General features: G+C 45.2%; 2 protein-coding genes and 1 pseudogene across 2 annotated transcripts; 1 reads left to right on the forward strand and 2 right to left on the reverse strand.

The window, feature by feature from the left end:
- The first annotated feature begins 8162 nt into the window (after positions 1-8162).
- LOC135520641 (cytoplasmic phosphatidylinositol transfer protein 1-like) lies at positions 8163-22653 on the forward strand. The gene is made up of 10 exons (XM_064946344.1): positions 8163-8771; positions 12534-12682; positions 14527-14615; positions 14861-14868; positions 15139-15210; positions 16527-16619; positions 16992-17147; positions 17575-17638; positions 18179-18268; positions 19678-22653. The coding sequence occupies exons 1-10, from the start codon at positions 8724-8726 to the stop codon at positions 19821-19823; spliced, it is 915 nt and encodes a 304-aa protein (XP_064802416.1). The 5' UTR covers positions 8163-8723; the 3' UTR covers positions 19824-22653.
- A 252-nt stretch (positions 22654-22905) lies between these two features.
- LOC135519768 (myocardin-like) lies at positions 22906-99690 on the reverse strand (annotated as a pseudogene).
- Positions 99691-129225: 29535 nt separating this feature from the next.
- Positions 129226-134311, reverse strand: LOC135521326 (B-cell CLL/lymphoma 6 member B protein). The gene is made up of 2 exons (XM_064947243.1): positions 131766-134311; positions 129226-129593 (listed from the first exon to the last, which is right to left on the reverse strand). Exons 1-2 carry the CDS (start codon positions 133050-133052, stop codon positions 129249-129251), a joined length of 1632 nt encoding a protein of 543 aa, XP_064803315.1. The 5' UTR covers positions 133053-134311; the 3' UTR covers positions 129226-129248.
- Between the last annotated feature and the right edge of the window lie 9868 nt (positions 134312-144179).

The following is a 144179-nucleotide window of genomic DNA, read 5'->3' on the forward strand; positions in this document are numbered from 1 at the left end:
CCTACAGTCTAGATGTTGATCTCTTTCTCTGTAAAACACACACTACTTTGTGAATGAAAGCCTGAAACATGTTCAGATTAATAATGACATTAAAGAACATTGAACAATTTAAAAGCCCATGTATTATTTATCTGGGAAATGAAGAACAACAATGTAATGAATTGCACTTTATATCATCTTAGCTCATGAATATGTAAAACCTGCAAATGAATAATTCTTTATTATAAGGAAACGAGAGAATCTCAGGACTTGATAATGAGAGAGCGAGAGAGAGAGAGGGAGTGTGTGTGTGTGTGTACTCGCATGTGTGTGTAGAGTGTGAAGTGCCCATGTAGCATCTGTGCACGTTTGTGTTTGAGTGCATGTATGCAAACTTGTGTGCGTGTGTGTGTTTAAGATTCCGTTATTCCTGCATATGTCCTGGGAACCAATCAAAACTGTTCTGTCTCTGCTTGAACCAATCAAGACTGTTCTGTCTCTGCTTGGACCAATTAAGACTGTTCTGTCTCTGCTTGGACCAATCAAGACTGTTATGTCTCTGCTTGGACCAATCAAGACTGTTATGTCTCTGCTTAGAACCAATCGAGACTGTTCTGTCTCTACTTGGACCAAATCACAGCTATCATGTTGAGTTTGAGTCTAATAGTCTTGTTTACCTCCTCTGAGTGGCCGGCACGGTGTGCAACGCCATCCAGAGCGCCTAACGATGTCTCACTGGAGAATGTGTCTCCTGAGGGAATACTACCTGACAACGGGGGATCACATCCCCCTAATCACACAAACACATATATGTGTATGTGTATGCATGCATGTATATATATATATATATTTACCAAATAATGCAGACAATTACATTGATGGAAGCAACATTCTTTCTGCAATATTAAGCTGATCCACCCCTAAACAAAATTCAATTAAAAAAACCCACACACAAAGACACCCACATGCAACCACACACATACACTCCCCCTCCCTCCCTCCCTGTCTCCCTCCCTCCCTCCCTGTCTCTCTCCCTGTCTCCCTCCTTCCTGCCACTACACCCCTGACAGCAGTCCTCTGGTGGTATCAATAAGAAAGCAGGTCCAATCAATGGCTCAGTGTCTCACCATCCCATCGGTCTGTGATCCTCCCCTACACACCAGATTACACAGCCTAAACCTCCCTCCCATCACAACCCACAGGAGCCTCTCTCCCCGCTTTATTCATACACAGACACACAGAGACATACATACACCTTGTTGCAGGCTAAATAACCATGTAGCTCTTTATGTATTGCAATGACTTCTGACAGCTGTTGTGCTGCTGTGAGACTGTGTGAGAAAAATAAATCCTTGATGGAGGAGAAAGTTTAAGTCTAAAATCCCTGACTCTTACTTTCCGTGTTTTCTCCGAGCTAGGCGGAGGTGTGACCCAAATCCTTCAGGTTTTCTGATGATTGGACTGAACGTTAGATCAGAGGAGTCCAGTGGGGTGGTGGGGGGAGATGGGGAAGGGAAGAGGAGGAGGAGGGTCAACACTATCTATCTGGCCATGGTAGAGAGGACGAAGGGGGTGCTGTGCTTTCAAAACACAAATGCACTTTTCAAACGCAAATCATAATCTTACTGTAACTGTCACCCTAAACTTAACCTGTTAACACAAATGCTAACCCAAGCCAAACCATAAAGGAAAAATGTACAATTGCTATATCAATTTTGGGACTTGTAAATGAATGATATATAGCTATTGATTCTGAAAGAATATTACTTGGAAATGCCTCAAGAGCTTAGTTTAACTGTAACCACATCAGGACCCAAAATATAAGCTTGTTTTACTCCACTGTTTGTGAACAATGTAGTTGTAAACAAACACGGTATAGCTTCAAAACATGGTAAAAACTAGAGAGTGGGCTAGGATGGGTCCATCATTTACCTCTCTGAGTGGACATTTTCCTGACCTGTGACCCCGGCACATGACATTTAAGAGGTGGTATGATGCTGCTGGCATCCTGCCCACTGTTTAATGATCTAAAACTGCCTTCTCATTTTAATATCCGGCTCACTCCTCTCTACACCTCGTCCACTTGTTTTGTCTCAGTATGCCGGCAATTTGGATTTGAAATGAAACAAAGACTATGAGGCTAAAGTGCAGACTGTCAGATTTAATTAGAGGGTATTTTCATCCATATCGGGTGAACCGTTTTGTACATAGTCCTCCCATTTTAGGGGGCCAAAAGTATTGGGATAAATTAATGTATGTGTATTAAAGTTGTCAAACATTTAGTATTTGGTCCCATATTCCTAGCATGCAATGATTACATCAAGATTGTAACTGTACAAACTTGTTGGATGCATTTGCTGTTTGTTTTGGTTGTGTTTCAAATTATTTTGTGCCCAATAGAAATGAATGCTAAATAATGTATTGTGTCAATTTTGGAGTCACTTTTATTGTAAATAGGAATAGAATATGTTTCTAAACAATTATACATCAATGTGGAGGCTACCATGATTATGGATAGTTCTGAATTAGTCTTGAATAATGAGGGAGAAAGTTACAGAGGCATAAACATCATAGCCCTACCAAAAATGCTAACCTCCCATGTTATTGTAATGGTGAGAAGTTAGCATGTCTTGGGGGAAAGATATTTGTGCATCTGTATTGTGCATTCTCAATCATCATTATTCCCGATTCATTCAGGACTATCCATAATCATGGTAACAAGTTGACGTAGATGCACAATGCAAACAGTAGTAGTGGGTCATTTTCCACAACAACCGGGTACATTGAAGGCCAAGAAGAAACTTTGCCGCTGTTTTGGTCCTGTAGCTACGAAGATGTAGCAGCAGGAAGCCAACCTGTGCACATGCGCAGATACTCTGTGTGACTGTGTGAGAGCAGTCTTGCATCACTCCCATCTCATTGGGTGTGTTTGAATTGTAAGGCTAACGAAGCCGACTGTAGACAAAAGTCAAGGAGTGCAGCCGGAGAAGTGCATCGGCGACAGCCGACAGTTGGACACTGTAGGGGTTTTTCAACAGCAAGGTTCAGATCAACATGGCAGTGTCAACATACAGTGCCTTTGGAAAGTATTCAGACCCCCTAGACCTTTTCTACATTTTGTTACGTTACATCCTTATTCTAAAATCGATTGAATAAAACAAATCCTCAGCAATCTACACACAAAATCCCATAATGACAAAGCGAAAACAGGTTTAATGAATTAAAAATTTAAAAAACCTTCTTTACATAACTTTTCAGACCCTTTGCTATGAGACTCGAAATTGAGCTCAGGTGCATCCTGTTTCCAATGATCATCCGTGAGATGTTTCTACAACTTGATTGGAGTCCACCTGTGGTAAATTCAATTGATTGGACATGATTTGGAAAGGCACACAACTGTCTATATAAGGTCCCACAGTTGACAGTGCAAAAAGCAAGCCATTAGGTCAAAATAATTGTCCGTAGAGCTCTGAGACAGGATCGTGTCGAGGCACAGATCTGGGAAAGGGTACCAAAATATTTCCACAGCATTGAAGGTCCCCAAGAACACTGTGGCTTCAATCATATTTAAATGTAAGAAGTTTGGAGCAACCAAGACCCATCCAAGAGCTGGCTGCCCAGCCAAACTGAGCAATTGGAGTAGAAGGGCCTTGGTCAGGGAGATGACCAAGAACCTGATGGTCACTCAGACAGAGCTCTAGAGTTCCTCTGTGGAGATGGGAGAACCTTCCAGAAAGACAACCATCTCTGCAGCACTCCACCAATCAGGCCTTTATGGTAGAGTGGCCGGACGGAAGCCACTCCTCAGTAAAAGGCACATGACAGCCCACTTGGAGTTTGCAAAAAAGGCACTTATAGACTCTCAGACCGTGAGAAACAAGATTATCTGGTCTGATGAAACCAAGATTGAACTCTTTGGCCTGAATGCCAAGCGTCAAGTCTGGAGGAAACTTTGCACCATTCCTACAGTGAAGCATGGTGGTGGCAGCATCATGCTTTGGAGATGTTTTTCAGTGGCAGGGACTGGGAGACTGGTCAGAATCGACGCAAAGATGAACGGACTAAAGTACAGAGAGATCCTTGATCAAAACCTGCTCCAGAGTGCTCAGGACCTCAGACTGGGGGCAAAGGTTCACCTTCCAACAGGAGAATGACCCTAAGAGCACAGCCAAGACAACACAGGATTGCCAAGTCTCTGAATGTCCTTGAGTGGCCCAGCCAGAGCCCAGACTTGAACCCGATCGAACATCTCTGGAGAGACCTGATAGAGTTTGAGAGGAGCTGCATAGAAGAATGGAAGAAACTCCCCAAATACAGGTGTGCCAAGCTTGTAGAATCATACCCAAGAAAAGTCAATGCTATCATCGCTGCCAAAGGTGCTTCAACAAAGTATAGATGAAAGGGTCTAAATAGTTATGTAACATTTCAGTTTTTTAACAGCAAAAATGTCCCAAAATCTTTTTGCTTCGTAATCATGGGGATTGTTTGTACATTGATGAGGGGAAAAAACCTTTAGAATAACACTGTAACAACAAATGTGTAAAAAAGTCTGAATACTTTCCGAAGGCACTGTAGCTGCTATTGTTTGCTATTGTCTAAGTCCCATATCAAACACAAACTGAAAACATAATGTTTGTAGAATGAATTGGTGAGAGAAAGGTCTCAAATATCACTTTCATTTTGTTCTGCCTGTAGCTTTAGATTCGCTGCAAAGTTGGTTCTGGTTTCAGTCATGTCTTTGATCATGTTCATGTGGGTCAACCAAAAACACCCTAATGATGGGTTGACAAATAGTGTCTCCCACTAGCCAGGAGTTGGCTGCATAGTGCAGTTGGTGAGAAACAACTGCAGCGACTTGAAGATGACTTCATAAAAAACTCCATGACATTTGATCACATGGTTTTGTAAAGTTCATGCAGTCGACATGTCGGCTCAAGTTAGATTTTTTTTTGCCCGATAATGCAACACACTTTGAAAGGCGGTGACTATCGTTGATCTTGACTAGACAAAATGTATTAGCTTGAACACGCTCAATATTTGCTGTGCTGCTGTTGGCAATGTCATCTTGCTTGCATTGTTGTTCACCTTTAAAAGGGTGCTGCATTATGAGGATAAACATTTTCCTTCTTGCGCCTACATGTTGACTACATGAACTTTACAAAAATCATGTGATCAAGGGTTGTGAAGGTTTTACTGCAGTTAATGGAAAGTTTGTGCAGTTGCTCTTCACCAACTTCCTCCAGCAACCATGGCCTGCATTGTAGGAGCCTCTATTGTCAACCAATCATTATTCTTGACATAACTGAAACAGGAACTAACTTTGCTGCTATTCTCCCAACACCCTGTGCACTAGTAGAGATCGGAGAGGATTTGGCAGGTGTAAGCAATATGGTAATAGATTCACCTTGCCCTCTGATAGGCTATGTGGAAATTTCACCATTTTGCTTATACCATTCATATCCTCTCAGATCTCCGCTAGAGGTTGACTTGGGAACAGGACTCCCGGGGGTCTTGCGGAATTCTAGCATGAATGGGAGTCAACTGTGTAGTCCTAATATAGTTTACTTAATAATTTATATTTATGTTCATTTCCCCCCTCCCCCTTCTGTTGGCTCACTCTCGCGCCTCCCTCCAGTTGTAGCCACTCCCTACTTTACCTCAGATGAAAAGGCTGTTACACATGTCCATATCCATGAGTTCATCCAATTCTGGGTAAGTAAGTGCAAGGGCTGCATTCATTGCCACATCTTGTAATGTGGTTGTTATCAGCTGTGTACAGGCAACTGTCTCGTGAGCTCTGAGCAGCAGCCAAACGGAACAGTTGCTATGGCTACTCACACACAGAGCAGGAACAGACAGACGAGCGTCTAAACATTTGACAGGACAAGATGAACACTCCCATGTCAGCCTGCATAAAGTGTAAGGTTTAGGGGTGCATTTTGGGATTGGCCCTGGATTGTACGATGTGCACACGATACATGTTGAGTGTATGATATGGGGGGTGAGAGACAGAGAGAATGGAAAACCGTGTTGATCTGAGCCTTGCTGTTGAAAAACCACATTAGTGTTCAACTTTTGGCTAGCACAGTTGCAACTTGCCCAACTTCACTCCTTGACTTTGAGCCTACACGCCCAATCTCAATGTGACCCACCAGATTCAGGAACTTAAACCGCACTAGGAGAAAAAAAAGCTTGAAAACCCCCTTTTAGAGTTTTGCCAAACATTTTGATTTTAAAAAACTGAGCGTAACAATTTTTTTTATTTAGTTTGAGAAAGTTAATGGTTTCATTATAGTTTAACTTTTTTTTTAAAGGTTTGTTAATTATTTTATTTCCGTTGACAAGTTTTCATGATTAGTTTTATTTTAGTTTCAGTTTACTATAATAACCTTGCATCACAAACACACAATAAGATACACACAAATAATAATTATTAAATGCCATGCCAAAACAGTCAAAGAGCATTTTATCATTTAACTTCACTGATCTGAGAGGGTTTGATGGCTGAAACCTGTCTTTTCACCTGGTGAATCCTTCTATCAGTGAAAGATGAGGGAAAGGAGATGAGATGACGGTGTGGAAAGAACTGGGATGCAGAAACAGTAATTGTGACATTGGCTGAATCAATCAATCATTGATCAATAATTGAATTAACTCACGAGTCATCCAACAGTCTCAAATCATTGGAACACAAAGTTTGGAGACAAAAATCCCTGCTGACCAATTAATAATGAATTCAGTAACTTAATCAACCGGTAAACCTTTCCCTCAGTCAGTCAGCCATCATTTTCTAAATGATCTCTATGTTAAGTTGCCACTGCTCTGGCCTTCTCTGGAGGAGCTCATATGTATAGATCTGTAAGGAAGGGAGAGATAAATCAACTTTGATCTGGTATAAGCAAGATGGAGAAAACCCAATCCAGTGAGAGGACATAGTGAAGCTATTACCACAATGCTTATCCAATCATTTCAGATCTATGGATACGGGTTAGGGGTCAATGTGGGACTTGGATAAAACTATTCAAACAGGATCAAAAACCCTACGACCCTGTTCCTGGAGAGCTACCCTCTTGTGGGTTTCTATTCAACCCCAGTAGTAACTAACCTGACTCAGTTTAACAATCAGCTAATTATTAGAATCAGGTGCTCTAGATTAGGGTTGGTGTGAATATCTACAGGACGGTAGCTGTCCAGGAACAGGGCTGGAGAGCCCTGCTCTATAGAGACCTTAGGGAAGGGATATTAATCTCTTACCCAACGAAGTCCGGCACCTGCTGGTTTCTACCTGATAATTAATTAGACACACCTGGTGTCCCAGGTCTTAATCAGTCCCTGATTGGAGGGGAACAATTAAACAATTAAAAAGCAATGGCACTGGCTTCGAGGTCCAGAGTTGAGTTTGAGAGGCTTATGGGATTCTATAGCTCAGACCCAGTATAACAGGGGTGTCAAACTCAGTCCATGGAGGGCAAAGTGTTTGCAGGTTTTTGAGTTTTATCAATTGAGACCTAGACAACCATGTGTGGGTAAGTTCCTTACTAACCAGTGCCTTAAGTCATCCAGTACAAGGGAGGAGTGAAATCCCGCATACACTTGGTCCACCGTAGAATGAGTTTGACACATGCAGTATAGCTTCGCCCCTGTGTTATGACCCATATAAACGCAAGCATCTGTTCCTCCTTTGTCACGTTTGATAGTGGGGCAACAATACAACTCAAGCTTGGCATTCATCAGGACCACCACCAGTGTTGTTCACTTCTCTTCCAGGGAAACAAACCCAGTACTCAAGGACACACACAGGCAATACATACAATTATGACTGCTCACATCTCTGTACTCATTGACTAAACATGGATTCAATTAAACTCAGTTCAAGGTCATGGTAATGCAATATAAACGCTGGGGCTGTGCTTAATAGAAGCACTCATGGCTCTCTGCTAATATTTAATCCAACCCACCACTTGACTACTGCTCAGTGCTAGCCATTCATATCAGCTGAGAGCTGTCAAAACGTTGGCTGTGTGTGTGTGTGTGTGTGTGTGTGTGTGTGTGAGAGAGAGAGAGAGAGCAGAAACAGGTACGTAGGTAAAGTAAGGTGGGCGTGAGAAGATGGGGAGGGAGAGAAGGCGGGAGTGAAGGAATTTGTGAGGAACTGAAAGCAGGGGAGGGAGGCGACGGGGAGAGGGAGGAGTGCCGAGCAGAGAGCGAGGTTACGCGTGAGAGCAGTCCAGAGAACGAAAGTAAGAGAGGCAGAGGAGAGAGAGAGAGAATAGCAGGACAGGTACGATAGTGTGGATTATGGAGTTGAGAAGGTTTCAATCTTACTTCACAAGTTAATTACCTGTTGCTCACTGGAGGACAAGAACATAGAAAAGAGGAGAACAAAGAAATAGTAAACAATAAGGGCAACGGAGAAAGAGAGAGAGGCAGAGGGGAAAACCAGGGGTAGAGAGAAAGGGAAGAACAACAGTTGAATGTTGACAGAGGGAGTGAGGATATTAATCGGGAGATAAACAAAAAGGAGGAGAGAGAGAGGGGAGAAAGTGTAGAGAAAAACAAATAGATTCACATTGACAGAGTGGACTGGACTTCAATGAAGCACTGACATCAGCAAAATAAAGGGTGAGAGAAAGAGAGGTCACTGCAGTAGGTGCTGTGCACTATAGTTCCTTAAGCACGCTTACTATGCAACAGGAGAGTTAGGACACGCAAAGACAGACAGACGTTCACTACACGATTGAACCATGTTGATGAAGGAGTATAGAATATGCATGCCACTAACTGTGGAAGAGGTAAGTGTGTTTGTCTGTGAACATGTATGTGTGTTGGGGGTCTGTGTGTTTCTGGCTGGGGGGGGGGGTCTCTGTGTGCTTGTGTGATTGAATGTATGTATACTGTATACCACTGTTGTAAAAATAAGGTGATAGCTTTTAATTGAAAATGTTAAAGTTGCTAGCATACAGATGTAGAATATTCATATGATCGCCCTGCTGCAGGACAGCTTGTCGTGGATTTAAGGGTTTAATTTACGATAAATGTATCACCCCCGACAAACATGTCCATTCATTATAATCCATATAATAATTTTGATTTCCTGTTGCGGGATTATTTTCCTGCTGTAGCAAACTGTCTCAAATGAAGATCCTACATCTGTAACAACATTAAGCACAGGCATCCTGTAGTTGAGTAGTGTTGTTCATGTGGCTGGCACTCTGTATGGTTCTGCATGGACCTAACCTCAGCTGTTTCTCTCTCTCTCTCTCTCTCTCTCTCTTTCGCTTTATTCATTATGATTATTTTTTACCACAAACAAGTTGGACTGGTTGAGGCTTACAAACGTCAACGAAGGCATTTGGCCTGGAGGTTAAAAACAAAGGACAGATTCTGCCAGGGAGTAAGAAGTGGTGGGTGGAAAAGGGTTTAGGGGGAAGGTGCTCTAGAGTGCCCTCAAAGGAAGGTCCTCATTCCCTCCAACCACCAGAACAAAGCTGTTCTCCCTGTCATAGTGTTTAAGTCTGAGCTATCTGTCTGGAACAGTGTTATGTAGTTGGTTATTATTACAACATGCCGTGCCGGAAACTTCCATTGATACTTCACTCTAAAACCAACTTTGGTCGGTTGTTAGACCACTTCTGGTGTCTGGTACATGTGACAAACGTTGGTGAACTTTAAGATTACTAATGTTTTAGTGTTTATAGAAGCTTTAGCTAGAAGGATCACAGGGTTTTTATGGATCAAAATGGGGCTTAGGTGATGGGCCTGGCCAATGGTGCCGACAATGGTGGCCGACCGAAAATGTTTGAGGCCTTCCTGTTGCCCGCCGTTTTAAAGTAAATTTCCTGCAATTCTGCCATGAGGCTGAGAGAGAAATGTGCAGATTAAAGATCAATTGCTGCCATTCTAAACATGTTGCCATGGCTTATGATATGTGAATGACTCTCAAATTATGACAAAGTCAATGGAGGCCCCATGCCATGACAAAAAAAAACTGAATGTATAATTTTTTGAATTTTAGATTGTCCTGGACTTTCTATCTTTTATTTTGGTGACTTTTGGTCCTCAAAGATGATTGTATAAAAATGTATAGGTCCGTTATCTACATACTTTATATCTGGTTTGAGTCGTTGAGGTTTACACTGACAGCGTCTTTCCATCCTTATTATTAATTTATTTATTTATTTTTATATTAAATATTTTTTTACTGTTTGGACATATGCAGCCCGAAAAAACACTTCGGAGGCCCGCCCAAGACTTTTCTTTGCCGACAAAAAACCTGGAACACTGTCTTGTGTGTATCTATCTGAAAATAGTCTCTGTAAAATCACACAGAAACAAATCCTAAGGTGAGATTCATTCCACGTGTGGAACTCTGACTCTCACGGTCTGATGGGGAAGCGCATTAAGATTCCTATGCAGCTTTAGTGGGATCAGCTTATAGTTCCACATTCAAACCATAGCACTGTTTATGCAATGTCTGCGCACACACACACACACACACACACACACACTTCTAATTATGAGGGAAGTGTAGCTGGTTGTACTAGTAGGTTGGTGGATTAAGACACAGGTACGTGTGTTTCATTTTTAGTCAAAAGGTGGGGGACAAATTAATACCGGTATGTGTTAGTTTCGTATTTAGTCAAAAGGTTGGGGACAAATTAATACCGGTATGTGTTAGTTTCGTATTTAGTCAAAAGCTGGGGGACAAATGCCAATGTTTTGCTTTTAGTCAAAGGGTGGGGCACATTCACATAATATAGTTGCTGTCTCACTGCACTGGATGTTTCAGTCATCATCAGTACAACACATTAACCACCAAACTGTCACAGGGGTCTGAAGTCAAAGAGAAACATAACGCTGTGTGGGTTTGTGTTGTTAGTCAAAGGGTGGGTGACACATTCACATAGAGAGTGACCAGACCAGAGACATAGATATCCATTCACATAGAGAGTGGCCAGACCAGAGACATAGATATCCATTAACATAGAGAGTGGCCAGACCAGAGACATAGATATCCATTAACATAGAGAGTGGCCAGACCAGAGACATAGATATAAATTAACATAGAGAGTGGCCAGACCAGAGACATAGATATCCATTCACATAGATTGGCCAGACCAGAGACATATATATCCATTCACATAGAGAGTGGCCAGACCAGAGACATAGATATCCATTCACATAGAGAGTGGCCAGACCAGAGACATAGATATCCATTCACATAGAGAGTGGCCAGACCAGAGACATAGATATCCATTCACATAGAGAGTGGCCAGACCAGAGACATAGATATCCATTCACACAGAGAGTGGCCAGACCAGAGACATAGATATCCATTCACATAGAGAGTGGCCAGACCAGAGACATAGATATCCATTCACATAGAGAGTGACCAGACCAGAGACATAGATATCCATTCACATAGAGAGTGGCCAGACCAGAGACATAGATATCCATTCACATAGAGAGTGGCCAGACCAGAGACATAGATATCCATTCACATAGAGAGTGGCCAGACCAGAGACATAGATATCCATTCACATAGAGAGTGGCCAGACCAGAGACATTGATAGACATTCGGTACTCCGTGATCTTAACATCTCTCTATAGGACAGGACTAGCTAAACACTGTCAATGACTGGTTCTGGGTTTCCCAACCCAAGTCTTATCACTGCCTTAAGGACATGGGCAAGTAACAGCTAGATATTACGGGTCTAAGGTCAGAGTTCAGGTGGAGTTCCATGCTTCAACAAACAAAGGAAAGGAGGGGTGCTTTATAACAATTGCAAAAATATTTTAAATACATTTTAAAATGTACATTTAACCTTTATTTAACTAGGCAAGTCAGTTATAAGAACAAATGTTTATTTACAAAGAAGTCATACCCCGGCAAAACCCTGAACGACGCTGGGCCAACTGTGCACCGCCCTATGGGACTCCCAATCATGGCCGGATGTACAGTAATGCAGCCTGGATTCCTACCAGGGACTGCAGTGTCACCTATTGCACTGAGATGCAGTGCCCTCGAACACTGTGTCACTCGGGAGCCCATATAAAGGCCATACCAAGGGAAAAACTTCCAAAATGACATATTTGAAGCAGATCTCAACAAAAACGTCAGAAATGTATTTATATTTTATATTTATTTATATATATTTATATATATTTATATATATATATTTATTTATATATATTTATATATATATTTATATTTATTTGTATTTATCTTAGCTTTAATCCGTTCAGAATACATGTGACTGACGTTTCCACGTCAAGCTGATGGTCAGGGCACACACAGGAAGAAGGCAGCCTTTTCACTGATCTAATTAGTTAGTTGTTCATTGTTTTCCTAATGGATAAGGTTCGGGCTTTGGAGGAGGGTGAGCTGACCTTAGATATGTTCCCAAGAAAAGCTCACCGTGAGCAGTCTGCGTCCGGTTTAATGAATAAACTGACTGCTATGTATGTAAATATGTAATGTGTTCGATCTACATTAATTGCAAGAAGGATGTGGTATTAAGACAGGACTGTGTGAATTGTCTCCCCCCCCCCAGTATAAGATTGGGCAGCTGTACATGATCAGTAAACACAGTAATGAGCAGAGCGGAGGAGGGGAGGGAGTGGAGGTGGTGAGGAACCAACCAGACACACATCCCCAACATGGCCTGGGACAGCTCACTGAGAAACGCATCTACCTCAATAGGTAACACACTCACATTAACACTGTACCTCAAATCAAACTTTGTCACAAGCGCCGAATACAAGTGTAGACCTTACAGTGAAATGCTTACATACAAACCCTTAACCAACAATGCAGTTCAACAAAGAGTTAAGAAAATATTTAATAATAAACTAAAGTTTAAAAATGATAAAAAGTAACACAATAAAAGAACAATAACGAGGCTCTATACAGGGTGTACCGGTACAGAGTCAGTGTGGAGGCTATATACAGGGGTACCGGTACTGAGTCAGTGTGGAGGCTATATACAGGGGGTACCGGTACAGAGTCAGTGTGGAGGCTATATACAGGGGTACCGGTACTGAGTCAGTGTGGAGGCTATATACAGGGGGTACCGGTACAGAGTCAGTGTGGAGGCTATATACAGGGGGTACCGGTACAGAGTCAGTGTGGAGGCTATATACAGGGGGTACCGGTACAGAGTCAGTGTGGAGGCTATATACAGGGGGTACCGGTACAGAGTCAGTGTGGAGGCTATATACAGGGGGTACCGGTACTGAGTCAGTGTGGAGGCTATATACAGGGGGTACCGGTACAGAGTCAGTGTGGAGGCTATATACAGGGGGTACCGGTACAGAGTCAGTGTGGAGGCTATATACAGGGGGTACCGGTACAGAGTCAGTGTGGAGGCTATATACAGGGGGTACCGGTACAGAGTCAATGTGGAAGCTATATACAGGGGGTACCGGTACAGAGTCAGTGTGGAGGCTATATACAGGGGGTACCGGTACCGAGTCAATGTGGAGGCTATATACAGGGGGTACCGGTACAGAGTCAGTGTGGAGGCTATATACAGGGGGTACCGGTACAGAGTCAGTGTGGAGGCTATATACAGGGGGTACCGGTACAGAGTCAGTGTGGAGGCTATATACAGGGGGTACCGGTACAGAGTCAATGTGGAGGCTATATACAGGGGGTACCGGTACAGAGTCAGTGTGGAGGCTATATACAGGGGGTACCGGTACAGAGTCAATGTGGAGGCTATATACAGGGGGTACCGGTACAGAGTCAATGTGGAGGCTATATACAGGGGGTACCGGTACAGAGTCAGTGTGGAGGCTATATACAGGGGGTACCGGTACCGCGTCAGTGTGCGGGGGTACAGGTTTGAGGTGACTTGTACATGTAGGTTGGGGTGAAGTGACTATCCATAGATAATAAACAGCCAGTAGCAGCAGTGTACAAAACAAATGGAGGGGTCAATGTAAATCGTTCTGTGGCCATTTGATACATTTTTCAGCAGTCTTATGGCTTGGGGGTAGAAGCTGTTAAGGAGACTTTTGGTCCCAGACAGCTTGCCGTGCGTTAGCAGAGAACACAGTCTATGACTTGAGTGACTGGAGTCTCGGACAATTTTAGGGCCTTCCTCTGACACCGCCTATTATATAGGTCCTGGATTGCAGGAAGCTTGGCTCCAGTGATGTACTGGGCTGTACGCACTACCCTCTGTAGCGCCTTACTGTTAGATGCCGAGAAGTTGCCATACCAGGCGGTGATGCAACCGCTCAGGATGCTCTCGATGGTGCAGCTATACCTCACATACATACACATACACATACACACACACACTGTACCTCACACACTGTACCTCGCACACACCTAGCACTGCTCAACTAAGAAATGATACCAGTACACGCACACACACACACACACACACACACACACACACACACACACACACACACACACATATCTACTATCCCACACCCACCCCTATGGCCTAGCCCTAGATCATACCGCACACATACATCTACCTCAGCGACGATAACAGTACAATCCTCCCCTCTGTGTGTCTCTCTCTCTGACAGTAAACTGCCATCCTGGGTGAGTGTGTTTGTCCCCAGGGTCTTCTATGTGACAGAGAAGGCCTGGAACTTCTACCCTTACACCATCACAGGTCTGACAACACTATTCTATCCACCACATACACAGCCATTTCACCTGCTACCAACCTGTTCTTCCTATAGGGTCAACATAGAACGTAGGACATAGGTCTGCACTTAGATTTAAACACAATCTGCGTATCTAGACCCAATTTACTTCAAACCTCTTTCGTTCCACGTATTTAGAAATATGTGTGTGTGGTGTGTCACTAATGATGTTCCTCTCTATCTGTATGAAACTTCTGCGGTGGTGCTTCAGAGTACTCAGTAAGTATTCACACATCATCTGCATGAGGCATGCAGTAGAGCTCATCCCTCTCAATGTCTGTGTACATAACCTCATCTGTCTACTCCTCTCTCTGCCCTCCTTCCTTCTCTCTGCCCTCCTTCCTTTTCTCCCCTTCTCTCCCCCTCCCTCCTTTTCTCCCTTCCCCCCATCCCTCCTTCTCTCCCTCCTTCTCTCCCTCCTTCTCTCCCTCCTTCTCTCCCTCCTTCTCTCCCTCCTCTCCATTCACATCCATCCGTCATCTACTGTAGGTCTCCTTCCTTCCCAAGTTCAGTATCCGTATTGAGACCAGGTTTGAGAACAACAATGGTGACAACAATAATGTGAGTATGAGAGAGAGAGAGAGAGAAGGGTACATGCTTGTATTACAGGCTTGTTTTACCACCTTTTCTGGCCTTGTCACGGAATTCTGACACACAAACACAATTCTGAGCTGGTTTGTCCCTACAGCCCCTGTCAGTAAGGGATAGAAACCTGGGAACAAGAGTGAACTCATCTGGCTGTTGGTGTGTGTATCCAGAAATGTGGTGAAGCTTGTTTCTTACCTTCTCCCAGCTACAGGTTACATGTGTTCATTTTAGCAGAAATGCACGCGCGCACACACATTAATGCACACATACCACACTGATACATACACCTCTATTACAACACACAATAGAGAACATTTAAAAAGCACAACCAAAACAGAGGAATATCAGCAGGTTTAAAAGTTGAGGTAAAACAATGCTTTTGACATGGAAAAATCGGAGCTATGACAAGTGTCAACAGTCAGACAGTCAGACAGACGGACAATACATACCTTATATGAGAGAACAGGTTCTTAAACACAAGAGACACGGCATAATAGGATCTGAAACACAGCTGATTATCTGGCTGTGGGTTTGTCTCCCTGCTCTGCTCTTTGTTAAATACCAGCAGAGGAATGAACATCTTCAAAAGAGACATTACTCTCTCTTTCGCTTTCTGTCAGGACAAGGGGACAGAACAGAAAGAACTGTGACTTTTATCTCTCTTTCTTTGATAAGTGTCTCATTCTCTCTCTCATCTTTCACTCCCACTTGTCCATCCTCGCCTGCTCCCTCTCTGCTTCTCTCTCTCTTTCTCTGTGATTTAGTGTGCTCCCTCTCTCGATCTCCCTTACCCCTTCTCTCTCCCTTTCTCTCTCTCTCTCTCTCTGTCTGTCTGTCTGTCTGTCTGTCTGTGTGTGGTGTTTTGCTGTAGTGTAATGATTTGCTCAAAGCCTGAGGATGGAGTATTATGATGGGTGATACATTGTGTGAACTCACTATTACATCTACTAGGCCCTGACACCAGTGTGTGTGTATCAGTATATTTCCTCATCTACTAGGCCCTGGCTCCAGTGTGTGTGTGTGTGTGTGTCAGTCTATTTCCTCATCTACTAGGCCCTGGCTCCAGTGTGTGTGTCAGTCTATTTCCTCATCTACTAGGCCCTGGCTCCAGTGTGTGTGTGTGTGTGTGTGTGTGTGTGTGTGTGTCAGTCTATTTCCTCATCTACTAGGCCCTGGCTCCAGTGTGTGTGTCAGTCTATTTCCTCATCTACTAGGCCCTGGCTCCAGTGTGGTGGTGTGTGTGTGTGTCAGTCTATTTCTGAGTGACCTCCCCCTCTGCTCGGTTGCAGGTATTTGGAGACAGGCCCACCCCTGCAGAGAGCGTGAGCCACCTGGATATCCTCATTGACCCCATCCCTGACAAACACTACAAGGAGACAGAGGTACTAGCGTGTACACACACATTTCCTCCTCCTGACTTCCGCAGTTCCAGTAACTTCAGAAACAAAGGTCAATCAGCACAGAGCTGAAAACACACACACACTCACTATCTCACACAGAGACAGAGGAAGACGTACTGTAGATAAACACAAACATAAATACACAGACACTTGTACAATCTATGCATCTTGGGCCCCAGGGACTTATCATGTTGAATCATTCATAGATTATATGTGAGGTATTGACCAACAGCCTGCTCACACAGGCCTGCACACACGCACACACACACTCCCACACCGACACACTCGCCCTCCCTCCTACACTCCGGCCAGGGATTTAGCTGTCAGCAGGTAATGTGTACTTTGTCTCTGTAGGACCTGAGTCGCTGGGTGTCTGAGAAGACGGGCCGAGGCCCCCTGGTGGAAGGGTGGCGTAAGGACAGCACCCCCATCATGTGTTCCTATAAGAGGGTGCAGTGCAGTTTCGAAGTCTATGGCTTCCAGGGCAAGACTGAGGACTTCATACACAGGGTGAGAGGAAACTACATTTAACTACATTTACCATCATGCATCAGGTGCAGGGTAGTCTAGTGGTTAGAGCGCTGGACTAGTAACCGGAAGGTTGCAAGTTCAAACCCCCTATCCGACAAGGTACAATTCTGTCGTTCTGCCCCTGAACAAGGCAGTTAACCCACTGTTCCTAGGCCGTCATTGAAAATAAGAATTTGTTCTTAACTGACTTGCCTAGTTAAATAAAGGTAAAATCAAAAAAATCAAAATAAAAAAGACCTACGGGTCAAAATGTTGTTTAAGGAAACACATTTGACAGCATAGATTGCGTGCGGGGAATCTTTTCTTTTTGCCCAACATATACACTGATCTCCAGCAGCACCTGCTGAAAGCCTTTGGATGTGTTTCTATAAGAAATGTATTTTCTCTGGTGTGTATGATCTGACAGAACATCCAGGACATCCTACTGGTGGGGCACAGACAGGCTGTGGCCTGGACAGACGAATGGCACGGTCAGTAGAGGACATGGTTATGATGCCTTATAACATATAGCACATGATTATAATAGGACATGGTTGTAATGCTTCATATTATAATGCATCATAAAGTATAGGACATGATTATAATAGGGTATGGTTATAATGCTTCATGTTATAATGCATCATAAAGTGTAGGACATGATTATAATAGGGTATGGTTATAATGCTTCATGTTATAATGCATCATAAAGTATAGGACATGATTATAATAGGGCATGGTTATAATGCTTCATGTTATAATGCATCATAAAGTGTAGGACATGATTATAATAGGGCATGGTTATAATGCTTTATAACATATAGAACATTATTATAATAATAGGACATGGTTATAATGCATTATACTACGTTGTAATTAATGCATTTCAATGTGCTGTTGACTGTTGCTGTATGTTTTTTTTCGGACATGCTTATAATGCATTATGATGTACATGTTATAATGCATTATGATACACACGTTACATAGATATAAAGATGTATTATAATCTCATCCGTCTGTGCTTTTCCCTACAGGGATGAGTTTGGAGGATGTGAGAGAGTATGAGCGACAGATACAGGAACAGACCAACAGCAAACTCAAATCAACCCAGAACAACAACACAGGTAATTATTAGAGCTGGGACCATAAACGGAAAATGACTTATCCAAGGCATTTTGCTGATATCATTCATTATGATAAGTACTCTAGAAAAATGTGAAGTTTGCGTTTGCAAATATGGGTGATTGTTAATTGGATAATTGATGTCTTCAACCACAACTAGTATTTTAAAGGATAATAATAATAACTGTGCAGTTCACATTAATGTTAGAAACCTATCGTTCTATTTATCATTATCGTATCTGTACAGGCAATTTCTCGCTATGGGGTTTGTGTCCATATCACCCAGCTATAGTAACTACTAGTCTACTACTGTACTATTCTATATCGTATTTTAATAGAGGAGAGGGAGGAGAAAAAGAGGGGGGGAGAGAGAGAGAAGGTCAAGTGGTAAAAATGAGAGAGTGATAGAAGGAAGAATGGGTGGATGGAAGAGGGGGAGAAGATGAAGAGGAGAGAGCATAGGGGAACATGGAGAAAGTGGGTGAGAAGGGGAGGGAGAAAAAGTGAGAGAGGGGAAGAAGGGAAGAGCATGGAGAGAAAGACAGACAGTTCATTGATCAGAGGAGAGTCAGCCCAACAGGTAGAGACATTGTCTGGAGACTCAAACTGAATTCCTCCGCTGCTCTATGTTAGCTACATACTTCAGTCATTGAAATTAGTTTGTGGTGATGTCTAAATGAGGCGTGTTTCACAAAACAGCCCTCATTACAAGTAATCAGCGATTGGATAGTCTCTAACCACCAGAGTATCAAAGCCAATGACGATTTTTCTAAACGTTGATTTACCCACCTGTGCTCTGGCCCAACCCATTGGTTTCTGGGACCAATCAGAACTGTTAGAATATGTTTGCGCTCTAGAAATTGTCAGATAGGTACTCAGATCCAGACTCATTGCAGAGAAGAAACTAATGTTTCATTTGGCTGGAACAAGGAGTTTGGTTAGCTATTGCTGCACTCACTGCTTATGTCAGCCCTAGTGTGTGTGTGTGTGTGTGTGTGTGTGTGTGTGTGTGTGTGCGTGTGTGTGTAGGGTCACTCTGCCCCCTGCTGGTGAGTAATGAGAAGTTTGGCCGGCTGTTGCAGCTGAATGATATCAGAGGCAGCAGCCACAGTATGGCTGGGGTATGCGAGACAGGAGGCTGAAATGGATTTGCTCACTCTCTCTGCTGCAACTCGCTGCACTGTCCTGACCACATACAGGCCAGAACATGCTACTGCAGACACCTAGCAGATTTTACACAAAATAATTTCATGCCATTCATCTCTTTTCAAAAACAAAAGGTGTATTCAAAATGTTATTATGGGTGTGTGAACTGTGAAGAGATGTGTATTTGAATCATTTAACCCCTCAACTCCTCCCTTCCCCCTTCGTTCCCTTCATTCCCCCTGCCTCTGTTTCTCATCTGCAGCAGCCCCTCGTCCGGCATACTCGCGCTCTATGTCCGTCACAGATGAGCGCTCTCTGAAGAAGATGGGAGTGAAGACTATGGCCATGTCAGACCCCTCCACCTCCACACTGCCTCATAGCACTGTCCGCCTTAACTCCACCCCCGAGTAACACACACACGTTGATACTGATGCATCACTTCCTGCCTGCTTAAACCCCTCCGTGGCAGTAACACTGCAGCAGTTCCTTTTTGTTTTACGGCCATCCACCACACACATTTACCAGTAAAGCTACACTGTCCACAGAAGCAGCACTTAGAGCACTCAGGTCCTACCCCTTTCTCCAGCTGTAACTATATAACCCAACCCCCTGTCCTACCCCTTTCTCCAGCTGTAACTATATAACCCAACCCCCTGTCCTACCCCTTTCTCCAGCTGTAACTATATAACCCAACCCCCTGTCCTACCCCTTTCTCTAGCTGTAACTATATAACCCAACCCCCTGTCCTACCCCTTTCTCCAGCTGTAACTATATAACCCAACCCCCTGTCCTACCCCTTTCTCCAGCTGTAACTATATAACCCAACCCCCTGTCCTACCCCTTTCTCCAGCTGTAACTATATAACCCAACCCCCTGTCCTACCCCTTTCTCCAGCTGTAACTATATAACCCAACCCCCTGTCCTACCCCTTTCTCCAGCTGTAACTATATAACCCAACCCCCTGTCCTACCCCTTTCTCCAGCTGTAACTATATAACCCAACCCCCTGTCCTACCCCTTTCTCCAGCTGTAACTATATAACCCAACCCCCTGTCCTACCCCTTTCTCCAGCTGTAACTATATAACCCAACCCCCTGTCCTACCCCTTTCTCCAGCTGTAACTATATAACCCAACCCCCTGTCCTACCCCTTTCTCCAGCTGTAACTATATAACCCAACCCCCTGTCCTACCCCTTTCTCCAGCTGTAACTATATAACCCAACCCCCTGTCCTACCCCTTTCTCCAGCTGTAACTATATAACCCAACCCCCTGTCCTACCCCTTTCTCCAGCTGTAACTATATAACCCAACCCCCTGTCCTACCCCTTTCTCCAGCTGTAACTATATAACCCAACCCCCTGTCCTACCCCTTTCTCCAGCTGTAACTATATAACCCAACCCCCTGTCCTACCCCTTTCTCCAGCTGTAACTATATAACCCAACCCCCTGTCCTACCCCTTTCTCCAGCTGTAACTATATAACCCAACCCCCTGTCCTACCCCTTTCTCCAGCTGTAACTATATAACCCAACCCCCTGTCCTACCCCTTTCTCCAGCTGTAACTATATAACCCAACCCCCTGTCCTACCCCTTTCTCCAGCTGTAACTATATAACCCAACCCCCTGTCCTACCCCTTTCTCCAGCTGTAACTATATAACCCAACCCCCTGTCCTACCCCTTTCTCCAGCTGTAACTATATAACCCAACCCCCTGTCCTACCCCTTTCTCCAGCTGTAACTATATAACCCAACCCCCTGTCCTACCCCTTTCTCCAGCTGTAACTATATAACCCAACCCCCTGTCCTACCCCTTTCTCCAGCTGTAACTATATAACCCAACCCCCTGTCCTACCCCTTTCTCCAGCTGTGACTATATAACCCAACCCCCTGTCCTACCCCTTTCTCCAGCTGTGACTATATAACCCAACCCCCTGTCCTACCCCTTTCTCCAGCTGTAACTATATAACCCAACCCCCTGTCCTACCCCTTTCTCCAGCTGTGACTATATAACCCAACCCCCTGTCCTACCCCTTTCTCCAGCTGTGACTATATAACCCAACCCCCTGTCCTACCCCTTTCTCCAGCTGTGACTATATAACCCAACCCCCTGTCCTACCCCTTTCTCCAGCTGTGACTATATAACCCAACCCCCTGTCCTACCCCTTTCTCCAGCTGTGACTATATAACCCAACCCCCTGTCCTACCCCTTTCTCCAGCTGTGACTATATAACCCAACCCCCTGTCCTACCCCTTTCTCCAGCTGTAACTATATAACCCAACCCCCTGTCCTACCCCTTTCTCCAGCTGTGACTATATAACCCAACCCCCTGTCCTACCCCTTTCTCCAGCTGTGACTATATAACCCAACCCCCTGTCCTACCCCTTTCTCCAGCTGTGACTATATAACCCAACCCCCTGTCCTACCCCTTTCTCCAGCTGTGACTATATAACCCAACCCCCTGTCCTACCCCTTTCTCCAGCTGAAACTGAGTTTGCATCCCAATATTACACTTTATATACGTCAAAGTAGACTGAAATATTACAAAACCGTTTGACATAGAAACACAGATTTTTTGTCAGGTAAAAACAAAAATAAATGCTGAATAACATTCCACCCATGTGGCCTCTAGGTAATTTGACTGCAGGAAAGGGCTACTAGCGTGGATATAAGGGTTGGGCAGTGCCGTGGATCCACAGAGCCAACCCCCCCGGTGTATCGAGGCGCTGCAGCAAATGGCTGAAACAGGGCTAACCTTCACTGATGAGTCTATAGGATGGCTGTTTTAAACATGATTCACTTCTGATCTATGGTAATGGCTGAAACAGGGCTAACCTTCACTGATGAGTCAATAGGATGGCTGTTTTAAACATGATTCACTTCTGATCTATGGTAATGGCTGAAACAGGGCTAACCTTCACTGATGAGTCAATAGGATGGCTGTTTTAAACATGATTAACTTGTGATCTATGGTAATGGCTGAAACAGGGCTAACCTTCACTGATGAGTCAATAGGATGGCTGTTTTAAACATGATTAACTTGTGATCTATGGTAATGGCTGCAACATGACCTCTGTACAGGCTGTGGAATAATCTGACATACAGGATGAATATCATTTATAACTAGGTTTATATTGACACATTATACATATACTGTATATTTGGCTGTTTAGTCTATTGTAATGGAAGTCCATTGTCAGCTATGTACCTCTTGTATGAATGAATAAAAGCCTTTATCTCCTGTATATCTTGTTAAGATCATTAGTCATGATTAAGTGACTGCAGGAGATAAGTGAAACAATAGAGCAACAGAGCTTATTATTCTAGACCATGTTAACCTTGTGTTACCCTGCTAGTGAGAGAGTAATAGTTCACAACTAGTTGACAGGTAATGTGATGTATGGCTTACTCAGTGCACTGCGTAGGGCTTACTCGGTGCACTGCGTAGGGCTTACTCGGTGCACTGCGTAGGGCTTACTCGGTGCACTGCGTAGGGCTTACTCGGTGCACTGCGTAGGGCTTACTCGGTGCACTGCGTAGGGCTTACTCGGTGCACTGTGGGACAGGAGGTTTGATAAATCTCTGTTGAGAGGGTGTTTGAGCCTGTCATGAGGGAATGTGAACTACAACAGATGACTAGTTGAGACAATGGGACAATACAGTAGGGGAAGGAGAGCTGGAGAGATACAGGAGAGGGGGGAGAAAGAAAGAAGCAGACACAGACAGAAGTGTTGACACGTGCTGCAGTGGGACCTGAAGACTGTAGGCTATACTATAAGAACATTCTCTCTCTTCCTCTCTCTCGCCTTTTGCTTTACTACCCCTTTCGCTGCCTCCCTCTGTTCCTGCACTCCTTTCCTCAGGAGGGCCTCCCTCTGTTCCTGCACTCCTTTCCTCAGGAGGGCCTCTCTCTGTTCCTGCACTCCTTTCCTCAGGAGGGCCTCTCTGTTCCTGCACTCCTTTCCTCAGGAGGGCCTCTCTGTTCCTGCACTCCTTTCCTCAGGAGGGCCTCTCTGTTCCTGCACTCCTTTCCTCAGGAGGGCCTCTCTGTTCCTGCACTCCTTTCCTCAGGAGGGCCTCTCTCTGTTCCTGCACTCCTTTCCTCAGGAGGGCCTCTCTCTGTTCCTGCACTCCTTTCCTCAGGAGGGCCTCTTTGTTCCTGCACTCCTTTCCTCAGGAGGGCCTCTCTCTGTTCCTGCACTCCTTTCCTCAGGAGGGCCTCTCTGTTCCTGCACTCCTTTCCTCAGGAGGGCCTCTCTGTTCCTGCACTCCTTTCCTCAGGAGGGCCTCTCTGTTCCTGCACTCCTTTCCTCAGGAGGGCCTCTCTCTGTTCCTGCACTCCTTTCCTCAGGAGGGCCTCTCTGTTCCTGCACTCCTTTCCTCAGGAGGGCCTCTCTCTGTTCCTGCACTCCTTTCCTCAGGAGGGCCTCTCTCTGTTCCTGCACTCCTTTCCTCAGGAGGGCCTCCCTCTGTTCCTGCACTCCTTTCCTCAGGAGGGCCTCTCTGTTCCTGCACTCCTTTCCTCAGGAGGGCCTCTCTCTGTTCCTGCACTCCTTTCCTCAGGAGGGCCTCTCTGTTCCTGCACTCCTTTCCTCAGGAGGGCCTCTCTGTTCCTGCACTCCTTTCCTCAGGAGGGCCTCTCTCTGTTCCTGCACTCCTTTCCTCAGGAGGGCCTCTCTGTTCCTGCACTCCTTTCCTCAGGAGGGCCTCTCTCTGTTCCTGCACTCCTTTGCTCAGGAGAGTACATCTTCTGTGGAGAGGCCGTGTTCATTACATAGAAATGTTCCCCTGGTAGATGCTTATAGATCCTGTCCATGTAGTGCTGAGTCTTACTGTTACTGTTCTGTTTTAGTGCTGTGTTGAGAGAGAGAGATTGAAGAGAGATTAAAAACGGAAGAGAAAAAGACTGACATCCTCCCCTTCATCTCCACCTCTTTGGCCCCACTGATGTACCAGCTTTACTGAACATATTGATACACACCGCTCTGTAATGCAAACGCCCCATTCATGTCTACACACCAGGGTCACAACACTGATTCACGAAGGCCTGTGCATGCGTGTGTGTGTAGGTGTGTGTGTGTGTGTGCGCTCGCCCATCAAATCAAATGTATTTATATAGCCCTTCGTACATCAGCTGATATCTCAAAGTGCTGTACAGAAACCCAGCCTAAAACCCCAAACAGCAAGCAATGCAGGTGTAGAAGTACGGTGGCTAGGAAAAACTCCCTTGAAAGGCCAAAACCTAGGAAGAAACCTAGAGGAACCAGGCTATGAGGGGTGGCCAGTCCTCTTCTGGCTGTGCCGGGTGGAGATTATAACAGAACATGGCCAAGATGTTCAAATGTTCATAAATGACCAGCATGGTCAAATAACAATAATCACAGGCAGAACAGTTGAAACTGGAGCAGCAGCACGGCCAGGTGGACTGGGGACAGCAAGGAGTCATCATGCCAGGTAGTCCTGAGGCATGGTCCTAGGGCTCAGGTCCTCTGAGAGAAAGAAAGAGAGAATTAGAGAGACATACTTAAATTCACACAGGACACTGGATAAGACAGGAGAAGTACTCCAGATATAACAAACTGACCCTAGCCCCCCGACACAAACTACTGCAGCATAAATAATGGAGGCTGATACAGGAGGGGTCAGGAGACACTGTGGCCCCATCCGATGATACCCCCGGACAGGGCCAATCAGGAAGGATATAACCCCACCCACTTTGCCAAAGCACAGCCCCCACACCACTAGAGGGATATCTTCAACCACCAACTTACCATCCTGACACAAGTCCGAGTATAGCCCACAAAGATCTCCGCCACGGCACAACCCAAGGGGGGTGGCACCAACCCAGACAGGAAGTCCTTCCGGAGACACCTGAAACCCCACCTCTTTAAGGAATACCTAGGATAGGATAAAGTAATCCTTCTCACCCCCCCCCCCCCTTAAATGATTTAGATGCACTATTGTAAAGTGGCTGTTCCACTGGATGTCATAAGGTGAATTCACCAATTTGTAAGTCGCTCTGGATAAGAGCGTCTGCCTAATGACTTAAATGTAAATGAAGTTCACATCAGTGACTCAACCCACTCAAGTGACGCACCTCTCCTAGGGACGGCATGAAAGAGCACCAGTAAGCCAGTGACTCAGCCCCTGTAATAGGGTTAGAGGCAGAGAATCCCAGTGGGGAGAGGGGAACCGGCCATGCAGAGACAGCAAGGGCAGTTCGTTGCTCCAGAGCCTTTCCTTTCACCTTCACACTCCTGGGCCAGACTACACTCAATCATATGACCTACTGAAGAGATGAGTCTTCAGTAAAGACTTAAAGGTTGAGACCTAGTTTGCGTCTCTCACATGGGTAGGCAGACCATTCCATAAAAATGGAGCTTTGCAGGAGAAAGCCCTGCCTCCAGCTGTTTGTTTAGAAATTCTAGGGACAGTTAGGAGGCCTGCGTCTTGTGACCACAGCGTACGTGTATGTATGTACAGCAGGACCAAATCAGAGAGATAGGTAGGAGCAAGCCCAGGTAATGCTTTGTAGGTTTGCAGTAAAACCTTGAAATCAGCCCTTGCCTTGACAGGAAGCCAGTGTAGGGAGGCTAGCACTGGAGTAATATGATCAAATGTTTTGGTTCTAGTCAAGATACTAGCAGCCGTATTTAGCACTAACTAAAGTTTATTTAGTGCTTTATCCGGGTAGCCGGAAAGTAGAGCATTGCAGTAGTCTAACCTAGAAGTAACAAAAGCATGGATTAGTTTTTCTGCATAATTTTTGGACAGAAAGTTTCTGATTTTTGCAATGTCACGTAGATGGAAAAAAGCTGTCCTTGAAATGGTCTTGATATGTTCTTCAAAAGAGAGATCAGGGTCCAGAGTAACGCTGAGGTCCTTCACAGTTTTATTTGAGATGACTGTACAACCATTGAGATTAATTGTCAGATTCAACAGAAGATCTCTTTGTTTCTTGGGACCTAGAACAAGCATCTCTGTTTTGTCCGAGTTTAAAAGTAGAAAGTTTGCAGCCATCCACTTCCTTATGTCTGAAACACAGGCTTCTAGCGAGGGCAATTTTGGGGCTTCACCATGTTTGAAATGTACAGTTGTGTGTCATCCGCATAGCAGTGAAAGTTAACATTATGTTTTCGAATGACATCCCCAAGAGGTAAAATATATATTGAAAACAGTAGTGGTCCTAAATCGGAACCTTGAGGAACACCGAAATGCACAGTTGATTTGTTAGAGGACAAACCATTCACAGAGACAAACTGATATCTTTCCGACAGATAATTCTTCCTGGTTTCTGTCTGGGCTATGAGTCAACAGCCAGCCTGCACCCTAAGTATGTTATTCATTCTGGTGTCAGCATTACTAGCATTAGGCCTCTCAATCATGTAAATAGCTCTAAATCCATTGTGAATTAAACTCCACTGTGGGGAACACAATTGTTAACCTCTGCCCAGGAGTAACTGGAGTGGACTTTATCTGTGGACAGGCAGACTTTTACATACATACAGTATCCCTGATAACTAATTGTACCAATTAAGGGGCTGAATATGGCTTGCAATGGGAATCTGCATCCATCCTTCCCCTGTGGAATAGACTTAAAGACTGCTGGCTCTACACATTAATCATTTCTATTGAAAACAGTTGAGGACCGCCTCTCTCTGTACAGTTACACGCCCGCAGTCAGTTAGCGCGGTATTAATGCCAAACTGTTTAATGCTGTGAAATCCTCAGCAAATGATTCCAGCAAAGCTATTCTGGTAATGCTGGAATTAATTGCTTATGGGTAACAGAAAATTCAAGGATAATTGCTAAATTGTTGTGGTTTTGTGCTAGACACTCTACAGAAACACACACACAGAAAAGCAAGAAGAAAAAGGGAAACCCACCCCTCACACACACACACATCTCTCTCTCTGGCTCTTTTACACCAATAAACAAACTCAGAGACACAGAGAAAAAGCGAAACCCACCCCTCACACACACACACACACACACACACATCTCTCTCTCTCTGGCTCTTTTACACCAATAAACAAGCTCAGAGACACAGAGAAAAAGCAAGGGGCCCAGGGTATGGGCAGACATTCATTGAAATTCATGCTTTAAATATCTTAATCAGCAGGCTCATAAAGCCTCCCTGTTTTAATTGCCCCACCATGCCTATTAATTACACAACAACCAAAGCAGAGAGCCGCCATATGTTTGTTCATGTGAGAGAATAGATTAGAATAGAGTGTGATGAATACATTAGAATACAATGGGCTTTGATCTGCAAAATGTGGAATTACATTTCCCCGCTGCCACGGCCATAGAAGTGGTGGTATGTACCTCCCTGTAAGGACATACACAGAGAGAGGTCAAAGAAAGCGTGCAAACACACACACACACACACACACACACACACTGAGAGGGACGCGTCACAGACTGTAGTGTGTATTGTTGGGTAAATACTGTTCAAATGGTAAGGAGGGACAACATACTGCACAGACAAGGGCAAACATATGATAGGCACAAAGGAAGACACACAATATTGTTAGAAGAATATATTCAACATATGGTATAAAGGGAGTACACCAAGAGGTTATTCTAAGATGGACATTGAGGTCCGCAGAACAGGGAGGTTATTCTAAGATGGACATTGAGGTCCGCAGAATAGAGAGGTTATTCTAAGATGGACATTGAAGTCAGTGGGTGGGTGTGTGTATGTGTGTGTACCGTGTGTGTACCATGTGTGTACCGTGTGTGTGTGTGTGTGTGTGTGTGTGTGTGTGTGTGTGTGTGTGTGTGTGTACTGTATGTGTGTATGCATGTGTGTGTGTACTGTGTGTGTGTACTGTATGTGTGTATGTGTGTGTACTGTATGTGTGTATGTATGTGTGTACTGTATGTGTGTGTGTGTATGTGTATGCATGTGTGTGTACTCTGTGTGTGTACTGTATGTGTATGTACTGTATGTGTGTATGTGTGTACTGTATGTGTGTGTACTGTATGTGTGTGTATGTACTGTATGTGTGTATGTGTGTACTCTATGTGTGTGTACTGTATGTGTGTGTGTGTACTGTATGTGTGTATGTGCTGGCAGCAAAAGTGAGTACACCCCTAAGTGAAAATGTCCAAATTGGGCCCAATTAGCCATTTTCCCTCCCTGGTGTCATGTGACTCGTTAGTGTTACGAGGTCTCAGGTGTGAATGGGGAGCAGGTGTGTTAAATTTGGTGTCATCGCTCTCACACTCCCTCATACTGACTGGTCACTGGAAGTTCAACATGGGACCTCATGGCAAAGAACTCTCTGAGGATCTGAAAAAAAAGAATTGTTGCTCTACATAAAGATGGCCGGGGCTATAAGAAGATTGCCAAGACCCTGAAACTGAGCTGCAGCACGGTGGCCAAGACCATACAGCGGTTTAACTGGACAGGTTCCACTCAGAACAGGCCTCGCCATGGTCGACCAAAGAAGTTGAGTGCACGTGCTCAGCGTCATATCCAGAGGTTGTCTTTGGGAATAGACGTATGAGTGCTGCCAGCATTGCTGCAGAGGTTGAAGGGGTCAGCCTGTCAGTGCTCAGACCATACGCCGTACACTGCATCAAATTGGTCTGCACGGCTGTCGTCCCAGAAGGACGCCTCTTCTAAAGATGATGCACAAGAAAGCCCGCAAACAGTTTGCTGAAGACAAGCAGACTAAGGACATGGATTACTGGAACCATGTCCTGTGGTCTGATGAAACCAAGATAAACTTATTTGGTTCAGATGGCGGCAACCAAGTGAGGAGTACAGTCAAGCATGGTGGTGCATGGTGGTGGGAGTGTCATGGTCTGGGGCTGCATGAATGCTGCCGGCACTGGGGAGCTACAGTTCATTGAGGGAACCATGAATGCCGACATGTACTGTGACAGAGCATTATCCCCTCCCTTCGGAGACTGGGCCTCAGGGCAGTATTCCAACATGGTAAAGACCCCAAACACACCTCCAAGACGACCACTGCCTTGCTAAAGAATCTGAGGGTGAAGGTGATGGACTGGCCAAGTATATCTCCAGACCTAAACCCTATTGAGCATCTGTGGGGCATCCTCAAATGGAAGGTGGAGGAGTGCAAGGTCTCTAACATCCATCAGCTCCGTGATGTCGTCATGGAGGAGTGGAAGAGGACTCCAGTGGCAACCTGTGAAGCTCTGGTGAACTCTATGCCCAAGAGGGAGTGCTGGAAAATGATGGTGGCCACACAAAATGTTGACACTTTGGGCCCAATTTGGACATTTTTACTTAGGGGTGTACTCACTTTTGTTGCCAGCGGTTGTTGGGGAATAATCAGAATTAGTTGGGTAACATAGGTAAGATGTTTTATATTCATCATATGTTTGTAAGTTACTTCTCATCAGAATGTTTATTTTTGTATAATACTGTGGCAATACTGTGCAGTCATCTGTTCTCTGTCAAGACAAAGTTACTTGGGCCGGAGAGAGGGGAGAGGTCAAGCGTGTATCTCTTGACTCCACAATGTCTGTGTGCCAGTCAGTGTGTCTCTGTGATTTTGTCAAGATAGGATGGATTTGATATATGCCTGTTGATATGAGGATTTGTTTAGGTTCTGAGTTTGAGAAAAGAACATAGTTTAGGAGACAAAGCTGAACGATAAATTATGGCCAATGCTGTCTGGCTATGTGTGTCTTTGCTATTAAGGATCTCAGTTGCAATGTGTAAGGGACTCTCAGATAATTCATTTATAGACACTGAATTGATCTGAGAGTCACAGGGTTGTGATGGAGCTCATATAATTAAAGATGGACTTTATGATAAACTCTGACTTGTGTGTGGTTTGCGCTCATGATTTGGTAAATACAGGAAATTTCCACGACACGGTTTAGACATCAATGGCTGTGTGTTGAGTTAATTTGAGGGGACAGCTAATTTACACTGTTATACAAGCTGTACACTCACTACTTTACATTGTAGAAAAGTGTAATTTCTTCAGTGTTGTCACATGAAAAGATATACTCAAATATTTACAACAATGTGAGGGGTGTACTCACTTGTGATATATATGGATTAAGGATCCATTTGGGAAACAACCAATATGTGTCCAGATCACAAACAGAGATCTGTATATTGTGTCCCCTTGTGACAGTAAAGCATATCTGAATATCTCATCGTTCTATTTTGGACGGTATATTTCAACAATACATTCTGTAGTTCTGCCCGTGCAAATAAGGTCTATCTGAATATCTCCGGTTCTATTTTGAGGAGATGTAAGTAAACCCTGTGATGAATAGTTTAAAAAGCCCCTAGCAGGGAGAATGGTAATGACTACACCGTCTTGATTCTGTAAAACAGATCACATTCTTTTCATCCTTCTCCAGCTCAGAGAGCGTCTATTACAACGTCCCATATAGCTCCAGGCCAGTCTTCTCTCTCTCTCTCCCCACCTTCCATGTCTCTACCTCTCAGCTCTCTCGCTCTTTCACTCTCCTGACTCTCTCTCTCTCTCTCGTTTGCATTCATTTACACCTTCACCATCTCCCTTTCTTTTATTTGCAATTGAAGGTGATGAAATCCAACCACAGAGACGTCATTTGCAAGATTGTGGAAATTAAGGAGAGAGAGGAAAGGAGGAGAGGAGAAAACGACAACACTGTCCTCCCCGACTTTGAAGAGAGAGGGAAGATGAGAAACAAGAGGTGGTAGAGAGAGGCGAGGAAGAGGAGTGAAAATGGGCCGGAGAGGACAGCAGATGAAAGGAGAAGAGAGAATAGGAAATGAGAGCAGAGGAGAGCAGAGAGCAGAGGAGAAAATATGTATTTATGTGTATGTACCTTCCTCCTTTCTAGAGAATAACAGATAGGCCCAGCCACACAGTGAGATGCGATACAAGGTTGGTAATGCATAAGGACATCAGGTGTGGTGGCATTGTGCTGGTGTGGTGTGAGCAGCTGCTATCTGGCTGTGTGTACCTGGTACAGCCCTATTATGGAGACATCAGAGGAGCAACACAGCCCTGACAGAGACAAACAGGTCACCTTAACCTGGGCTAGAGGATAAATGATTGCCCCCCTCCGCTCCATGGCAGACCCACCCCACCTATCCTGCTATCCTCTACATCACTCCATCCCCCTTTCCCTCTAAACTACCATCCCCTGCCTCTCTCTCCATCCCCTACCTCTCTCTCCATCCCCTACCTCTCTCTCCATCCCCTACCTCTCCCTCTAAACGTCCATTCCTCCATCCCCGCCTCTCCCTCTAAACTTCCATCCCCACCCTCACCCTCCTTCCCCCTCATCTCCCTCTAAACTTCCATCCCCACCCTCTCCCTCCTTCCCCCGCCTCTCCCTCTAAACTTCTATCCCCACACTCTCCCTCCTTCCCCCTCATCTCCCTCTAAACTTCCATCCCCACCCTCTCCCTCCTTCCCCCTCACATCCCTCTATACTTCCATCCCCACCCTCTCCCTCCTTCCCCCTCATCTCCCTCTAAACTTCCATCCCCACCCTCCTTCCCCCTTCCCCTCATCTCCCTATAAACTTCCATCCTCACTCTTTCACTCATTCCCCCTCGTCTTCCTCTAAACTTCCATCCCCAACCTCTCCCTCCTTCCCCCTCATCTCCCTCTAAACTTCCATCCCCACACTCTCCCTCCTTCCCCCTCATCTCCCTCTATACTTCCATCCCTACCCTCTCCCTCCTTCCCCCTCATCTCCCTCTATACTTCAATCCCCACCCTCTCCCTCCTTCCCCCTCATCTCCCTCTAAACTTCCATCCCCACTCTCTCCCTCATTCCCCTTCATCTCCCTCTAAATGTCCATCCCCACCCTCTCCCTCCTTCCCCCTCACCTCGCCTTTAAACGTCCATCCCTCCTTCCCCCGCATCTCCCTCTAAACTTCCATCTCCACCCTCTCCCTCCTTCCCCCTCACCTCCCTCTAAATGTCCATCCCTCCATCCCCTCCCTCTAAACTTCCATCTCCACCCTCTCCCTCCTTCCCCCTCACCTCGCTCTAAACTTCCATCTCCACCCTCTCCCTCCTTCCCCCTCACCTCCCTCTAAACGTCCATCCCTCCATCCCTTCTCTCTAAACTTCCATCTCCACCCTCTCCCTCCTTCCCCCTCACCTCCCTCTAAACGTCCATCCCTCCTTCCCCCTCATCTCCCTCTATACTTCCATCCCCACCCTCTCCCTCCTTCCCCCTCATATCCCTCTAAACTTCCATCCCCACCCTCTCCCTCCTTCCCCCTCATATCCCTCTAAACTTCCATCCCCACCCTCTCCCTCCTTCCCCCTCATCTCCCTCTAAACTTCCATCCCCACCCTCCTTCCCCCTTCCCCTCATCTCCCTATAAACTTCCATCCCCACTCTCTCCCTCCTTCCCCTTCATCTCCCTCTAAACGTCCATCCCCACTCTCTCCCTCCTTCCCCTCATCTCCTTATAAACTTCCATCTCCACCCTCTCCCTCCTTCCCCCTCATCTCCCTCTAAACTTCCATCTCCACCCTCTCCCTCCTTCCCCCTCATCTCCCTCTAAACTTCCATCTCCACCCTCTCCCTCCTTCCCCCTCACCTCCCTCTAAACATCCATCCCTCCTTCCCCCGCATCTCCCTCTAAACTTCCATCTCCACCCTCTCCCTCCTTCCCCCTCACCTCCCTCTAAATGTCCATCCCTCCATCCCCTCCCTCTAAACTTACATCTCCACCCTCTCCCTCCTTCCCCCTCACCTCCCTCTAAACTTCCATCTCCACTCTCTCCCTCCTTCCCCCTCACCTCCCTCTAAACTTCCATCTCCACCCTCTCCCTCCTTCCCCCTCACCTCCCTCTAAACTTCCATCTCCACCCTCTCCCTCCTTCCCCCTCACCTCCCTCTAAACTTCCATCTCCACCCTCTCCCTCCTTCCCCCTCACCTCCCTCTAAACTTCCATCTCCACCCTCTCCCTCCTTCCCCCTCACCTCCCTCTAAACTTCCATCTCCACCCTCTCCCTCCTTCCCCCTCACCTCCCTATAAACTTCCATCCCCATAACCATCCTCTCCCTCCTTCCCCCTCATATCCCTCTAAACTTCCATCTCCACCCTCTCCCTCCTTCCCCCTCACCTCCCTCTAAACTTCCATCTCCACCCTCTCCCTCCTTCCCCCTCACCTCCCTCTAAACGTCCATCCCTCCATCCCTTCTCTCTAAACTTCCATCTCCACCCTCTCCCTCCTTCCCCCTCACCTCCCTCTAAACTTCCATCTCCACCCTCTCCCTCCTTCCCCCTCACCTCTCTCTAAACGTCCATCTCCACCCTCTCCCTCCTTCCCCCTCACCTCCCTCTAAACGTCCATCTCCACCCTCTCCCTCCTTCCCCCTCACCTCCCTCTAAACTTCCATCTCCACCTTCTCCCTCCTTCCCCCTCACCTCCCTCTAAACGTCCATCCCTCCATCCCTTCTCTCTAAACTTCCATCTCCACCCTCTCCCTCCTTCCCCCGCATCTCCCTCTAAACTTCCATCTCCACCCTCTCCCTCCTTCCCCCTCATCTCCCTCTAAACTTCCATCTCCACCCTCTCCCTCCTTCCACCTCACCTCCCTCTAAACGTCCATCCCTCCATCCCTTCTCTCTAAACTTCCATCTCCACCCTCTCCCTCCTTCCCCCTCACCTCCCTCTAAACTTCCATCTCCACCCTCTCCCTCCTTTCCCCTCACCTCCCTCTAAACTTCCATCTCCACCCTCTCCCTCCTTTCCCCTCACCTCCCTCTAAACTTCCATCTCCACCCTCTCCCTCCTTCCCCCTCACCTCCCTCTAAACTTCCATCTCCACCCTCTCCCTCCTTCCCCCTCATCTCCCTCTATACTTCCATCCCCACCCTCCTTCCCCCTTCCCCTCATCTCCCTATAAACTTCCATCCCCACTCTCTCCCTCATTCCCCCTCATCTCCCTCTATACGTCCATCCCCACCCTCTCCCTTCTTCCCCCTCATCTCCCTCCAAACGTCCATCCCCACTCTCTCCCTCCTTCCCCCTCATCTCCCTCTAAACTTCCATCTCCACCCTCTCCCTCCTTCCCCCTCATCTCCCTCTAAACTTCCATCTCCACCCTCTCCCTCCTTCCCCCTCATCTCCCTCTAAACTTCCATCTCCACCCTCTCCCTCCTTCCTCCTCACCTCCCTCTAAACGTCCATCCCTCCTTCCCCCGCATCTCCCTCTAAACTTCCATCTCCACCCTCTCCCTCCTTCCCCCTCACCTCCCTCTAAATGTCCATCCCTCCATCCCCTCCCTCTCAAACTTCCATCTCCACCCTCTCCCTCCTTCCCCCTCACCTCCCTCTAAACTTCCATCCCTCCATCCCTTCACTCTAAACTTCCATCTCCACTCTCTCCCTCCTTCCCCCTCACCTCCCTCTAAACTTCCATCTCAACTGATGTCTGGTCTGACACCTTCCTGGTTCTCCCTTAACTGTTATAGAGAGGGACAACTGATGTCTGGTCTGACACCTTCCTGGTTCTCCCTTAACTGTTATAGAGAGGGACAACTGATGTCTGGTCTGACACCTTCCTGGTTCTCCCTTAACTGTTATAGAGAGGGACAACTGATGTCTGGTCTGACACCTTCCTGGTTCTCCCTTAACTGTTATAGAGAGGGACAACTGATGTCTGGTCTGACACCTTCCTGGTTCTCCCTTAACTGTTATAGAGAGGGACAACTGATGTCTGGTCTGACACATTCCTGGTTCTCCCTTAACTATCATAAAGAGGGACAACTGATGTCAACCTCTGTTGCCATTGCTTCAATGCTCCTCGTCACATGTCCTCTGAAAAAGACCCGGAGTATCAGCATTTAATAACATTCAGATGAGACAGGTGTCTTCACACACTCAGCTGTGTGTCATCTCATCAAGCGTCCACGTTGAGCGCGTGTGTGTGTGTGTGTGTGTGTGTGTGTGTGTGTGTGTGTGTGTGTGTGTGTGTGTGTGTGTGTGTGTGTGTGTGTGTGTGTGTGCGAGTGCGTGCGCGTGCGAGTGCGTGCGCGCGTGCGTGCATGTATGTATAAACATGTGCCATCTCATCCAGTGGAAAGTGTGTGTTTTTGTGCGTGTGCTGTGATGGCGTAAATCATTGGAGATGAGTGGAAGGCTGGTGTTGCTCTCTCCATCTGTCTCTGTCTGCAGGGGTGAAGTATTTTACACTGGCGAAGGGTAGAGGGAGGAGGGAGAAAGTGAAGCATGCCTTTAGCTGCGCGGGACGGGTGGAGGGAGGGAGTTTCTGAAAGATGAATGCTGTAGTATCAGTGGGCAGGGGCAGCATACTATTAGTACTAATGAGAACATAGTCTTTACCTCGTAGATTTATCCAGTTCTAGATATGCAAATAAACAATGCCCCCTTGGCAACAGGCAGCCCACTCCGCCCCCATCATCTTCCCCCTCCCCTACTATGTAACATCAATGAATATGAATTGGGAGATGTGGTGTGATTTGGGTGGAAGCCAGCAGAGGAAGGAGATGTTTGGGGCCCTCAAGGCTCCATGCAGGAAAAGCTATAGCTAACTCCTGTCCTCCAGAGCAGTAGTGTCTGCTGGTTTCAGTTCTCATCTCCAGGCCAGGGACACCAGGTAGGAGCTCCCTCTGAGCAATTAGTGACATTAACAGACCAATTAAGAGCCAGAAGGAGCTGAGAAAAGCAGCAGCCCCTGCTGCTCCCCAGGACTTCCCTCGTTCCCTAATGCTTCCCCAGACATGTGATAGGTGATCCATCTCTTCCATAATGCTTCCCCAGACATGTGATAGGTGATCCATCTCTTCTCTAATGCTTCCCCAGACATGTGATAGGTGATCCATCTCTTCTCTAATGCTTCCCCAGACATGTGATAGGTGATCCATCTCTTCTCTAATGCTTCCCCAGACATGTGATAGGTGATCCATCTCTTCTCTAATGCTTCCCCAGACATGTGATAGGTGATCCATCTCTTCTCTAATGCCTTCCCCAGACATGTGATAGGTGATCCATCTCTTCTCTAATGCTTCCCCAGACATGTGATAGGTGATCCATCTCTTCTCTAATGCTTCCCCAGACATGTGATAGGTGATCCATCTCTTCTCTAATGCTTCCCCAGACATGTGATAGGTGATCCATCTCTTCTCTAATGCTTCCCCAGACATGTGATAGGTGATCCATCTCTTCTCTAATGCTTCCCCAGACATGTGATAGGTGATCCATCTGTTCTCTAATGCTTCCCCAGACATGTGATAGGTGATCCATCTCTTCTCTAATGCTTCCCCAGACATGTGATAGGTGATCCATCTCTTCTCTAATGCTTCCCCAGACATGTGATAGGTGATCCATCTCTTCTCTAATGCCTTCCCCAGACATGTGATAGGTGATCCATCTCTTCTCTAATGCTTCCCCAGACATGTGATAGGTGATCCATCTCTTCTCTAATGCCTTCCCCAGACATGTGATAGGTGATCCATCTCTTCTCTAATGCTTCCCCAGACATGTGATAGGTGATCCATCTCTTCTCTAATGCTTCCCCAGACATGTGATAGGTGATCCATCTCTTCTCTAATGCTTCCCCAGACATGTGATAGGTGATCCATCTCTTCTCTAATGCTTCCCCAGACATGTGATAGGTGATCCATCTCTTCTCTAATGCTTCCCCAGACATGTGATAGGTGATCCATCTGTTCTCTAATGCTTCCCCAGACATGTGATAGGTGATCCATCTCTTCTCTAATGCTTCCCCAGACATGTGATAGGTGATCCATCTCTTCTCTAATGCTTCCCCAGACATGTGATAGGTGATCCATCTCTTCTCTAATGCCTTCCCCAGACATGTGATAGGTGATCCATCTCTTCTCTAATGCTTCCCCAGACATGTGATAGGTGATCCATCTCTTCTCTAATGCTTCCCCAGACATGTGATAGGTGATCCATCTCTTCTCTAATGCCTTCCCCAGACATGTGATAGGTGATCCATCTCTTCTCTAATGCTTCCCCAGACATGTGATAGGTGATCCATCTCTTCTCTAATGCCTTCCCCAGACATGTGATAGGTGATCCATCTCTTCTCTAATGCTTCCCCAGACATGTGATAGGTGATCCATCTCTTCTCTAATGCTTCCCCAGACATGTGATAGGTGATCCATCTCTTCTCTAATGCTTCCCCAGACATGTGATAGGTGATCCATCTCTTCTCTAATGCTTCCCCAGACATGTGATAGGTGATCCATCTCTTCTCTAATGCTTCCCCAGACATGTGATAGGTGATCCATCTCTTCTCTAATGCTTCCCCAGACATGTGATAGGTGATCCATCTCTTCTCTAATGCTTCCCCAGACATGTGATAGGTGATCCATCTCTTCTCTAATGCTTCCCCAGACATGTGATAGGTGATCCATCTCTTCTCTAATGCTTCCCCAGACATGTGATAGGTGATCCATCTCTTCTCTAATGCTTCCCCAGACATGTGATAGGTGATCCATCTCTTCTCTAATGCTTCCCCAGACATGTGATAGGTGATCCATCTCTTCTCTAATGCTTCCCCAGACATGTGATAGGTGATCCATCTCTTCTCTAATGCTTCCCCAGACATGTGATAGGTGATCCATCTCTTCTCTAATGCTTCCCCAGACATGTGATAGGTGATCCATATCTTCTCTAATGCTTCCCCAGACATGTGATATGTGATCCATCTCTTCTCTAATGCTTCCCCAGACATGTGATAGGTGATCCATCTCTTCTCTAATGCTTCCCCAGACATGTGATAGGTGATCCATCTCTTCTCTAATGCTTCCCCAGACATGTGATAGGTGATCCATCTCTTCTCTAATGCTTCCCCAGACATGTGATAGGTGATCCATCTCTTCTCTAATGCTTCCCCAGACATGTGATAGGTGATCCATCTCTTCTCTAATGCTTCCCCAGACATGTGATAGGTGATCCATCTCTTCTCTAATGCTTCCCCAGACATGTGATAGGTGATCCATCTCTTCTCTAATGCTTCCCCAGACATGTGATAGGTGATCCATCTCTTCTCTAATGCCTTCCCCAGACATGTGATAGGTGATCCATCTCTTCTCTAATGCTTCCCCAGACATGTGATAGGTGATCCATCTCTTCTCTAATGCTTCCCCAGACATGTGATAGGTGATCCATCTCTTCTCTAATGCTTCCCCAGACATGTGATAGGTGATCCATCTCTTCTCTAATGCCTTCCCCAGACATGTGATAGGTGATCCATCTCTTCTCTAATGCCTTCCCCAGACATGTGATAGGTGATCCATCTCTTCTCTAATGCTTCCCCAGACATGTGATAGGTGATCCATCTCTTCTCTAATGCCTTCCCCAGACATGTGATAGGTGATCCATCTCTTCTCTAATGCTTCCCCAGACATGTGATAGGTGATCCATCTCTTCTCTAATGCTTCCCCAGACATGTGATAGGTGATCCATCTCTTCTCTAATGCTTCCCCAGACATGTGATAGGTGATCCATCTCTTCTCTAATGCTTCCCCAGACATGTGATAGGTGATCCATCTCTTCTCTAATGCTTCCCCAGACATGTGATAGGTGATCCATCTCTTCTCTAATGCCTTCCCCAGACATGTGATAGGTGATCCATCTCTTCTCTAATGCTTCCCCAGACATGTGATAGGTGATCCATCTCTTCTCTAATGCTTCCCCAGACATGTGATAGGTGATCCATCTCTTCTCTAATGCCTTCCCCAGACATGTGATAGGTGATCCATCTCTTCTCTAATGCTTCCCCAGACATGTGATAGGTGATCCATCTCTTCTCTAATGCTTCCCCAGACATGTGATAGGTGATCCATCTCTTCTCTAATGCCTTCCCCAGACATGTGATAGGTGATCCATCTCTTCTCTAATGCCTTCCCCAGACATGTGATAGGTGATCCATCTCTTCTCTAATGCTTCCCCAGACATGTGATAGGTGATCCATCTCTTCTCTAATGCCTTCCCCAGACATGTGATAGGTGATCCATCTCTTCTCTAATTTACCTTCACTTCAAATCAGAGCATGTAATATGTGATTGGACTACCAGCAGAATCAGAAGCAGTGAAATCTGAGGTAAGCTGGTTGCAGCTATAGTCTCATACAGTAGCCCACCCTGAGACCTACAGTACTGGGCTGGACCTCATCCACTACCAATGTGTAGCACCCAGCTAGGTCACTGACACCATTCTGCAGCAGAAAGCAGTTCACCACATCACCATGGAGATGTGAGCAGAGAATCATACCAATTGACAAGCAGGGGAGAATTCCGCAACATTTGCCCCCCCAAACCACAAAGGCTGAGAAAAACAATTAAAAAGTTGAATCCCGACCCACGTCTTGTTTTCAACATAGCAATAAGGATTATGGAGTATCTCAGGGACTATATTGGAATGAAAGAGTTTTCTTTTTGTCTGTCTTGCATGGCTTGGTTCTTTGATAAGGTTGCCTTAGCATGATGACTCTCCACGTAACTATTCTGGAACAGAACTTAGAATGACTGAGGAACAGAGGAACAGAACAGTGGAACGGGTGGGTAGAACCCTGCTAGAAGTCAACATCACAAATATAAAGATGGGCTGGAAAAAGTTACATTTAGCAAATACAAAATATTCCAAATGATCTCGGTACCCATCGAGCAACACGGGGAAAAGAGACCGTCGGGACCATGTCATGTAACATTATTACTACAAGACTCTGTTCAACATCTCCATCTCTGTCTTCTGTGTCGGATCGATGTATTTCCCTGCAGTCTCTCCAGTACAGTGATGTGTAGACAGATTCCTCAGAGCCTCTATCTAATCTGCTTGATCCTAACATCTGAACCTCTCAGCTCAGTCTGCTGTGAAGGTTGTGTGCTTCCCAGGACACTAGCTCTCTAAATATACATGCTGCAGGCATGAAAGAAACATGGCGGCGAGATAATTCCCCTCTCTATCGCTGTGTCTATACTGATGTCTGTACTGCGGAGTATGTTCTACATATATAGGAACAGTGATCATAGAGTCATACAATAAGGATGGAAATGAAATGTCCTGTGTCTATATTGATGGATTTACAACCCTAGGAGACTCAAGGCCTGAGGTCCGGTTTGCTCCTAGCAGAACTCAGCTAGGGGAAGATAACATCTGTTGCTGGCAATACTCCCTTGAAAAGCAGGAATATTGCTGTTTGTTCCTCTTGACATGGGGCGGCAGGTAGCCTAGTGGTTAGAGCGTTGGACTCGTAACCGAAAGGTCGAATGCCTGAGCTGACAAGGTCAAAATCTGTCATTCTGTCATTCTGCCCCTGAACAAGGCAGTTAACCCACTGTTCCTAGGCCGTCATTGAATGTAAGAATTTGTTCTGAACTTAACTGAATAAAGGTTTAAAGAAATGTTTTGTTTTTCTTAATGCCGTAGCAACAACATAGCCAGTATACGTCTTCAAAATAGTCAGAATTAATCTACGATAAATCAAGAAATCTGTAATTGTTTTTGACATTTTCGCTGAGGAGATCTAACTAAGATGTTTGGTGCAATGTTTCTCAAGTGAACATAATGTGCATGGAAACTAGTAGTTTCTCGTTGAATGACAACAAACCCTTTATTGAAGAATCCCATCCATAGTTCCCACTCCTACTAGGGGTAGTACTGTTGACCAATCACCAATAAAGGGGCATAGACTTCGGCAGCTGAACTTCAACTTGCCTCAAGAAAATAATCTGCAGAACGACTGCAGAACAACAAACAAAACACACAAAAGCGGAACAAAATGTTGTGACCATATATGTTGGAACTGTTTCGACAAGGAAGCATGCGACAGACAGAGCACTTCAGTATTCGATTCCCTGCTGATTTTGTACGTTTGCAAACTGACAAAGAAATGATCAGTCTATAATTTTAATGGTAGGTTTATTTGAACAGTGAGAGACAGAATAACAACAAAAAAATCCGGAAAAAATGTCAAATGTTCTAAATTGATTTACATTTTGATGTATAAGTATTCTTATTAAGACATGCATTCTCTGTCTTCAGCTCCTCCACTGACTGTCCCTCTGTTCTCTGTCTTCAGCTCCTCCACTGACTGTCCCTCTGTTCTCTGTCTTCAGCTCCTCCACTGACTGTCCCTCTGTTCTCTGTCTTCAGCTCCTCCACTGACTGCCCCTCTGTTCTCCTGTCTCAGCCTTCAGTATTTATGCTGCAGTAGTTTATGTGTCGGGGGGCTGGGGTCAGTTTGTTATATCTGGAGTACTTCTCCTGTCCAATTCGGTGTCCTGTGTGAATCTAAGTGTGCGTTCTCTAATTCTCTCCTTCTCTCTCTCGGAGGACCTGAGCCCTAGGACCATGCCCCAGGACTACCTGACATGATGACTCCTTGCTGTCCCCAGTCCACCTGGCCGTGCTGCTGCTCCAGTTTCAACTGAACCGCGGCCCTAGGACCATGCCCCAGGACTACTTGACATGATGACTCCTTGCTGTCCCCAGTCCACCTGGCCGTGCTGCTGCTCCAGTTTCAACTGTTCTGCCTTATTATTATTCGACCATGCTGGTCATTTATGAACATTTGAACATCTTGGCCATGTTCTGTTATAATCTCTACCCGGCACAGCCAGAAGAGGACTGGCCACCCCACATAGCCTGGTTCCTCTCTAGGTTTCTTCCTAGGTTTTGGCTTTTCTAGGGAGTTTTTCCTAGCCACCGTGCTTCTACACCTGCATTGCTTGCTGTTTGGGGTTTTAGGCTGGGTTTCTGTACAGCACTTTGAGATATCAGCTGATGTACGAAGGGCTATATAAATAAATTTGATTTGATTTGATTTGATTCAGCTCCTCCACTGACTGTCCCTCTGTTCTCTGTCTTCAGCTCCTCCACTGACTGTCCCTCTGTTCTCTGTCTTCAGCTCCTCCACTGACTGTCCCTCTGTTCTCTGTCTTCAGCTCCTCCACTCACTGCCCCTCTGTTCTCTGTCTTCAGCTCCTCCACTGACTGTCCCTCTGTTCTCTGTCTTCAGCTCCTCCACTCACTGCCCCTCGGTTCTCTGTCTTCAGCTCCTCCACTGACTGTCCCTCTGTTCTCTGTCTTCAGCTCCTCCACTGACTGTCCCTCTGTTCTCTGTCTTCAGCTCCTCCACTGACTGTCCCTCTGTTCTCTGTCTTCAGCTCCTCCACTGACTGCCCCTCTGTTCTCTGTCTTCAGCTCCTCCACTGACTGTCCCTCTGTTCTCTGTCTTCAGCTCCTCCACTGACTGTCCCTCTGTTCTCTGTCTTCAGCTCCTCCACTGACTGTCCCTCTGTTCTCTGTCTTCAGCTCCTCTACTGACTGTCACTCTGATCCCAAGTCCTAGGATATCATGTAACAATACAAATAAACTGTTGATGACTTCAACAAACCATGTCTTTGTTGATGAAAGTAATCAAATGACATGTAGCTGTCTTACTTTCCCTCTGTTCTCTGTCTTCAGCTCCTCCACCTGGCTCTCACTGGCTGTCCATCTGCCATCTAGTGCTAAAATGTCATGTAAAGAAAAAGCAAATGAAGTGTTGATGAATTTAAACAAACAGCTTCTTTCTACATCAAAGTAATAAGGCTAGAGGTAACTTCTGGGCTTTACCTGTCTTCTCTCTCCGGTTCCTCCACCTTGTTCTTGGAAGTGCAGTTCAGTCTTAGTGACTCATCTCCACTCTCTGGTTCACCACCTTTCTGCAGCAACTTCACCTCTCCTAACAGCTCCTCCACCTCTCCTCTCAGCTGCTCTACCTCTCCTTTCAGCTCCTCTATCTCTCCTTTCAGCTCCTCCACCTCTCCTTTCAGCTCCTCTATCTCTCCTTTCAGATCCTCCACCTCTCCTTTCAGCTCCTCCACCTCTCCTTTTAGCTCCTCCACCTCTCCTTTCAGCTCCTCCACCTCTCCTTTCAGCTCCTCCACCTCTCCTCTCAGCTCCTCCACCTCTCCTTTCAGCTCCTACCACCTCTCCTTTCAGCTCCTCCACCTCTCCTTTCAGCTCCTCCACCTCTCCTCTCAGCTCCTCCACCTCTCCTTTCAGCTCCTCCACCTCTCCTTTTAGCTCCTCCACCTCTCCTTTCAGCTCCTCCACCTCTCCTTTCAGCTCCTCCACCTCTCCTCTCAGCTCCTCCACCTCTCCTTTCAGCTCCTCCACCTCTCCTTTCAGCTCCTCCACCTCTCCTTTTAGTTCCTCCACCTCTCCTCTCAGCTCCTCCACCTCTCCTCTCAGCTCCTCCACCTCTCCTTTCAGCTACTCCACCTCTCCTCTCAGCTCCTCCACCTCTCCTCTCAGCTCCTCCACCTCTCCTCTCAGCTCCTCCACCTCTCCTTTCAGCTCCTCTACCAATCCTTTCAGCTCCTCTACCTCTCCTTTCAGTTCTTCCACCTCTCCTTTCAGCTCCTCCACCTCTCCTCTCAGCTCCTCTACCTCTCCTTTCAGCTCCTCCACCTCTCCTCTCAGCTCCTCCACCTCTCCTCTCAGCTCCTCCACCTCTCCTCTCAGCTCCTCTACCTCTCCTTTCAGTTCTTCCACCTCTCCTTTCAGCTCCTCCACCTCTCCTCTCAGCTCCTCTACCTCTCCTTTCAGCTCCTCCACCTCTCCTCTCAGCTCCTCCACCTCTCCTCTCAGCTCCTCCACCTCTCCTCTCAGCTCCTCCACCTCTCCTTTCAGTTCTTCCACCTCTCCTTTCAGCTCCACCTTTCCTCTCAGCTCCTCCACCTCTCCTTTCAGCTCCTCCACCTCTCCTTTTAGTTCCTCCACCTCTCCTCTCAGCTCCTCTACCTCTCCTTTCAGTTCCTCCACCTCTCCTCTCAGCTGCTCCACCTCTCCTTTCAGCTCCTCCACCTCTCCTCTCAGCTCCTCTACCTCTCCTTTCAGCTCCTCCACCTCTCCTTTTAGTTCCTCCACCTCTCCTCTCAGCTCCTCTACCTCTCCTTTCAGTTCCTCCACCTCTCCTCTCAGCTGCTCCACCTCTCCTTTCAGCTCCTCCACCTCTCCTCTCAGCTCCTCCACCTCTCCTCTCAGCTCCTCCACCTCTCCTCTCAGCTCCTCTACCTCTCCTTTCAGTTCTTCCACCTCTCCTTTCAGCTCCACCTTTCCTCTCAGCTCCTCCACCTCTCCTTTCAGCTCCTCCACCTCTCCTTTCAGTTCCTCCACCTCTCCTCTCAGCTGCTCCACCTCTCCTTTCAGCTCCTCCACCTCTCCTCTCAGCTCCTCTACCTCTCCTTTCAATTCTTCCACCTCTCCTGTCAGCTCCTCTACCTCTCCTTTCAATTCTTCCACCTCTCCTTTCAGCTCCACCTTTCCTCTCAGCTCCTCCACCTCTCCTTTCAGCTCCTCCACCTCTCCTTTTTGTTCCTCCACCTTTCCTCTCAGCTCCTCTACCTCTCCTTTCAGCTCCTCTACCTCTCCTTTCAGTTCTTCCACCTCTCCTTTCAGCTCCACCTCTCCTCTCAGCTCCTCCACCTCTCCTTTCAGCTCCTCCACCTCTCCTTTCAGCTCCTCCACCTCTCCTTTCAGCTCCTCCACCTCTCCTTTCAGTTCCTCCACCTCTCCTTTCAGCTCCTCCACCTCTCCTTTCAGCTCCTCTACCTCTCCTTCAGCTCCTCCACCTCTCCTTTCAGCTCCTCCAACTCTCCTCTCAGCTCCTCCACCTCTCCTCTCAGCTCCTCCACCTCTCCTCTCAGCTCCTCCACCTCTCCTTTCAGCTCCTCCACCTCTCCTTTCAGCTCCTCCACCTCTCCTTTCAGCTCCTCCACCTCTCCTTTCAGTTCCTCCACCTCTCCTTTCGGCTCCTCCACCTCTCCTCTCGGCTCCTCCACCTCTCCTTTCGGCTCCTCCACCTCTCCTCTCGGCTCCTCCACCTCTCCTCTCGGCTCCTCCACCTCTCCTCTTGGCTCCTCCACCTCTCCTTTCAGCTCCTTCACCTGGCTCTCACTGGCGCTCAGTCTAGCCCCCATGGCTGATAGTTCAGCTGTGTGGACTGGAATTACAGGAAATGCTCTTACATGTTCAGGTACCAACACTTAAATCAAATCAAATCAAATTTTATTTATCACATACACATGGTTAGCAGACTTATATTGACCAGGTGAGAAAAATAAAATACCTTTATGCAGTAATTTAGTACAGCAGCCTCACCTGCTTACTCTCTCTTCAACCCCTCCACCTCTCCTTTCAATTTGTCCACCTGGCTGTCACTAGCTGTCAGTCTGGCACCCATGTTCCTCAGCTCCTCTCTCTGTTCCACCACCATGTTCCTCAGCTCCTCTCTGTTCCACCACCATGTTCCTCAGCTCCTCTCTCTGTTCCATCACCATGTTCCTCAGCTCCTCTCTCTGTTCCACCACCATGTTCCTCAGCTCCTCTCTCTGTTCCACCACCATGTTCCTCAGCTCCTCTCTCTGTTCTACCACCATGTTCCTCAGCTCCTCTCTCTGTTCCACCACCATGTTCCTCAGCTCCCCTCTCTGTTCCATCACCATGTTCCTCAGCTCCTCTCTCTGTTCCACCACCATGTTCCTCAGCTCCTCTCTCTGTTCCACCACCATGTTCCTCAGCTCCTCTCTCTGTTCCACCACCATGTTCCTCAGCTCTCTGTTCCACCACCATGTTCCTCAGCTCTCTGTTCCACCACCATGTTCCTCAGCTCCTCTCTCTGTTCCACCACCATGTTCCTCAGCTCCTCTGTCTGTTCCACCACCATGTTCCTCAGCTCCCTTCTCTGTTCCACCACCATGTTCCTCAGCTCCCCTCTCTGTTCCACCACCATGTTCCTCAGCTCCCCTCTCTGTTCCACCACCATGTTCCTCAGCTCCTCTCTCTGTTCCACCACCATGTTCCTCAGCTCCTCTCTCTGTTCCACCACCATGTTCCTCAGCTCCTCTCTCTGTTCCACCACCATGTTCCTCAGCTCCTCTGTCTGTTCCACCACCATGTTCCTCAGCTCCCTTCTCTGTTCCACCACCATGTTCCTCAGCTCCCCTCTCTGTTCCACCACCATGTTCCTCAGCTCCCCTCTCTGTTCCACCACCATGTTCCTCAGCTCCTCTCTCTGTTCCACCACCATGTTCCTCAGCTCCTCTCTCTGTTCCACCACCATGTTCCTCAGCTCCTCTCTCTGTTCCACCACCATGTTCCTCAGCTCCCCTCTCTGTTCCACCACCATGTTCCTCAGCACCCCTCTCTGTTCCACCACCATGTTCCTCAGCTCCTCTCTCTGTTCCACCACCATGTTCCTCAGCTCCTCTCTCTGTTCTACCACCATGTTCCTCAGCTCCTCTCTCTGTTCCACCACCATGTTCCTCAGCTCCCCTCTCTGTTCCATCACCATGTTCCTCAGCTCCTCTCTCTGTTCCACCACCATGTTCCTCAGCTCCTCTCTCTGTTCCACCACCATGTTCCTCAGCTCCTCTCTCTGTTCCACCACCATGTTCCTCAGCTCCCCTCTCTGTTCCACCACCATGTTCCTCAGCTCTCTGTTCCACCACCATGTTCCTCAGCTCCTCTCTCTGTTCCACCACCATGTTCCTCAGCTCCTCTGTCTGTTCCACCACCATGTTCCTCAGCTCCCTTCTCTGTTCCACCACCATGTTCCTCAGCTCCCCTCTCTGTTCCATCACCATGTTCCTCAGCTCCTCTCTCTGTTCCACCACCATGTTCCTCAGCTCCCCTCTCTGTTCCACCACCATGTTCCTCAGCTCCCCTCTCTGTTCCACCACCATGTTCCTCAGCTCCTCTCTCTGTTCCACCACCATGTTCCTCAGCTCCTCTCTCTGTTCCACCACCATGTTCCTCAGCTCCTCTCTCTGTTCCACCACCATGTTCCTCAGCTCCTCTCTCTGTTCCACCACCATGTTCCTCAGCTCCCCTCTCTGTTCCATCACCATGTTCCTCAGCTCCTCTCTCTGTTCCACCACCATGTTCCTCAGCTCCTCTCTCTGTTCCACCACCATGTTCCTCAGCTCCTCTCTCTGTTCCACCACCATGTTCCTCAGCTCCTCTCTGTTCCACCACCATGTTCCTCAGCTCCCTCTCTGTTCCACCACCATGTTCCTCAGCTCCTCTCTCTGTTCCACCACCATGTTCCTCAGCTCCTCTCTCTGTTCCACCACCATGTTCCTCAGCTCCTCTCTCTGTTCCACCACCATGTTCCTCAGCTCCTCTCTCTGTTCCACCACCATGTTCCTCAGCTCCTCTCTCTGTTCCACCACCATGTTCCTCAGCTCCTCTCTCTGTTCCACCACCATGTTCCTCAGCTCCTCTCTCTGTTCCACCACCATGTTCCTCAGCTCCCCTCTCTGTTCCACCACCATGTTCCTCAGCTCCCCTCTCTGTTCCACCACCATGTTCCTCAGCTCAGTCCAGATGTCAGGCTTGGTGGTCAACGGTTCAGCATCAGTCTCTCATCCTTCACTGTGACTCTGTTCAGTGATATCCTCCTCTCTGTCCCCTCTACTCTCTCCATGTCCCAGACAGACAGTACAGCAACACCCCTCATTCTGAAACAATACCTCTTCAGATCTAATGTAGTCTACTCAGTCCAGATGTCAGGCTTGGTGGCCAACGGTTCAGCATCACTCTCCCTGCTCTCTCATCCTTCACTGTGACCCTGTTCAGTGATATCCTCCTCTCTGTCCCCTCTACTCTCTCCATGACCCAGACAGACAGTACCGCAACACCAGCAGAGCTACAACACCCCTCATTCTGAAACAATGTCTCTTCAGATCTAATGTAGTCTACTGGGCTCAGTCCCCTTCTTTATACACACTGGTGTTGTTGAACCAATACATGGACATTTAACAGGTGTCCTCGTGTAGTATTTTGAGAACATAGCCAAGGAATGTGTGATGTAACAGAACAAAGGTAAAATATTACTCCACGCAAAGCCATTCAAATGAGGCCTGGGGTTGTTTAATCTTACATGTTACTCAGTTCAATAGTGGGATGGCGGATCCAGCAGCATAGTTCTTTGGGTTTTGGGCACACAGTTGGACAGTAGATGGTTTGATTTACAGTGTTATACTGTATGCCCACAGGGCAACAGTGATGATATTTACAAATGTACAGTCCAGTAATTCAAGGGTAAAGAATAGTTGTACTTCAAAGAGGCTTCTATTGAAAAAACAGCATCACCCAAACACCCCCAAAAATGAAAGACTGGCACAGTTTTGGCTAATACATGAGAGGTTCATGAACAGCATACTGTCTACACACCACCTGGCCTCCTGATTTAGGAGCAAACCTCCTGAAACCGGAAATGGTCCCATACACTCAACAGGTAAAAACTCAATGGGATCCACACACTATACAAAAATATACAAAAATAGCCTACACCTTAAAATCAGATACAATGCACATTTATTTGAAACTAACACAATTCATGGAAATTGAAAATATTATAATTTAAATTTGAATTAGCACAAAATGTAATATTATGTCACTGGCATTTTAGAATGGATTGTCCCAAACAATGTTTGGGGGGGGGGGGGGGGTTAAGCAACATGATGACTCTGTCTAAGCATGAATTTAAAGAAGCACAATTGCTAACACATAGTCCTACAAATGCAAGCTCTCATCTGAGCATAAATAAATAGGCAACTTTAATTACATGCTAAACAAACAATATACCTAGGCCTACGGGGAAATGCTCAAGTTGGCATTCCTCATAAAGTTTCCTCATAGAAATCTGTCTGTATTGGCTATACTGGATATAGACTTTTAGTAAGTGGATTGGTTGGTTTACTGTAAGTAATACGGTGTAGGTTATATTTCTCAGTCAGAACAAGAGCCAGCCTACCCCGTCAGGTAGCCCACCTCACCACCACCACCCTCACACTAGTAATGAAGTAACCTTGCCTCCAGCTGAATGTTTGGTAATAAGGAAAAATAGATGCTGTGTGTGTGTGTGTGTGTGTGTGTGTGTGTGTGTGTGTGTGTGTGTGTGTGTGCGTGTGTGTGTGTGTATGTGTGTGTGCGTGCGTGCGTGCGTGTGCGTGTGCGTGCGTGCGTGCGTGCGCGTGCGTGCGTGTGTGTGTGTGTGTGTGTGTGTGTGTGTGTGTGTGTGTGTGTGTGTGTGTGTGTGTGTGTGTGCGTGTGTGTGTGCGCACGCCCCTGGCCCTGCTTCAGCCCTTGAAGTCAGAGGTTTACACACACCTTAGCCAAATACATTTAAACTCAGTTTTTCACAATTCCTGACATTTAATCCAAGTAAAAAATCCCTGTTTTAGGTCAGGTAGGATCATCACTGTATTTTAAGAATGTGAAATGTCAGAATAATAGTGGCGAGCGAGAATGATTTATTTCAGCTTTTATTTCTTTCATCACATTCCCAGTGGGTCAGAAGTTTACATGCAATCAATTGGTAGCATTGCCTTTAAATTGTTTAACTTGGGCCAAACGTTTCGGTTAGCCTTCCACAAGCTTCCCACAATAGGTTAGGTGAATTTTGGCCCATTCCTCCTGACAGAGCTGGTGTAACGGATTCAGGTTTGTAGGCCTCCTTGCTCGCACACGCTTTTTCAGTTCTGCCCACAAATTTTCTATAGGATTGAGATCAGGGCCTTGTGATGGCCACTCCAATACCTCGACTTCGTTGTCCTTAAGCCATTTTCCCACAACTTTGGAAGTATGCTTGGGGTCATTGTCCATTTGGAAGACCCATTTGTGACCATGCTCTAACTTCCTGACTGATGTCTTGAGATGTTGCTTCAATATATCCACATCATTTTCCTTCCTCATGATGTGACGTGCACCAGTCCCTCCTGTAGCAAAGCACAACCACAACATCTGCTCCATGGATGGGATGGTGTTCTTCGTCTTGTATGCGTCCCCCTTTTTCCTCCAACATAACAATGGTCATTATGGCCAAACAGTTCTATTTTTTTTCCATCAGACCAGAGGCAATTTCTCCAAAAAGTACAATCTTTGTTCCCATGTGCAGTTGCAAACCGTAGTCTGGCTTTTTTATGGCGGTTTTGGAGCAGTGACTTCTTCCTTACTGAGCGGCCTTTCAGGTTATGTCAACATAGGACTCGTTTTACTGTGGATATAGATACTTTTGTAGCCGTTTCCTCCAACATCTTAACATCTGTTGTTCTGGGATTGATTTGCACTTTTCGCACCAAAGTATGTTCAAATCAAATCAAATGTATTTATATAGCCCTTCGTACATCAGCTGATATCTCAAAGTGCTGTACAGAAACCCAGCCTAAAACCCCAAACAGCAAGCAATGCAGGTGTAGAAGCACGGTGGCTAGGAAAAACTCCCTAGAAAGGCCAAAACTTAGGAAGAAACCTAGAGAGGAACCAGGCTATGAGGGGTGGTCAGTCCTCTTCTGGCTGTGCCGGGTGGAGATTATAACAGAGCATGGCCAAGATGTTCAAATGTTCATAAATGACCAGCATGGTCAAATAATAATAATCACAGTAGTTGTCGAGGGTGCAACAAGTCAGCACCTCAGGAGTAAATGTCAGTTGGCTTTTCATAGCCGATCATTAAGAGTATCTCTACCACTCCTGGTGTCTCTAGAGAGTTGAAAACAGCAGGTCTGGGACAGGTAGCACGTCCGTTGAACAGGTCAGGATTCCATAGCTGCAGGCAGAACAGTTGAAACTGGAGCAGCAGCACGGCCAGGTGGACTGGGGACAGCAAGGAGTCATCATGCCAGGTTGTCCTGAGGCATGGTCCTAGGGCTCAGGTCCTCCGAGAGAAAGAGAGAAAGAGAGAATTAGAGAGAGCATACTTAGTTGCTAATAGTTGAACAGTTTTGAACAATTGTATTTCTTCCAAAATGAAGGAGAAGCAAGAGGGAGAGAGAGAGATTTCATTTTTTTTTCACTTTGAGTTTCACTTACTTAACTAGAAAATGTAGCTAGCTAGTTTAGCCTACTGAAACACAATGCTCAAACAGAGAGATGCTATGTTAGCTAGCTGGCTATGACTATCCAACCCAACACCAGAACTATTCCAAGTCAAGTTAAATTTTTTGTTTTTGCAACTGGGGCCCACCTAAACTCCTTACTGACTATACACTGTAACTTTACTGCATGACTGAAGTGGGTTTACTAACACATTAGCTATGTTGACGGTGACATTACTCTGGCTAATATGGTGACAACGATGTAGGCTGTGTGTAGCGGTTATGATATGGTTTGGCTTGGAAAGTTTTTTTTTGCCTAGTTACATACAGCTGATGTGTTGTGCAATGAAGTCCACAAGCGAAGGGAAAAGGTGAGAGTAGGAGAGCGCATAGATGCGAGAAGGAATACACCGTAGCTGCTATGAAAGTGAACTGTTGTTTCAGGAGTGTATTTATTCTGCCCATTCTGTTGAAAAACGTTTCTTAAACGGAAGCAAATGTAACAAAACGGGGATAAACATACCTGAATTTGTTCAATAGAACCTCTCATTTGCAACTGTTGGACTAATGATTACACCCTATATCAGTTAGATACAACGCGGTATTGAATGTGTCACTGTCTTTCACCTCAAATTTTCTTGACCTGTGTGCACCTATGTTGTAAACTTTAATTTATAGGCTGGGTTGTAGCAACCTTATGATGGTATAGGGAACATTTGAGTACCATGTAGTGGCCTAAACCTATCGCTATTACTTTGAACTGTGGGAATGGAATATGAATGACATACATCCAATATGCTGTAATAGAAATTATTAAAAAAATTGTCTTCCCTCATCTTAAACGGCACTGACTGCCACTGCAACTCAACCATACCCTAGAAGCATCTAGAAAAAAGACCTATGGAAAAATAAATTAAATTAAACAACACCTAATCCACCCAGGGGTAAAAGTGTGTGTGTGTGTGTGTGTGTGTGTGTGTGTGTGTGTGTGTGTGTGTGTGTGTGTGTGTGTGTGTGTGTGTGTGTGTGTGTGTGTGTGTGTGTGTGTGTGTGTGTGTGTTCACATGGGTAAGACCAAAGCTGTGACCAGTGTGTAATGAAAGATATTGAAGGATCTTGATTATGGCCTCTCTCGTCTTTGCTCTCCCTCTGGGCATCCTGTGATAACCGTTTCCTGTCCTGGGAATTAAAAAGAGAAAGGTGCTTCATATGTAAAGCAGCCAGTGCTGTCGAGGTGGGAGATGAACTATGTGGATTCCCTCCCTTACTCTGTTTCTGTCTTCTCTTCTCTCTTCGTTATCTCTTTCCTTCTCATCGGGGACTGGTAAGATGTGGGCTCAGACTTTGATCATTGGCGGAAGGCCGCTGCGGTACGATTTCTGTGGCGCTCCAGCGAGAGGGTTGCTGTGCAATTATAACCCCTGGAGGAGAAGCAGGAGGAAGGCTAATTGCTCAAAGCCACAGTCGTACTAGTCTGTATCTTACAGCCAGCCAACATCAATACTCTTTACTCTATAGGGTACAGAATGGCAGATCAGTAGCTGAGTAGCCTGTATCATACGGCCTTATGGAATACAAACAGTCCACATCAATACTCTTTAACACACAAAATGGTGGTTCACTACTACAGTAGCATGTGTTTTATGATCTAATGGACCAGATCCTCTCTTGTTTCTATGCTATGGCCTCTAGTCCATATAGAACCATTCAAGACTAATATTGATTACTCTTCAGGGCTCCGACTGACGTTCCTGACCCCTAGTTTGTACATGGTACAGCCTTAGCCATACTGAAAAACACATACTGTATCATTGTGGTGTTGGGAAACAGCTGTTCTGAGGGGAGAGTTATCTTTGGAATGTCTGTCTGACCTCTGACCTTCTGCTTGCCCTGACCAGCTGTGGCAGAGGAGGAAAATTCTGAGCTGACTGAAAGAACAGAGACAGAGGTAGCTCACCCTGCCCTGGCTCCAGCTGACTGGGATATCACACTGCAGCACTGTCCCCTCATTTTAAGAAACGATCCAATGTACCAATTTCACATGCTGTGTAGATAGGTCAATGTAAAAAAGAAGGCTCTAGCCTGTCTGTAAAACAGTCTGTGTATGGGTCTGTGACCAGAGGACTCCAGGTCTCCAGCTCTGCCCTTGAGTATCTAACTAGCCTCAGGTTATCTATACTTAAACATGAGTTATGTATGAGATACAAGTAGGGCACTCTGTGGGATGCTCTTTGTGTAAATGTGGCGAAGATGCAAAGGCTAATTAGGCTAATTAGCGATGTTCCCTCTAAGCTGTGTGTGTGCGCGCGGCCGCGCACTTCCTCCAGGACTGCAGCACAGAAGAAATGCCAGGCTGCGCAGAGATGCAAGACATTGAACTTCACTGAGTTCGCCCCATTAGTTTGCACTATATAGATCAACGTTTTTTTCTATGATCGAATCAACATTACATCAGGCCCTTTTCAACGCAACAAAGAAAAACAAATCTAACTTTTTAAGATTGAGGCTGCGATTTTGTTGTAGGCAGAATCAGAGGGCAACTGAGTATAATTCTAGTCTTTCAATCACCAGGGAGTGAATGCGCTTTTCAGATCAGTGCACAGATCCGAGCATCTGCATATTTGTTGATATTCTTGGCTAGTTAGCGAGTTATTAACCCAGTTATAGATGGGTAATAAGTAATGTTATGGGACTGGCTCCATTGGTTTGGTTGGTAGGCCTACATTATGCTCAAATAGCCACACTAGCCTATTGGCTACTGTCTAAAGCTGTAAGGGTACAGCCTCAGTGTCCACTGTAAAATTCTCACAATGTTCAGGTTTCCGCTCACCAGACCTAAAATTTGCTCAGCGCCCCAAAAGGGATCATTGCTAATGAAATATAGATGACTTATTGAGCCATGATACTGTGTCAGATACTGTGTATTCAGCCACTCTTGGAGGACAATGGAGGTTACATAGAAAATGCCTCTTTGTTATTATAAACCAACGTGTGTCCTTATTGCAGTATATTAGGGTATTTTCTGCTCTGTCATTCAATCTTTATTGAATGAATTCCCATGAACACTGAATAAATAAACTGTTTTGTTGTGTGATTCCGTCAGAGGGAAGACTGTTTGGGTTTGTTCACACACAATCAGCAGGCTAAGTGAAATGGATATCTATGCCTGTATAAATCGCTCACACACACACACACACACACACACACACACACGGGCACACACGGGCACACGGGCAGGCAGGAGAGAACACTGCAGTCACAGATCGTATAGAGTGTGTGCTATGAATCTCAATCAGCTGAAGTTGGTACCTATAGGGACAGTAAGGGGTTAAATTGATCAGAATCGCATTAGGGGAAAGATGGATCTTCAAGCAATTGAATATGATAAAACTGCCAACTTAAATTGGCATTAGAATCTCAAGCGTATTCGAAGGCCGCTTCAACAACCTGCATCCCAGTTCAACCGAGGTTGTATACATTTACTTCTAATGAAAAGCTGTAGGATTATGTTCATCCCAGTGGACTAGTTTAACAGGAAATCATTATTTGAAAAATGATTATAAAACACAATTTAGGCCTACTCAAAAAAAGGTGTCATAATATACCATTTTAAAGTATGCCATAACAAATGTTTGGCAATTTGAATATAAATGTTGGGGAAAATGTAAAGTTTCAGCTTTCTGTAGTTCTAACAGCTGGCCAATCACAAAAATCTGAAGTTTGTCAGTGCCAGAACTCCCCATACTACTGTCTGTGCTATAGCTCCTCTTTCTTTTATCATGTCCCTGAGTGAAACAGAGCCATAGGCTGCTTACTATCCATTTAACAGCCAGAATAAACAAGGAGGAAGGGTGATGAGACATTCATTTCCCCCGAAGGCAAACGTGGCCGGGGACAGCTGCACAGGGAGCGCATGACTTCAGGATGTCCGAATGCTTCAATGCGGCTAGCTACAGGTGATTCTATTCCCCTAGCTACAGGTGATTCTATTCTCCTAGCTACAGGTGATTCTATTCCCCTAGCTACAGGTGATTCTATTCCCCTAGCTACAGGTGATTCTATTCCCCTAGCTACAGGTGATTCTATTCCCCTCGGTTCTCTCCATCTGTCTACCTCTCTGTTAGTTCACAACAGGTGATTCTATTCCCCTCGGTTCTCTCCATCTGTCTACCTCTCTGTTAGTTCACAACAGGTGGTTACAGTCTTGGCAGCTCCACTCACACTTACATTCATATTTAACTCACTTTTAGTCACTGGTGTAACAAGAGCCCACAAGTGAAATCACACACCCTACAGACCAACATTTACAGGTTTTTATTGTCAAAGGCCCCTCAGTTGTAGGTGTTGGAGAACAGATATTCCCTGTGCCTGCATTAAATGGGGTGAAAGGGGGGTCAGACCTTCCTTTCACAGAGTAGTTTATGCCCTATCACAAGGTAAAAACAAAACTCATCTCCCTTCCCGTTTTACCGCTCTGAGTGTCAAAAGACTGACACTCTCAGCCAATCCTCATTCCTGACTCACGTGTTACGGGGGATTATCAGCAAGTCTTCCAGGCGCCAGAGTTTATCGGCTATTCAGAATGAGAATATAGTCAAATTGACTGGATTATATTGTTGATATAGTAATTAATGGTATAACGTTTAAACACTACTACTGATAGAGTTCATCCAAGGGTTTCTCTACATCCAACCCTTAATAATGGTGCCCCTCTAATATTAATTTGGATAGGATAACCAAATTAATCAAATAAATCAGATCAATTAACCATTCCAGTAATTAATCAATACATTATCTTGAATATTAATTAGCCAAAAGTCACAACATAACTGTGTATTATGGTGTTTGTGTTGAATATAGCCCTACTGTATGTTGTTACTGAATGAGCATCTGTCAGTGGTGGTTTTCGTAAGGTTGTCTAAGTTAAACCATAATGCTACAGAGCGAAATGTTACTAAGCTTTACGGCAGAAGAGGCTGGTGGGGGGAGCTATAGGAGGAAGGGCTCCTTGTAATGGCTGAAATGGTACAGTATTAATTGAACGGTATCAAACACGTCAAACATATGGAAACAACACGACTTTGTTCCATTCATTCCATTCCAGCGCACCCGTCCTCCTTTAGCTGCTCCCAGCAGCCTCCTCTGTATTATGGTAAATAGAAACATTTCAGAGCGTTGTGATCTTGAATGTAGCCCAGGCCTGTGTGTGTGTCATGGTGCAGCTGCTCCCCACAGAGGAACAGAGCTACATCTGAAGGACACAGCTGAGCTCTTACAAATCTACCTCCTTCCTCTCTCTCTCTCTCTCTCTCTCTTTCTTTCCTTCTTTCTTTTTTATTTTTTTCTCTCTCTTTCTTCAAAAGTGCTAACTCAAAATCTCCTTCCCTCACTTACTCAACACCATTCATCAGATGTGTAGAATTAAAAAAATGTATAGATCTTTTCCTAAACGAAATTCAACACTGACAGTAAATGACGCAAAAATACTTGTATTTTTTTTATCCAGAAACAATTGGATCTCAGAGTACCCCATGTCCAGGCATCATTTTGCATCATTACATAGGGAAGACCACTGAAGATGTTGTGTTTTTTTGAGTCATCATGTAATCTGTAAGTAGAGTAGAGGCGCGGTAGACCAAATCCACCTTTTCATTTACATTTACATTTAAGTCATTTGGCAGACGCTCTTATCCAGAGCGACTTACAAATTGGTGAATTCACCTTATGACATCCAGTGGAACAGCCACTTTACAATAGTGCATCTAAATCATTTAAGGGGGGGTGAGAAGGATTACTTTATCCTATCCTAGGTATTCCTTAAAGAGGTGGGGTTTCAGGTGTCTCCGGAAGGTGGTGATTGACTCCGCTGTCCTGGCGTCGTGAGGGAGTTTGTTCCACCATTGGGGGCCAGAGCAGCGAACAGTTTTGACTGGGCTGAGCGGGAACTGTACTTCCTCAGTGGTAGGGAGGCGAGCAGGCCAGAGGTGGATGAACGCAGTGCCCTTGTTTGGGTGTAGGGCCTGATCAGAGCCTGGAGGTACTGCGGTGCCGTTCCCCTCACAGCTCCGTAGGCAAGCACCATGGTCTTGTAGCGGATGCGAGCTTCAACTGGAAGCCAGTGGAGAGAGCGGAGGAGCGGGGTGACGTGAGAGAACTTGGGAAGGTTGAACACCAGACGGGCTGCGGCGTTCTGGATGAGTTGTAGGGGTTTAATGGCACAGGCAGGGAGCCCAGCCAACAGCGAGTTGCAGTAATCCAGACGGGAGATGACAAGTGCCTGGATTAGGACCTGCGCCGCTTCCTGTGTGAGGCAGGGTCGTACTCTGCGGATGTTGTAGAGCATGAACCTACAGGAACGGGCCACCGCCTTGATGTTAGTTGAGAACGACAGGGTGTTGTCCAGGATCACGCCAAGGTTCTTAGCGCTCTGGGAGGAGGACACAATGAAGTTGTCAACCGTGATGGCGAGATCATGGAACGGGCAGTCCTTCCCCGGGAGGAAGAGCAGCTCTGTCTTGCCGAGGTTCAGCTTGAGGTGGTGATCCGTCATCCACACTGATATGTCTGCCAGACATGCAGAGATGCGATTCGCCACCTGGTCATCAGAAGGGGGAAAGGAGAAGATTAATTGTGTGTCGTCTGCATAGCAATGATAGGAGAGACCATGTGAGGTTATGACAGAGCCAAGTGACTTGGTGTATAGCGAGAATAGGAGAGGGCCTAGAACAGAGCCCTGGGGGACACCAGTGGTGAGAGCGCATGGTGAGGAGACAGATTCTCGCCACGCCACCTGGTAGGAGCGACCTGTCAGGTAGGAATCCAAGCGTGGGCCGCGCCGGAGATGCCCAACTCGGAGAGGGTGGAGAGGAGGATCTGATTGTTCACAGTATCGAAGGCAGCCGATAGGTCTAGAAGGATGAGAGCAGAGGAGAGAGAGTTAGCTTCAGCAGTGCGGAGCGCCTCCGTGATACAGAGAAGAGCAGTCTCAGTTGAATGACTAGTCTTGAAACCTGACTGATTTGGATCAAGAAGGTCATTCTGAGAGAGATAGCGGGAGAGCTGGCCAAGGACGGCACATTCAAGAGTTTTGGAGAGAAAAGAAAGAAGGGATACTGGTCTGTAGTTGTTGACATCGGAGGGATCGAGTGTAGGTTTTTTCAGAAGGGGTGCAACTCTCGCTCTCTTGAAGACGGAAGGGACGTAGCCAGCGGTCAGGGATGAGTTGATGAGCGAGGTGAGGTAAGGGAGAAGGTCTCCGGAAATGGTCTGGAGAAGAGAGGAGGGGATAGGGTCAAGCGGGCAGGTTGTTGGGCGGCCGGCCGTCACAAGAAGCGAGATTTCATCTGGAGAGAGAGGGGAGAAAGAGGTCAGAGCACAGGGTAGGGCAGTGTGAGCAGAACCAGCGGTGTCGTTTGACTTAGCAAACGAGGATCGGATGTCGTCGACCTTCTTTTCAAAATGGTTGACGAAGTCATCTGCAGAGAGGGAGGAGGGGGGGGGGAGGAGGATTCAGGAGGGAGGAGAAGGTGGCAAAGAGCTTCCTAGGGTTAGAGGCAGATGCTTGGAATTTAGAGTGGTAGAAAGTGGCTTTAGCAGCAGAGACAGAGGAGGAAAATGTAGAGAGGAGGGAGTGAAAGGATGCCAGGTCCGCAGGGAGGCGAGTTTTCCTCCATTTCCGCTCGGCTGCCCGGAGCCCTGTTCTGTGAGCTCGCAATGAGTCGTCGAGCCACGGAGCGGGAGGGGAGGACCGAGCCGGCCTGGAGGATAGGGGACATAGAGAGTCAAAGGATGCAGAAAGGGAAGAGAGGAGGGTTGATGAGGCAGAATCAGGAGATAGGTTGGAGAAGGTTTGAGCAGAGGGAAGAGATGATAGGATGGAAGAGGAGAGAGTAGCGGGGGAGAGAGAGCGAAGGTTGGGACGGCGCGATACCATCCGAGTAGGGGCAGTGTGGGAAGTGTTGGATGAGAGCGAGAGGGAAAGGGATACAAGGTAGTGGTCGGAGACTTGGAGGGGAGTTGCAATGAGGTTAGTGGAAGAACAGCATCTAGTAAAGATGAGGTTGAGCGTATTGCCTGCCTTGTGAGTAGGGGGGGAAGGTGAGAGGGTGAGGTCAAAAGAGGAGAGGAGTGGAAAGAAGGAGGCAGAGAGGAATGAGTCAAAGGTAGACTTGGGGAGGTTAAAGTCGCCCAGGACTGTGAGAGGTGAGCCGTCCTCAGGAAAGGAGCTTATCAAGGCATCAAGCTCATTGATGAACTCTCCGAGGGAACCTGGAGGGCGATAAATGATAAGGATGTTAAGCTTGAAAGGGCTGGTAACTGTGACAGCATGGAATTCAAAGGAGGTGATAGACAGATGGGTAAGGGGAGAAAGAGAGAATGACCACTTGGGAGAGATGAGGATCCCGGTGCCACCACCCCGCTGACCAGAAGCTCTCGGGTGTGCGAGAACACGTGGGCGGACGAAGAGAGAGCAGTAGGAGTAGCAGTGTTATCTGTGGTGATCCATGTTTCCGTCAGTGCCAAGAAGTCGAGGGACTGGAGGGAGGCATAGGCTGAGATGAACTCTGCCTTGTTGGCCGCAGATCGGCAGTTCCAGAGGCTACCGGAGACCTGGAACTCCACGTGGGTCGTGCGCGCTGGGACCACCAGATTAGGGTGGCCGCGGCCACGCGGTGTGGAGCGTTTGTATGTTCTGTGCAGAGAGGAGAGAACAGGGATAGATAGACACATAGTTGACAGGCTACAGGAGAGGCTACGCTAATGCAAAGGAGATTGGAATGACAAGTGGACTACACGTCTCGAATGTTCAGAAAGTTAAGCTTACGTAGCAAGAATCTTATTGACTAAAATGATTGAAATGATACAGTACTGCTGGAGTAGGCTAGCTGGCAGTGGCTGCGTTGTTGACTTTGTAGGCTAGCTGGCAGTGGCTGCGTTGTTGACACTACACTAATCAAGTCGTTCCGTTGAGTGTAATAGTTTCTACAGTGCTGCTATTCGGGGGCTAGCTGGCTAGCTAGCAGTGTTGATTACGTTACGTTACGTTAAAAGAACGACAATAGCTGGCTAGCTAACCTAGAAAATCGCTCTAGACTACACAATTGTCTTTGATACAAAGACGGCTATGTAGCTAGCTAGCTACGATCAAACAAATCAAACCGTTGTACTGTAATGAAGTGAAATGAAAATGTGATACTACCTGTGGAGCGAAGCGGAATGTTGACCAGGTTGTTGACGTTCTATTCGGTAGACGTTGGCTAGCTGTTGGCTAGCTAGCTAGCAGTATCTCCTCCTTTAAGGACGACAAATAGCTGGCTAGCTAACCTCGGTAAATTAAGATAATCACTCTAAGTCTACACACTCTAAACTACACAATTATCTTGGATACGAAGACAGCAAAGACAACTATGTAGCTAGCTAACACTACACTAATCAAGTCGTTCAGTTGAGTGTAATAGTTACTACAGTGCTGGTAGACGGTGGACGTTAGCTAGCTGCTGGGCAGATAGCAGTGTAGACTACGTTAGGACGACGAAATACGATAATTACGCAATTATCTTTGATACAAAGACGGCTATGTAGCTAGCTAAGAAGAAATTGCTAAGGTTAGACAAATCAAACCGTTGTACTATAATGAAATGTAATGAAAAGTTATACTACCTGCGGACCGAAGTGTAGATGCGACCGCTCGCTCCAACCCGGAAGTAGAACCCGGAAGTAGAAACAGCTCTAAAGTTACTGCACTGGATACAGTGGATGGCTGCTAACTTTCTACTTTTAAACTCAGACAAAACAGAGATGCTTGTTCTAGGTCCCAAGAAACAAAGAGATCTTCTGTTGAATCTGACAATTAATCTTGATGGATGTAGTCGTCTCAAATAAAACTGCGAGAACCTCGGCGTTACTCTGGACCCTGATCTCTCTTTTGACGAACACATCAAGACTGTTTCAGGGACAGCTTTTTACCATCTGTGAGCTATACTCGGCCTTGTCTCAGGATGGTAAGTTGGTGGTTGAAGATATCCCTCTAGTGGTGTGGGGGCTGTGATTTGGGAAAGTGGGTGGGGTTATATCCTGCCTGTTTGGCCCTGTCCGGGGGTATCATCGGATGGGGCCACAGTGTCTCCTGACCCTTCCTGTCTCAGCCTCCAATATTTATACTGCAGTAATTTGTGTCGGGGGGCTAGGGTCAGTCTGTTATATCTGGAGTATTTCTCCTGTCTTATCCGGTGTCCTGTGTGAATTTAAGTATGCGCTCTCGAATTCTCTCTCTCTATCCCGGAAGACCTGAGTCCTAGGACCATGCTTCAGGACTACCTGGCATGATGACTCCTTATTGTCTCCAGTCCACCTGGTCGTGCTACTGCTCCAGTTTCAACTGTTCTGCCTGCGGCTATGGAAACCTGACCTGTTCACTGTGATTACTATTATTTGACCATGCTGGTCATTTATGAACATTTGAACATCTTGGCCATGTTCTGTTATAATCTCCACCCGGCACAGCCAAAAGATGACTGGCCATCCCTCATAGCCTGGTTCCTCTCTAGGTTTCTTCCTAGGTGTTGGCCTTTCTAGGGAGTTTTCCTAGCCACCGTGCCTCTACACCTTCATTGCTTGCTGTTTGGGGTTTTAGGCAGAGTTTCTGTACAGCACTTAGATATATCAGCTGATGTAAGAAAGGCTATATGAATACATTTGATTTGATCATCATGGATCAATTTGACAATCTACTGGCAAAGTTGGAAATCGCAAATTCAACGAGTGGTTTGGAAGGAATCTGTGACAGTGGCTGTGTGGTCCCAAATATGGGGATAAGGGTCTCTTTTCCAAGTTTAAAATGATAAACATTCAACATTGACCGTGCTGTCAATGAAGAATGATTTGTGCCACGCACAAAACAACTTTTCATTTGACTTCAGTGAGTTCAAAACAACTGGGAAGTCGGGAATAAATGAGCTCAGACTGGGAAAATACGTTTTGAACGGTCATCTAACTCGGAATTGTAAATCCTGCCTCGAGTTGTTTTGAAAGCACCATAAATTCAGAGAGGTGGGTCCAAAAGTGTATTGTATGTGCCAGAGAGATATGTTTACTGTAGCCAAGACAGTAACAGTAAGTGTATTGTATGTGCCAGGGAGATATGTTTACTGTAGCCAAGACAGTAACAGTAAGTGTATTGTATGTGCCAGAGAGATATGTTTACTGTAGCCAAGACAGTAACAGTAAGTGTATTGTATGTGCCAGGGAGATATGTTTACTGTAGCCAAGACAGTAACAGTAAGTGTATTGTATGTGCCAGGGAGATATGTTTACTGTAGCCAAGACAGTAACAGTAAGTGTATTGTATGTGCCAGAGAGATATGTTTACTGTAGCCAAGACAGTAACAGTAAGTGTATTGTATGTGCCAGGGAGATATGTTTACTGTAGCCAAGACAGTAACAGTAAGTGTATTGTATGTGCCAGGGAGATATGTTTACTGTAGCCAAGACAGTAACAGTAAGTGTATTGTATGTGCCAGGGAGATATGTTTACTGTAGCCAAGACAGTAACAGTAAGTGTATTGTATGTGCCAGGGAGATATGTATACTGTAGCCAAGACAGTAACAGTAAGTGTATTGTATGTGCCAGGGAGATATGTTTACTGTAGCCAAGACAGTAACAGTAAGTGTATTGTATGTGCCAGGGAGATATGTTTACTGTAGCCAAGACAGTAACAGTAAGTGTATTGTATTGATTTGCACTTTTCGCACCAAAGTACATTCATCTCTAGGAGACAGAACGCGTCTCCTTCCTGAGCAGTATGACGCTGCGTGGTCCCATGGTGTTTATACTTGCGTACTATTGTTTGTACAGATGAACGTGGTACCTTCAGGCGTTTGGAAATTGCTCCCAAGGATGAACCAGACTTGTGGAGGTCGACAATGTTTTTGTTTTTTTAGGTGTTGGCTGATTTCTTTTGATTTTCCCATGATGTCAAGCAAAGAGGCACTGAGTTTGAAGGTAGGCCTTGAAGTACATCCACAAGTACACCTCCAATTGACTCAAATTATGTCAATTAGCCTATCAGAAGCTTCTAAAGACATGACATCATTTTCTGGAATTTTCCAAGCTGTTTAAAGGCACAAGTCAACTTAGTGTATGTAAACTTCTGACCCACTGGAATTGTGATACAGTGAAATAATCTGTCTGTAAACAATTGTTGGAAAAATGACTTGTCTTGCTCAAAGATGTCCTAACCGACTTGCCAAAACTATAGTTTGTTAACAAGAAATTTGTGGAGTGGTTGAAAAACGAGTTTTAATGATTCCAAGTGTATGTGAACTTCCAACTTCAACTGTACGTTCACATGACTAACTGATGACTGAACATTCTGGATCGCAATCAAGCTGTGTGGAAGTCATACATTTTTCCTGGCTTTTTAAATATAATTTATTAGTAGGCCTATCAATAAAACAAAACTAAATCCTGTTTGGCTTCAACTTCACGATCAACTCTAAACATAGATGATCTACTTACCTGGGTGAGTTGTAATCAGAGTTATGTGTGTGTGTGGAAGCTTCATTAAAATGCCCATAAATATTAGTAACTTTGTATTACCAGTCACATTGCGACTGATGTAGAATGAGCAAATGATTAAGTTAATATTCCCTTCTCCTGAGCAATGTAGCTTCCATTGGTTACAATTCATGATCCCTTTTCCTTATCAATAATTTGCCATCCGTCACCTCCAGTAAGGACATTTACTGGGACATCCTGATCAGACACAAGACAACGAGACAGTGGATGGGAAATCTATTAAGACTTTTAATTTCTTAATGTTTTTTACAATACAATTTGAACACGTATTGATAACATTTTGCCTGAATAAGTTACATAATTATTAAATAAATACAATTAAATACTGATTGTATTTTGCCATTGGGTCATCCCCACACTATCTGGTTACAGTACTAGAATGAGATGAAGAAATATTAGACAGTGATGTTATCAATCTGAAGATTATCCAGGAAGTATATCGGCATTGGAAGCCAAATTGAACTCCCAATGAATAGAGCTGACTGAAACCATGGAAACAGTTGGCTCAGATACTTCCTGATCTCGATTATGACAATGTCTCAGTCTCATCCCTCTTTCTCTCATTCTGGCTATAGAAAGCCGCAAGGGGGAAAGAAATACCTTCACAACACAGACAGACAGGAAGGGGGAAGGATCAGGCATTTGCAGCATAGCTTCACCTAGTCTCCTGTTGCTTTTCCTGGAATAACCTAGTTCTCCCAACCAACCTCTCCAATGATTCTGAAAGTGATACATTCCTAACATAAGTCAGGTGATATCAGCACAGATGGGGCGGCAGTGTAGCCTAGTGGTTAGAGCGTTGGACTAGTAACCAGAAGGTTGTGAGTTCAAACCCCCGAGCCGACAAGGTACAAATCTGTCGTTCTGCCCCTGAACAGGCAGTTAACCCACTGTTCCCAGGCCGTCATTGAAAATAAGAATGTGTTCTTAACTGACTTGCCTGGTTAAATAAAGGTAAAAAATTAACTTGTAAGTCGCTCTGGATAAGAGCGTCTGCTAAATGACTTAAATGTAAATGTAAATGTAAATGTAGGGGAAGAGAATGTTTCAGATGAAAACCAGCATACACAGTGGTTGTCCAGGACCAGACAGAGTACAGTAGGCCTAAAGCATCTCCATTCACAAGAGGTAGCATGTTACTCTCCCGCGTTTCTCTCTCTTATCATCCTAAATGCAGCAGACAGAGAACGTGTTTGACCACCGGTTGTCCAGGACCAGACAGAGTACAGTAGGCCTTAAGCATCTCCATTCACAAGAGGTAGCATGTTACTCTCCTGCGTTTCTCTCTCTCGTCATCCTAAATGCAGCAGACAGAGAACGTGTTTGACCACCGGTTGTCCAGGACCAGACAGAATACAGTAGGCCTTAAGCATCTCCATTCACAAGAGGTAGCATGTTACTCTCCTGCATTTCTCTCTCTCGTCATCCTAAATGCAGCGGACAGAGAACGTGTTTGACCACCGGTTGTCCAGGACCAGACAGAGTACAGTAGGCCTTAAGCATCTCCATTCACAAGAGGTAGCATGTTACTCTCCTGCGTTTCTCTCTCTCGTCATCCTAAATGCAGCGGACAGAGAACGTGTTTGACCACCGGTTGTCCAGGACCAGACAGAGTACAGTAGGCCTTAAGCATCTCCATTCACAAGAGGTAGCATGTTACTCTCCTGCGTTTCTCTCTCTCGTCATCCTAAATGCAGCGGACAGAGAACGTGTTTGACCACCGGTTGTCCAGGACCAGACAGAGTACAGTAGGCCTTAAGCATCTCCATTCACAAGAGGTAGCATGTTACTCTCCTGCGTTTCTCTCTCTCGTCATCCTAAATACAGCGGACAGAGAACGTGTTTGACCACCGGTTGTCCAGGACCAGACAGAGTACAGTAGGCCTTAAGCATCTCCATTCACAAGAGGTAGCATGTTACTCTCCTGCGTTTCTCTCTCTCGTCATCCTAAGTGCAGCAGACAGAGAACGTGTTTGACCACCATGATTATCACGGTCTTCAGTCTGTCCCATTGTCACCATTTAACATGGTTTTCTACAGTTCTACGGTGAAAGTTGCTTGTGAAATGCTTCAACATGAAAACTTGGCAGATGATTGGTAACTCTGCTTAGAAGCACCTGCTGCTAACCTGTTGTTCCCTACAAATGCTGTTTTGAATTCAAATACATTTGTACCTACACACTGAAGAAGGCTGTGAAGCCGAAACGTCTGTGTATGCTATCCCTGATGCAGTGAAAACCGTCAAATGAAACGTCTGTGTATGCTATCCCTGATGCAGTGAAAACCGTAAAATGAACTAAGCTTTATGCAACATCTTGTTGAGTGAGGACCCATTACACCATCTTGTTTAGAGTAACGACAAGACAGAGATATGAGGGCCTGGTATTTCCCAATGGCTGTGCCCTTCACATACACCATATTGCACTTAGTGCAGTGGTTATTATTCAGAGACTGGGTGGGGACATCAGAGCCATATATATAAATACATGTCTCTGGAGAACATTAGTAAGATCACAGGTTGTTGTTCACACAATGGTCTTTAAGAAGGGTGTCGAGTCAGCTAGGAGGTTAGGAAAGCACACTATGTGTTGTATTCTCCCAATGAACATAACACAGGCCTGGTCCAAAAACAACCCCTAGCCCCTACACCCCTTTGGTTTTCTAATCTACATGAACCAGATTGGCAGAAGAAATATTGCAGAAGTTCCCCTAAGCCTATTGGAAGGCTAGTTGGAGCCGTCACCATACTTCTAACAGAGGCTGTGGGTTGCTCTCAGACCAGGCCATAATCAGTGCTCACATACTTCACTAATTGACAGGCCATACAACTAATCGGAATCACAACAGCTGAATTAAGTCTGTCATGACCTCAGAACCATTGGATCTGGGAGAACATCATGTGGAATAGAGAATAATATCTGCTCTGTAAATACTGAACGTTCTGACCCTGAGAATAAGCCCTTGGACTGCCTTGTCAATCACTGATAGCATGGAAACACAGACAACTTCATCATGATCCATGTTAGGGAGAAGTACAGTATTCACCTCCTCAGCTCTTTACTGATGGGACACCCCCCCTGGTGGTCATTTAAAATGAATATGGCCAATCCCATGCGGACCCCTAGCCTCTAGCCCCTCCTACCAGGGCACAACTTCTAGTAGGCTGGATAGCTGTGAGCGATATGGGGAAAGTTCCACATAGCCTATCAGGGGAATGGTGGAGCTATTACCATATTGATTATATCTATCCAGTTCTATCCTCCTCATGTGCCTAGGGGGTAGGTGCTAGGAGTCGATTTGGAACTGGCCAAGACAGAGATTGTGGTCTCAGGGAACACCTGTGTCATTTCCTGCAATCAGAACAGACTCTCTTTGGGACAGATTTATTTCCTGATTCTACCTGTTTTTACAGTATGGGATAAGGCACTGAAAAAATCTTAAGCTAAAATCATGAAATTGTTTCATGAAATTAATTGCCATTGTTATCCTGCGCATAACCTTTGTTTGACCTTTTTATCTCCATAACAACAGGTGTAAACAGTGACTGTGTCCCTTACAGTGTGTAGAGCACCAAGCTGTTTCCTCCAAACACTGTGGGAGGTCCTCATAAAACAGTGGCCACCTGTTCTCATACACTGATGAGAACATACACTCTGGTAATATGGTCGTGTTGCAGGCTCTGAAGCCTCTCAGAGTGATTGCTATTTATCTCTTGGCTTAATAGGATGTTTACCAGTTTTTTTTTCTTCTCTTAAATAAAAAAAAGACAAGCATTGAATTGAACATAGTGGTTCATTAGGTTTTAGTGACCCCCTCACAGTGTTATATATTGCAGCAACAGGCTAGTGTTGAGACCACAATTAAAATAGGCACAAAATGTGGACGCGGCTTTGCTCTCGCTCTCTCTCTCTCGCTCTCTCTCTCGCTCTCTCTCGCTCTCACTCTCGCTCTCTCTCTCGCTCTCTCTCTCGCTCTCTCACTCTCTCTCTCTCTCCCACTCTCGCTCTCTCTCTCGCTCTCTCACTCTCGCTCTCTCTCTCGCTCTCTCACTCTCGCACTCTCTCTCGCTCTCACTCTCGCTCTCTCTCTCGCTCTCTCTCTCTCTCTCTCTCTCTCTCTCGCTCTCGCTCTCTCTCTCTCGCTCTCTCTCTCGCTCTCGCACAGATCAACCGTACAAAATCAATACTCAGAGACATTGCACACTTAGTCTACACAAAGTAAGAGATACAAGTATATTTGCAACAATTCAGATAAATATACAATGTGTGTGTGTATTAACACACACACACACACACACACATTGTATACTTATCTGAATTGTTGCCAATATACTTGTATTAACGCACACACACCTACACAAACAGAAGCAGCCAGGCGTGCACATACCACAACCCTTACAGGGAAGTGTGTCTGCCAGCTCTCTCTCTCCACATGCCGACTGTGTGTCTGGCACTAGGGGAAAGGTCTGGAGACATGGACAAGCTGTGTGCCCTGTCTGTCTGCCTAGTCTGGCTTTAATGGCCTTTATGAATGACTCGGACTCAATGCCTGTGGCTGGGGGAACAGTAGGGGCCCTGTTCAACTGGGTTTCTTTGTTTACAGTGGGAAACAATGTGTTGGATTGTGTGTGACTCCAAATATGCATTGTTCATTTGTTGTATTTGGCCATTTATTATTTAACAGGACAACCCAAGGTTTGTGTGTGTGTGATTCCCTCTGCCAGTTATTGTTCCACCAATGCAACTCGATCTTTTTTCATCTCTTCCAATGCAGTAGCATCTGTCTCTCAACATTGCGTGGGGTACAGGCCTGCAGTCACCTCTCTCAAACAGACTACTCACTCACAGAGTGGACAGAGGGGATGGATGGATAGACTGATGGATGGACATTCACAAATCTGCTCCCATTTTTTGGGAGGTGTATGTTGAAGTCCGACTAACACACACACACACACACACACACACATACAGTGCCTTGCGAAAGTATTCGGCCCCCTTGAACTTTGCGACCTTTTGCCATATTTCAGGCTTCAAACATAAAGATATAAAACTGTATTTTTTTGTGAAGAATCAACAACAAGTGGGACACAATCATGAAGTGGAATGACATTTATTGGATATTTTAAACTTTTTTAACATATCAAAAACTGAAAAATTGGGCGTGCAAAATTATTCAGCCCCTTTACTTTCAGTGCAGCAAACTCTCTCCAGAAGTTCAGTGAGGATCTCTGAATGATCCAATGTTGACCTAAATGACTAATGATGGTAAATACAACCTGTGTGTAATCAAGTCTCCGTATAAATGCACCTGCACTGTGATAGTCTCAGAGGTCCGTTAAAAGCGCAGAGAGCATCATGAAGAACAAGGAACACACCAGGCAGGTCCGAGATACTGTTGTGAAGAAGTTTAAAGCCGGATTTGGATACAAAAATATTTCCCAAGCTTTAAACATCCCAAGGAGCACTGTGCAAGCGATAATATTGAAATGGAAGGAGTATCAGACCACTGCAAATCTACCGAGACCTGGCCGTCCCTCTAAACTTTCAGCTCATACAAGGAGAAGACTGATCAGAGATGCAGCCAAGAGGCCCATGATCACTCTGGATGAACTGCAGAGATCTACAGCTGAGGTGGGAGACTCTGTCCATAGGACAACAATCAGTCGTATATTGCACAAATCTGGCCTTTATGGAAGAGTGGCTAGAAGAAAGCGATTTCTTAAAGATATCCATAAACAGTGTTGTTTAAAGTTTGCCACAAGCCACCTGGGAGACACACCAAACATGTGGAAGAAGGTGCTCTGGTCAGATGAAACCAAAATTGAACTTTTTGGCAACAATGCAAAACGTTATGTTTGGCGTAAAAGCAACACAGCGCATCACCCTGAACACACCATACCCACTGTCAAACATGGTGGTGGCAGCATCATGGTTTGGGCCTGCTTTTCTTCAGCAGGGACAGGGAAGATGGTTAAAATTGATGGGAAGATGGATGGAGCCAAATACAGGACCATTCTGGAAGAAAATCTGATGGAGTCTGCAAAAGACCTGAGACTGGGACGGAGATTTGTCTTCCAACAAGACAATGATCCAAAACATAAAGCAAAATCTACAATGGAATGGTTCAAAAATAAACATATCCAGGTGTTAGAATGGCCAAGTCAAAGTCCAGACCTGAATCCAATCGAGAATCTGTGGAAAGAACTGAAAACTGCTGTTCACAAATGCTCTCCATCCAACCTCACTGAGCTCGAGCTGTTTTGCAAGGAGGAATGGGAAAAAATGTCAGTCTCTCGATGTGCAAAACTGATAGAGACATACCCCAAGCAACTTACAGCTGTAATCGCAGCAAAAGGTGGCGCTACAAAGTATTAACTTAAGGGGGCTGAATAATTTTGCACGCCCAATTGTTCAGTTTTTGATTTGTTAAAAAAGTTTGAAATATCCAATAAATGTCGTTCCACTTCATGATTGTGTCTCACTTGTTGTTGATCCTTCACAAAAAAATACAGTTTTATATCTTTATGTTTGAAGCCTGAAATGTGGCAAAAGGTCGCAAAGTTAAAGGGGGCCGAATACTTTCGCAAGGCACTGTACATACATATACAAACACACCTAAGACCTTCACCACTGCTCCACCATGAGATCCAACACTCGGTTGACGTTCAGATCCAAATTGAGGCCAAAGTCGGTCTCAACGAATGGGGCAGATGGAGGACTGAGAGGGCGGAGTCCAGAGGCTAGCGACCCCAACCAATCAGCAGGGTCAAAGGTTGCCTGAACCCGCCTCTTCCGTGAGGTCACAGTGGGAGGCAGGGGAGAAGTACAGATGGGGGGAGGGAGAGGGGGTGGGGCGGCTTGGCGGGGAACCATCGTCGAAGGCGACGGCGGGAGCTCCAGCAATAAGGAGGAGCAGAGAGGAGAGGATAGGAAGTTGTCATCCTTTGAATGACAACGGAAAGGCTGGGACTGGTCTGTTTGGGGAGGAGAGGAGGGGCCGGGGAGGATAGTGACAGGGGATTGAAAGTCTGAGACAGAGGAGGAGTGGGAGTCTAGAAGAGAGGGGTAAGGCAATACAAACAAACAAACAAACAAAAGCTTGTAATTATCAAAGACCAGTCTTGGTGACGACAGAACCATAAATTGTCATTGAGAGGCCAGAGAGCTGTCCACTCACCCACACAGGTGGTAGGTTCCTCCAGAATGTCCTCTATAGACTGACTGGGGTCCATCTAAGGAGGGCAGGACAGAGACAGGGAAATCACCCAAGGGTTTACTTGACAGGGTCACCTTTTACAAAACACAATGAATGTCAGCAGTGACTCTGATTTACACACACACACACACACACACACACACACACACACACACTACTTTGCAGACAGAGTTCAGTGTGTCAAATCGGAGGGCATGTTGTCCGGACCTCTGGCAGTCTCTATGGGGGTACCACAGGGTTCAATTCTCGGGCTGACTCTTTTCTCTGTATATATCAATGATGTCGCTCTTGCTGCGGGCGACTCCCTGATCCGCCTCTACGCCGACGACACCATTCGGTATACTTCTGGCCCTTCCTTGGACACTGTGCTAACTAACCTCCAAACGAGCTTCAATGCCATACAACACTCCTTCCGTGGCCTCCAACTGCTCTTAAACTCTAGTGAAACCAAATGCCCACACCCGCTCGCCCGACAAACATCACCACCCTGGACAGTTCCGACCTAAAATATGTGGACAACTATAAATACCTAGGTGTCTGGCTAGACTGTAAACTCTCTGTCCAGACTCATATTAGACATCTCCAATCAAAAATCAAATCTAGAATCGGCTTTCTATTTCGCAACAAAGCCTCCTTCACTCACGCCGCCAAATTTACCCTAGTAAAACTGACTATCATACCGATCCTCGATTTCGGCGATGTCATCTACAAAATAGCTTCCAACACTCTACTCAGCAAACTGGATGCAGTCTATCACAGTGCCATCAGTTTTGTTACCAAATCACCTTATACCACCCACCACTGTGACCTGTATGCTCTAGTCGGCTGGCCCTTGCTACATATTTGTCACCAGACCCACTAGCTCCAGGTCATCTACAAGTCCATGCTAGGTAAAGTTCCGCCTTATCTCAGTTCACTGGTCATGATAACAACACTCACCCGTAGCACACATTCCAGCAGGTATATCTCACTGACCATCCCCAAAGCCAACACCTCATTTGGCCACCTTTCCTTACAGTTCTCTGCTGCCAGTGACTGGAACGAATTGCAAAAATCGCTGAAGTTGGAGACTTATTTCTCTCACTAACTTTAAACATCAACTATCTGAGCAGCTAACCGATCGCTGCAGCTGTACATAGTCCATCTGTAAATAGCCCACCCAATTTACCTACCTCATCCCCATACTGTTTTTATTTTATTTACTTTTCTGCTCTTTTGCACACCAGTATCTCTACTTGCACATCATCATCTGCTCATTTATCACTCCAGTGTTAATCTGCTAAATTGTAACTATTCGCTCCTATGGCCTATTTATTGCCTACCTCCTCATGCCTTTTGCACACACTAAATATAGACTTTCTTTTTCTACTGTGTCATTGATTTGTTTATTGTGTTATTGGCTTGTTTATTGTTTACTCCATGTGTAACTCTGTGTTGTTATTAGTGTCACACTACTTTGCTTTATCTTGGCCAGGTCGCAGTTGCAAATGAGAACTTGTTCTCAACTAGCCTACCTGGTTAAATAACAGTGAAGTGAAAAATAAACACACACATACACACTGACCAGTACTCTGTTAATGGCCTCCTGCAACTCCTCCTCCAGACTGCGGACACTGGGTGGGGCTTGAATGGGACTGGCTGTGATCTGCATGGGCAGCTCAAAGTCCTGGCCAATCACGTCCCACGGCTGGCAGCAGAACACCTGATTGGACAGCGGAGGAGGTTAAATTGTACATACTGTATGAAGCTATAACGTATTTAACGGTGAATATTGTAAATGGTAAGATAAAATCACAGTGATGTGTTGCACTGTCTCAGCTAAATCTTATGGATGATATGGTTGTGTACCTGCGTGACGTTTGTTGGGGTGAGATGAGTCAAGTATAGGATAGACTATGGTGTATCTGTCTGTCAGGTATAGGAGAGACTATGGTGTATCTGTCTGTCTGTCAGGTATAGGAGAGACTATGGTGTATCTGTCTGTCTGACTCAGGTATAGGAGAGACTATGGTGTATCTGTCTGTCTGTCAGGTATAGGAGAGACTATGGTGTATCTGTCTGTCTGACTCAGATATAGGAGAGACCATGGTGTATCTGTCTGTCTGTCTTAGTCAGGTATAGGATAGACTATGGTGTATCTGTCTGTCTGTCTTCATCAGGTATAGGATAGACTATGGTGTATCTGTCTGTCTGAGTCAGGTATAGGAGAGACTATGGTGTATCTGTCTGCCTGAGTCAGGTATAGGAGAGACTATGGTGTATCTGTCTGTCTGAGTCAGGTATAGGAGAGGCTATGGTGTATCTGTCTGTCTGAGTCAGGTATAGGAGAGACTATGGTGTATCTGTCTGTCTGAGTCCGGTATAGGAGAGACTATGGTGTATCTGTCTGTCTGAGTCAGGTATAGGATAGACTATGGTGTATCTGTCTGTCTGAGTCAGGTATAGGAGAGACTATGGTGTATCTGTCTGCCTGAGTCAGGTATAGGAGAGACTATGGTGTTTCTGTCTGTCTGAGTCAGGTATAGGAGAGACTATGGTGTATCTGTCTGTCTGAGTCAGGTATAGGATAGACTACGGTGTATCTGTCTGTCTGAGTCAGGTATAGGAGAGACTATGGTGTATCTGTCTGTCTGAGTCAGGTATAGGAGAGACTATGGTGTATCTGTCTGTCTGAGTCAGGTATAGGAGAGACTATGGTGTATCTGTCTGTCTGAGTCAGGTATAGGAGAGACTATGGTGTATCTGTCTGATTGAGTCAGGTATAGGAGAGACTATGGTGTATCTGTCTGTCTGAGTCAGGTATAGGAGAGACTATGGTGTATCTGTCTGTCTGAGTCAGGTATAGGAGAGACTATGGTGTATCTGTCTGTCTGAGTCAGGTATAGGATAGACTACGGTGTATCTGTCTGACTGAGTCAGGTATAGGAGAGACTATGGTGTAACTGTCTGTCTGAGTCAGGTATAGGATAGACTATGGTGTATCTGTCTGTCTGAGTCAGGTATGGGATAGACTATGGTGTATCTGTCTGTCTGAGTCAGGTATAGGAGAGACTATGGTGTATCTGTCTGTCTGAGTCAGGTATAGGAGAGACTATGGTGTATCTGTCTGTCTGAGTCAGGTATAGGAGAGACTATGGTGTATCTGTCTGTCTGAGTCAGGTATAGGATAGACCATGGTGTATCTGTCTGTCTGAGTCAGGTATAGGAGAGTCTATGGTGTATCTGTCTGTCTGAGTCAGGTATAGGAGAGGCTATGGTGTATCTGTCTGTCTGAGTCAGGTATAGGAGAGGCTATGGTGTATCTGTCTGTCTGAGTCAGGTATAGGAGAGACTATGGTGTATCTGTCTGTCTGTCAGGTATAGGAGAGACAGATGTATCTGTCTGTCTGAGTCAGGTATAGGAGAGACTATGGTGTATCTGTCTGTCTGTCTTAGTAGGGTATAGGATAGACCATGGTGTATCTGTCTGTCTGAGTCAGGTATAGGAGAGACTATGGTGTATCTGTCTGTCTTCGTCAGGTATAGGAGAGACTATGGTGTATCTGTCTGTCTGTCTGAGTCAGGTATAGGAGAGACTATGATGTATCTGTCTGTCTGAGTCAGGTATAGGAGAGACTATGGTGTATCTGTCTGTCAGGTATAGGAGAGACTATGGTGTATCTGTCTGTCTGAGTAAGGTATAGGAGAGACTATGGTGTATCTGTCTGTCTGAGTCAGGTATAGGAGAGTCTATGGTGTATCTGTCTGTCTGAGTCAGGTATAGGAGAGGCTATGGTGTATCTGTCTGTCTGAGTCAGGTATAGGATAGACTACGGTGTATCTGTCTGTCTGAGTCAGGTATAGGAGAGACTATGGTGTATCTGTCTGTCTGAGTCAGGTATAGGAGAGACTATGGTGTATCTGTCTGTCTGAGTCAGGTATAGGAGAGACTATGGTGTATCTGTCTGTCTGAGTCAGGTATAGGAGAGACTATGGTGTATCTGTCTGATTGAGTCAGGTATAGGAGAGACTATGGTGTATCTGTCTGTCTGAGTCAGGTATAGGAGAGACTATGGTGTATCTGTCTGTCTGAGTCAGGTATAGGAGAGACTATGGTGTATCTGTCTGTCTGAGTCAGGTATAGGATAGACTACGGTGTATCTGTCTGACTGAGTCAGGTATAGGAGAGACTATGGTGTAACTGTCTGTCTGAGTCAGGTATAGGATAGACTATGGTGTATCTGTCTGTCTGAGTCAGGTATGGGATAGACTATGGTGTATCTGTCTGTCTGAGTCAGGTATAGGAGAGACTATGGTGTATCTGTCTGTCTGAGTCAGGTATAGGAGAGACTATGGTGTATCTGTCTGTCTGAGTCAGGTATAGGAGAGACTATGGTGTATCTGTCTGTCTGAGTCAGGTATAGGATAGACCATGGTGTATCTGTCTGTCTGAGTCAGGTATAGGAGAGTCTATGGTGTATCTGTCTGTCTGAGTCAGGTATAGGAGAGGCTATGGTGTATCTGTCTGTCTGAGTCAGGTATAGGAGAGGCTATGGTGTATCTGTCTGTCTGAGTCAGGTATAGGAGAGACTATGGTGTATCTGTCTGTCTGTCAGGTATAGGAGAGACAGATGTATCTGTCTGTCTGAGTCAGGTATAGGAGAGACTATGGTGTATCTGTCTGTCTGTCTTAGTAGGGTATAGGATAGACCATGGTGTATCTGTCTGTCTGAGTCAGGTATAGGAGAGACTATGGTGTATCTGTCTGTCTTCGTCAGGTATAGGAGAGACTATGGTGTATCTGTCTGTCTGTCTGAGTCAGGTATAGGAGAGACTATGATGTATCTGTCTGTCTGAGTCAGGTATAGGAGAGACTATGGTGTATCTGTCTGTCTGTCAGGTATAGGAGAGACTATGGTGTATCTGTCTGTCTGAGTCAGGTATAGGAGAGACTATGGTGTATCTGTCTGTCTGAGTCAGGTATAGGAGAGTCTATGGTGTATCTGTCTGTCTGAGTCAGGTATAGGAGAGGCTATGGTGTATCTGTCTGTCTGAGTCAGGTATAGGAGAGGCTATGGTGTATCTGTCTGTCTGAGTCAGGTATATGAGAGACTATGGTGTATCTGTCTGTCTGTCAGGTATAGGAGAGACAGATGTATCTGTCTGTCTGAGTCAGGTATAGGAGAGACTATGGTGTATCTGTCTGCCTGAGTCAGGTATAGGAGAGACTATGGTGTATCTGTCTGAGTCAGGTATAGGATAGTCTATGGTGTATCTGTCTGACTGAGTCAGGTATAGGAGAGACTGTGGTGTATCTGTCTGTCTGTCAGGTATAGGAGAGACAGATGTATCTGTCTGTCTGAGTCAGGTATAGGAGAGACTATGGTGTATCTGTCTGTCTTCGTCAGGTATAGGAGAGACTATGGTGTATCTGTCTGACTGAGTCAGGTATAGGAGAGACTATGGTGTATCTGTCTGACTGAGTCAGGTATAGGAGAGACTATGGTGTATCTGTCTGTCTTCGTCAGGTATAGGAGAGACTATGGTGTATCTGTCTGACTGAGTCAGGTATAGGAGAGACTATGGTGTATCTGTCTGACTGAGTCAGGTATAGGAGATACTATGGTGTATCTGTCTGCCTGAGTCAGGTATAGGAGAGACTATGGTGTATCTGTCTGAGTCAGGTATAGGAGAGACTATGGTGTATCTGTCTGCCTGAGTCAGGTATAGGAGAGGCTATGGTGTATCTGTCTGTCTGAGTCAGGTATAGGAGAGACTATGGTGTATCTGTCTGTCTGTCAGGTATAGGAGAGACAGATGTATCTGTCTGTCTGAGTCAGGTATAGGAGAGACTATGGTGTATTTGTCTGTCTGTCTTAGTAGGGTATAGGATAGACCATGGTGTATCTGTCTGTCTGAGTCAGGTATAGGAGAGACTATGGTGTATCTGTCTGTCTTCGTCAGGTATAGGAGAGACTATGGTGTATCTGTCTGTCTGTCTGAGTCAGGTATAGGAGAGACTATGGTGTATCTGTCTGTCTGAGTCAGGTATAGGAGAGGCTATGGTGTATCTGTCTGTCTGTCAGGTATAGGAGAGACTATGGTGTATCTGTCTGTCTGAGTCAGGTATAGGAGAGACTATGGTGTATCTGTCTGTCTGAGTCAGGTATAGGAGAGGCTATGGTGTATCTGTCTGTCTGAGTCAGGTATAGGAGAGGCTATGGTGTATCTGTCTGTCTGAGTCAGGTATAGGAGAGGCTATGGTGTATCTGTCTGTCTGAGTCAGGTATAGGGGAGACTATGGTGTATCTGTCTGTCTGTCAGGTATAGGAGAGACAGATGTATCTGTCTGTCTGAGTCAGGTATAGGAGAGACTATGGTGTATCTGTCTGCCTGAGTCAGGTATAGGAGAGACTATGGTGTATCTGTCTGAGTCAGGTATAGGATAGACTATGGTGTATCTGTCTGACTGAGTCAGGTACAGGAGAGACTATGGTGTATCTGTCTGTCTGTCAGGTATAGGAGAGACAGATGTATCTGTCTGTCTGAGTCAGGTATAGGAGAGACTATGGTGTATCTGTCTGTCTTCGTCAGGTATAGGAGAGACTATGGTGTATATGTCTGAGTCAGGTATAGGAGAGACTATGGTGTATCTGTCTGACTGAGTCAGGTATAGGAGAGACTATGGTGTATCTGTCTGACTGAGTCAGGTATAGGAGAGACTATGGTGTATCTGTCTGACTGAGTCAGGTATAAGAGAGACTATGGTGTATCTGTCTGTCTTCATCAGGTATAGGAGAGACTATGGTGTATCTGTCTGACTGAGTCAGGTATAGGATAGACTATGGTGTATCTGTCTGACTGAGTCAGGTATAGGAGAGACTATGGTGTATCTGTCTGCCTGAGTCAGGTATAGGAGAGACTATGGTGTATCTGTCTGAGTCAGGTATAGGAGAGACTATGGTGTATCTGTCTGCCTGAGTCAGGTATAGGAGAGGCTATGGTGTATCTGTCTGTCTGAGTCGGGTATAGGAGAGACTATGGTGTATCTGTCTGTCTGTCAGGTATAGGAGAGACAGATGTATCTGTCTGTCTGAGTCAGGTATAGGAGAGACTATGGTGTATCTGTCTGCCTGAGTCAGGTATAGGAGAGACTATGGTGTATCTGTCTGTCTGAGTCAGGTATAGGAGAGGCTATGGTGTATCTGTCTGTCTGAGTCAGGTATAGGAGAGACTATGGTGTATCTGTCTGTCTGAGTCAGGTATAGGAGAGACTATGGTGTATCTGTCTGTCTGAGTCAGGTATAGGAGAGACTATGGTGTATCTGTCTGTCTGAGTCAGGTATAGGATAGACCATGGTGTATCTGTCTGTCTGTCTTAGTCAGGTATAGGAGAGACTATGGTGTATTTGTCTGTCTGAGTCAGGTATAGGAGAGACTATGGTCTATCTGTCTGTCTGAGTCAGGTATAGGATAGACCATGGTGTATCTGTCTGTCTGAGTCAGGTATAGGAGAGTCTATGGTGTATCTGTCTGTCTGAGTCAGGTATAGGAGAGGCTATGGTGTATCTGTCTGTCTGAGTCAGGTATAGGAGAGGCTATGGTGTATCTGTCTGTCTGAGTCAGGTATAGGAGAGACTATGGTGTATCTGTCTGTCTGTCAGGTATAGGAGAGACAGATGTATCTGTCTGTCTGAGTCAGGTATAGGAGAGACTATGGTGTATCTGTCTGTCTGTCTTAGTCGGGTATAGGATAGACCATGGTGTATCTGTCTGTCTGTCTGAGTCAGGTATAGGAGAGACTATGGTGTATCTGTCTGTCTGAGTCAGGTATAGGATAGACTATGGTGTATCTGTCTGTCTGAGTCAGGTATAGGAGAGGCTATGGTATATCTGTCTGTCTGTCTGAGTCAGGTATAGGAGAGACTATGGTGTATCTGTCTGTCTGAGTCAGGTATAGGAGAGACTATGGTGTATCTGTCTGTCTGAGTCAGGTATAGGAGAGACTATGGTGTATCTGTCTGTCTGAGTCAGGTATAGGAGAGACTATGGTGTATCTGTCTGTCTGAGTCAGGTATAGGAGAGGCTATGGTGTATCTGTCTGTCTGAGTCAGGTATAGGAGAGACTGGTGTATCTGTCTGTCTGTCAGGTATAGGAGAGACAGATGTATCTGTCTGCCTGAGTCAGGTATAGGAGAGAATATGGTGTATCTGTCTGTCTGTAAGGTTTAGGAGAGACAGATGTATCTGTCTGCCTGAGTCAGGTATAGGAGAGAATATGGTGTATCTGTCTGCCTGAGTCAGGTATAGGAGAGACTATGGTGTATCTGTCTGTCTTCGTCAGGTATAGGAGAGACTATGGTGTATCTGTCTGACTGAGTCAGGTATAGGAGAGACTATGGTGTATCTGTCTGACTGAGTCAGGTATAGGAGAGACTATGGTGTATCTGTCTGTCTTCGTCAGGTATAGGAGAGACTATGGTGTATCTGTCTGCCTGAGTCAGGTATAGGAGAGACTATGGTGTATCTGTCTGCCTGAGTCAGGTATAGGAGAGACTATGGTGTATCTGTCTTTCTTCGTCAGGTATAGGAGAGACTATGGTGTATCTGTCTGACTGTCTTAGTCGGGTATAGGATAGACCATGGTGTATCTGTCTGTCTGTCTTAGTCAGGTATAGGAGAGACTATGGTGTATCTGTCTGTCTGAGTCAGGTATAGGAGAGGCTATGGTGTATCTGTCTGTCTGAGTCAGGTATAGGAGAGACTATGGTGTATCTGTCTGTCTGAGTCAGGTATAGGATAGACTATGGTGTATCTGTCTATCTGAGTCAGGTATAGGAGAGGCTATGGTGTATCTGTCTGTCTGTCTGAGTCAGGTATAGGAGAGACTATGGTGTATCTGTCTGTCTGAGTCAGGTATAGGAGAGACTATGGTGTATCTGTCTGTCTGAGTCAGGTATAGGAGAGACTATGGTGTATCTGTCTGTCTGAGTCAGGTATAGGAGAGACTATGGTGTATCTGTCTGTCTGAGTCAGGTATAGGAGAGGCTATGGTGTATCTGTCTGTCTGAGTCAGGTATAGGAGAGACTATGGTGTATCTGTCTGTCTGTAAGGTTTAGGAGAGACAGATGTATCTGTCTGTCTGAGTCAGGTATAGGAGAGACTATGGTGTATCTGTCTGTCTGAGTCAGGTATAGGAGAGTCTATGGTGTATCTGTCTGTCTGAGTCAGGTATAGGAGAGGCTATGGTGTATCTGTCTGTCTGAGTCAGGAAAAATAGAGGCTATGGTGTATCTGTCTGTCTGAGTCAGGTATAGGAGAGACTGGTGTATCTGTCTGTCTGTCAGGTATAGGAGAGACAGATGTATCTGTCTGCCTGAGTCAGGTATAGGAGAGAATATGGTGTATCTGTCTGCCTGAGTCAGGTATAGGAGAGACTATGGTGTATCTGTCTGTCTGAGTCAGGTATAGGATAGACCATGGTGTATCTGTCTGTCTGAGTCAGGTATAGGAGAGTCTATGGTGTATCTGTCTGTCTGAGTCAGGTATAGGAGAGGCTATGGTGTATCTGTCTGTCTGAGTCAGGTATAGGAGAGGCTATGGTGTATCTGTCTGTCTGAGTCAGGTATAGGAGAGGCTATGGTGTATCTGTCTGTCTGAGTCAGGTATAGGAGAGACTATGGTGTATCTGTCTGTCTGTCAGGTATAGGAGAGACAGATGTATCTGTCTGTCTGAGTCAGGTATAGGAGAGACTATGGTGTATCTGTCTGCCTGAGTCAGGTATAGGAGAGGCTATGGTGTATCTGTCTGTCTGAGTCAGGTATAGGAGAGGCTATGGTGTATCTGTCTGTCTGAGTCAGGTATAGGAGAGACTATGGTGTTTCTGTCTGTCTGAGTCAGGTATAGGAGAGACTATGGTGTATCTGTCTGACTGAGTCAGGTATAGGAGAGACTATGGTGTATCTGTCTGTCTGTCAGGTATAGGAGAGACTATGGTGTATCTGTCTGTCTGTCTTAGTCGGGTATAGGATAGACCATGGTGTATCTGTCTGTCTGTCTTTGTCAGGTATAGGATAGACTATGGTGTATCTGTCTGTCTGTCTTAGTCAGGTATAGGATAGACCATGGTGTATCTGTCTGTCTGTCTGAGTCAGGTATAGGATAGACCATGGTGTATCTGTCTGTCTGAGTCAGGTATAGGAGAGTCTATGGTGTATCTGTCTGTCTGAGTCAAGTATAGGAGAGGCTATGGTGTATCTGTCTGTCTGAGTCAGGTATAGGAGAGGCTATGGTGTATCTGTCTGTCTGAGTCAGGTATAGGAGAGACTATGGTGTATCTGTCTGTCTGTCAGGTATAGGAGAGACAGATGTATCTGTCTGTCTGAGTCAGGTATAGGAGAGACTATGGTGTATCTGTCTGCCTGAGTCAGGTATAGGAGAGACTATGGTGTATCTGTCTGTCTTCGTCAGGTATAGGAGAGACTATGGTGTATCTGTCTGACTGAGTCAGGTATAGGAGAGACTATGGTGTATCTGTCTGACTGAGTCAGGTATAGGAGAGACTATGGTGTATCTGTCTGTCTTCGTCAGGTATAGGAGAGACTATGGTGTATCTGTCTGACTGAGTCAGGTATAGGAGAGACTATGGTGTATCTGTCTGACTGAGTCAGGTATAGGAGAGACTATGGTGTATCTGTCTGACTGAGTCAGGTATAGGAGAGACTATGGTGTATCTGTCTGACTGAGTCAGGTATAGGAGAGACTATGGTGTATCTGTCTGTCTGTGTTAGTCGGGTATAGGATAGACCATGGTGTATCTGTCTGTCTGTCTGAGTCAGGTATAGGATAGACTATGGTGTATCTGCCTGAGTCAGGTATAGGAGAGACTATGGTGTATCTGTCTGCCTGAGTCAGGTATAGGAGAGACTATGGTGTATCTGTCTGAGTCAGGTATAGGATAGACTATGGTGTATCTGTCTGTCTGAGTCAGGTATAGGAGAGACTATGGTGTATCTGTCTGTCTGAGTCAGGTATAGGAGAGACTATGGTGTATCTGTCTGTCTGAGTCAGGTATAGGATAGACTATGGTGTATCTGTCTGTCTGAGTCAGGTATAGGAGAGACTATGGTGTATCTGTCTGTCTGAGTCAGGTATAGGATAGACCATGGTGTATCTGTCTGTCTGAGTCAGGTATAGGAGAGTCTATGGTGTATCTGTCTGTCTGAGTCAGGTATAGGAGAGGCTATGGTGTATCTGTCTGTCTGAGTCAGGTATAGGAGAGGCTATGGTGTATCTGTCTGTCTGAGTCAGGTATAGGAGAGACTATGGTGTATCTGTCTGTCTGTCAGGTATAGGAGAGACAGATGTATCTGTCTGTCTGAGTCAGGTATAGGAGAGACTATGGTGTATCTGTCTGCCTGAGTCAGGTATAGGAGAGACTATGGTGTATCTGTCTGTCTGAGTCAGGTATAGGAGAGGCTATGGTGTATCTGTCTGTCTGAGTCAGGTATAGGAGAGGCTATGGTGTATCTGTCTGTCTGAGTCAGGTATAGGAGAGACTATGGTGTTTCTGTCTGTCTGAGTCAGGTATAGGAGAGACTATGGTGTATCTGTCTGACTGAGTCAGGTATAGGAGAGACTATGGTGTATCTGTCTGTCTGTCAGGTATAGGAGAGACTATGGTGTATCTGTCTGTCTGTCTTAGTCGGGTATAGGATAGACCATGGTGTATCTGTCTGTCTGTCTTCGTCAGGTATAGGATAGACTATGGTGTATCTGTCTGTCTGTCTTAGTCAGGTATAGGATAGACCATGGTGTATCTGTCTGTCTGTCTGAGTCAGGTATAGGATAGACCATGGTGTATCTGTCTGTCTGAGTCAGGTATAGGAGAGTCTATGGTGTATCTGTCTGTCTGAGTCAAGTATAGGAGAGGCTATGGTGTATCTGTCTGTCTGAGTCAGGTATAGGAGAGGCTATGGTGTATCTGTCTGTCTGAGTCAGGTATAGGAGAGACTATGGTGTATCTGTCTGTCTGTCAGGTATAGGAGAGACAGATGTATCTGTCTGTCTGAGTCAGGTATAGGAGAGGCTATGGTGTATCTGTCTGCCTGAGTCAGGTATAGGAGAGACTATGGTGTATCTGTCTGTCTTCGTCAGGTATAGGAGAGCCTATGGTGTATCTGTCTGACTGAGTCAGGTATAGGAGAGACTATGGTGTATCTGTCTGACTGAGTCAGGTATAGGAGAGACTATGGTGTATCTGTCTGTCTTCGTCAGGTATAGGAGAGACTATGGTGTATCTGTCTGTCTTAGTCAGGTATAGGATAGACTATGGTGTATCTGTCTGTCTGAGTCAGGTATAGGAGAGACTATGGTGTATCTGTCTGACTGAGTCAGGTATAGGAGAGACTATGGTGTATCTGTCTGACTGAGTCAGGTATAGGAGAGACTATGGTGTATCTGTCTGACTGAGTCAGGTATAGGAGAGACTATGGTGTATCTGTCTGTCTGTGTTAGTCGGGTATAGGATAGACCATGGTGTATCTGTCTGTCTGTCTGAGTCAGGTATAGGATAGACTATGGTGTATCTGTCTGAGTCAGGTATAGGAGAGACTATGGTGTATCTGTCTGCCTGAGTCAGGTATAGGAGAGACTATGGTGTATCTGTCTGAGTCAGGTATAGGATAGACTATGGTGTATCTGTCTGTCTGAGTCAGGTATAGGAGAGACTATGGTGTATCTGTCTGTCTGAGTCAGGTATAGGAGAGACTATGGTGTATCTGTCTGTCTGAGTCAGGTATAGGATAGACTATGGTGTATCTGTCTGTCTGAGTCAGGTATAGGAGAGACTATGGTGTATCTGTCTGTCTGAGTCAGGTATAGGATAGACCATGGTGTATCTGTCTGTCTGAGTCAGGTATAGGAGAGTCTATGGTGTATCTGTCTGTCTGAGTCAGGTATAGGAGAGACTATGGTGTATCTGTCTGTCTGAGTCAGGTATAGGAGAGGCTATGGTGTATCTGTCTGTCTGAGTCAGGTATAGGAGAGACTATGGTGTATCTGTCTGTCTGTCAGGTATAGGAGAGACAGATGTATCTGTCTGTCTGAGTCAGGTATAGGAGAGACTATGGTGTATCTGTCTGTCTGAGTCAGGTATAGGAGAGACTATGGTGTATCTGTCTGTCTGTCAGGTATAGGAGAGACAGATGTATCTGTCTGTCTGAGTCAGGTATTGGAGAGACTATGGTGTATCTGTCTGCCTGAGTCAGGTATAGGAGAGACTATGGTGTATCTGTCTGTCTTCGTCAGGTATAGGAGAGACTATGGTGTATCTGTCTGACTGAGTCAGGTATAGGAGAGACTATGGTGTATCTGTCTGACTGAGTCAGGTATAGGAGAGACTATGGTGTATCTGTCTGTCTTCGTCAGGTATAGGAGAGACTATGGTGTATCTGTCTGTCTTAGTCAGGTATAGGATAGACTATGGTGTATCTGTCTGTCTGAGTCAGGTATAGGAGAGACTATGGTGTATCTGTCTGACTGAGTCAGGTATAGGAGAGACTATGGTGTATCTGTCTGACTGAGTCAGGTATAGGAGAGACTATGGTGTATCTGTCTGACTGAGTCAGGTATAGGAGAGACTATGGTGTATCTGTCTGTCTGTGTTAGTCGGGTATAGGATAGACCATGGTGTATCTGTCTGTCTGTCTGAGTCAGGTATAGGATAGACTATGGTGTATCTGTCTGAGTCAGGTATAGGAGAGACTATGGTGTATCTGTCTGCCTGAGTCAGGTATAGGAGAGACTATGGTGTATCTGTCTGAGTCAGGTATAGGATAGACTATGGTGTATCTGTCTGTCTGAGTCAGGTATAGGAGAGACTATAGTGTATCTGTCTGTCTGAGTCAGGTATAGGAGAGACTATGGTGTATCTGTCTGTCTGAGTCAGGTATAGGATAGACTATGGTGTATCTGTCTGTCTGAGTCAGGTATAGGAGAGACTATGGTGTATCTGTCTGTCTGAGTCAGGTATAGGATAGACCATGGTGTATCTGTCTGTCTGAGTCAGGTATAGGAGAGTCTATGGTGTATCTGTCTGTCTGAGTCAGGTATAGGAGAGACTATGGTGTATCTGTCTGTCTGAGTCAGGTATAGGAGAGGCTATGGTGTATCTGTCTGTCTGAGTCAGGTATAGGAGAGACTATGGTGTATCTGTCTGTCTGTCAGGTATAGGAGAGACAGATGTATCTGTCTGTCTGAGTCAGGTATAGGAGAGACTATGGTGTATCTGTCTGCCTGAGTCAGGTATAGGAGAGACTATGGTGTATCTGTCTGTCTGAGTCAGGTATAGGAGAGGCTATGGTATATCTGTCTGTCTGAGTCAGGTATAGGAGAGGCTATGGTGTATCTGTCTGACTGAGTCAGGTATAGGAGAGACTATGGTGTATCTGTCTGTCTGTCAGGTATAGGAGAGACTATGGTGTATCTGTCTGTCTGTCTTAGTCGGGTATAGGATAGACCATGGTGTATCTGTCTGTCTGTCTTCGTCAGGTATAGGATAGACCATGGTGTATCTGTCTGTCTGTCTTTGTCAGGTATAGGATAGACCATGGTGTATCTGTCTGTCTGAGTCAGGTATAGGAGAGACTATGGTGTATCTGTCTGCCTGAGTCAGGTATAGGAGAGACTATGGTGTATCTGTCTGTCTGAGTCAGGTATAGGATAGACTATGGTGTATCTGTCTGTCTGAGTCAGGTATAGGAGAGACTATGGTGTATCTGTCTTCCTGAGTCAGGTATAGGAGAGACTATGGTGTATCTGTCTGTCTGAGTCAGGTATAGGAGAGACTATGGTGTATCTGTCTGTCTGAGTCAGGTATAGGAGAGACTATGGTGTATCTGTCTGCCTGAGTCAGGTATAGGATAGACTATGGTGTATCTGTCTGTCTGAGTCAGGTATAGGAGAGACTATGGTGTATCTGTCTGCCTGAGTCAGGTATAGGAGAGACTATGGTGTATCTGTCTGCCTGAGTCAGGTATAGGAGAGACTATGGTGTATCTGTCTGTCTGAGTCAGGTATAGGATAGACTATGGTGTATCTGTCTGTCTGAGTCAGGTATAGGAGAGACTATGGTGTATCTGTCTGCCTGAGTCAGGTATAGGAGAGACTATGGTGTATCTGTCTGTCTGAGTCAGGTATAGGAGAGACTAGGGTGTATCTGTCTGTCTGTCTTAGTCGGGTATAGGATAGACCATGGTGTATCTGTCTGTCTGAGTCAGGTATAGGAGAGTCTATGGTGTATCTGTCTGTCTGAGTCAGGTATAGGAGAGGCTATGGTGTATCTGTCTGTCTGAGTCAGGTGTAGGAAAGGCTATGGTGTATCTGTCTGTCTGAGTCAGGTATAGGAGAGGCTATGGTGTATCTGTCTGTCTGAGTCAGGTATAGGAGAGACTATGGTGTATCTGTCTGTCTGTTTGAGTCAGGTATAGGAGAGGCTATGGTGTATCTGTCTGTCTGTCTGAGTCAGGTATAGGAGAGACTATGGTGTATCTGTCTGTCTGAGTCAGTTATAGGAGAGACTATGGTGTATCTGTCTGTCTGTCAGGTATAGGAGAGACAGATGTATCTGTCTGTCTGAGTCAGATACAGGAGAAACTGGTCTGTCTGTCTGAGTCAGATACAGGAGAGACTGGTGTATCTGTCTGTCTGAGTCAGATACAGGAGAGACTGGTCTGTCTGTCTGAGTCAGATACAGGAGAGACTGGTGTATCTGTCTGTCTGTCAGGTATAGGAGAGACAGATGTATCTGTCTGTCTGAGTCAGATACAGGAGAGACTGGTCTGTCTGTCTGAGTCAGATACAGGAGAGACTGGTGTATCTGTCTGTCTGAGTCAGATACAGGAGAGACTGGTCTGTCTGTCTGAGTCAGATACAGGAGAGACTGGTGTATCTGTCTGTCTGTCAGGTATAGGAGAGACAGATGTATCTGTCTGTCTGAGTCAGGTACAGGAGAGACTGGTCTGTCTGTCTGATTCAGGTATAGGAGAGACAGATGTATCTGTCTGTCTGAGTCAGATACAGGAGAGACTGGTGTATCTTTCTGTCTGTCAGGTATAGGAGAGACAGATGTATCTGTCTGTCTGAGTCAGATACAGGAGAGACTGGTGTATCTGTCTGTCTGAGTCAGGTATAGGAGAGACAGATGTATCTGTCTGTCTGAGTCAGATACAGGAGAGACTGGTCTGTCTGTCTGATTCAGGTATAGGAGAGACAGATGTATCTGTCTGTCTGAGTCAGATACAGGAGAGACTGGTGTATCTTTCTGTCTGAGTCAGATACAGGAGAGACTGGTCTGTCTGTCTGAGTCAGATACAGGAGAGACTGGTGTATCTGTCTGTCAGGTATAGGAGAGACAGATGTATCTGTCTGTCTGAGTCAGGTACAGGAGAGACTGGTCTGTCTGTCTGATTCAGGTATAGGAGAGACAGATGTATCTGTCTGTCTGAGTCAGATACAGGAGAGACTGGTGTATCTTTCTGTCTGTCAGGTATAGGAGAGACAGATGTATCTGTCTGTCTGAGTCAGATACAGGAGAGACTGGTGTATCTGTCTGTCTGAGTCAGGTATAGGAGAGACAGATGTATCTGTCTGTCTGAGTCAGATACAGGAGAGACTGGTCTGTCTGTCTGATTCAGGTATAGGAGAGACAGATGTATCTGTCTGTCTGAGTCAGATACAGGAGAGACTGGTGTATCTTTCTGTCTGTCAGATACAGGAGAGACTGGTCTGTCTGTCTGAGTCAGATACAGGAGAGACTGGTGTATCTTTCTGTCTGTCAGATACAGGAGAGACTGGTCTGTCTGTCTGAGTCAGATACAGGAGAGACTGGTGTATCTTTCTGTCTGTCAGGTATAGGAGAGACTGGTCTGTCTGTCTGAGTCAGATACAGGAGAGACTGGTCTGTCTGTCTGTCAGATACAGGAGAGACTGGTCTGTCTGTCTGAGTCAGGCGTGTTAGTTTACCTGTGTGAACAGGATCTCTGTCTGTCCTTCCCTCTCTGGTGTCCCTCTGGGCCATCCTGGATCCTGTTGCAGGAAGGGATGGAGGGAACCCCCACAGGATAGAGACAGAGGAGGAGATAGCCTCTCCCTGGGCCTGCTCCTCATCCTCTCCCTCATCCCCAGCTCCAGGCTCAGCTCCTGCTGCTCCTGCTCCGACCGCCAGGGGGGGCCAGTCGACAGTGGCAAAGAGGCGCATGGGGGGAGACCGGGGCTGGGTGTCGACGATGGGGTTAACGCAGCGGCCAGGAAGCCACACTGCTCCCCCACCACACTGACCCCTATTCCATTAGTATTACCATTCGGAATGCCATTAACTATTCCGTTTGGAACCCTGCTCAGAATTCCAGTGGACTGGATGTAGACCTGATGGTTAGGGCTGTTGGTGGGGGAGTCAGTTCCAGAGCTGGGGCTGGGGCTGGAGCTGGGGTAGTGGCTGGGGGTGAGCAAGGAGGTGGGGGTAAGGGGTTCCTGGCTGGTACCCAGCTGGCAGAAGGGCATAGGGGTCAAACACAGGTGGGGCAGCTGGAAAGGGCGGAGCCTCTGGAGGAGGGCGGGCTTGGTGCCGGAGACAGGAAGACCTCGCTCACGCAGCTGCTGTCGCAACTCAGACACCTGGGAGAGAAGGAGGACGGGGTGTGACAGAGGAGAGTGTCAGAGACAGCAAATAGAGAGGGATGAGAGAAAGAGGTCAGAGAATGAAGAGAAGCAAGCAAGGACAAAAGAAGGAAGAGAAGGTACAGATTAATAGGAAGTGAGAAGTGCTATAAACATTCAAATGTTCAAGTGATTGTCCTGCCCATATTACCGTGAGGTCGACCAGGTTAGGTGGGAGGAGCTCAGACTTGTTGGAGGGACTTGTGTCCACAGAGGTGTGGTTTGTTGCCTTGGATACAGGCTGAGGGTTCTGGTGCATGGCTCCAGAGAACCTCACCATTTGGTTGGTGTCTCCACTTTGATAAAAACAAAACATTCATGCTAGTTGCCAGCGCTCATGTAATGGTTAACTAACTTTAAATGGTCTGATAAACAGTATAACATCTGAATGAAACCACAGTTATTGAGAGAAGGCCCAGGGGGAGGGAGGTTTGGTGTATGTAGTGCTACCTACCTGGGTGTGACGGTGAGCTGCTGCTGGTCCTGTTGCTGCTGGTTCTGTTGTTGTTGTTGGTTCTGGAGGATCTGCAGCTGGAGGAACACCTGCTGTTGCTGCAGGAGGCTGGAGTAGGCAGGGTCTAAGAGCTGGGCTGGGGTGGGGCTCCTCTGACTGGCCCCATCCCCTGAGCACAATGTTAATAATTATCAACTTCCCTGCTATTTAGTGGACTCATTTTGACAACATTTGTCATGTAAAGCACATTGAGCTGCAAGTACTGTATGAAAGGTAAAATATACATAAAAGATAATCATGATTTTTAAAGTATAAAGACTATTACCGGCAGTCCCGGCCGTGCCTCTCTGGTCGGGGGGAATGTACTGATGGTATTTGAGTTTCCTCATCTTGGGCTGTGAATCCCGTGGTTTCCGCGGGCGGGGGGGGCGAGAGGAAGTCAGGGAGGGAGTAAGGGAGGAGGAGTCGGAGGGAGGTGTGAGCGACCGGGCTGTCTGAGAAAGGAAGAGGGAGAGAAAGGAAGAGGGGAGGGAGAGGGGGGGGACAGAGAATGAATCAAAGTAATATTTCTCATATCCATATTTTTTTTAGAAATGTAGTATTCAAGCATTGTCAAAATACATAAACAGTATAACCTGAGAGAGGTCAGATCAGTTCTGATTAGTACAGCCAGTTCTGAAATTACTACCATGTTATGAGTTTCTAAGGCAAAGTTAACAGCAGGATGTATACAATATGTCATGGAACACATGTGATCCTTTCAGGTTGTAACGGTTGAACAGTCAGTATCCTAGCTGAATCCTGGCATTAAACGCATGTGTGAAACCGTGACAACTGACAGTGTGTCCAGTCAGCTGTGACATCTAGCAGGTGTGTGTGTGTGGGTGCCTAAATCCATAGGGCATAGTTCCGTTGGTAGTGACTGTGGACACTAATAAATACGTAACACCAGAGTGAGTGTGTACATTATGCTATGTGGTTGAATACCTGTCAGTAGACACCGGGAGAAGAAGAGACTGATATACTGTATCTGACCAGCACAGTCAAAACATGTCTGTCTCTCTATGCAGACAACGCATTAACATCTGTAATGCCGTATTTGCATGGGATTATTTTTGATTGATGCTTTAATGCTTTTTACAGATGCATTTACACATTGTTCTGGATGTGTGTTTGGTCTATTTCTGAGTAACCCTGTTCCAATACCTTTGGCAGCAGGGGCGTGGCATGGGAGGTCAGATACATCCCCTTTGGTCTCCCGGTCGTTGCCATGGAGTTGGAGTCGCCCACGGTCATGCTCATTGGCTGGCTGATGCCCTCGGTTGCTGGGAGCAAAGCCAAGATAGACTGGAGGAAAGCAGGACAGAAATATAAACAGGTAATAGCAAAGGACCTGATCCAAACATGACTTGCAGTTCTAAAGTCAGTTTTGTGTTTCCCGTGTTGATGGTTGAGGTTAGCATTAGGGGAAGGTATCACCTGATGGTTAGGATTAGGGGAAGGTAATCTCACTTGATGGTTAGGTTTTAGGGGAAGGTAATCTCACCTGATGTTTAGGATTAGGGGAAGGTAATCTCACCTGATGGTTAGGTTTTAGGGGAAGGTAATCTCACTTGATGGTTAGGTTTTAGGGGAAGGTAATCTCACCTGATGTTTAGGATTAGGGGAAGGTAATCTCACTTGATGGTTAGGTTTTAGGGGAAGGTAATCTCACTTGATGGTTAGGTTTTAGGGGAAGGTAATCTCACCTGATGGTTAGGATTAGGGGAAGGTAATCCTACTTGATGGTTAGGTTTTAGGGGAAGGTAATCTCACTTGATGGTTAGGTTTTAGGGGAAGGTAATCTCACTTGATGGTTAGGAATAGGGGAAGGTAATCTCACCTGATGGTTAGGATTAGGGGAAGGTAATCTCACTTGATGGTTAGGATTAGGGGAAGGTAATCTCACCTGATGTTTAGGATTAGGGGAAGGTAATCTCACCTGATGGTTAGGAATAGGGGAAGGTAATCTCACCTGATGGTTAGGAATAGGGGAAGGTAATCTCACTTGATGGTTAGGATTAGGGGAAGGTAATCTCACCTGATGGTTAGGTTTTAGGGGAAGGTAATCTCACCTGATGGTTAGGATTTAGGGGAAGGTAATCTCACCTGATGGTTAGGATTTAGGGGAAGGTAATCTCACCTGATGGTTAGGATTTAGGGGAAGGTAATCTCACTTGATGGTTAGGATTAGGGGAAGGTAATCTCACCTGATGGTTAGGATTTAGGGGAAGGTAATCTCACCTGATGTTTAGGTTTTAGGGGAAGGTAATCTCACCTGATGTTTAGGATTAGGGGAAGGTAATCTCATCTGATGGTTAGGTTTTAGGGGAAGGTAATCTCACCTGATGGTTAGGATTAGGGGAAGGTAATCTCAATTGATGGTTAGGTTTTAGGGGAAGGTAATCTCACCTGATGTTTAGGATTAGGGGAAGGTAATCTCACCTGAAGGTTAGGTTTTAGCGGAAGGTAATCTCACCTGAACATGGGCGGGACTGTGGTTAAGGGGCAAGACCCCAGGGGACAGGTCACTCAGCGATTGGTCGTCTAAGAACCCCAGCGACGAGGAGAGGCCTGGTGATTGGAGGACCCCGAGTTGCTCGGGAGACAAGGAGGAAGAGCAGGAAGAGATGTCATCTTGGAAGACATCTGAGGAGAGAGGGAAGGTGACTGGGCCTAAGGGAAGAGGGGGAGGAGGAATAGGTTAATTAGTAATGACATCTGGACTGTTTCATAACATCTATAGTTATTTTGTGCGTGTGTGAGTTAACTCACAGTTCTCCGGAGGCAGTATGTGTTTGTGTATTAGGTCCAGAGGTCCGGGCCGATGCTGGACCTTCTCTCCAAGGTTGTTAGCCAGCCGAGCCTTCTTCTGCCTTCCGGTCCCACAGACACTCCTGTCTATTAGAGAGAGAAGCAACACACTCCTTTCTGTTAGATAGACTATAACTGTGTTGACGTGGGCACTCAATCCCAGTTCAACCCAGCAGGGTTACCCAAAACATAGGAGAAGAGCGAGGAGGAGAGGATAAAGATGAGAAGAGAGAGTAGAAGAGAGAGTAGAAGAGAGAGGAGGAGAGGATAGAGGATAGAGAGTAGAAGAGAGAGGATGATAGGATAGAGAGTAGAAGAGAGAGGAGGACAGGATAGAGAGTAGAAGGGAGAGGAGGACAGGATAGAGAGTAGAAGAGAGAGGAGGACAGGATAGAGGATAGAGAGTAGAAGAGAGAGGATGATAGGATAGAGAGTAGAAGAGAGAGGAGGACAGGATAGAGAGTAGAAGGGAGAGGAGGACAGGATAGAGAGTAGAAGAGAGAGGAGGACAGGATAGAGAGTAGAAGAGAGAGGAGGAGAGGATAGAGAGTAGAAGGGAGAGGAAGACAGGATAGAGAGTAGAAGAGAGAGGAGGACAGGATAGAGAGTAGAAGAGAGAGGAGAGGATAGAGGATAGAGAGTAGAAGAGAGAGGATGATAGGATAGAGAGTAGAAGAGAGAGGAGGACAGGATAGAGAGTAGAAGGGAGAGGAGGACAGGATAGAGAGTAGAAGAGAGAGGAGGACAGGATAGAGAGTAGAAGAGAGAGGAGGAGAGGATAGAGAGTAGAAGGGAGAGGAGGACAGGATAGAGAGTAGAAGAGAGAGGAGGAGAGGATAGAGAGTAGAAGGGAGAGGAGGACAGGATAGAGAGTAGAAGAGAGAGGAGGACAGGATAGAGTAGAAGAGAGAGGAGGAGAGGATAGAGAGTAGAAGGGAGAGGAAGACAGGATAGAGAGTAGAAGAGAGAGGAGGACAGGATAGAGAGTAGAAGAGAGAGGAGAGGATAGAGAGTAGAAGGGAGAGGAGGACAGGATAGAGAGTAGAAGAGAGAGGAGGAGAGGATAGAGAGTAGAAGGGAGAGGAGGACAGGATAGAGAGTAGAAGAGAGAGGAGGAGAGGATAGAGAGTAGAAGGGAGAGGAGGACAGGATAGAGATTAGAAGAGAGAGGAGGAGAGGATAGAGAGTAGAAGAGAGAGGAGGAGAGGATAGAGAGTAGAAGAGAGAGGAGGACAGGATAGAGAGTAGAAGAGAGAGGAGAGGATAGAGAGTAGAAGGGAGAGGAGGACAGGATAGAGAGTAGAAGAGAGAGGAGGAGAGGATAGAGAGTAGAAGGGAGAGGAGGACAGGATAGAGAGTAGAAGGGAGAGGAGGACAGGATAGAGAGTAGAAGAGAGAGGAGGAGAGGATAGAGAGTAGAAGAGAGAGGAGGACAGGATAGAGAGTAGAAGAGAGAGGAGGAGAGGATAGAGAGTAGAAGGGAGAGGAGGAGAGGATAGAGAGTAGAAGAGAGAGGACATGAAAAAAGAGAGGAGGATCTGTCCATCATTGCTTGGCTTGACAGGTTGTATCCACTGAAACCTGCCTGTAAAGGAGAGCAACATGGTTCATATCTATGTGTGATTGACAGCCAATGGAATACCAATTCCATCATGAAAATGACTCACGTAAAAGTAACCCAGTAAAATACTATTTGAGTAAAAGTATTTGGTTTATTACATATTCTTAAGTATTAAAAGTAAATGACATACATCATTTCAAATTCCTTATTAAGCACATTAGACAGCACAGTTTCTTTTCTTTTTTACGGATAGCCAGAGGCACATTGCAACACTCAGACATCATTTACAAACATGTGTTTAGTGAGTCCGCCAGATCAGAGGCAGGGATGATGACCACGTATTTCCTTGATACGTGTGGCATTGGACCATTTTCCTGTCCTGCTAAGCACTCAAAATGTAACAAGTTTTGGGTTTCATGGAAAATGTATGATAGTAAAAAGTACTACAGAGAGAGAGCGAGAGAGAAAGGGGAAGAGAAGACAGAGGTAGGTGATGAGGAGTATTATGCTTTGCTGGGAGCATACTAAATGAGTCAGACAACAGACAGCAGGAATACAGTGGACAGACACAGAGACAGAGACATGGACAGGGACAGGGACAGACACAGAGACAGGGACAGGGACAGACACAGAGACAGGGACAGGGACAGACACAGAGACAGAGACAGAGACAGAGGTAGGTGATGAGGAGTATTATGCTTTGCTGGGAGCATACTAAATGAGTCAGACAACAGACAGCAGGAATACAGTGGACAGACACAGAGACAGAGACATGGACAGGGACAGGGACAGACACAGAGACAGGGACAGAGAGAGACAGAGACAGAGGTAGGTGATGAGGAGTATTATGCTTTGCTGGGAGCATACTAAATGAGTCAGACAACAGACAGCAGGAATACAGTGGACAGACACAGAGACAGAGACATGGACAGGGACAGGGACAGACACAGAGACAGGGACAGAGAGAGACAGAGACAGAGGTAGGTGATGAGGAGTATTATGCTTTGCTGGGAGCATACTAAATGAGTCAGACAACAGACAGCAGGAATACAGTGGACAGACACAGAGACAGAGACAGGGACAGGGACAGGGACAGACACAGAGACAGGGACAGAGAGAGACAGAGACAGAGGTAGGTGATGAGGAGTATTATGCTTTGCTGGGAGCATACTAAATGAGTCAGACAACAGACAGCAGGAATACAGTGGACAGACACAGAGACAGAGACATGGACAGGGACAGGGACAGACACAGAGACAGGGACAGAGAGAGACAGAGACAGAGGTAGGTGATGAGGAGTATTATGCTTTGCTGGGAGCATACTAAATGAGTCAGACAACAGACAGCAGGAATACAGTGGACAGACACAGAGACAGAGACATGGACAGGGACAGGGACAGTCACAGGGACAGACACAGAGACAGAGACAGAGACAGAGACAGGGACAGTCACAGGGACAGACACAGAGACAGAGACAGAGAAAGAGGTAGGTGATGAGGAGTATTATGCTTTGCTGGGAGCATACTAAATGAGTCAGACAACAGACAGCAGGAATACAGTGGACAGACAGACGGGGCATCATCACCTTGTGCAGTTTTAATGTTCAGACCACACAGGGGCGACTTCTGAGTGGCGCCATCGTCAGTTAGACGCTGCATTGGGAGATAGCAGGTCAAACCAGAAAGCCAGTATTGGGGTCAGTTTCAATTCATTTAAATGACATGGCCTAAATTATCATTATTTCTTTATGTAAAATGATTTTGATTACATAGGGTTTTCTTTTGTCATTGTAACAAAATCTGTATTGTTACTATTTGCATTTACTGTAGCCAACGGTAACAGTGGGACAACAAGTCTCTTACCAAAGCTTTACTCTGGTCTTTCTCTCCTTTGTGAGAGGAACAGGCAGTTTTCAACCCTAGAGGGAGAGAGGGAGAGAGGGAGAGAGGGAGAGAGGGAGAGAAGGAGAGGGAGAGAGAGAGAGGGAGAGAGAGAGAGGGAGAGAGAGAGAGGGAGAGGGAGAGGGAGAGGGAGAGGGAGAGGGAGAGGGAGGGAGAGGGAGAGAGAGGGAGAGAGAGGGAGAGAGAGGGAGAGAGAGAGAGAGAGAGAGAGAGGGGGAGAGAGAGAGAGAGAGAGAGAGTCTCATTAGAAGGTAGTGTAAAGAAGAGAGAACACCCACCCCTAGAGAGAGAGTCTCATTAGAAGGTAGTGTAAAGAAGAGAGAACACCCAACCCTAGAGGGAGAGTCTCATTAGAAGGTAGTGTAAAGAAGAGAGAACACCCAACCCTAGAGAGAGAGAGAGAGAGAGAGTCTCATTAGAAGGTAGTGTAAAGAAGAGAGAACACCCACCCCTAGAGGGAGAGTCTCATTAGAAGGTAGTGTAAAGAAGAGAGAACACCCAACCCTAGAGGGAGAGTCTCATTAGAAGGTAGTGTAAAGAAGAGAGAACACCCAACCCTAGAGAGAGAGAGAGAGAGAGAGAGAGGGAGAGAGAGAGAGAGAGAGTCTCATTAGAAGGTAGTGTAAAGAAGAGAGAACACCCACCCCTAGAGAGAGAGTCTCATTAGAAGGTAGTGTAAAGAAGAGAGAACACCCAACCCTAGAGGGAGAGTCTCATTAGAAGGTAGTGTAAAGAAGAGAGAACACCCAACCCTAGAGAGAGAGAGAGAGAGAGAGAGAGAGAGAGTCTCATTAGAAGGTAGTGTAAAGAAGAGAGAACACCCAACCCTGTCAGTAAACATTAACAGTAACTCCACTCACCAGAGTCGATTTCATTTTGCCTTCGGTTCTGAATCCTCAGCTGCAAGACTGAAAGACAAGCAGTAGAGAATAACCTGCAAGGTCACTCTGGGTAAAAGGTACTGTCCTATGTTCTTTAGTACAATATCCTACTGTAACATGTGACTGAGCAATCTCTGCACAAAGACACCCACTCCATCCACACACACATACACTGCACACACACCTTCACACTAAGAGGTTAATTGGGGGAGGGGCTGATAGGTTCGGCGATGTTTCCCACAATGCATTCCAGTGCTGAGTTTTGAGATCTGAGTGAAATGGAGGGAGGGATGGAGGGAGGGGACAGCAGGATGAGAAGGGTTTGGGGGGGGCTGTAACTATTTATCCGTCAGTATGTCTATTTCTGTCACCCCCATCCCCCCTTCAGCTGTCCCTCTCTCTCCAGAACTCTCTACCTCCCCCCCTTCATCACGGTCATGCACGCTAAGTCAATTCTTCTTCCCCTATTTCCTGTCAGCCGACCGCCACTCAAAAAGAGACCCCATTACATTACTTCAGTAAAAACACCACTTAGCCTGGTTCTACAGTAAATAGCTACCTCTTAGCCTGGAAACACCTACCTCTTAGCCTGGTTCTACAGTAAACAGATACCTCTTAGCCTGGAAACACCTACCTCTTAGCGTGGTTCTACAGTAAACAGCTACCACTTAGCCTGGAAACACCTACCTTTTAGCCTGGTTCTACAGTAAACAGCTACCTCTTAGCCTGGAAACACCTACCTCTTAGCCTGGAAACACCTACCTCTTAGCCTGGTAGCTGCCACCTCTTAGCCTGGAAACACCTACCTCTTAGCCTGGTTACTGCACCTCTTAGCCTGGTAACAGCTACCTCTTAGCCTGGTAACACCTACCTCTTAGCCTGGTAACAGCTACCTCTTAGCCTGGAAACACCTACCTCTTAGCCTGGAAACACCTACCTCTTAGTCTGGAAACACCTACCTCTTAGCATGGTAACAGCTACCTCTTAGCCTGGTAACAGCTACCTCTTAGCCTGGTAACTGCCACCTCTTAGCCTGGTAACTGCTAGCTCTTAGCCTGGTAACATCTACCACTTAGCCTGGTAACTGCTACCACTTAGCCTGGTAACAGCTACCTCTTAGCCTGGTAACTGCCACCTCTTAGCCTGGTAACAGCTACCTCTTAGTACCGTATTGGACTGGGTACTCTGACTCGCATAGGCTTCCATGCTGACTCAGTCATGGCACTGTATGTGTAATCGGTTGTGAGGTGGAATAATTGATTGGACTCTCAGAGGTGACCAGATTTGTGTACCGGACCCAACTAAAGTTCCAGACATAGGCCCTGGCCCGCTCCAGGGAACTAACACATGCAATCATCACTTAAAAGCTACCCAGAAGAGTTGATTGACTACTTATAAACCATTTATAAGCCCTCTACAGATGGTAGGTCAATTTAATTTACCGTTAACAATTAACCATCTGTAACTGAGTGGAAACAAATGAAGCCAGAATCTTGATGACAGATAAGAGCAGGAAGGTGACTGTGTAAACTACTGTTGTGCATGGATTTAGCTCAGTGAGATTATCTTCCTGCTTTGGGCAAGCATTCATGGACAGAGAGAAATAACAGAGATTGGATTGAGGTTATAATCGTCTCCTCAACCGTCTATAATGTGAAGTAAACTCATAGTGAACCTTATAGGTTATCAATGATCATTGAGTTGTATTCAAGGTTTAAAATGGCTTCTAAAGTTTGTAATTTTCCCTTTAAAATGTATCAACCCCTACAAAAATGTCACATTTTTACCGTCCAATAACACACATTGCCTGTTAGTGCAGGATTATTTTCCTGCCATGAGAAACTGTCTAATAAAATGGTTGACTATCACCACCACTGTCCACGGGCACAGCACACCTACCGCTTTTCAGCTTTGACCACAGTCATGGTAACATACTCAGGGTATAGTAGTACATCTTCCTCAACACAAGTTACACAACCCATATTGACATCCTTCCATCCATAGGCAATTAATTCCACATCAACCAATCAGACAGCATTTACCTATTGACAAAAGTATTGATTGGTCCTTCATAGCCTTCAACTATTTCCTCCATAGCTGTATAGATAGTTGGTTCAAAGCAGCAGGACAGCTGATACTTAGTTAGCCAGTCTAACTCATTTAAATGTCTCTTCTAATGAATCCAATCTGGAAACCTCAAGACACTTCCTGGTATTTAAATAAATAAATAAACTCATCAGATCTAATCTGAACCTCCAGCTGCCCAAGACAGGCCTGGTAATGAACAGCTGTTGGAACAAACAGCAGGAATGTCTCTATGACCTCATTTCCTGTCCCTACCAAGCCTCTTTATGACAGCAGCAGACTGATAACAACAGCGGCGGCCATTTTTAAGGGGCACGTTCCAATTCCAGAACTCAACTGCTGCTAGTTAAAGGACAGTAACCTATGGCTGATGGACCTAACACAAAACATAAAGCCCCACTCCAACAGGCCTGGCCCGATGCAGCCCCAGGCCAACCGGCCTGGCCTGATGCAGCCCCACACCAACCGGCCTGGCCTGATGCAGCCCCACACCAACCGGCCTGGCCTGATGCAGCCCCACACCAACCGGCCTGGCCTGATGCAGCCCAACCCCAACCGGCCTGGCCTGATGCAGCCCCACACCAACCGGCCTGGCCTGATGCAGCCCCACACCAACCGGCCTGGCCTGATGCAGCCCAACCCCAACCGGCCTGGCCTGGTGCAGCCCCACCCCAACCGGCCTGGCCTGATGCAGCCCCACCCCAACCGGCCTGATCCAGCCCCACCCCAACCGGCCTGGCCTGATGCAGCCCCACACCAACCGGCCTGGCCTGATGCAGCCTCACCCCAACCGGCCTGGCCTGATGCAGCCTCACCCCAACCGGCCTGGCCTGATGCAGCCTCACCCCAACCGGCCTGGCCTGATGCAGCCCCACCCCAACTGGCCTGATGCAGGCCCACCCCAACTGGCCTGGCCTGATGCAGCCCCACCCCAACCGGCCTGATGCAGCCCCACCCCAACCGGCCTGGCCTGATGCAGCTCCACCCCAACCGGCCTGATGCAGACCCACCTCAACCGGCCTGATGCAACCCCACCCCAACCGGCCTGGCCTGATGCAGCTCCACCCCAACCGGCCTGATCCAGCCACACCCCAACCGGCCTGGCCTGATGCAGCCCCACACCTACCGGCCTGGCCTGATGCAGCTCCACCCCCACCGGCCCAGCCAGATCCTCACCTGAGCGGAATTTGTTCCGGATGAGAAGCGACCTCTCAGAGGCCAGCAACGTCATGATGGAGAGGAGGAGGGGAAGGAGGGATGAGAGGAGGAACAGAAAGAAAGAGTGGAATCCTGTTTTTATTCCCACTTGGGTGGGAATCAGGAGGAATGGACTCTTCTGATTCTGTCTCTCTCTGTGTGGAAAGCAGAGAACAGATAGAGGGAGAGATGGAACAGGGGAGGTCAATGCTTTTGTTTATCCCTTGAGAAAAATATATTGACACTGAGTACAAGACACAGACCAGAGCAGTAGACAGAAGAGAGTTATGGAGTGGAAAGAAGTAGAGAGACACACTATCTGACACACACAGGATAGAGTGGACAGTAGTAGAGACACACCATCTGACACACACAGGATAGAGTGGACAGTAGTAGAGACACACCATCTGACACACACAGGATAGAGTGGACAGTAGTAGAGACACACCATCTGACACACACAGGATAGAGTGGACAGTAGTAGAGACACACCATCTGACACACACAGGATAGAGTGGACAGTAGTAGAGAGACACTATCTGACACACACAGGATAGAGTGGACAGTAGTAGAGACACACCATCTGACACACACAGGATAGAGTGGACAGAAGTAGAGACACACCATCTGACACACACAGGATAGAGTGGACAGTAGTAGAGACACACTATCTGACACACACAGGATAGAGTGGACAGTAGTAGAGACACACCATCTGACACACACAGGATAGAGTGGACAGTAGTAGAGACACTATCTGACACACACAGGATAGAGTGGACAGTAGTAGAGAGACACTATCTGACACACACAGGATAGAGTGGACAGTAGTAGAGACACACCATCTGACACACACAGGATAGAGTGGACAGTAGTAGAGACACCATCTGACACACACAGGATAGAGTGGACAGTAGTAGAGACACACCATCTGACACACACAGGATAGAGTGGACAGTAGTAGAGACACCATCTGACACACACAGGATAGAGTGGACAGTAGTAGAGACACTCCATCTGACACACACAGGATAGAGTGGACAGTAGTAGAGACACACCATCTGACACACAGGATAGAGTGGACAGTAGTAGAGACACTATCTGACACACACAGGATAGAGTGGACAGTAGTAGAGAGACACTATCTGACACACACAGGATAGAGTGGACAGTAGTAGAGACACACCATCTGACACACACAGGATAGAGTGGACAGTAGTAGAGACACTATCTGACACACACAGGATAGAGTGGACAGTAGTAGAGAGACACTATCTGACACACACAGGATAGAGTGGACAGTAGTAGAGACACTCCATCTGACACACACAGGATAGAGTGGACAGTAGTAGAGACACACCATCTGACACACACGGGATAGAGTGGACAGTAGTAGAGACACACTATCTGACACACACAGGATAGAGTGGACAGTAGTAGAGACACACTATCTGACACACACAGGATAGAGTGGACAGTAGTAGAGACACACCATCTGACACACACAGGATAGAGTGGACAGTAGTAGAGACACACCATCTGACACACACAGGATAGAGTGGACAGTAGTAGAGACACACCATCTGACACACACAGGATAGAGTGGACAGTAGTAGAGACACACCATCTGACACACACAGGATATGGTGGACAGTAGTAGAGACACACCATCTGACACACACAGGATAGAGTGGACAGTAGTAGAGACACTCCATCTGACACACACAGGATAGAGTGGACAGTAGTAGAGACACACCATCTGACACACACAGGATAGAGTGGACAGTAGTAGAGACACACCATCTGACACACACAGGATATGGTGGACAGTAGTAGAGACACACCATCTGACACACACAGGATAGAGTGGACAGTAGTAGAGACACTCCATCTGACACACACAGGATAGAGTGGACAGTAGTAGAGACACTCTCTGACACACACAGGATAGAGTGGACAGTAGTAGAGACACTCCATCTGACACACACAGGATAGAGTGGACAGTAGTAGAGACACACCATCTGACACACACGGGATAGAGTGGACAGTAGTAGAGACACACTATCTGACACACACAGGATAGAGTGGACAGTAGTAGAGACACACTATCTGACACACACAGGATAGAGTGGACAGTAGTAGAGACACACCATCTGACACACACAGGATAGAGTGGACAGTAGTAGAGACACCATCTGACACACACAGGATAGAGTGGACAGTAGTAGAGACACACCATCTGACACACACAGGATAGAGTGGACAGTAGTAGAGACACACCATCTGACACACACAGGATAGAGTGGACAGTAGTAGAGACACTCCATCTGACACACACAGGATAGAGTGGACAGTAGTAGAGACACACCATCTGACACACACAGGATATGGTGGACAGTAGTAGAGACACACCATCTGACACACACAGGATCGAGTGGACAGTAGTAGAGACACACCATCTGACACACACAGGATAGAGTGGACAGTAGTAGAGACACACCATCTGACACACACAGGATAGAGTGGACAGTAGTAGAGACACACCATCGACATTGACTAGACCACGACTCTCACGGCAGACTGCCACAATCACAGAAAGAGAGGAGAGACTCACACATACCGTAGATATAACTAGAAAGAAAGAGGAAGACACAGTAGGAAGCATTTAGAACGACAGAGGAAAAGGAGGAGAGGCGAGGAGAAGAGAGAGACAGGGTGAGTTAGGCCATATGAGTGACAGAGACAGAGGCAGTGACAGATACCCAGATGCCAAACAGTGAGTGCACAGGGGACACTTATTATATTGGACACATAAAAAGCCACAACACCTATCACAGAGGACACAACTTTACAGAGGCTGGATGCACAGATTTAAGAGCGAAAGAAAGCGAAAACTGCCACAGAGAAATAGATGTTTTTATCTACACACAGAGAACCATGGGAGAGAGACAGAGGTTATTACCACTAATTCACACACACTTCATTAATGCACACACGCCATTTAAAGCCTGAACAGCATGAAAGTGGACACACACACAGAGTGACAGATTATTTACACAAAATCACTGAGCTGGTGTTCATTAACACACAATTACACACAGTTATTTACAAACGAGATTAGAGCAATACTCATACAGTACGATATTGATGAGTCCTCATATCACACAGTAAGAGAGAGAGAGAGAGAGAGAGAGAGAGAGAGAGAGAGAGAGAGAGAGAGAGAGAGAGAGAGAGAGAGAGAGAGAGAGAGAGAGAGAGAGAGAGAGAGAGAGAGAGAGAGAGAAGAATGAAAGACAATACTTACTGAAATAGAGAGAGAAGTCCCTTGGGGGAACTTGGAGTGGGTTTAAGATTAAATTAGAGAGAGGTGCAAGAAGGAAGAGATAACTTCAAGTGCGTTTAATGACGATTTCTTTCATGTTCCTTTTCTTGTTATATTGTCTCTCTCTCTCTCTTTCTCTCCACACTCGTTAATCCCCTGGAAAAGAGTTCTAAAGGTGGACTTGGGGAGGAAAGGATCTGATGTTCCTTCCTTATCATAGAACTAACTTTATCCTTCTCTCGCTCTTTCTCTCTGGACCTGTCCCTAAAGCGTCCTGGTCACTCCCCTTCTCCCCTGTCTCTCTCTCTACCCCTCCCTCACCCCTCTCCCCTGTCTCTCTCTCTACCCCTCCCTCACCCCTCTCCCCCTCCTTCACCCGTCCCAGCAACATACATCTGTTGACTGATTGGCTGATTGATGGAGAGATCGAGTGACGATAAGTGGTTGTGTGTTTGTGTCTTTGTCAAAAGTATTCACAAAATGGATGACTCATGTAAACATGCACTTGGCATTGTTACAAACTTTGGCCAGATACACTACACTAGTCTGAGGCCTATACTCTTTCCTCCCTTATGTATTTAAAAGCAAATAATGATTAGGGATATTGGATATTGCTAAGGTGTGAAATGGTGTGGTAGGTATGTGTAGAGTTCCATCTGATAATGTTCTAAGTCAGCGTCCCTGTCTAAATACCTACGTCATCCTCTTACACATGATGTATTCTGTGTGTCCGTGCGCGTTTGCGTGTGCTTCAGTTTACGTCAGTGGATATATCTGAATATGAGGTGATACTGTACCTGACTGCATCCAATGCATTTTATCAACTGACACTGCTAGCAGTAAAAGTGTGTGTGTGTGCGTGTGTGTGTGTGTGTGTGTGTGTGTGTGTGTGTGTGTGTGTGTGTGTGTGTGTGTGTGTGTGTGTGTGTGTGTGTGTGTCCGTGCGCGTTTGCGTGTGCTTCAGTTTACGTCAGTGGATATATCTGAATATGAGGTGATACTGTACCTGACTGTATCCAATGCATTTTATCAACTGACACTGCTAGCAGTAAAAGTGTGTGTGTGTGTGTGTGTGTGTGTGTGTGTGTGTGTGTGTGTGTGTGTGTGTGTGTGTGTGTGTGTGTGTGTGTGTGTGTGTGTGTGTGTGTGTGTGTGTGTGTGTCAGTAGGCTTAGCAGGGGGAGAGGGGGACATGTGGGACGGGAAGGGTGGTCTTTGCAGGAGCACCTGTTCTGTTAGTTTGACAGACAGGCTGGTGTGTGCTGGTTCAGCAGTGTAGTGCGAGGGGGGGGGGCAGTGAGAGGGAGTGGTGGGGAGGCAGGGAAGTAATGGGAGAGTGAGGTAGAAGGAGAGAGAGGTAAGGAGTCATGACTAGAGGAATGGAGGGGAGGAGTGGAAGACAGGAGAGGAAGGGAAGACAGGAGAGGAAGTTACAGCTAATGAATGATGTTATCTGGAGAGAAGCCCATATTGATCCACAACCTGACTACACTGAGCACAGCTAGGAGAGACTGACTGCAGCAGACAAGACATTGGTACAGACACCATCCAGATAACCACCAGTCACAGCCACAGTCAGAGCCACTGTATGGTGAATTGTGGTTGCATAGATTTAGATGACAATAAACGATGAGGTTTACTCCTAAATCCAAACTTGGCAGACGTTCTACAGTGATCTAATGTGAGAGGAGTCTCTTTCCACACCATATGTTGTGTATTGTAGATCCACCTCTAAGCGATATGTCTCACTCCCTTTAATTATTTTATTAATTGGCAAGATTAGAAAATTTAGGCATGACATGCCAGCAACAAATTCTGAACCAACACATACACGCATAACTGACCCAATTATGAGAGACAAGCATTGTCATTTTGAATTCCGTAAAACGAGTGTGGTAGAGGTCAAATTTGTATTGTTGTCTATCAACAATGACAAACCACCAAGGACTGACAAGTTGGATGGAAAATTACTGAGGATGATAGCGGATGATATTGCCACTCTTATTTGCCATCTCTTCGATCTAAGCCTACTCTAAAGTGTTTGCCCTCAGGCCTGGAGGGAAGAAAAAGTTATTCTGCAACCCAGGAATAGTAAAGCACCTTTTAAAGGCTCAAACAACTGACAAATCAGCCTGTTACAAACCCTTAGTAAACTTTTGGACCAGATACAATGTTATTTCACAGTAAACAAATGAACAACATGCTTTCAGCATGCGTATAGGGAAGGGCATTAAACATGCACGGCACTTACACAAATGACTAATGATTGACTGAGAGAAATTGATACTAAAAAGATTGTGGGAGCTGTTTGGTTAGTCTTCAGTGCAGCTTTTAACATTATTGATCATAATGTTCTGCTGAAAAAACATCTGTGTTATGGCTTTGCACCCCTGCTATACTGTGGATTAGAGGTACCTGTCTAACAGAACACCAAGGTAGAGTCAGGCATTCCCCAGGGCAGCCATCTAGGCCCCTTACTTTTTTCAATCTTTATTAATGACCTGCCACTGGCTCTGAGTAAAGCCAGTGTGTCTATGTATGCGGATGATTCAACACTATACACGTCAGCTACTACAGCGAGTGAAACACACACTGATGACATTGGAAGAAAGATGATGTAATCGTTGTTTCCTCTGGTTGCCCCCTCCCCCGTCTGGGACTCCCTTTCTGATTAGCACCTGTTACCCTCCTCCTTTCTCTCACTCCCTCTCTCTCTCTCACTCTGAGTGTTAATCCTATACTGTGTCTGGTGCAGCCTTGGTGCAGGGACGTAACCTTTCTCTGTTACTAGTGATGTGAACAGCTTCTCTCACACACACTGACACCACACACTGACACAGACACCACACACACACACCACACACACACCACACAGACACCACACAGACACCACACAAACACACAGAAACACACTGACACACTCAGACACCACACAGACACCACACAGACATACACTGACACACACTGACACCACACAGACACAATCAGAATCACACACACTTAATCAGACACATACACAAATACATGCAAGTGCACACACACATTGCAGACCTAATTGTGCACTGTAGTAACCTTGTTATGCTTCTGCATACAGAAAGGCCTTCACATCTCTTTCTCATTTCCCTCTCTCTCTCTCTCTCTCTCACACACACACACACACACACACACACACACACACACACACACACACACACACAGTCTGCAGATGTAAACGAATCCTGTCCTGAAGCCCTCGCTGGCCTACAAAGTGTATTATCAGAATAAGTGTGCCCACAAGTGGCCACAGTCTGCAATGACAGGTATTACCGATATACTATCACCATGGCAACCTAGACCAATTCTGCAGGCACTGAGTAGAAGAGACTCAGCTAAACCTTGGCCATTCTAACCTCAACCACGTGTGTGTTAGTGGACTTTAATACAAGGTAACAGACACCCTTATATCCTGTGAGTTCTATACATAGAGCCTGATCTTTCTGTTCACATTAAATGTGGAACAAGATGAAGTAACAGTCAAAGGAGGCTGGTGGGATGAGCTATAGTAGAACAGGCTCATTGGAATGGCTGGAATGGAATAAATGGAACGGAGTCATAAACTTTGATGTGTTTGGTACCATTCCATTCTAGCCATTACAATGAGGCGTCCTCATAGCTCCTCCCACCAGCCCCTTCTGGTAACAGTGTATTTGCTGCTGCTAAATCTTTTAAATGTTCTTTTGTTTGAGTTTGTGAGTGGTATCGTAAAGAGCTTTAAAATTCAACTCTGTCATTGAAAGTTTATTGGAATCTGTGTAACTGGACAGGTAGGATGAGGTAATTCAGCAATAAGCATAGGAATTCAAGATCCATTCATCATAATCATGAGGAGGATAATACATACAGTGCCTTGCGAAAGTATTCGGCCCCCTTGAACTTTGCGACCTTTTGCCACATTTCAGGCTTCAAACATAAAGATATAAAACTGTATTTTTTTGTGAAGAATCAACAACAAGTGGGACACAATCATGAAGTGGAACGACATTTATTGGATATTTCAAACTTTTTTAACAAATCAAAAAACTGAAAAATTGGGCGTGCAAAATTATTCAGCCCCTTTACTTTCAGTGCAGCAAACTCTCTCCAGAAGTTCAGTGAGGATCTCTGAATGATCCAATGTTGACCTAAATGACTAATGATGATAAATACAATCCACCTGTGTGTAATCAAGTCTCCGTATAAATGCACCTGCACTGTGATAGTCTCAGAGGTCCGTTAAAAGCACAGAGAGCATCATGAAGAACAAGGAACACACCAGGCAGGTCCGAGATACTGTTGTGAAGAAGTTTAAAGCCGGATTTGGATACAAAAATATGTCCCAAGCTTTAAACATCCCAAGGAGCACTGTGCAAGCGATAATATTGAAATGGAAGGAGTATCAGACCACTGCAAATCTACCGAGACCTGGCCGTCCCTCTAAACTTTCAGCTCATACAAGGAGAAGACTGATCAGAGATGCAGCCAAGTGGCCCATGATCACTCTGGATGAACTGCAGAGATCTACAGCTGAGGTGGGAGACTCTGTCCATAGGACAACAATCAGTCATATATTGCACAAATCTGGCCTTTATGGAAGTGTGGCAAGAAGAAAGCCATTTCTTAAAGATATCCATAAACAGTGTTGTTTAAAGTTTGCCACAAGCCACCTGGGAGACACACAAAACATGTGGAAGAAGGTGCTCTGGTCAGATGAAACCAAAATTGAACTTTTTGGCAACAATGCAAAACGTTATGTTTGGCGTAAAAGCAACACAGCTCATCACCCTGAACAAACCATCTCCACTGTCAAACATTGTGGTGGCAGCATCATGGTTTGGGCCTGCTTTTCTTCAGCAGGGACAGGGAAGATGGTTAAAATTGATGGGAAGATGGATGGAGCCAAATACAGGACCATTCTGGAAGAAAACCTGATGGAGTCTGCAAAAGACCTGAGACTGGGACGGAGATTTGTCTTCCAACAAGACACAATGATCCAAAACATAAAGCAAAATCTACAATGGAATGGTTCAAAAATAAACATATCCAGGTGTTAGAATGGCCAAGTCAAAGTCCAGACCTGAATCCAATCGAGAATCTGTGGAAAGAACTGAAAACTGCTGTTCACAAATGCTCTCCATCCAACCTCACTGAGCTCGAGCTGTTTTGCAAGGAGGAATGGGAAAAAATTTCAGTCTCTCGATGTGCAAAACTGATAGAGACATACCCCAAGCGACTTACAGCTGTAATCGCAGCAAAAGGTGGCGCTACAAAGTATTAACTTAAGGGGGCTGAATAATTTTGCACGCCCAATTTTTCAGTTTTTGATTTGTTAAAAAAGTTTGAAATATCCAATAAATGTCTTTCCACTTCATGATTGTGTCCCACTTGTTGTTGATTCTTCACAAAAAAATACAGTTTTATATCTTTATGTTTGAAGCCTGAAATGTAGCAAAAGGTCGCAAAGTTAAAGGGGGCCGAATACTTTCGCAAGGCACTGTATATATCGATCAGTTATTCAATCTATCATCTCCATCAGTTTGACATCAGAATTCATCAGTTCAGCGAACAATAATTACGTTTCATATTTCATCCTTTCAGGTTTGTCTTTATATGTACATTTCATTACATATTAACCATATATCAATGGCATAATTGGCCTGTGATGATCTGTAAGGCCATGATCATTGTCTATTTACATAACACAATAGGTTTGAAGTGTGCGCTCCAAGCCATGCTCCGCGGTATTAACTGTAAACAATAACTGACGGACCACTCTCCCGATCGCAACAGATAGTTCAGATGAAAGGGAACCGATTCGGTGGATTTACGTTGATTCATGGACACACAGACTGTCTGGATTAGATGGAGTTGAGGAAAGAAAGCAGCGAGGTCTGGTGGTGGTGATTTCCTCCCGTTAATGAGTTGAGATCTGTCAAACATCTCCACCTGACCTAATTAAAGAGCCCCTGGCCCAGCTGAGCAAGTGGCCATGAATTAAAGGACGATTCCACCAACTCCATGGGCCTTTCTACAGTCATCCTCCTCTGCTTCCATGTATATCTCTTCAATCGCTTGGCTTTGAACCCTGGGCCATTCAGAGGCCACAGCCTGTCACTTCTCTCACTCACTCACTCACACACACACACACACACACACACACACACACACACACACACACACACACACACACACACACACACACACACACACACACACACACACACACACACACACACACACACACACACACACACACACACACACACACACACACACACATACACATACACCACAGCTCTCTGTGTCATCTGTCTGTCTATCACTTCTCTTTGAAGTGCCATCCAAACTGGATGAGAACCAGACGCGCACACCTGCACACAGCTGTACTGAGGCTTTCACACACCTACACACAGCTGTACTGAGGCTTTCACACACCTACACACAGCTGTACTGAGGCTTTCACACACCTACACACAGCTGTACTGAGGCTTTCACACACCTACACACAGCTGTACTGAGGCTTTCACACACCTACACACAGTTGTACTGAGGCTTTCACACACCTACACACAGCTGTACTGAGGCTTTCACACACCTGCACACAGCTGTACTGAGGCTTTCACACACCTACACACAGCTGTACTGAGGCTTTCACACACCTGCACACAGCTGTACTGAGGCTTTCACACAGCTGCACACAGCTGTACTGAGGCTTTCACACACCTACACACAGCTGTACTGAGGCTTTCACACACCTACACACAGCTGTACTGAGGCTTTCACACACCTACACACAGCTGTACTGAGGCTTTCACACACCTGCACACAGCTGTACTGAGGCTTTCACACACCTACACACAGCTGTACTGAGGCTTTCACACACCTGCACACAGCTGTACTGAGGCTTTCACACACCTGCACACAGCTGTACTGAGGCTTTCACACACCTGCACACAGCTGTACTGAGGCTTTCACACACCTACACACAGCTGTACTGAGGCTTTCACACACCTGCACACAGCTGTACTGAGGCTTTCACACACCTACACACAGCTGTACTGAGGCTTTCACACACCTACACACAGCTGTACTGAGGCTTTCACACACCTACACACAGCTGTACTGAGGCTTTCACACACCTGCACACAGCTGTACTGAGGCTTTCACACACCTACACACAGCTGTACTGAGGCTTTCACACACCTGCACACAGCTGTACTGAGGCTTTCACACACCTGCACACAGCTGTACTGAGGCTTTCACACACCTACAAACAAAACATGCATCTTCATCATCAGACTTTACAAACTGTCTGATTCATTCGAAAGCGAGAGAGACTCTTCTGAATTTATTAGTCCTTTTTATGGTAGAGTCACATTGAATTAATGACGACATATGACCTCAGTTTCTGTTACTCACAAAGGCCTAACATCAGAGAAACTGCAGTGCAGCATGTCTCTGAAATGGAGGGTCTGGATGCATCATGGGCTTGTGCAGGGTCAAGATTTGAAAAAAATTTGATTCTGTACTTTATACATTTGGTGAATCACCAGAAAAGTTAAGGTGGATTGTAATAATCTTGAGTAACACAGTATTGGAGAACTGTGCTGTAGTGTAATAATATAGCAAAAACACAGTATTGGAGAACAGTGCTGTAGTGTAATAATCTAGATTCAGTTGATTCAGTTAATCACGGAATTAGAAACCTTTAATCATTCGATGAGCAACACTCGTCACATTAACTAATACAACGTCACGACAACAGTATGGGAGAACAGCACTGTAGTGTAATAATCTAGAGTAACACAGTATGGGAGAACAGTGCTGTTGTCACGCCCTGGTCTATATTTATTATGTTTATCTTCATTTATTGGGTCAGGCCAGGGTGTGACATGGGTTTATTTGTGGTGTGTTTCATCTTGGGGTTGTGTGGGGTGTATAGATTAGTCTATGGCTGCCTGAGGCGGTTCTCAATCAGAGTCAGGTGATTATCGTTGTCTCTGATTGGGAACCATATTTAGGTAGGCATATTCTTTGAGTGTTTTCGTGGGTGATTGTTCCTGTCTCTGTGTCTTCACCAGATAGGACTGTTTAGGTTTTCACGTTTGCGTTTGTTGTTTTTGTATTGTTCGTGTTTTTTCGTTCTTCAATAAATATGTCTCAAAAGTACCACGCTGCATTTTGGTCCACTCCTCCTTCAACAGAAGAAAGCTGTTACAGCTGTATCGTAATAATCTAGTGTAACACAGTATGGGAGAACAGTGCTGTATCGTAATAATCTATAGTAATACAATATTGGAGAACAGCGCTGTAATGTAATAATCCATCAGTATCACAGTATTGGAGAACAACGCTGTAATGTAATAATCTAGAGTAATACAGTGATGGAGAACAGTGCTGTAGTGTAATAATCTAGAGTAAAACGGTATTGGAGAACAGTGCTGTAGTGTAATAATCTAGAGTAAAACAGTGATGGAGAACAGTGCTGTAGTGTAATAATCTAGAGTAAAACGGAATTGGAGAACAGCGCTGTAATGTAATAATCTAGAGTAAAACAGTGATGGAGAACAGTGCTGTAGTGTAATTATCCAGAGTATTACAGTATTGGAGAACAGCGCTGTAATGTAATAATCTATAGTATCACAGTATTGGAGAACAGTGCTGTACTGTAATAATCTAGAGTATTACAGTATTGGAGAACAGTGCTGTATCGTAATAATCTATAGTAATACAGTATTGGAGAACAGAGCTGTAGTGAAATAATCTATCAGTAACACAGTATTGGAGAACAGTGCTGTACTGTAATAATCTGTAGTATCACAGTATTGGAGAACAGTGCTGTACTGTAATAATCTATAGTAACACAGTATTGGAGAACATCGCTCTAGTGAAATAATCTATCAGTAATACAGTATTGGAGAACAGAGCTGTTGTGTAAGAATCTAGTGTAAAATAGTATTGGAGAACATCGCTGTAGTGAAATAATCTATCAGTAATACAGTATTGGAGAACAGAGCTGTTGTGTAAGAATCTAGAGTAAAATCGTATTGGAGAAGAGTGCTGTAGTGTAATTATCCAGAGTATTACAGTATTGGAGAACAGAGCTGTAGTGTCATATTCTAGAGAAATACAGTATTGGAGAACAGCGCTGTAGTGTCATATTCTAGACTAACACAGTATTGGAGAACATTGCTGTAGTGTAATAATCTAGAGTAACACAGTATTGGAGAACAGTGCTGTACTGTAATAATCTAGAGTAACACAGAATTGGAGAACAGTGCTGTACTGTAATAATCTATCAGAATCACAGTATTAAATAACAGTGCTGTAGTGTCATATTCTAGAGAAATACAGTATTGGAGAACAGCGCTGGAGTGTGATAATCTAGACTAACACAGTATTGGAGAACAGTGCTGTAGTGTAATAATCTAGAGTAACACAGTATTGGAGAACAGTGCTGTACTGTAATAATCTATAGTAATACAGTATTGGAGAACAGTGCTGTAGTGTAATAATCTATAGTATCACAGTATTGGAGAACAGTGCTGTACTGTAATAATCTATAGTAACACAGTATTTGAGAACAGTGCTGTAGTGAAATAATCTAGAGTAATATAGTATTGGAGAACAGTGCTGTTGTGTAATAATCTAGAGTAATACAGTATTGGAGAACAGTGCTGTAGTTTAATAATCTAGAGTAATACAGTATTGGAGAACAGAGCTGTTGTGTAAGAATCTAGAGTAAAATAGTATTGGAGAACAGTGCTGTTGTCACGAATCCCGTTTCCTGAGTCTGTTTTTTGCCTGTGTTCTGTCCTGGAGTGTTTTATCCGGCGTCCTGGAACGCACCCTGTCTGGTTGCCGGGCAATGTAGCCAGTTGGGAGTTCTGATTACCCGCACCTGTATCCCATCAGCTATCTGCACACCTGGTCCTGATCATCATCTCTCCTCTTCATAAGCCCGGACCTCACATCCATTCCCTGCCGGATCATTCTGTCACGTTCTTTCAAAATCGAAACCAGTAGTAATGGAATGGTCCTGGTCAGTAGTAATGGTATGGTCCTGGTCAGTAGTAACAGTATGGTCTCTGTCAGTATGGTCTCTGTCCTCCTAGGAGGGGTGTGTCACTTGAGTGGGTTGAGTCACTGATGTGATCTTCCTGTCTGGGTTGGCGCCCCGCCTTGGGTTGTGCCGGTTATATCCTTCCTGTTTGGCCCTGTCCGGGGGTGTCCTCGGATGGGGCCACAGTGTCTCCTGACCTCTCCTGTCTCAGCCTCCAGTATTTATGCTGCAGTAGTTTGTGTCTGGGGGCTAGGGTCAGTTTGTTATATCTGGAGTACTTCTCCTGTCCTATCCGGTGTCCTGTGTGAATTTAAGTATGCTCTCTCTAATTCTCTCTTTCTTTCTCTCTCTTGGAGGACCTGAGCCCTAGGACCATGCCTGAGGACTACCTGACATGATGACTCCTTGCTGTCCCCAGTCCACCTGGCCGTGTTGCTGCTCCAGTTTCAACTGTTCTGCCTGTGATTATTATTATTTGACCATGCTGGTCATTTATGAACATTTGAACATCTTGGCCATGTTCTGTTATAATCTCCACCCGGCACAGCCAGAAGAGGACTTGCCACCCCACATAGCCTGGTTCCTCTCTAGGTTTCTTCCTAGGTTTTGGCCTTTCTTTGGAGTTTTTCCTAGCCACCGTGCTTCTACACCTGCATTGCTTGCTGTTAGGCTGGGTTTCTGTACAGCACTTTGAGATATCAGCTGATGTACGAAGGGCTATATAAATAAATTTGATTTGATTTTGATTATCAATGGTATGGTCCTGGTCATTAGAAATGGTATGGTTCTAGTCAGTAGTAATGGTATGGTTCTAGTCAGTAGTAATGGTATGGTCCTGGTCAGTAGTAGTGGTATGGTCCTGGTCAGTAGTAATGGTATATGGTCCTGGTCAGTAGTAGTGGCATGGTCCTGGTTAATAGTAATGGTGTGGTCTGGGTCAGCAGTATTGGTGTGGTCCGGGTCAGCAGTAATGGTATGGTCCTGGTCAGTAGTAATGGTATGGTCTTAGTCAGTACTAATGGAATGGTTTTGGTCACTAGTAATGATATTGTCCTGTTCAGTAGTAATGGTATGGTTCTGGTCAGTATTAATGGTATGGTCCAGGTCAATAGAAATGGTATGGTCCTGGTCAGTAGTAATGGTATGGTCCTGGTCAGCAGTGATGGAATTGTCCTGGTCGATAGTAATGGTATGGTCAGGGTCCTCAGTAATAATTGTATGGTCTTGGTCAGTTGTAATGGTATGGTCCTGGCCAGTAGTAATGGTATGTTCCTGTTTAGTAGGAATAGTATGGGCCTGGTTAGTATTAATGGTATGGTCCTGGCCAGTAGTAATGGTATGGTCCTGGTCAGCAGTGATGGAATTGTCCTGGTCGATAGTAATGGTATGGTCAGGGTCCTCAGTAATAATTGTATGGTCTTGGTCAGTTGTAATGGTATGGTCCTGGCCAGTAGTAATGGTATGTTCCTGTTTAGTAGGAATAGTATGGGCCTGGTTAGTATTAATGGTATGGTCCTGGCCAGTAGTAATGGTATGGTCCTGGCCAGTTGTAATGGTATGGTCCTGGCCAGTAGTAATGGTATGTTCCTGTTTAGTAGGAATAGTATGGGCCTGGTTAGTATTAATGGTATGGTCCTGGTTAGTATTAATGGTATGGTCCTGGCCAGTAGTAATGGTATGGTCCTGTTTAGTAGGAATAGTATGGGCCTGGTTAGTATTAATGGTATGGTCCTGGTCAGTAGTAATGTTATGGTTCTGGTCATTATTAACGGTATGGTCCTGTTTAGCAGTAATGGAGATAGAGATAGGAGATACCATTTAATGATGTATTGTCAGAGAGGTTCTATTAGCCTAAAGAAGGCTTATTGGAACAGAAAAGTGTGGGAAGGAGGAGAAAAAAACTGAATCCTGCCTTACAAACCCAATTAGCCCCTGGAAACATCCCAACTCCACAGGTCACAAACCTAGCACATATATCAGCTACCACAGAGACCAGGACAGAAAGACCTGAGTGGATTTCACTGTGAATGATGTCAACGTCATTAAAAAATAAAATTCATTATCTTAATAGATTGACATTTGGCCCAAAAATGAAGTTAATCAAGTTTTAAACTTGTATTTAACTTGATTCACTTTATGCCCTTGTTTCTATTTCTCCATGACTACTGATCTGACAGGATTTGAAGATTGGTCCTGAAGGAAAGGAGACAAGTGAAGGATGCCAGAAGGATGCCAGGAACACCATGTATAAATCTTGTAATATACAATGTAGGTACAGTGCATTCAGGAAGTATTCACATCCTTGCACTTTTTCCACATTTTGTTGTGTTACAGCCTGAACTTAAAATCGATTCAATTTAGATTTTGTGTCACTGGCCTACACACAATACCCCATAATGTCAAAGTGGAATTGTGTTTTAAATAAAATATTAAAAGCTGAAAAAATAAAATATTAAAAGCTGAAATATCTTAAGTCAATAAGTATTCAATGCCTTTGTTAAGGCAAGCCTAAATAAGTTCAGGAATGAAATATTTGCTTAGCATAGTCACGTAATGAGTTGCATGGACTTACTCTATGTGCAATAATAGTGTTTAACATGATTTTTGAAGGACTACCTCATCTCTCATCCCACACTTACAATTAACTGTAAGGTCCCTGAGACGAGCAGTGAATTTCAAACACAGATTCAACCACAAAAGACCATGGAGGTTTTCCAATGCCTCACAAAAGTCTGGGTAAAAAAACAGACATTGAATATACTTTGAGCATGGTGAAGTTATTAATTACAATTTGGATGGTGTATTAATACACCCTTGTCACTACAAGGATACATGCATCCTTCCTAACTTATTTGCCTGAGAGGAAGGAAACTGCTCAGGGATTTCGCCATGAGGCCAATGGTGACTTTAAAACAGTTAGAGTTTAATGTCTTTGATAGAAAACTGAGGATGGCTCAATAACCTTATAGTTACTCAGAGTGGTCTCATAGACTAAACGTAACATAGTAAATGTAAATCCGGGTGTCATGCCTTGGTCTTAGTATTTTGTGTTTTAGTTTATTAGTTAGTCAGACCAGGGTGTGACATGGGGTTATTATGTATTGTGTTTTCGTATTGGGGTTTGTAGTGTCTGGGATTGTAGCTGATTAGGGGTGTGTGTGTGTTAAATAGGTTGGCTGCCTGAGGCGGTTCTCAATCAGAGTCAGGTGATTCTCGTTGTCGCTGATTGGGAACCGTATTTAGGTAGCCTGGTTTTTGCTTTGTATTTCTTGGGTGATTGTTCCTGTCTCTGTGTAGTGTGCACCAGTCAGTTGCGGTCACTTTTGGATTTTCGTTTTTTCTTGTATTGGAAGAGAAAAGAACGAGCCACTACGAAATATCAAGTCTGGCGAAGAATAACTTTAGGGTTGTAACTGTTAACATGTACAACCCTTACGTTAAGGATGAAGAGGTGAGGGCTTTTCTGGGGAGATACATGGATAACGTTTCCTCAGCTAGGCACCTCAAAGACTCCCTTGGGTTTTGGAATGGGAGGAGAGGTTTCCAGGCCCTCCTCAGGGAGGACCCAAAGGGACATGGTAGATACCTTCATCCTCCTGCTATGTTCTCCCTTGGGGCTGACAGGGGGACTTTGTTTTATGCACGTCAGCCCCCATTTTGCAGGCGCTATATGGCCTATGGACACATTTTCGCCTCGTGCAGCATGAGAAAATGCAGATTTTGTGGATCTGAGGATCACGAGGCGAGGGATTGTGACAAGCCTAAGACATGCCATGGGTGTGGCTCGTCAGCACACCTGTGGCGGGGGTGCCCGGCCCATCAGAGGTCATATGCGTCTGCGGCTGGGGGGGAGCAGGAGCGGGGGATGGGGGAAGAAGAGGAGGGGAAGGAAACACGCCTCATGACAAGAATACAAGTCCAGAGGGGAAGGCCACAAGGAAGGAAGAGGAGCAAGAAGCAGCGGATGGAAGAGAGAAGGAAATGGAAGGCACGGGAGTAGGAGAACCAGGAAAAGCGGTGGAAGAAGGCAACCGAGTGGAGGAGAATGAGAGAGAAGAAAGTGAGGGAGGAATGGTAGAGAAGAAGACGGTGGAAGAGCAAGTGGACTGGGGGGAAAGTGACATGGTGGAAGAGATGAGGGGTATGGTGGAGGAGCTGGCGGGGGGAAGTGGGTGGTATCTCTCCACTGCCGCCATCACCAAAGAAGAGAATGAAGAGGAGGGTGCGATTGGCCGACAGTGAGGGGGAGGGGATGGCCAAGAGAGTGATGGGGGTGGGAGAAACCTCTGGGTTGCTGCTGGTTTCCCAAGACTCTCAACTTCATTTGGGTGGGGACACACCTAACAAGACTCAGGACTGGGTACAGGAGGAGGTGGGGAGTTTTTTGTTTGGGGACTCAGCCTCCCCAATTTTCTTCCAAACCAGCTGCAACACTGGGGAGGGGGAGGATTGTGGGGGTAGACCCAGGGTGCAGGGCACCCCGAAGCCAAACACTATTCCTGCATCCTGGGATGGTGTGATGGAGGAAGAGGGGGGGATGTCGGGATTACAGATGGTGATCTCACCGGTAGATATGGAGCAGGGGAGCATCGGGTGAGTCTCCTGTTTTTGTTTTTTCTGTCTGGGTTTAGTAGTTGAGTATATTACATGTTTTATTTTATTTTTTTCATGGAGTCTAATTTTACTTTTGTTAGTTTAAATGTAAGGGGTTTAAGAGATATTGTTAAGAGGAGGGTGGTTTTTAGTTATTTGGAGGGTGTGGGTTTTGATTTTTGTTTTTTTACAGGAGGTTCACCTGAGGGATGGAGGGGATGTTAGTAGATTTAAGAGGGAGTGGGACAAGGGAGAGTCGGTTTGGGGTGTAGGGGGGGTGCACTCATCTGGGGTAGGGATTTTGTGTGGGCACAGGGAGGTAAAAGTGGAAGATTCCTTTGTTGTAATGCAGGGGAGGGTTATAGGGGTGGATGTCACGATAAGGGATTGTAAATTTAGATTAGTGGTGGTGTATGGGCCACAGGTGGTGGCAGACAGGAAGGAGATGGTGGACTGTCTGACGCCCCTGTGTGTTACAAATAGGAAATTAGTTATAGGGGGGGATTTTAATACAGATTTAGGAAGAGGGGGGATAACAGTGCAGGCGCCATTGCTAGGCTAATGGCTTGCCATGGTCTGGTAGATGGTGGTATGCACACTACTCCGAAAATGGACGGTCCTACATGGCGTAACTTCAGGGGGGTTGAGCGGAGGCTCGATTATATTTTTGTACCTAGGTCTTTGGGAAAGTTGTCTGGGCGGCTGTTGCCTGTTTTCTTTTCACGACGGGGTGCTCCTGCAGGTGGGGTCGTCGGTCTGCCTCTTTGGTAAAGGGTACTGGAAGCTTGATCGGGATGTGCTGGAGGAGCAGGCTTTTGTTGACGGGTTTTATGTTTTCTTTAGGAGGCTTGAGGGTCTCCGGTCCATGTGCGAGGGGGTGTTAGAGTGGTGGGAATTAGTTAAGGTGAGGATTAGGGCTTTTATAATAGTGTATTGCAAGAGGAAAAAAAGGGAGGAGAGGAGGGAGGTGGATCGTATCCAAAGGTTAATTGAACTCGAATACGAGGCAGGCAACCTCGGCGGGTCGTTTGACTGGGAGAGATCCTCAACCCTAAAGGCGCAGCTCAGGGGGTTGCAGGAGCGGAAGGCTCGAGCTTTCCTGGAGCGTGCGCATAGCGGCTTTCTAGAACATAATGAGACTTGTTCTGCTATGTTCTTTAGGTTGGTTAGGGCAAGACAGAGTAGGAAGGTAATGCATGGTGTTAGGGAAGAAAATGGTAGTATAGTTAGAGAACCAGAGGATATGGTCAGGGTGACAACTGATCATTTCCAAGGTTTATTTAAGGAAAGGGAAATAGATGTAGAGCAGGGAAATGTGTTTTTAGAACACTTGTCCAGGCGATTGCCGGAGGACATTAGAGAAGTGATGGAGGCCCAGATTTCACTAGAAGAGGTTGAGAGCGCTCTTAGGAGGATGGGAAAAGGGAAGGTGCCTGGGATGGATGGGCTGCCGGCTGAGTTTTATCTCAAGTTTTGGGGTATACTTGGACCAGTGGTCCTCGAAGTCTTGAAGGCCATCCTTGAGACGGGGGTCCCGGTGGGATCAATGGCTGTTGGTGTGCTGTCACTTTTATATAAGAAGGGGGAAGTAACTGACCTTGGCAACTGGCGGCCGTTGACCATGCTGTGTGTAGATTACAAGCTACTTGCAAAGGTTTTAGCAGACCGGTTGCGCACAGCCCTTCCCTACGTCGTTCATGAGGATCAGACGTGCGGGGTTGAGGGCCGCTCTATTAGATGGAACCTACAGTTAATCAGGGACTCCATCGCTTGGGTTGAAGATAGAGGACTGCCTTTTATGGTAGTAGCGCTAGATCAGGCGAAAGCCTTTGATCGCGTGAATAGATCATTTTTATTCAGAGTGTTAGGTCGATTAGGATTTGGGGAGAAGTTTATAGGATGGATTCGTACATTATATGTCGGAGCGGGGTGCCGAGTTAGTGTAAATAGTCACTTGGGTGATGTTTTTGACCTCTCGTCTGGGGTCAGGCAGGGGTGCCCACTCTCGGCTCTCCTCTTCGTTCTGTACATGGAGCCTCTGGGGGCTGCCATTAGGGCAGACACAGGGGTGGAAGGTCTGCTGATCCCTGGAAGTGGTGGACTGCGTGTTAAGATGACGCAGTACGCCGACGACACTTCCTTGTTGTTGTGCAAGGACTCGTGCCTGACAAGGTCCCTTGCCATCTTTGGGGATTTCACTCGAGCGTCGGGAGCATTTCTGAACCATGCAGCACCAGTGCCAGCACCACGCATCAGGCCTACAGTGCGCCTCGCCTGTTCAGCGCAGCCAGCGCTTTCTCCCTCTCCTGCGCTGACGGAGTCTCCCGTCTGTTCAGCGGTTCTAGAGCCTTCCTCCTCTACAGCGCTGCCGGAGCCTCCTGTCTGTATAGAGCAGCCTGAGCTGCCAGTCTACATTGAGCAGCCAGAGCTGTCAGTTTGCATAGAGCAGCCTGAGCTGCTAGTCTGCATGGAGCAGCTAGTCTGCATGGAGTTGCCAGTCTGCATAGAGCTGCCAGTCTGCAAGGAGCTGCCAGTCTCCATGAAGCCGCCAGAGCTGTCAGTTAGTATGGAGCAGCCAGAGCCGCCAGTCAGCATGGAGCAGCCAGAGCCGTCAGTCAGCATGAAGCAGCCAGATCTGCCAGTCAGCCAGACTCTTCCAGATCTGCCAGTCAGCCAGACTCTTTCAGATCCGCCAGACAGCCAGACTCTTCCAGATCTGCCAGTCAGCCAGACTCTTCCAGTCAGCCAGACTCTTCCAGATCTGCCAGTCAACCAGACTCTTCCAGATCTGCCAGTCAGCCAGACTCTTCCAGATCTGCCAGTCAGCCAGACTCTTCCAGATCTGCCAGTCAGCCAGACTCTTCCAGATCTGCCAGTCAGCCAGACTCTTCCAGATGTGCCAGTCAGCCAGACTCTTCCAGATGTGCCAGTCAGCCAGACTCTTCCAGATGTGCCAGTCAGCCAGACTCTTCCAGATGTGCCAGTCAGCCAGACTCTTCCAGATGTGCCAGTCAGCCAGACTCTTCCAGATCTGCCAGTCAACCAGACTCTTCCAGATCTGCCAGTCAACCAGACTCTTCCAGATCTGCCAGTCAACCAGACTCTTCCAGATCTGCCAGTCAACCAGACTCTTCCAGATCTGCTAGTCAGCCAGGATCCGCCAGTCAGCCAGGATCCGCCAGTCGACCAGGATCTACCAGTCAGCCAGGATCCGCCAGTCGGCCAGGATCCGCCAGTCAGCCAGGATCCGCCAGTCAGCCAGGATCTGCCGGATTCAACTTCCTGGCTGGGCTTCATCTCAGTACTGGGCTTTTTCTCAGTACTGGGCTGCCTCTCAGTGCTGGACTGCCTCTCAGTGCTGAGCTGCCCCTCAGTCCCGAGCTGCCCCTCAGTCCCGAGCTGCCCCTCAGTCCCGAGCTGCCCCTCAGTCACGAGCTGCCCCTCAGTCACGAGCTGCTCCTCTGTTATGTAGGGTTCTGGGTGAGGACTATTCGGCCATGGTCGGCGGTTAGGGTGGATTATCCATGGACGCGAAGGGGAGGAACAATGACATTTATGAAGTGGGGTCCACGTCCGGAGCCGGAACCGCCACCATGGACAGACGCCCACCCGGACCCTCCCTATGGTTTTGAGGTGCGTTCGGGAGTCCGCACCTTAGGGGGGGTTCTGTCACGCCTTGGTCTTAGTATTTTGTGTTTTAGTTTATTAGTTAGTCAGACCAGGGTGTGACATGGGGTTATTATGTATTGTGTTTTCGTATTGGGGTTTGTAGTGTCTGGGATTGTAGCTGATTAGGGGTGTGTGTGTGTGTGTTAAATAGGTTGGTTGCCTGAGGCGGTTCTCAATCAGAGTCAGGTGATTCTCGTTGTCGCTGATTGGGAACCGTATTTAGGTAGCCTGGTTTTTGCTTTGTATTTCGTGGGTGATTGTTCCTGTCTCTGTGTAGTGTGCACCAGTCAGGCTGTAATAGGTTTCACGTTCTGTTGTTGTTTTTGTATTTATTAGTTATTCGTGTATAGTTCGTTCGTTTGTCTTTCTAATAAACATGAGTAACCTACACGCTGCATTTCGGTCCGACTTTCTTTCAACAAAAGAAGAACGCCGTTACACCGGGATACTCAAATTAGTATGATATGTTACGTTTGGTATGTTTTTATTTATTTAACCTTTATTTAACCAGGAAGGGCTTTGAGATTAAAATCTCTTTTTCAAGAGCGCCCTGGCCAAGAAAGGCAGCACCAAGTCATTACAAAAAAATGAGTAATCTAGTAAAAACCATTAAATTCACAAGAGTACAAAACAGCAAATTAAAAACATTGACAGGTCAGGAAATCAGCCTCAAAATCCATCATCAGTGATGTAAAAACACCAATCGGGACAAGTTTTTCCAGTTTAAAAGTATTTTGTAAGGTGTTCCAAGACGATGGCGCAGAGTACATAAAAGCCCTTTTACCAAATTCCGTTCGGACATCTGGAACAGTTAGCAGGCTAAAGTCCAGCAAACGAAGAGAGTACCCACCACATTTCTGAACAATAAAAATGCACAAATAAAAAGGTAGTAAACCCAAAATGGCTTTGTAAATAAAAGCATACCAGTGACTGAGCCTATGAGTGACTAGAGAAGGCCAGCCAACCCTGGTATACAAAGTACAGTGGTGCGTAAGAGTTTTGCAGTTTAAAATAAATCTCAAAGTGCCATGGTAAAGAGTGTCAATTGATCTCAAACACTGAGCGGAAGCAGTCATATATAAAATATCCCCATAGTCTAGTAAAGGCATAATGTAACGGGTTTCTTCTACCTCCTTCTCTGACGAAGAGGTGGAATAAGGATCGGACCAAAATGCAGCGTGATTCGTTCGATACATCTTTAATGAAGAAAAAACACGAACAATACAAAACAACAAACGTCGAAAACCGAAACAGCCCTGACTGGTGTAATAAACACAGAGACAGGAACAATCACCCACAAACACACAGTGAAACCCAGGCTACCTAAATATGGTTCCCAATTAGAGACAACGATAATCACCTGACTCTGATTGAGAACCGCCTCAGGCAGCCATAGACTAATTTATACACCCCACACAACCCCAAGACGAAACACACTACAAATAAACCCATGTCACACCCTGGCCTGACAAAATAAATGAAGATAACATAATAAATATAGACCAGGGCGTGACAGAACCCCCCCCCTAAGGTGCGGACTCCCGGACGCACATCAAAACAATAGGGAGGGTCCGGGTGGGCGCCTGTCCATGGCGGCGGCTCCGGCTCGGGACGTGGAACCCACTCTATGAATGTCTTAATCCCCCCTCCTCGCGTCCTAGGATTGTCCACCCTCGCCGCCGACCATAGCCTAGTAGTCCTCACCCAGAACCCCACTGGACAGAGGGGCAGCTCGGGACAGAGGGGCAGCTCGGGACAGAGGGGCAGCTCGGGACAGAGGAAGCCCAGCACTGAGAGGAAGCCCAGCACTGAGAGGAAGCCCAGACAGGCAGTTGAATCCGGCAGATCCTGGCTGGCTGGCAGTTCTGGCAGATCCTGGCTGACTGGCAGATCTGGAAGAGTCTGGTTGACTAGCGGATCTGGAAGAGTCTGGTTGACTAGCGGATCTGGAAGAGTCTGGTTGACTAGCAGATCTGGAAGATTCTGGTTGACTGGCAGATCTGGAAGAGTCTGGCTGACTGGCAGATCTGGAAGAGTCTGGCTGACTGGCAGATCTGGAAGAGTCTGGCTGACTGGCAGATCCTGGCAGACTGACGGCTCTGGCTGCTTCATCCTGACTGACGGCTCTGGCTGCTCCATGCTGACTGGCGGCTCTGGCTGCTCCATGCAAATTGACAGCTCTGGCTGCTCCATGCAGGCTGACAGCTCTGGCAGCTACTTGCAGACTGGCAGCTCCTTGCAGACTGGCAGCTCCTTGCAGACTGGCAGCTCCTTGCAGACTGGCAACTCCTTGCAGACTGGCAGCTCCATGCAGACTGGCAGCTCCACGCAGACTGGCAGCTCCACGCAGACTGGCAGCTCCTTGCAGACTGGCAGCTCCTTGCAGACTGGCAACTCCTTGCAGACTGGCAGCTCCATGCAGACTGGCAGCTCCACGCAGACTGGCAGCTCCACGCAGACTGGCAGCTCCATGCAGACTGGCAGCTCTGGCTGCTCCAAGCAGACTGACAGCTCTGGCTGCTCCAAGCAGACTGACAGCTCTGGCTGCTCCATGCAGGCTGGCAGCTCTGGCTGCTCCATGCAGGCTGGCAGCTCTGGCTGCTCCATGCAGACTGGCAGCTCTGGCTGCTCCATGCAGACTGGCAGCTCTGGCTGCTCCATGCAGACTGGCAGCTCTGGCTGCGCTACACGGGCAGGAGACTCCGGCAACGCAGTAGAGGCGGAAGGCTCTGGCAGTGCTAAACAGGCGGGAGGCTCCGGCAGCGCAGGAGAGTCGAGGCGCACTGTAGGCCTGATGCGTGGTGCTGGCACTGATGGTACTGGGCCGATGACACGCACAGGAAGCCTGGTGCGGGGAGCTGCCACCGGAGGGCTGGTGTGTGGAGGTGGCACAGGATGGGCTAGACCGTGAAGGCGTACTGGAGATCTTGAGAGCAGTGTTGGCACAGGACGTGCAAGGCTAGGGATGTGCACAGGAGGCCTGGTGCGTGAGGCTGGCACCTACTTCACCAGCCGACTAACACGCACCTCAGGACGAGTATGGAGCGCTGACCCAGGTGCCATCAAATCCCTGACACGTTCCGTCGGGCGAATTCCATGCAAAAAGCACCAACACAGCAACTCCCTCATTTCTCTCTCCTCCAATTTCCCCATTAACTCCTTCACAGTCTCTGCTTCGCTCACCTCCAACACCGGCTCTGGTTCTGGTCTCCTCCTTGGCTCCTCACGATAAACAGGGAGAGTGGGCTCAGGTCTGACTCCTGACTCTGCCACACTCTCCCTGAGCCTCCCCCCAAGAAATTTTTGGGGCTGACTCTCGGGCTTCCATCCGCGTCGCCACGCTGCCTCCTCATACCAGCGCCTCTCAGCTCTCGCCGCCTCCAGTTCTTCTTTGGGGCGGCGATATTCTCCAGGCTGATCCCAGGGTCCTTCTCCGAACAATTTCTCCTCCCAAGTCCAGAAGTCCTGTGATCGCTGTTGCTGCCTTTGTTGCTTCTCCTGTGGCTCCTGCCCGTTGACACGTTGCTTGGTCCGTTTGTGGTGGGTGATTCTGTAACGGGTTTCTTCTACCTCCTTCTCTGACGAAGAGGTGGAATAAGGATCGGACCAAAATGCAGCGTGATTCGTTCGATACATCTTTAATGATGAAAAAAAACACGAACAATACAAAACAACAAACGTCGAAAACCGAAACAGCCCTGACTGGTGTAACAAACACAGAGACAGGAACAATCACCCACAAACACACAGTGAAACCCAGGCTACCTAAATATGGTTCCCAATCAGAGACAACGATAATCACCTGACTCTGATTGAGAACCGCCTCAGGCAGCCATAGACTAATCTATACACCCCACACAACCCCAAGACGAAACACACTACAAATAAACCCATGTCACACCCTGGCCTGACTCAATAAATGAAGATAACATAATAAATATAGACCAGGGCGTGACACATAAATGTAGCTGATATTAGCCTCCTTCTGGCTTCAAGAGAAAAGCAGGCCTTATTCCTAAAATAAAATCCCAATTTCAGCTTCAATTTTTTTGTAAGTTGTTGAATATGCAATTTAAAAGAGAGGCCGTCATCAATTAAAATTCCATATATTTATATGAGGTTGCAACCTCAATCTCCTTGCCCTGACAGGTAGTAATAGGGAAAGGTTCAGAGGTCTATTTCTTGCATTAGAAAACACCATTAGTTTAGTTTTGTCAGTATTGAGGATAAGCTTCAATTGACACAATGTATGTTGAACAGTATAAAAAGCAGTTTGCATGTTCTGGAAAGCTTTTGTAAAAGACGAGGCACAACAGTAAATAACAGTATCATCAGCATAAAAATGAAGTTGTGCATTTTGGACATTTTTGTCTAAATCATTTATTTAAATAGTGAATAAGAGAGGACCAAGTACAGAGCCTTGGGGCAAACCATTCAAGACAGACAATTTAACAGACATAAACCCATCAAATTGAGTGCAATGAGTTCTATCAGACAGATAGTTAGCAAACCATGCAACTGCATGCTCCGAAAGACCTACACTCGACAATCTCTGCCTTGGTATATGATGATCAACTGTATCAAAAGCCTTAGAGAGATCAATAAAAAGTGAGACACAGTGCTGTTTTTTGTTAATGGCTTCGGTGATATCATTTAAAACCTTCATGGCTACTGTAATTGTGCTATGCTTCTTCCTGAAGCCCGATTGGTACATTGATAAAATAGAGTTAATAAATAACACCTCTTAGCTGTTCACTTACAAGCTGTTAGCTGTTCACTTACAAGGGTTTCAAGTATTTTCACCAGGGGTGACAGCTTTGAGATTGGCCTATAATTATTTTAAAGAGTTGGATCTCCCCCTTTTAAAAGTGGTAGGACAAATGCTGATTTCCAGATCTTTGGAATTTCATTGCATTCCAGGGTTAGATTGAACAGAGATGTAAGTGGTTCAGCTATGAAATCAGCTGCCAGATTTAAAAAGCAGGGATCCAAAAGATCAGGACCTGCAGGCTTCCGCTGATCTAAGGATTTCAGGGCTTTATGTACCACATGCACTGAGAATGGCAAAAAGCTAAAAGTTTGACCAGCTCTTACTGGTTCATCCACACAGGGTTGTACAGAGACAGAGGACACTGAATCAAACCGGCCAACCAGATGATACAAAGTGCTCATTGAAACAATTCAGCATTTCAGTTTTGTCATATATAGCAACAGAGTCCTTCAAAACACATGACGGTAATTCATTAACATTACTGTTACCAGACATAGACTTGGTTACATAAGACAGAAGGTTACTGAAGGCAAAACCAAAAGGAGGGTGATTGATAAGGGTGGATGGGTAGATATACAACGCAAACGTCTAGCAACACAAACGTTTCGTGTTGAATCTCATCACGGACAACTTTAGCATTTTAGCAACTTTTCAACTACTTAATACTTTTTAGCTACTTTGCAACAACTTAGCATGTTAGCTAACTCTTCTGCTAACCCTAACTCTTTAACCTAACTCCTAAACTGAACCCTAACCCTAACCTAACCCCTAGCCTAGATAATGTTAGCCAGCTACCTAATGTTAGCATTAGCTAACGTTAACCACAACAAATTAGAATTTGTAACATATCATGAGTTTTGCAAATTAGTAACATATTATACGTTTTGGAAATTCATAACACATTATACACATTTTCATTCATAACATATCAAACAAAATGGATGATGGACATCCACAAATGTATACATACCATATGATATTAAATGGAGCATTGCGGATTTACCTACAGAATAATATGAAATGGTTGTCTAAATGACAGTGAAAAAAGGAAGCCTGTACAGAATAAAAAATATTCCAAAGATGCATCCTGTTTGCAATAAGGCATTTAAAAAAAAAACATTTTTAAAAATGTGGCAAAGAAATTAACTCTATTCCGTTCATTTTTATCCTAAAAAACTCGCTAGCCTTTGCCGATGACAAGCATACCCATACCATGATGCAGCCACCACTATGCTTAAAAATATGAAGAGTGGTACTCTGATGTATTGTGTTCGATTTGCCCCAAACATAACAGTTTTTTTAGTCGGGACATAAAGTTAAGCACAGGCAAAATCCTAGAGGAAACCTGGTTCAGTCTGCTTTCCAGTTTTGACTTAAATCGTCTATGGCAAGAAAATGTGTATCGAGTAATAATCAACAACCAACTTGACAAAGCTTAAATAATTGTAAAAATAATAATGTGCAAATGATGTAGAATCCAGGTGTGCAAAGCTCTTAGAGACCCAGAAAGACTCACAGCAGTAATCACTGCTAAAGGTGATTCCAACATGTATTGAATCAGGTGTGTGAATACTTGTGTAAATTAGATATTTATGTTTTTGTCAAAGGAATTCAACAATTCCTATGTGTTCATTAACCAATTCAATTTAAATCACTCTGTCTGTTTCTAAGAATTTGTAAGATCCTTATTTGCTTAAAATGGACAGAGACCAGTCTGCCAAAATTAGCCAATAGCATTTATTCTCGAGAGCGCTGATCATAGTAACATGGACATCAGTTTATATATTACATATGACATCATAGGTTTTAAAATGTCCTTCCTCCTCTCCGACCAGGACAAAGCAGCTTCAAAAGTTCATTCCAACTCACAAGCGCACATACCTGACACACTATATCTGGATTTACTCCTGAAGTCTAACCATAGTTTATTACCACTTAGCAAACAGTTCCAGATACGGAAAACCTGGAGGGGCTCTCGCTGTCTTATTTTATATCCACAGAGTTATAGCCAAGTCGGTTCAAACATAGGTTAATGATTCTCTTTGCTTACTTTAGACACACACATACATTCCTTCTTCCACAATGGTTATCATTTCCAAATACCCCTGGTCCATGCTACATAACCTTTTTCTTAGGAACTAACATTATTCATCAGATATTGTAAAACAGATATTGTAATTAGTTATAGTTCTATTTTAAATGTACACATTGTTTAGTCATTATTCATAAAATTCTTAACAGTTTTTCATGTTCAATACATTTGCAAACATTTCTCAAAACAATATTTTTAAAACATTGTTTTATTCAGGCTGTAACACAACAAAATGTGAAATAACTCAAGGTGTATGAACACTTTCTGAAGGCACTGTACACACACAGGGAGGTTTAACTGAAATAAGTTAACATGATTAGCATTTATCATAAGCTTCAATTGCATCGGTGGTGCAATTAGCAACAACAAAAAATTGGTCAGAATTCTATTCTATGCATTTAACAAAATAGGGCACCTTGTTTTGAAGGCATAGGCAGCAGAAATCACAATGTAAAAACCATGTCAAAAGGACAAATTAGAGGCTATTGTTCTCAAATTTGAACACAAAATCCAATTTTCAAAAGTGCAAACGACAGTGTCTTTAATAGTAAGAAAGTTTAATAATCTCACTCAATAGTAAGTACAGCTTCCACAAGAGAAGAAAAAATATATAGTAATAAAGAACAATTTTACAATAAAACATTGTGACAGTGCTTTTTACAACATAATTGTTTGTACTTTGGTAGTGCAAATGTATTGTTATAGCAGGATGTCAAAGTGTCACCATTTTAGAATGAACATTAACGTTTTCCGCCCTATAGTTGTGGAAATGACGAAAATCGAAGGAATACTTGATGGGAAATGATTTATGAGATCAGTGATAATTTCCGACCCTGTAAGGAAATGGAAATAAAATACATTCAAGAGAAATTAATAAATAAATATAACCAATGTTCTCATTGGAAAGTACTGTTCTGGTACTTATCATTCAAAAGTAATTTTCAATCCCTTTCAGTGTCAGAGTTGTCCAAATTGAACACAGTGAAGCTACACAACCTTTGCTCTCCTCCTCCTCCTCCTCCTCCTCCTCCTCCTCCTCCTCCTTTCCTTTATTCAAGAGGATCAGCCTCAGGAAGTGACTTCAGAATCTGGTTCAGAGTTGTCCAAGTTGGACACAGTGGAACTATACCACTCTTCTGTGCCCTCATCTTCATCCCCTCCTTCTCTTCCTCCTCCCCCTGCTCCTCTCTCGGACAGCATCACCATAGCTGCCTGGTGGTAAGGGTGTTTGCGTCTAGTGTGTCGACGCATGGTGTTGCGCTCGGCGAAGCGTGTGTGGCACAGCGGGCACTGGTAGGGCTTCTCTCCTGTGTGTACCCTCTGATGGCGCTGCAGCTCGCCCGCCTCCCTGAAACGCTTGGAGCAGATGGGGCACACAAAGTTCCTCTCGCCCGTGTGAATGTGCTTGTGTCTCTGTTCAGGGTCAAAGGACAAGGGTCACGTTTGTTAGATAATACTATACATTCATGTTCATATATTATGATATGTTTATAACTACTTATTACATAACAGTCGTTACAAGATGAAATCGGAAATCGGACCTAGTCCCACTTCAAACACAATCAAAACAGATAACCTGCCTAAATGACTACCAACCCGTAGCACTCACATCTGTAGCTATGAAGTGCTTTGAAAGGCTGGTCATGGTTCACATCAACACCATTATCCCAGAAACCCTAGACCCACTCCAATTTGCATACCACCCTAACAGATCCACACATGATGCAATCTCTATTGCACTCCACACTGCCCTTTCCCACCTGGACAAAAGGAACACCTATTTGAGAATGCTATTCATTGACTACAGCTCAGCGTTCAACACCATAGTGCCCTCAAGCTCATCACTATGCTAAGGACACTGTGACTAAACATCTCCCTCTGCAACTGGATCCTGGACTTCCTGATGGGCCGCCCCCAGGTGGTAAGAGTAGGTAACAACACAGCCGCCACAATGATCCTCAACACAGGTGCCCCTCAGGTGTGCGTGCTTAGTCCCCTCCTGTACATCCTGTTCACTCATGACTGTGTGGCCAAGCACGACTCCAACACCATCATTAAGTTTTCCGTTGACACAACAGTGGTAGGCCTGAACACCGACAACAACGAGACAGCCTATAGGGAGGAGGTCAGAGACCTGGCAGTGTGGTGCCAGAACAACAACCTCTCCCTCAACGTGATCAAGTCAAAGGAGATGATTGTGGACTACAGGGAAAGGAGGACTGAGTACGCCCCCATTCTCATTGACAGGCTGTAGTGGAGCAGGTTGAGAGCATCAAGTTCCTTGGTGTCCACATCACCAACAAACTATCATGGTACAAGGGGCCACCCGGGTGGCGCAGTGGTTAAGGGTGCCGTACATAGCAGTCATGTACTGCAGCGCCAGCTGTGCTACCAGAGACTGGGTTCGTGCCCAGGCTCTGTCATGACCGGCCGCAACCGGGAGGCCCGTGGGGCGACGCACAATTGGCCTAGCGTCGTCCGGGTTAGGGAGGGTTTGGCCAGTAGGGAAATCCTTTTCTCATCTCGCACCAGCGACTCCTGTGGGGGGCCGGGGCAGTGCGCGCCAACCAAGGTTGACATGTGCACAGTGTTTCCTCCAACACATTGGTGCGGCTGGCTTCTGGGTTGGATGCGCGCTGTGTTAAGAAGCAGTGCGGCTTGGTTGGGTTGTGTATTGGAGGATGCATGACTTTCAACCTTCGTCTCTCCCGAGCCCGTACGGGAGTTGTAGCGATGAGACAAATAGTAGCTACTAAAACTATTGGATACCACGAAATTGGGGAGAAAAAGAGGTACAATTCAAAAACAAACAAAAAAACCTATCATGGTCCAAACACCAAGACAGTCGTGAAGAGGGCACGACAATGCTTATTCTCCCTCCGGAAACTGAAAAGATTTGGCATGGGTCCTCAGATCCTCAAAAGGTTCTACAGCTGCACCATTGAGAGCATCCTGACTGGTTGCATCACTGCCTATGGTATGGCAACTGCTCCGATCGCAAGGCACTACAGAGGGTAGTGCATTCGGCTCAGTACATCCTGCCATCCAAGACCTCTATACGGGGCAGTGTCAGAGGAAGGCCCTAAAAATTGTCAAAGACTCCAGCCACCCTCGTCATAGACTGTTCTCTCTGCTACCACATGGCAAGCGGTACTGAAGCACCAAGTCTAGGTCCAAGAGGCTTCTAAACAGTTTTTACCCCCAAGCCATAAGACTCCTGAACATCTAATCAAATGGCTACCCAGACTATTTGCATTGCTGCTACTCTCTGTTATTATCTATGCATTGACACTTTACTTTCTTTTCTATTACCTCAGTTACCTCTGTACCGGTACCCCCTTATTTTACTGCTGCTCTTTAATTTAATTATTTCTTATTTTATTTCTTGTTTATTTTTTGTATTATATTTTTAAACTGCATTGTTGGTTAGGGGCTTGTAAGTAAGCATTTCACTGTAAGGTCTACACCTGTTGTATTCGGTGCATGTGACATATAAAATTTGATTTGATTTGAAAAAAATATGTCATCATGAGCCCACCAAATCACCACACCACAATTCAAACATTTATGAACAACTAAGCTCACCTGCAAATGGCTGGATCGTTTGAAGGCCTTGCCACACTGCAGGCAGACATGGGGTTTGTTCTGAGAGTGGGTGATGGAGTGACGCTCCAGGTCAGACAGGTAGTAGAAGATCCTGGGGCAGAGAGGGCAGTAGAGGACCCTTCGTGGCCCAGAGGAGGGAGAGGAGGCTGGGGACAGGGGGTCCAGAGGGTCCAGGGGGTTCAGGTTCCTGGGTCCGCTGGTGGGGAAGATGGGGGCAAGGGGAGGGGAGGGAGGAGCGGTGGCAGAGGAGAAGTACAAATGATCGTCCCATGGGAGGGAGGTGTGCTTTGACTCTGGGGCTTTTGATTGGTCGGATGCCTCCAAACGGAAGTCAAAGGACAGAGAAGGGGATTGCGGGTGTGTAAGGGGAGGGGCTTTAGTAGGAGATGACCCATTTGGGACAGATTCCATTTGGGTTTCTTCAGTAGATAGTGACTGATGAATGGTGTTGGGGTCACAACAGTTTGGTTCAGTGTGTTTGTGAGGAGGTGAGCTGATTAGAACTGCTTTAGAACTGCCATCAGCACTGGGCTGCTTGGAGGGAGGGGAGGAGACCACAGAGGGGGAGGTCAGGGGGGCGGGAGGGTTAACGATGGGACTCTCTCTTGATTGGATGGTAGGGGAGTTGTTGGGTGTCGTTCTAATAACTGGGTGGGAGGGATTGGCCGGGAGGGATGACACTGATGTGGCGAGCTGACCAGAAGAGAGAGAAAGAGGGGATGAAGAGGAGGCAGTGATTTGGGAGAGCTGACCGGTGGAGGGGTCAATGAGAGCAATGGGGGTGGAGGTAGAGAAGGACTGACCGGAGGAAGAGGTGGTGGAGAGGAGAAGGAACATAGAGGTAGAGGCATTGGGAGTGTTCTGGGTGAGTGAGAGGGGGAGAGAGAAGGCCAGGAGGCCTGGGTTGGTATCAGTCTTGGTTAGGGGAATGGAGGAGAGCTGGGGGGAGGAGGGGAAGAGGAGGATGGGGGTGTTGGAGGAGGGGTTAGTCAGGATCTGGATGGGCTGAGGGGGTTGGAGGTGTACAGCAGAACCAGAGGGTTGGGAAACAGCAGCACGAGCCTTACTAACAGATTTTTCACCTGAATCTAGAACCTTAGGGGTTCCGCATTCTGTGAGAGTTCTGGGTTCTTTGAGAATTCTGTATTTTTTAGAAGTTCTGACTTCTGTGAGGGTTTCATTGACGTAACAGGAGTGGGACATGTGTTTTCCTTGTGTGTATTGTGTGGAGTTTTTACTAAACCTCGGCTGAGGTAAGTGACCCATGCTGTGGTTATATGAGACGACCTGTCATCCTCTACCTCCAATGAGCTGGACTGCACCTTTGGCTGGCTTGAGGGGGGGTTGTCTGGCCTGGAAGAGTCCATTTGGGGAACTTTGTGCCCCTCAGGGGTGAGTGTGTATGGAATACCCTGGTCATCTATCAGGAGAAGACCTTCACTTTCAGAGTCTATGGAAGAGAGGGAGGTGAAAACAGAGGTAGAGGGAGACAAGGGAGACAAGAGAGGTCCCCCCAAAATGTCAGCTCCATCCATTCTCAATATAGAATCCTCTTCATCATCACCATCATCTTCCTCTACAATGTCCCTATCTCCATCCCCCTCTACCTCATCTACCTCCATAAGCAGTGAGCTCTCATGCCAAAGGCTCCTCTCCTTAATCTCTCTCTTTTTAGGGAAGCTCAGATCCAATACTTCTCCCTCCTCTTCCTCTCTTCTCCCCCAAACTCCTTTCCCTGCCTCTGCTCTCTCTCCTCTATCCTCTCCTGGTCTCTCTTTTCCACCATGGCATTGACTAGGGGGTAGGAAAATAGGGATCACTCTCTCAACCTCTCTATCTTTCCTTTCTTTCTCCCCCCTTATCCCTCCATCTCTCTCTGCCTTGGCTGTGTCGGAGATGAGAGGCGTTTCAGGGACAACGGGACTACCGTTCCTGTGTTGTGTAACATCCTTCTCTCCATCTCTCCTCTCATCCCTCTCTTCTGTCTCCATCCTATAGAGAGGCTCCTCCATGTGTTTTATCTCTTCAACACACACATCCTCCATCTGACCCGTACCAGTCACAGTAGTGGAGGTCAGGGCATTTCAACTGGTCCCAGACCAAACAGCTCTGGCTTCTAACCTACTCCCTTTAGAATCAGAGGGAGGCACGTCTTTGGTAGAGCTGAGAGCTGCAGAGTCTGTGATTGGCCTGTTGCATAATCCAGGAACGTCTGATTTGACTCTGATTGGTTGATCGCACACACCAGGAAGTCCAGTCTTGACTGTGATTGGTTGTTGGAGCCCGCAGGGCACTCTCCCAGCCCCTCCTCGTTTGGCCTAAAAAGGTTTTGATTGGACACCTGTACTGGAGTACACCTGTATAAGGGAGAATTATTGGAGGTTATCTGGTGGGCAGGATAAGATCAAGGAGTCCACTGGCTCCTCATGGATCTCTGGCACAGTCCCTGATCTCTTCAAGGATTGGCAGACACTCCTGTTATCTGAGCCACCATTGGTCAGAACCCTTCTCTGTTGAGAATCCATTTTGGAACATGCCTAAATCTGTAAAATGGGGATTCAATATTTTATCATCTTAACAAGAGATTAATTAATACAATCAAATAATAAAAGGACTTGTCAATCAAATGAATATAGGCTTCATAGATAAGGAAGATGTTCTGAGGTGGCCAGGTGTCTTTATGCTGTTTCACAGGATATCAGAGCAGCAAAATGAGGAAGTTGATTAAATTAGTATCATGTTGTTAGAATATCTTACTTGTTCTTTCATTGTGCATACTGAAATATGCCTAGACTCAAACTATTCACATAGACTAAATAGGCTATTATGAATTTCTTAAACTCCTATTCTTGTTTTACTTAAAAAACAGGGCCTTCAGGAAGTATTCACACCATTTGACATTTTCCACATTTTGTTGTGTTAAAACCTGAATAGAAAATGGGTTAAATGTAGATATTTTTGTCACCGGCCTACCACACAATACCCCATAATGTCCAGGTGGAATTGTGTTTTTCAACATTTTTACAAATTCATTAAAAATGAAAAGCTGAAATGTCTTGAGTCAATAAGTATTCAATCACTTTGTTATGGCAAGCCTCAATAAGTCCAGGAGTAAAACATTGCTTAACAGGTCACATAATAAATTGCATGGACTCAATCTCTGTGCAATAATATTGTTTTAACATGAATGATTACTTCATCTCTGTACCCCAATTATCTCTAAGGTCCCTCAGTCGAGCAGTGAATTTCAAACACAGATTCAACCACAAATACCAGGGAAGTTTTCCAATGCCTCGCAAAGAAGGGCATTTATTGGTAAATAGGTTAAAAAAATCAATTTGAGCATGGTGAAGTTATTAATTACACTTTGGATGGTGTATCAATACACCCAGTCACTACAAAGATACAGGCGTCCTTCCTAACTCAGTTGCCGGAGATTTCACCATGAGGCCAATAGTGACTTTAAAACAGTTACAGGGTTGAATGGCTGTAATAGGAGAAAAGTGAGGATGGATCAACAACATTGTAGCTACTCGACAATCCTAACCTAATTGACAGATTGAAAAGAAGGAAGGCTGTGCAGAATACAAATATTCCAAAACATGAATCCTGTTTGCAACAAGGCACTAAGGTAATACTGCAAAAAATGTGCAATTCACTTTTTGTCTTGGATACCAAGTGTTTTGTTTGGGGCAAATCCAATACAACACACATTACTGAGTACCACTCTCCATATCTTCAAGCATAGTGGTGGCTGCATCATGTTATGGGTATGCTTGTAATCGTTAAGGACTGCTGAGTTTTTCAGGATAAAAAAGCTACGGAATGGAACTAAGACAAAATACTAGAGGAAAACCTGGTTCAGTCTGCTTTCCACCAGACACTGGGAATTGAATTCACCTTTCAACAGGACAATAACCTAAAAAAGGCCAAATCTACACTGGAGTTGCTTACCAAGAAGACAGTGAATGTTCCTGAGTGTCCGAGTTACAGTGTTGACTTAAATATGCTTGAAAATCTATGGCAAGCTCTGAAAATGGTTCTCTAGCAATGATCAACAACCAATTTGATGGAGTTAAAAGAATTTTGAAAAGAATAATGGGGAAAGGTTGCACAATCCAGGTGTGGGAAGCTCTTAGAGATGTATCCAGAAGGTCTCACAGCTGTAATCGCTGCCAAAGGTGATTTTAACAAAGGTGATTTTGACTCAGGGGGTTGAATACTTTTTAATCGAGATATTTTAGTGTTTTATTTTTAATTAATTTGTTTAAAAAATATATTTAAAACCATGTTTGAATTTTTCTTCCACTTTGACATTACAGAGTATTTTGTGTAGATTGTTGGGGGGTAAACTGACCATTAAAACCATCTTAATCCCACTTTGTAACAATAAAATGTGTAAAAAGTCCAGGGGTATGATTACTTTCTGAAGGCACTTTAGGTTAAATCATCCCCATCACCTAGATAACATCCCCACCACCACCTTCCACCTTATCATCATCGTCATCACCATTACATTGTCATCATCATCAATGATCTTCATCATCAATAACATTATCATCATTCAAACTGGTTCCAATTCCTGCTATTATCTCAATAACTTGAGGCGAGATTTGTTTTAAAGGCTACAGCGTATGGTCTCATGTTCTACAATCATTGATTACCTTATATGCTTAATTGCTATGATTGTCAATCTTAAAAATGTAACACAACATGCGTAAATTACGCACATGTTTGCATTACATTTGCTTTTATTATGGACTTCACTGGTTTTATATAATTTGCTTACCGAGCTCTAAACAAAGTCGCCAATATACTACATAGCATGAACGCGACAGTCTGCAGTGGAGGGTTCAAGAGAGCATGATGTCAGCGAAATCATACTATCCGGGGGTAAAAGCCCATTTTTTCTTTCGATTTCAGAATTTCATTTGTATGCTATAGTCTAATACAAAATAAGACATTCGTTAAACATCTGGCAACGGGTTTGGGTCGACATCATATTTGTTTTCCTTCATTTGAACCCTTATCCATCCTTGTACTGTATTTATGTTGGAATAAAAAAGTGTCGCTGTTCATGGGAGACGCCATTGCGCGCAGTCCGAGGTCCGAATAGCCAAACCCTGTTTCATATCTGTGGATGTACTGCGCATCAATGGACACGACACTCGAACCTGGGACAATGTTTGCTAACTGCATTTAATGTAATATATTCTGATCACTTATTTTAAATGACGCCGCGGTATTTGTCTAAATTATGTTGATATTTTTACCGTAATAACTGCCCTTGCTGTCTATGCACCCACAACCAGCCATTTTACAAGTCGAGGGTTCGAGCCCTGTAGGGAGCGCAGCCCGACAGCTGGCAGAAAGAGCGATGTAGGAAACTTTACCGGCATATTGTAATTTATTTCACTACCTTAATTGTCTGGACATACACTTGTCAATATAACAGGTGTGGGATGCGCCCGGTATACTGTCCATACATTTAAAACTGGATAATAAACTACATACTCCACCCATAAGTCACTCTCTGCATAGACACTGGCTTACCCGAGCTGTGGATACTTCCGGAAGACCAAATATGAATGAGAGGCGGACTAGTTAGGAGTGGAGATTCTGCGCGCTGCCTGCTCCGCGAGCAGAGAGAGGTGGGAGCTCATGGCGTCGCAGCATTCGGCTTCGGTTAATTCTATCTGGGATCCTTGGGCCGTCCTAACTTTAACCCCTACCCATACCTTAATTAACCCTTAACCAAATGTAAACTTTAATGGGGTGCGGGGGGTAGTGACGTCCCAAGGATCCCGGATAGCAAGGACTATTCTGGGTCCGACTAGACTCAATCCATGTTGAGTAAATAGTGGGCAGCTACTGTATATGGTATGAGATCAGATCATATCACCATTTAATCCAAGGGCATGTAACCTTAGAAAATGCAAAATATGGATATGTGTGTGTGTGTGTGTGTGTGTGTGTGTGTGTGTGTGTGTGTGTGTGTGTGTGTGTGTGTGTGTGTGTGTGTGTGTGTGTGTGTGTGTGTGTGTGTGTGTGTGTGTGTGTGGGAGTGAGAGAGAGAGTTATCAGGGTGTCCTAATTGTTGTGAGAATCAAGTGTTCATCTCTATACAAATAAAGAAGAAAGGTCAATATTCTACCTACACTCTCTCTGTCTCTCCCACACAGACACACACACACACACACACAGAGTGGGCCCTGGGTGTATCAGTTAGGACTCACCTCTTCAGTAGGGCACTGCACTCCAGGTGCTGTTGGGCTGGCAGGTGACCCGGGTGGGTCCATCCAGCAGGTGGTTCTTCTTACAGAGGTAATAGATGGCATCACCCACATCGTACTCAGTCCTCTGTACCGCCACCAGGTACCCCTGGTTCACCTCCTGGGGGGGGCGGGCACCACACCCCTGGAACAGGAGAGAGGGTCACTGTCTATGAATTGGCAAGAGATGTTATTCTCTGTTTAGGCCAAAAGGTGGCAGTAAAGCACTATGAAACATAACAACCGACATTACAGTCTCTCTCACACATAAAAAGACACACACACACACAAAGTAGAACGATTTCAAATGCAGAGTACAATAACCTCCTCCGCAAAATACACAAACACACATACACACACTCACACTCAAAGGCCCAATCCATCCACCCACACGCCAACCATCAAATTCCATGGCTCTGATGCTCTCCCTCTGCTTGCTCTCTCTCTATCAAACACTATATATTATAAAACACACACACATCCTTTGACAGATGGGCTGAGGGTACTGCCAGGTCTGATCAATATTACAGAGTTTCTCACTGTTTCCCACCAGCTCCCTGGAGAGAGAATGGGGGAGGGGGAGCGGAGCAGAGACAGAGTGAGAGGGGGTGGTTATTATTTGCCAGCAGCATACCACCCTGCACACCACTGCTGGCTTGCTTCTGAAGCTAAGCAGGGTTGGTCCTGGTCAGTTCCTGGATGGGAGACCAGATGCTGCTGGAAGTGGTGTTGGAGGGCCAGTAGGAGGCACTCTTTCCTCGGTCTAAAAAAAATATCTGTGTAGGGTGCCGTCTTTCGGATGGGAAGTTAAACTGGTGTCCTGACTCTCTGAGGTCCTTAAAGATACCATGGCACTTATCGTAAGAGCAGGGGTGTTAACCCCAGTGTCCTGGCTAAATTCCCAATCTGGCCCTCAAACCATCACGGTCACCTAATAATCCCCAGTTTACAATTGCCTCATTCATCTCCCTCCTCTCCCCTGTAACCATTCCCCAGGTTGTGGCTGCAAATGAGATGTGGTCTCAGGCAACTTAAATGGTCAAATAACGAATAAATATGACTAACACTAGCCTGATAAAACATAAATATGACTAATACACTAGCCTGATAAAACATAAATATGACTAATACACTAAGCTGATAAAACATAAATATGACTAATACACTAACCTGATAAAACATAAATATGACTAATACACTAAGCTGATAAAACATAAATATGACTAATACACTAGCCTGATAAAACATAAATATGACTAATACACTAACCTGATAAAACATAAATATGACTAATACACTAGCCTGATAAAACATAAATATGACTAATACACTAGCCTGATAAAACATAAATATGACTAATACACTAGCCTGATAAAACATAAATATGACTAATACACTAGCCTGATAAAACATAAATATGACTAATACACTAGCCTGATAAAACATAAATATGACTAATACACTAACCTGATAAAACATAAATATGACTAATACACTAAGCTGATAAAACATAAATATGACTAATACACTAGCCTGATAAAACATAAATATGACTAATACACTAGCCTGATAAAACATAAATATGACTAATACACTAACCTGATAAAACATAAATATGACTAATACACTAACCTGATAAAACATAAATATGACTAATACACTAGCCTGATAAAACATAAATATGACTAATACACTAGCCTGATAAAACATAAATATGACTAATACACTAGCCTGATAAAACATAAATATGACTAATACACTAACCTGATAAAACATAAATATGACTAATACACTAGCCTGATAAAACATAAATATGACTAATACACTAAGCTGATAAGACATAAATATGACTAATACACTAACCTGATAAAACATAAATATGACTAATACACTAAGCTGATAAAACATAAATATGACTAATACACTAGCCTGATAAAACATAAATATGACTAATACACTAGCCTGATAAAACATAAATATGACTAATACACTAACCTGATAAAACATAAATATGACTAATACACTAACCTGATAAAACATAAATATGACTAATACACTAAGCTGATAAAACATAAATATGACTAATACACTAGCCTGATAAAACATAAATATGACTAATACACTAAGCTGATAAAACATAAATATGACTAATACACTAACCTGATAAAACATAAATATGACTAATACACTAAGCTGATAAAACATAAATATGACTAATACACTAGCCTGATAAAACATAAATATGACTAATACACTAACCTGATAAAACATAAATATGACTAATACACTAGCCTGATAAAACATAAATATGACTAATACACTAGCCTGATAAAACATAAATATGACTAATACACTAGCCTGATAAAACATAAATATGACTAATACACTAGCCTGATAAAACATAAATATGACTAATACACTAGCCTGATAAAACATAAATATGACTAATACACTAACCTGATAAAACATAAATATGACTAATACACTAAGCTGATAAAACATAAATATGACTAATACACTAGCCTGATAAAACATAAATATGACTAATACACTAGCCTGATAAAACATAAATATGACTAATACACTAACCTGATAAAACATAAATATGACTAATACACTAACCTGATAAAACATAAATATGACTAATACACTAGCCTGATAAAACATAAATATGACTAATACACTAGCCTGATAAAACATAAATATGACTAATACACTAGCCTGATAAAACATAAATATGACTAATACACTAACCTGATAAAACATAAATATGACTAATACACTAGCCTGATAAAACATAAATATGACTAATACACTAAGCTGATAAGACATAAATATGACTAATACACTAACCTGATAAAACATAAATATGACTAATACACTAAGCTGATAAAACATAAATATGACTAATACACTAGCCTGATAAAACATAAATATGACTAATACACTAGCCTGATAAAACATAAATATGACTAATACACTAACCTGATAAAACATAAATATGACTAATACACTAACCTGATAAAACATAAATATGACTAATACACTAAGCTGATAAAACATAAATATGACTAATACACTAGCCTGATAAAACATAAATATGACTAATACACTAGCCTGATAAAACATAAATATGACTAATACACTAACCTGATAAAACATAAATATGACTAATACACTAACCTGATAAAACATAAATATGACTAATACACTAGCCTGATAAAACATAAATATGACTAATACACTAGCCTGATAAAACATAAATATGACTAATACACTAGCCTGATAAAACATAAATATGACTAATACACTAGCCTGATAAAACATAAATATGACTAATACACTAACCTGATAAAACATAAATATGACTAATACACTAACCTGATAAAACATAAATATGACTAATACACTAAGCTGATAAAACATAAATATGACTAATACACTAGCCTGATAAAACATAAATATGACTAATACACTAGCCTGATAAAACATAAATATGACTAATACACTAACCTGATAAAACATAAATATGACTAATACACTAACCTGATAAAACATAAATATGACTAATACACTAAGCTGATAAAACATAAATATGACTAATACACTAGCCTGATAAAACATAAATATGACTAATACACTAGCCTGATAAAACATAAATATGACTAATACACTAACCTGATAAAACATAAATATGACTAATACACTAACCTGATAAAACATAAATATGACTAATACACTAACCTGATAAAACATAAATATGACTAATACACTAGCCTGATAAAACATAAATATGACTAATACACTAGCCTGATAAAACATAAATATGACTAATACACTAACCTGATAAAACATAAATATGACTAATACACTAACCTGATAAAACATAAATATGACTAATACACTAACCTGATAAAACACAAATATGACTAATACACTAACCTGATAAAACATAAATATGACTAATACACTAAGCTGATAAAACATAAATATGACTAATACACTAGCCTGATAAAACATAAATATGACTAATACACTAACCTGATAAAACATAAATATGACTAATACACTAGCCTGATAAAACATAAATATGACTAATACACTAGCCTGATAAAACATAAATATGACTAATACACTAGCCTGATAAAACATAAATATGACTAATACACTAGCCTGATAAAACATAAATATGACTAATACACTAGCCTGATAAAACATAAATATGACTAATACACTAGCCTGATAAAACATAAATATGACTAATACACTAGCCTGATAAAACATAAATATGACTAATACACTAGCCTGATAAAACATAAATATGACTAATACACTAACCTGATAAAACATAAATATGACTAATACACTAACCTGATAAAACATAAATATGACTAATACACTAAGCTGATAAAACATAAATATGACTAATACACTAGCCTGATAAAACATAAATATGACTAATACACTAGCCTGATAAAACATAAATATGACTAATACACTAACCTGATAAAACATAAATATGACTAATACACTAACCTGATAAAACATAAATATGACTAATACACTAAGCTGATAAAACATAAATATGACTTATACACTAGCCTGATAAAACATAAATATGACTAATACACTAGCCTGATAAAACATAAATATGACTAATACACTAGCCTGATAAAACATAAATATGACTAATACACTAGCCTGATAAAACATAAATATGACTAATACACTAACCTGATAAAACATAAATATGACTAATACACTAGCCTGATAAAACATAAATATGACTAATACACTAAGCTGATAAGACATAAATATGACTAATACACTAACCTGATAAAACATAAATATGACTAATACACTAAGCTGATAAAACATAAATATGACTAATACACTAGCCTGATAAAACATAAATATGACTAATACACTAGCCTGATAAAACATAAATATGACTAATACACTAACCTGATAAAACATAAATATGACTAATACACTAACCTGATAAAACATAAATATGACTAATACACTAAGCTGATAAAACATAAATATGACTAATACACTAGCCTGATAAAACATAAATATGACTAATACACTAGCCTGATAAAACATAAATATGACTAATACACTAACCTGATAAAACATAAATATGACTAATACACTAACCTGATAAAACATAAATATGACTAATACACTAAGCTGATAAAACATAAATATGACTAATACACTAGCCTGATAAAACATAAATATGACTAATACACTAGCCTGATAAAACATAAATATGACTAATACACTAACCTGATAAAACATAAATATGACTAATACACTAACCTGATAAAACATAAATATGACTAATACACTAACCTGATAAAACATAAATATGACTAATACACTAGCCTGATAAAACATAAATATGACTAATACACTAGCCTGATAAAACATAAATATGACTAATACACTAACCTGATAAAACATAAATATGACTAATACACTAACCTGATAAAACATAAATATGACTAATACACTAACCTGATAAAACATAAATATGACTAATACACTAACCTGATAAAACATAAATATGACTAATACACTAACCTGATAAAACATAAATATGACTAATACACTAACCTGATAAAACATAAATATGACTAATACACTAAGCTGATAAAACATAAATATGACTAATACACTAAGCTGATAAAACATAAATATGACTAATACACTAACCTGATAAAACATAAATATGACTAATACACTAACCTGATAAAACATAAATATGACTAATACACTAGCCTGATAAAACATAAATATGACTAATACACTAACCTGATAAAACATAAATATGACTAATACACTAAGCTGATAAAACATAAATATGACTAATACACTAGCCTGATAAAACATAAATATGACTAATACACTAACCTGATAAAACATAAATATGACTAATACACTAACCTGATAAAACATAAATATGACTAATACACTAACCTGATAAAACATAAATATGACTAATACACTAACCTGATAAAACATAAATATGACTAATACACTTAGCTGATAAAACATAAATATGACTAAGCGGTGAAGCAGGGGTTAAATGTTTCAGAAAGTGTGTGTTTTT

Source organism: Oncorhynchus masou, chromosome 29 (assembly GCF_036934945.1).
Source record: "Oncorhynchus masou masou isolate Uvic2021 chromosome 29, UVic_Omas_1.1, whole genome shotgun sequence".
In the NCBI taxonomy this organism is placed as follows: Eukaryota; Metazoa; Chordata; class Actinopteri; order Salmoniformes; family Salmonidae; genus Oncorhynchus; species Oncorhynchus masou.

Bases quoted from the DNA above. Each gene is read 5' to 3' on its own strand.
- LOC135520641 (XM_064946344.1), top strand. From the start codon at position 8,724: ATGTTGATGAAGGAGTATAGAATATGCATGCCACTAACTGTGGAAGAG. The intron at 8,772-12,533 runs GTAAGTGTGTTT...CCCCCCCCCCAG, and splicing joins TGCCACTAACTGTGGAAGAG to TATAAGATTGGGCAGCTGTA. The intron at 16,620-16,991 runs GTACTAGCGTGT...TTGTCTCTGTAG, and splicing joins AACACTACAAGGAGACAGAG to GACCTGAGTCGCTGGGTGTC.
- LOC135521326 (XM_064947243.1), bottom strand. From the start codon at position 133,052: ATGGGTCACTTACCTCAGCCGAGGTTTAGTAAAAACTCCACACAATAC. The intron at 129,594-131,765 runs GTGAGCTTAGTT...GACCCTGAACAG, and splicing joins AACGATCCAGCCATTTGCAG to AGACACAAGCACATTCACAC.